At 37.8% G+C, this 144,179-nt stretch overlaps 8 protein-coding genes across 15 annotated transcripts; 3 read left to right on the top strand and 5 right to left on the bottom strand.

Moving 5' to 3' along the window:
• Positions 1-18,701: 18,701 nt before the first annotated feature.
• On the bottom strand, positions 18,702-21,188 carry LOC108945369 (U-box domain-containing protein 15-like). The gene is made up of 3 exons (XM_018771288.3): positions 20,501-21,188; positions 20,265-20,381; positions 18,702-19,496 (listed from the first exon to the last, which is right to left on the bottom strand). Exons 1-3 carry the CDS (start codon positions 20,843-20,845, stop codon positions 18,867-18,869), a joined length of 1,092 nt encoding a protein of 363 aa, XP_018626804.3. The 5' UTR covers positions 20,846-21,188; the 3' UTR covers positions 18,702-18,866.
• Positions 21,189-25,147: 3,959 nt separating this feature from the next.
• On the top strand, positions 25,148-28,682 carry LOC104097536 (G2/mitotic-specific cyclin-2-like). Of its 4 annotated transcripts, none has more exons than XM_009604106.4 (12): positions 25,148-25,402; positions 25,531-25,592; positions 25,946-26,066; positions 26,162-26,218; positions 26,301-26,373; positions 26,444-26,599; positions 26,674-26,802; positions 27,292-27,381; positions 27,472-27,693; positions 27,827-27,925; positions 28,032-28,210; positions 28,314-28,682. In XM_009604106.4, exons 2-12 carry the CDS (start codon positions 25,538-25,540, stop codon positions 28,456-28,458), a joined length of 1,326 nt encoding a protein of 441 aa, XP_009602401.1. In that variant the 5' UTR covers positions 25,148-25,402; positions 25,531-25,537; the 3' UTR covers positions 28,459-28,682. The 4 variants fall into 4 exon arrangements, with proteins under 4 accessions (XP_009602401.1, XP_009602403.1, XP_070048182.1 ...); XM_009604108.4 differs by having other exon boundaries at positions 25,149-25,402; positions 26,325-26,373; XM_070192081.1 differs by having other exon boundaries at positions 25,149-25,402; positions 26,301-26,367.
• An 894-nt stretch (positions 28,683-29,576) lies between these two features.
• Positions 29,577-36,432, top strand: LOC104097537 (O-fucosyltransferase 16-like). The gene is made up of 10 exons (XM_009604110.4): positions 29,577-30,173; positions 30,368-30,418; positions 30,518-30,608; positions 30,959-31,035; positions 32,298-32,386; positions 32,529-32,712; positions 33,631-33,812; positions 34,327-34,429; positions 34,889-35,220; positions 35,306-36,432. Exons 1-10 carry the CDS (start codon positions 29,994-29,996, stop codon positions 35,796-35,798), a joined length of 1,782 nt encoding a protein of 593 aa, XP_009602405.1. The 5' UTR covers positions 29,577-29,993; the 3' UTR covers positions 35,799-36,432.
• Positions 36,433-38,501: 2,069 nt separating this feature from the next.
• On the top strand, positions 38,502-45,059 carry LOC104097538 (protein EARLY STARVATION 1, chloroplastic-like). 3 transcript variants are annotated; one of them, XM_009604112.4, is made up of 11 exons: positions 38,502-38,856; positions 40,274-40,365; positions 40,505-40,698; positions 41,729-41,768; positions 41,928-42,009; positions 42,148-42,225; positions 42,319-42,444; positions 43,265-43,386; positions 44,040-44,079; positions 44,231-44,305; positions 44,438-45,059. In XM_009604112.4, exons 1-11 carry the CDS (start codon positions 38,696-38,698, stop codon positions 44,586-44,588), a joined length of 1,161 nt encoding a protein of 386 aa, XP_009602407.1. In that variant the 5' UTR covers positions 38,502-38,695; the 3' UTR covers positions 44,589-45,059. The 3 variants fall into 3 exon arrangements, 2 of the variants coding, with proteins under 2 accessions (XP_009602407.1, XP_009602406.1); XR_011412821.1 differs by having other exon boundaries at positions 38,562-38,856; positions 40,259-40,365; positions 44,040-44,132; positions 44,438-44,533; XM_009604111.4 differs by having other exon boundaries at positions 38,562-38,856; positions 40,259-40,365.
• Positions 45,060-45,722: 663 nt separating this feature from the next.
• LOC104097539 (E3 ubiquitin-protein ligase UPL5-like) lies at positions 45,723-80,714 on the bottom strand. Of its 2 annotated transcripts, XM_070191928.1 has the most exons (4): positions 80,514-80,714; positions 80,063-80,148; positions 46,888-47,664; positions 45,723-46,490 (listed from the first exon to the last, which is right to left on the bottom strand). In XM_070191928.1, the coding sequence occupies exons 3-4, from the start codon at positions 47,317-47,319 to the stop codon at positions 46,377-46,379; spliced, it is 546 nt and encodes a 181-aa protein (XP_070048029.1). In that variant the 5' UTR covers positions 47,320-47,664; positions 80,063-80,148; positions 80,514-80,714; the 3' UTR covers positions 45,723-46,376. The 2 variants fall into 2 exon arrangements, with proteins under 2 accessions (XP_070048029.1, XP_070048028.1); XM_070191927.1 differs by lacking the exon at positions 80,063-80,148 and having other exon boundaries at positions 46,888-47,652.
• A 12,485-nt stretch (positions 80,715-93,199) lies between these two features.
• Positions 93,200-94,267, bottom strand: LOC104096878 (E3 ubiquitin-protein ligase UPL5-like). Its single transcript, XM_033656327.2, has one exon. The coding sequence runs from the start codon at positions 94,265-94,267 to the stop codon at positions 93,200-93,202; it is 1,068 nt and encodes a 355-aa protein (XP_033512218.2).
• Positions 94,268-115,571: 21,304 nt separating this feature from the next.
• On the bottom strand, positions 115,572-142,553 carry LOC104096879 (uncharacterized). Of its 2 annotated transcripts, XM_070191860.1 has the most exons (8): positions 142,320-142,553; positions 141,198-141,468; positions 141,025-141,121; positions 140,816-140,940; positions 132,625-132,760; positions 131,868-132,028; positions 131,254-131,795; positions 130,635-130,965 (listed from the first exon to the last, which is right to left on the bottom strand). In XM_070191860.1, the coding sequence occupies exons 1-4, from the start codon at positions 142,476-142,478 to the stop codon at positions 140,913-140,915; spliced, it is 555 nt and encodes a 184-aa protein (XP_070047961.1). In that variant the 5' UTR covers positions 142,479-142,553; the 3' UTR covers positions 130,635-130,965; positions 131,254-131,795; positions 131,868-132,028; positions 132,625-132,760; positions 140,816-140,912. The 2 variants fall into 2 exon arrangements, with proteins under 2 accessions (XP_033512216.1, XP_070047961.1); XM_033656325.2 differs by lacking the exons at positions 130,635-130,965; positions 131,254-131,795; positions 131,868-132,028 and adding an exon at positions 115,572-117,250.
• LOC138903125 (uncharacterized) lies at positions 117,956-120,093 on the bottom strand. Its single transcript, XM_070191043.1, has 4 exons — positions 119,975-120,093; positions 119,607-119,820; positions 118,428-118,627; positions 117,956-118,166 (listed from the first exon to the last, which is right to left on the bottom strand). Exons 1-4 carry the CDS (start codon positions 120,091-120,093, stop codon positions 117,956-117,958), a joined length of 744 nt encoding a protein of 247 aa, XP_070047144.1.
• Positions 142,554-144,179: the final 1,626 nt, after the last annotated feature.

The raw sequence follows: 144,179 nt of genomic DNA, 5'->3' as shown, positions 1-144,179 counted from the left end.
ATTATACTATAGCACGTGAGTTGTCCGTGCGTATCCTTATATTATACTATAGCACGTGAGTTGGCCGTGCAGCACGTGAGTTGGCCGTGCGGATCCAGATATTTATATTATGGCACGTGAGTTGGCCGTGCGGATCCAGATATTTAAAATATGGCACGTGAGTTGTCCGTGCAGCACGTGAGTTGTCCATGCAGATTATAGTGCTTGGGATGTAGGAGCCCCTCCGGAGTCTGTACACCTCCAGTGAGTGCGGGTACCCATTGAGTGAGTGATGAGGGCTGGGAGCCCAGTGAGTGATGAGGGTTGGGAGCCAAGTGAGTGATTGTTGTCCTTAAAGGTTGTACTTGATTTCCATTTGTTGTTGCACTTAGTTGCTATCTGTCATTATTGTGAAATTTCTGAAAGATTGTTGATATATGGATTACATGAACAGGAACTGTATATAAATTGATTTGACATTAAACTGCCAGATTTGATAGCATGTCTATTCTTTGTTGGGATAACTAGAAATGAACCATAACTATGTAGCTCGTTACTATCGTCAGTTCCTTATTTATTATTGTTACTTACTGAGTTGGTTGTACTCATACTAGACCCTGCACTTCGTGTGCAGATCCAGGTGTTCTCGGACATAGCGGGTGTTGATCATTTCGCGCGGTTGATTTTCAGGAGATTTTGAGGTAGCTGCCGTGTACTGCAGCCCTTGTATCTCCTTCTCTATCTCTTTGTTTACCGTATTTGGTCTCAGACTATTATATTATGAGTATTTTTCAGATTTATATTCATATTAGATGCCCATGTACTAAGTGACACCAGGTATTGGGAAGCTTTTGTATTGTATTTAAATATTATATTTTCAATCTTGAGAAAAATTGTGGTTTGTTGAGATTTTCGACTTGCCTAGTATTGAGATAGGCGCCATCACGACGGGTGAGATTTTGGGTCGTGACACCTTCGCCTTCGAGAGACATTGCTCGCGTTCGCGATGAAGGAACGACGAGCCCTCCCCCAGGTCCCCAAGTGCTTTGCGTTCGCGATGAGCCGGTCGCATTCGCGAAGGGTAAATCCCCCATCACTTCGCGTTCGCGAAGAAGAAGTCTCAGCCTCACCAGTTTACTCTTCGCGAGAGGACCTTCGCGAACGCAAAGAAGGATATGCCAGACACCAGAATCTGCAGAAAATCAGATTTTTCCCAAGTCCAAAATATCCTGTGGCCTATCCAAAACTCACCTGAGCCCTCGGGGCTCCAAACCAAACATGCACACAAGTCTAAAAATATCATACGGACCTACTCGCACGATCAAATCGCCAAAATAACACCTAGAACTCCGAATTTAGCACCAAATCAAATGAAATTCTCAGGAACACTTTAAAATTTCTATTTTCTCAACTGGACGTCTGAATCACGTCAAATCAACTCTGTTTCTCACCTAATTTCACAGACAAGTTTTAAATATCATAATGAACCTGTACCGGGTTCCGAAACAAAAATATGGACCCGGTACTCACAATGCCAAACATCAATCAATTCTTAGAAATAATTAATTTCTCAGACTTCTAATTTTCATCAAAAAGTCATAACTTGAGCTAAGGACCTTCGAATTCGATTTCGGGTATACGCCCAGGTCCCATGATTCGATACGGACCCACCGGGATCGTCAAAATACGGATCCGGGCCCGTTTACCAAAAATATTTACCAAAATTAACTAAAATCAACTTTTAAGGCAAATATTCTTATTTTCATAAATATTTAACATAAAACTTTTCGGGAAATATGCCCGGACTACACACGTAAATCGAGAAGGGTAAAAATGAGATTCTTAAGGCTTAAGAGCGCAGATTCGAGTTCTAAAACGTAAGATGACCTTTTGGGTCATCACAACATTGACCAGTATCATAATTTCTACATGTATATGACGTTATTGTCAAAATTTCTATATATTATATATATACTATTACATATGCTATTCGGCGGATTTAAGTTTTTCAGTAGTATGACGGGCATAGTTTTCTTCAAAATTAACCTATATGCAATGGAAGATCAATTTTACCTTAGTCTGTTATATATATATGGTGACACTAACATACGTAAAAAATAATAAACTTGACAACAAACCTGGATGGTAGAAGGCCATTTGATATTAAAATATTTGAGTATTCTTTTTGGTAGTAATTGTTGGTATCATCTTTTACTGAATCAAAACTGAAAAATATTTTATTTTTACCATAAAACTTAGCAATCAACCTTTTATTTAGTTGATCAATTTATTTCTGCTAGCTAAGATAGCTCTTTAATTTCTATCATATAATTTGCACAAATTGCATTTAATCTAATGATGATAATATTTTTTCTTATTAAATGCACTACTATTACCATTGTGGTTGATAACCAAGTGTTCTAGAAGAACCAAATCATCTTTTTCGTTTTCGACCGGAAGCAAGAAGTCACTGAATGTTAGACTATTATTACTTTTATATTTATTGTCATTTGAATTTTTTTCATTTGAGGCTATAAGTATAATTTTGGCAAGCTAGCTTATATGGTCTTTGCTTTTGTCGATTTTGGAACTACTGATAGTACTTGATAGAAATCACCTCACAACTATTACTTTTCTACCAAACGATTCATTGATATCCAATATATCTCTAGAACTCTAGGCAATTGTTTCGATTCTTTGACGCTTAGCCATAAGTGCTTCATCCCATATTATTAATTTGGTTTTCTTTATAAATTTAGCTTTATTGCTCTACTTTGATATATTTGTGATGGTTATTTTAATTTTTTGAAGAGGTATATCAAATCTAAAGTGAATTGTACGACCTCATAATAAAATCGTTGTCGGTACACCACTTATTATTATTACTAACAATATCATGCCTCTTGATCTGACATTTACAAGTAATGACATAGGAATATTATTTCGATTCCGCCAGAGACATCTACAAAGGATAATTCCGCTATACCATAGTCGACTCTTTATAAGGTGAAGTTGCGACTTATGTACGTGCGTTGCACGATATACCCCATGATAATTGGTAGAATATATGTTCCTAAAGCGATATTATGTTTTGTCTTCATCTTATAAAAATTAATACAAGGATTTACACCAAACAAAGTGATAGACTGGTATGATAAATAATAAAATTGTACGAACAAAAGGTAAAACTGGAACATTCCAAATATAAATCTTAATTGGGCATGTGAAAATTCTTCTCAACCAGATTTGTTTTTTAATTTATTTTGAACGATTAATCGTGATATATATAAACCAAATAAGCAACAGCCAAAAGAGGAAAAGAAAAAAGAGATGTAGGGGAAATAATATTTATTTTTCTTTTTAATAATATTAGATTAGAACACATAAAATAGTTATGAAATAATGAAGTAAAAAATTTCGAACTGGGCGTTGAGAATAAAATCACCGACAAACTTCTTCTTACGCTATAAGAATATGGTTGTAGATTTAAAAAATATATGAAGTTTATCACCTAAGATTTATTTTTCGACCACGGTTGATTATCATTATCAATTCAAAAAAATAGGCACTTAAATTTCATGGGATGTAATTGGTGAAAAGAGTCTCTTTATAAAAACATTGGGGCACTTGACGTTTTGACTTGGAATCAAGTTACAATAGGTTGTCCCAAAGTTGATTCAAACTCCCAAGATGGAAGAGTTACAATATCACTACAAATCGAAGCAAACCAAATCTTTCCCGACTGCAATTGAAATAGAATTGGTGCAGTACGTCACCTTAAATTCTAAGCGGAACATGAGGCATCTCCCCTATCAATAAGTAATTTAGTTGAAATAGGACGGAAAACTTAATGATAATAGTTTTTCTAAAGTAGGTTAAGTATTTATTATTGAAACTCAAAAATAAAGTTTTGGTAGGAGACTGAAAGTAACAAATTCTTAGCCAACTTGAAAATCTTAAATATTAGTTCATCTAGTATTAAAATACTAATAGAGATTACAATTTTATCTAGCATAGAATGGAGCTTAATTCTCTTTTCAAAGAGTATAAAAGTCTATCAATATTTTAGGGATATTTTAGTCGTTCAACATTTAGCGTTTTAACATTCGTGCTTTTATAATAATATAGACTAGTCTCTATATACATGCGTTGCACGTATATATCTCTCGCAAATCATTAACATAAAGATGAAAAGTATTTTCTTCCTTATATTGAAAATTAAAGTTTTATCTAACTCTAAACTGTAGATACCTTTTTAGGTTATTTCTCAAAATATGTCATATAACCGTCGATTTTAGAAAGGCAATGTCAAAGTCAATCAAGTTACAATTTTAGAAATTAAGACAACATTAGTGTACCCTTTCGATTATCAAGTTATTCTTCCATATCTTTTTTTTTCTTTTTTACTTCATGGTGTAAGTTTGTAATTTGTACATCGCATAATTATGTCACTGTTCCTCATCATCTTTGTATGTACATGTTTTGAGTGAACAAATATTTGAGTGTTCAGTTTGCTATAGAAAGATTTTAGTCTACGAAGAAAACCTGATAAGTCTCTTTAGCTTATTCATAGTAGACTTTAAATAGTGATGGTGATTATAATTTTATCCTATATGAAATATATAGTTAAATCCTACAAATAATGTACTAATTTAGCGCTTTATTCTTAAATTTGTTTTTCCATTATATTATTTTTGCCTTGGTCCTTAAAGTATGTTCTTTATTTTTCCTAAACTTTGCGACCAAATTTCTTAATACAACAATGTAAAAGTTTTCCTACAAATTCCAGCCTCATCTAAAGGTTCAATTGTCCACTATCGTCTCATCTTTTTAGAACGTTTGCACCAAAAGAAAAATCTTTTTAGAACGTATTGTACATCATATTCATATGATTTATTTGTGAGAATTACATGAATGAAAATAAAATACGTTCACATCCAACTCTAGGTTATGGGCATTTCTTACATCTTGTTTCGATATATGTCAATTAAGCAGTGTTTTAGAAAGGTACTTACAATTTACCCCTTTGATTATCAAATTATTGTTTTATGTCAGATGTTTTTTGCTTCATGATATTTTGAAAAAAATGTATGTCCGTAAATCTTGTATATTACACCAATGTGCGTTTATGTTCTCTGTTTGATGTAGTTATAAGAAAAAATTATTTAATGACCTGCATACAAAAATCTAATGAAATATGTGATATTTCAAATTATTAATTTTAGGTCAGCTTAGTTGTAACATACCTGAGGAGAATGATTCGCTATCTTTTTTTAATTGGTTGGTTATAGGCTAATATTAGTTTATATGGAATAAATCTAAATCTCATATATTTTGCCCAAAATAAAAAGAATCTACATCTCATACAAACTGGAGAACCAAATATATGAACCATGTATATTGTTGTCAAAAAAAGAAAGAGCTACTATCTCTATCCACGCATAATGGCGATTAGTAGCACTCCATCAAGTCCGAAAAGAATTGTACCCAATATCAATTTCGTAGTGGTGGCATATGTGTAGCTTAAATTGGAACAAGTCAACCTACCCTATATAATTGATATGTGTACCCAATATCAATTATATAAATAGTTCAAGGCATAAAAATCAATTAATATTTCGGGGATAATTTAGCCATTCAACATTTAGTATAAACTATTCGTGCTTTTAGTCGTTCAACATTTAGTGTGTGTATGTGTGTATATATATATATATAAAAGGGCATAGACAAGGTGACTTGGCACGTCTCTTTGGTCAAGGATTCTATTGATTCGGTCGAATCCATTAGTTTTTGTTCAAATAGTATATTTGAACAATTGAATTCATGAAATATGTATAACATATTAAGTTTAGAATCCAGTTATTAATACTTGAAGTTGTGGTTCCAAAATCTAGAATATATAAGGTTAAAATCCTGGCTCCGTCTCTGGCTCTCTGCCACTCCCCTTTTTTTTTTACTATATTATTAAAAATCAAAGTCACTCATTTAACTTTCTTAATTATGTTAAATGTGCTATACTAATTAGTCAGTTACGTACCTCTTTGTATTTCAATTTCCAAGATTGGAAGAAAACAACAAAAACATAACGACCAAATTAAATAGAGATGATGGGCACGTTAAATCTTACTATAAATTCTGTTGATTTCCAAGCTACAGTTTAGCTGTGTAGGTATCATTGTATCAATATTCAGCTGTGTGCAACGATTTCGTATGTTATAGTTCTGCTAATTATAAGCCATTTTCTTATTTGCATAGTGTTATATTGAAGTTTTTGTTGATGTAGTCTTTCCCCATGACTTAATGTTTATCCGAAAAACGGATATAATTGAATTTGTACGTAGTTCTAAGGATATGTGATATACCTTGATACAAATCATAAGAACAAATAAAAATATCAAATATGGATTACAAAGGTTGCAAAATAAGCAGGGTTGGAAAAAAGATGATTGTTTAGACTAAGCATAATGAATCAATTAATAAAGTCTCAAAGAATAGTCCATGAATGTAGGAGAATATGGTGCTTGAATTACAATATAAGAAAAAGAGTGTCTTCTACAGAAATGTAGTCATCCCCTTTATAGTGGAGGATCCTACTTTAAATATAATTAAAAATACATAGTGGAGAACCCATGATAAATCAGTTTTTCCCTAATTTCCGCCGAGATTCTCTCCCTTAGTGTATTTGCAACGGCTCTTGTCTATGGGCTCGAGCTCGATTGGCCTCGGCGCAAGTCGGTATCGTTTCTAAAACTCGATATGGACTCGGGATCAGGTGATAATTCGGACTCGGTTCCGGTTGGCCTTTGCCCTTTAAGCTCGAGATCATCTCACCATAGTTCGATTCTTACCTGAGCTCGATAATGACTTCGAACTCGATGTTTGACCCATACCCGAAACCTGAAGCTTGTTTGTACCAACTTCGCAACCCGTCTCGATATTACGAAGTCTTTTCTTTGATCCATTGCGTTTCGACCTCGAACAATCGTACGAATGCCGAAATCTATTTCGACTGTATACAGATAGTCCCCTCGTTTCTCGGGAAGAATGTGGTGAGAGACGATATGATTTCTCAATGGCTCGATTGGACTATAAGTTGACGTTCACATTGGGCTCGATCATGACTCACATGATAGTTGTCCCGTCGATTTAGTTTTTCAAGGCATTTAATGCATGTCAGGCAATGGTCGGCCACCGCTGATATTGAACCGTCATTGTTTCAACTATAAATTGCCTTTCCGTTCAACATTCATCACTTTTACTTCTCCAATCTTCAGAAAATCTTTCAAGTTCTTTTTCATCTCTTCTGAGTTTATTCGCTGATCTTTGACTCTTTTCTGCAAAATTCTTCTTGTAAACCACCAAATCTTTGTTACCTTCTTTAAATCCAAAAATGGTGAATACATCAAAAATCGTCCCCCAAAAAGAAAAAGCTTCTTTTTCCCAATCTGCCGCAGACAAAACACCGATGGATCCGCGGCCTAAGGAGTGTGTTCCGGCGGCGTGTGTTCTTACCTCTGATTTCAAACTCGATAAAGGTTCGCCGATTCCTGGCCGATGTGAGCCTGTATCGAAATATATTTTTTGGATAACCCGGGGCATATCGAGCGGATAAAAAAGATTTTTACTAAGAGAACAAAGAAGTGGTAGTGTCTTCTCCCGAAAAGGATATTACCACTAACGTGAGAGGGTTTTTAAGCGTGTATACTTACCCTTTCACGTTAGGTCCCCTCGACCCTGTTATCCTAGATTTTTGTCGTAAATACCTAATAACCCTAGGTCAGATCCATCCTTCCTTTTGGCGGATCATTATTTTGATCCGATATTTTGTGAATAAAATCGAGGGGATACCTTTCACCTTCGATCATCTTGTCTGATTATACCGTCCTCGCCTTTTTCGATGAGGGTTAATAAAACTTCAACTTCGAGCTACCAAGGCTTTGTTCTCGAGGTAAGGATCGAGGCTGGATGGGCAGGTTTGTTCGAGTAAGGACTTCGGACCGGATTCCGGCCGAAAAGATGCCTTTTTTCGAGGAGTGAAACATGAAGCGTAAGTGTAATTCTGTTGTTATCTCCTACTATTTTGTCATTTTATTTCCTTTCTCACCGATATTCCTTTTTTATGATACAGCGGTTCCCTGGATACCCGGTGCAGTGCCCGATCTCAAGAAATGGGTACGTGATCTGGTTTTGACCTCCTCATACGCCAAGCGCTCATGGCGTGACTTGTCAAAGGCCTGATGGGAGGCCAAAAATCACGGTAAGCACCTTTCTCGTATCTTTTGGTAGTTCGAACAAGATGTTTTCCACACAATAAAATTTCTCGTATGTAGGTGTGAGCAAATATACGGTTTTGAGGCCCTCGTCCATCGAGGAAGAGGCTTCGGCCTCTGTCCCAAAGCGGGTGAAAGATAATAAGAGGAAAAGAGCCCCAGTCCTCGAAGACCAAAAACCGAAGAAGAGGACGGCTCGTAAGCCGAACAAGAATATCATTCCTTTAACTGTAGAATCAATTCTACGTCTGAGGGATGAAGAAGAAGAGAATGACGGGTCCGTGCTAGCGGCCCGAACGTAAAAGACCACCGACATTCCACAAGCAGCTGGATCGATGGTGGTTCATAAGGCTCCTCCTCGAACTGAGGATATATCGGAGAAAGATTCGGGCTAAGTCCCCGAGTTGTTGGAGATCGAAGATGCTCCCCATCGAAGCCAACGGATGGGGGATATGTCTGAAGGGGCTCTCCCCGAATCTCTTCGAGCCGAAGAGAATGCTCCAGGTGATTCACTTAGGGCAGTAGCAATAGAAGACTCGCCCACCTTCCATGCTTTTTCTGCAGGGGTGATTCGAGAAGCCCAAGCTTTGGGGGATCCTCGAATTAGACAGGCCTCGTGATGGAGAGGATCCTTTTCGTGACTTGTTTATCTGTGTCGAGGACGCTACTGGTATAAGTGACGCATCAGATATTTTTCACGGAGTGCAGCAGGCTTTGAATTGGGTAAGCCTTAAATTATATGGCATTACCTTTATGTTTGCTTTTCTTTTCTAACTTTGATTCTTCTTTCTTTGCAGGTCGCGGTAGTTCATCTAGAATCATGTTCTCGGTCCCGAACCGAGCTACGTCGATATGAGGCCGATTTCCAATGGGTTACGGAGGAGAGGAACTCTCTTAAGCTCCTCTTAGGGCAAAGGGGAGAGGAAATAAAAGATCTCCGAGCTGAGTTGGACAAGGCTTACCAAGATCAGATCAATCTGTCCGAGCAGGTAATGATAGTTTTAAAAGCCTATGGGCTCGATACCGGAATGATGGCTAATTTTTCGGTCTCACAGTTGCAGCAGAAAATTGAGATGATCGGGAAACTCCTTGAGGAGGTCGATGAGATAAAAGCGGAGTCTTAGAAGTGGAAAGAAGGTATGGATCGCTTTGCTACAGAGAAAGAAGCAGCTCGAGCCCAATTATCATCGGCCGAAAACCAACTTCACAGTATGAAGGAGAAAAGCTCGGTCCAAGCGAGAAGAATAGAGGAGCTCGAGGCTTTGTTGGCCTCTGAACTTGTCAAGTCCGAATCTAACGCCGAAAAGGTAAAGGCTGATGTGGATGCACTCGTGGCCGTCTATCAGGCCGACACTGAAGTTGCCCTGGTCCAAGCAAGAGAAGTAGCCGAGACCACCGATACTCGAGCACATTGGGTTGCTGAACTTGCTAGGTGCCAATCTCGGAGGGAAACCCTCGAGGAGATCCATGCTCGAGGTTTCGATCTAGCTGAAAAGATAAAAAGGGCTAAAGAACTCGAAGCCGATGTTGAAGTCTTGGTTTTTGATGATGATAATGATGATGATGATGATAATGGGAGCAAGAACGGATCCGAGAATGGGAGGGAACCCGATAGAGAAGAGATCTCTCCTGGGGATAACCAAGAAGCTTAGCCCTTAGATTCCATGTTGTAATCAATCATGTAAACAATCTTGTATATATAAAAATATCTTTAACTTTTGCCGACATGTTTCTATTTTGTTTCCCACTTTGTGAAGATTTTATTCATACCTTATGAATATTTTCATAAGGATTTAGGCAATTTGATCAAATGTGGACTCTGTAGCCTTTATAACAGAGTGAGCACTTATTCAAGCTTGAAATAAGGTAGCCCATAGGCTTAGTAATCGAGTTGAGTGACTGTTTGAACTTGAAGTATAATGTAGCACTTAGGATTATTAGTCAAGTGAGTGATTCGAACTCGAAGTAATATGGCTCGTAGGCATAATAGTTGAGTGAGTGCTTGCTCGAACTTGAAATAAAAATAGCATGTAGGCTTAATGGTCGAGTGAGTGCTTGCTCTAACTCGGAATAAGAGTAGCCCGTAGGCTAATTAGTCGAGTGAATATTTAGAACTCGAAGTAATATAGCCCGAATGCTTAATGATCGAGTGAGTGCTTGCTCGAACTCGGAATAAGAGTAGCTTGTAGGCTTATTAGTCGAGTGAATATTTCGAACTAGAAGAAATGTAGCCCATAGGCTTAATGGTCGAGTGAGTGCTTGCTCGAACTCGGAAAAGAGTAGCCCGTAGTCTTATTAGTCGAGTGAATATTTTGAACTCGATGTAATGTAGCCCGTAGTCTTAATGGTCGAGTGAGTGCATGCTCGAACTCGGAATAAAAGTAGCCCGTAGGCTTATTAGTCGAGTGAATATTGCGAACTCGAAGTAATGTAGCCCGTAGGCTGAATGGTCGAGTGAGTGCTTGCTCGAACTCGGAATAATAGTAGCCCGTAGAGTAATTAGTCGAGTAAATATTTTGAACTCGAAGTAATGCAGCCCATAGGCTTAACGATCGAGTGAGTGCATGCTCGAACTCGGAATAAGCGTAACCCGTAGGCTAATTAGTCGAGTGAATATTTCGAACTCGAAGTAATGCATCCTGTAGGATTAATGGTCGAGTGAGTGCTTGCTCGAACTCGGAATAAGAGTAGCCCATAGGATTATTTGTCGAGTGAATATTTGGAACACGAATTAATGTAGCCCGTAGGCTTAATGGTCGAGTGAGTGCTTGCTCGAACTCGAAATAAGAGAAACCCGTAGGCTTATTAGTCGAGTGAATATTTTGAACTCGAAGTAATATATCCCGTAAGCTTAATGGTCGAGTGAGTGCTTGATCGAACTCGGAATAAGAGTAGCCCGTAGGCTTATTAGTCGAGTGAATATTTAGAACTCGAAATAATGTAACCCGTAGGCTTAATGATCGTGTGAGTGCTTGCTCGAACTCGAAATAAGAGTAGCCCGTAGGCTTATTAGTCGAGTGAATATTTCAAACTCGAAGTAATGTAGCCCGTAGGCTTAATGGTCGAGTGAGTGCTTGCTCGAACTTAGAAAAGAGTAGCCTGTAGGCTTATTAGTCGAGTGAATATTTCAAACTCGAAGTAATGTAGCCCGTAGGCTTAATGGTCGAGTGAGTGCTTTCTCGAACTCGGAATAAGAGTAGCCCGTAGGCTTATTAGTCGAGTGAATATTTAGAACTATAAAAAATGTAGCCCGTAGGCTTAATGGTCGAGTGAGTGCTTGCTCGAACTCGGAATAAAAGTAGCCCGTAGGCTTATTAGTCGAGTGAATATTTTGAACTCGAAGTAATGTAGACCGTAGGCTTAATGGTCGAGTGAGTTCTTGCTCGATCTCGGAATAAGAGTAGCCCATAGGCTTATTAGTCAAGTGAATATTTCGAACTCGAAGTAATGTAGCCCGTAGGCTTAACGGTCGAGTGAGTGCTTGCTCGAACTCGGAATAAGAGTAGCCCGTAGGCTTATTAGTCGAGTGAATATTTCGAACTCGAAGTAATGTATCCCGTAGGATTAACGGTCGAGTGAGTGCTTGCTCGAACTCGGAATAAGAGTAGCCTGTAGGCTTATTAGTCGAGTTAATATTTCGAACTCGAAGAAATGTAGCCTGTAGGCTTAATGGTCGAGTGAGTGCTTGCTCGAACTCAGAATAAGAGTAGCCCGTAGGCTTATTAGTCGAGTGAATATTTCGAGCTCGAAGTAATGTAGCCCGTAGGCTTAATGGTCGAGTGAGTGCTTGCTCAAACTCGGAATAAAAGTAGCCCGTAGGCTTATTAGTCTAGTGAATATTTTGAACTCGAAGTAATGTAGCCCGTAGGCTTAATGGTCGAGTGAGTGCTTGCTCGAACTCGGAAAAGAGTAGCCCGTAGTCTTATTAGTCGAGTGAATATTTTGAACTGGATGTAATGTAGCCCGTAGTCTTAATGGTCGAGTGAGTGCATGCTCGAACTCGGAATAAAAGTAGCCCGTAGGCTTATTAGTCGAGTGAATATTGCGAACTCGAAGTAATGTAGCCCGTAGGCTGAATGGTCGAGTGAGTGCTTGCTCAAACTCGGAGATTTATCTCAATCCTGTTTGCATAATGAATCTCGACATTGAGGAATATTTCTTGGATATATGATATCGGTAAAGAAGAGAACTTCCTTTGCAAGTCATTATACATGTATTCACGATTTGCGTCAGGGCTCGGGCCAACTACATGAGCATGGTTCGTTTTGACCACTTGGATCTTACATCTTTTCCTATTGGAACCTTGTTGTTACGAAATAACATTATTGCATCAGAACTTGATATATTTGAGGGCTAATGCCCCCCTAGTATTCGAGGTCGATTATAAAGAGGCCTCGGATACTGTCGAATTGTCTCTAACTATAGCACGATCATTGGTTGCCTTATTAAAAACGTTAACGAAAAACCCATTTGGGATAAAACCGGTCTAAGGGAAAAAGAGTGCAACGCGTGCTTCCAGACCTAGGGCTTCGTATTGAAGGATCCATTCTAGCTCCTGATCGAATTCCTGAAGGGGTTAGTTTCGAAATGTAAATGAATATGGGAGGGTCATACCTTAACAGTAGTATCATTTTAGGTGCGACACATTCCAATTGCTTGATAGTTGTTTTCCGTTTATAATACCGAACTTTTATGATCCTTTTCCGACGTTTTCGAGAACCTGATACGATCCTTCCAAGTTCGGTCCTAGTTTTCCTTCGTATGGATTTCGGGTGCTGAGGGTGACTTTCCTTAGCACTAAATCCCCGAGTTTCAAATGGCGAAGATTGGTTCTTTGAATATAGTATCTTTCGATTCGCTGCTTTTGGGCGGCCAATTGGACGAGAGCAGCTTCTCGTTTCTCATTCGATAATTCGAGGCTAGAGTTCATAGCCTCGTTATTTGACTCTTCTGTAGTATATCGAAACCTGGCACTGGGCTCCCCGACTTCGACTGGAATCAAGGCTTCGGAGCCATATACTAAGGAGAATGGGGTTGCCCCCGTACTAGATTTTGATGTTGTTCGATATGCCCAAAGGACTTCGGGTAGGATTTCTCTCCATTTTCCCTTAGCGTCGTTCAGCCTCTTTTTTAGGTTTTGAATGATAGTTTTGTTCGTTGATTCGGCCTATCCTTTCCCACTTGGGTGATATGGTGTTGATAATATCCTTTTTATTTTATGGTCTTCGAAGAATTTTGTCACTTTGCTGCCGACAAATTGTTTCCCATTGTCACACACTATTTGGGTGGGTATCCCGAATCGACATACGATATGATCCTAGATAAAGTCTATAACCTCTTTCTCTCTTACTTTCACGAACGCCTGTGCTTCAACCCATTTAGGGAAATAGTCAGTCATAAATAAAATGAATTTAGCTTTACCTGGGGCCGATGGCAGAGGGCCGACGATATTCATTCCCCATTTCATGAATGTCCATGGGGATAGGACTGAGTGAAGTTGCTCTCCGAGATGATGGATCATTGGTGCAAACCTTTGATATTTGTCACATTTGCGAACAAATTAATTTGCATCTTTGCCCTTATCGATCCAATATTACCCTGCCCTGATAAGTTTTCGGACTAATGAATTGGCACCGGAGTGATTTCCACAAGTTCCCTCGTGCACCTCACGTAGGATGTAATCGGTGTCTCCTGGACCTAAGCATACTGCCAATGGTCCATCGAATGTCCTTCGGTATAGCGTTCGATCCGCAGTTAATGTGAATCGAGCAGCTTTGGTTCGTAAGGCCCTCGCATTTTTAGGGTCCGATGGGAGCTTTCCATTCTTTAAGTATTCAGTATACTTATTCCTCCAATCCTAGGTTAAGCTCGTAGAATTTATCTCGGCATCACCTTTTTCGATCACAGATCTCGAGAGTTGAACGACAGTCCCCGAGCTTATCTCTCCTTCCTCGTCCGATGATCCCAAATTTGCAAGTGCATCAGCCTCACTGTTTTGCTCTCGTGGAACGTGCTGTTAAGTCCATTCTTTGAAATGGTGCAGAGTGACCTGCAGTTTGTCTAAATACCTTTGTATTCTATCTTCTCGAACTTCAAAGGTTTTGTTCACTTGATTTACCACCGGCAAAGAGTCACAATTGGCTTCAATGACTTCTGCTCCCAAGCTTCTAGCTAGCTCGATACCTGCAATCATGGACGAATACTCGGCGTCGTTGTTAGTCAACCTAGTAGTTTTGATAGATTTCCTAATAGTGTTACCCGTGGGTGGCTTTAAAACGATGCCTAGCCCTGACCCCTTCACGTTCGAAGCCCCGTCCGTAAAAAGGGTTCATACCCCCGATGACGTACCCGATTTCAACATGAGTTCTTTTTCAACTTCGGGTTCGAGGGTTAGCATGAAATCGGTCACAAAGTCTGCTAAAATTTGAGACTTGATGGCCTCATGGGGTTGATATTCGATATCGTATCCACTGAGTTCGACGGCCCATTTAGCCAATCGGCCTGATAGTTCGGGCTTGTGCAAAATATTACGAAGCGGGTAAGTGGTTAATACGCATATGGGGTGACATTGAAAGTGCGGTCTTAATTTTCTAGAGGCGCTTATCAGTGCAAGTGCCAGTTTTTCTAGGTGCGGATATCTAGTTTCTGCTTCTCCTAAGGTCCGACTTATATAATAAATGGAAAATTGTGTACCTTACTCTTCCCAAACTAGGACACCGCTTACCGCGATTTTCGATACTTCCAAGTACAAGCAAAGTTTTTCGTCTGTTTTTTGAGTGTGAAGTAGTGGTGGGCTATCTGCATGTTGGCATTCCGGGGTCCAAGCGAAATCGTTCTTCTTTTTGAGTAGAGAGAAAAATTTGTCACTTCGATCTGATGATCTCGAAATGAATCGGCCTAAAGCTGCAATCCGTCCCGTTAGCCTTTGTACAGCTTTCACGATGGCGATGTCTTCGATGGCCTTGATTTTATCGGGGTTAATCTCGATTCCCCAATTAGACACCATGAAGCCAAGGAACTTTCCCGAACCGACCTCGAAAGCACATTTTTGGGGGTTGAGCTTCATGTTGTATTTTCTCAAAATCTCGAACATTTCCTGCAAATGGGTCAAATGGTCCTCTGCACACAGGAACTTAACTAGCATGTCATCAATATAAACTTTCATTGATTTACCTATTTGTTCTTCGAACATTTTATTTACTAGGCGTTGGTAAGTAGCCCCTGCATTTTTTAGCTCGAAGGGCATCACATTATAACAATATGTTCCATATTTGGTGACAAATGAAGTCTTTTCCTGGTCTTCCGGGCTCATCTGGATTTGCATATACCCGGAATAGGCATCAAGAAAAGTGAGGATCTCATGGCCGACCGTAGCATTGATCATGCGATCGATGTTGGGCAACGGAAAAAGAATTTTGGGACATGCTTTGTTCAAATCCTTATAGTCCACACACATTCTAAGTTTGTTCCTTTTTTTTAGGCACTACAACTACATTGGCTAACCATTCATGATATTTCACCTCCCGGATGGACCCCATCTTGAGAAGTTTGGTTACCTCATCCTTTATGAATGTGTACTTTACCTCGGACTGGGGTCTTCTCTTTTGCTTTACCGGTCTGAACCTAGGGTCCAAGCTTAGCCGATGCGTCATTATGTCCGGTGGGATCCCTGTTATATCTAAATGGGACCAGGCAAAGCAATCAATGTTATCGATAAGAAACTGAATAAGTTTCTTCCTGAGTTCGGGGCTCAACCCCGTTCCCAGGTATACCTTCCGTTCAGACCAATGTTCGATTAGTGTGACTTGCTCCAATTCCTCAATCATTTATTTGGCGGCGTCGGAGTCATCGGGAATCATGAAGGATCGAGGGATCCTTTAATCATCATCTTCTTCGATCTTCCGGTTATCTAGTTGGGTCAAAGCCGATTTCTGTGATTGCTATTTGGTATCTCGTTCCCCTTCTGAGCCCGATCCCTTTACTGGCGAAGGCGAGGATATTGGTTTTGCTTCCTCGACGACGAACATTTCTCTTGCGGCTGGTTGTTCTCCGTACACTGTTTTGACTCATCTCGATGTTGGAAATTTGAGGACCTGGTGTAGGGTCGAAGGTACAGCTCTCATGTTGTGGATCCATGGCCTTCCGAAAAGGGTGTTGTATCTCATGTCACCTTCGATTACGTGAAACTTCACTTCCTGGATGATTCCGGCCATGTTTATTGGTAGAATTATCTCGCCTTTGGTGGTTTCACATACCATATTGAATCCATTTAGAACCAGGTTTGCGGGTACGATCTGGTCCTGCAGGCCGAGCTGTTCTACGACCTTCAATCTGATGATGTTAGCCGAGCTACCTGGATCAATCAACACACGCTTAACTTTAGTTTTATTCATGAGTACGGATATTACCAGTACGACGTTATAAGGTTGTATGACTCCTTCTGCATCTTCATCACTGAAGGACAAAGTTCCTATGGGTGTGTAATCTTGAGTTCGAGATCGCTTTTCTCTCACAATCGATGTCTTAGTGCGTTTAAGCACTGGTCCCTGAGGGGTATCGACATCACCGATGATCATGTGAATGACATGTTGTGGTTCTTCTTGTTCATTTTGCTTGCCAAAATTCCTGTTTTTAAAATGGTTCTTTGCCATATCGCTCAAAAATTCTCGAAGGTGCCCTTTGTTGAATAACCGGGCTACTTCCTCTCTTAGTTGCCTGCAATCTTCCGTTCTGTGGCCATAGGTGCCATGCTATTCGTATATTTGAATGGGATTCCTCTGGGCAAGATCGATTTGCATGGGTCGAGTCCATTTAGTGTCTTTGATGCGTCCGATAGCCGATACGATGGCGGATGCATCAATGCTGAAGTTATATTTTGATAACCGAGGTGCTTCCTTAGATCCGGCAGGCCTATCGAACCTACTTCTGTTCATCAACCCTCGGGACCCTTGACATCGATCACTTCTTTTGTTATTTTGCCTGAGGTTATGTCTCGATTCACTGACTCTGTGGCTTCCGTTGTACGGTTGGTATCGATCCCCGATCAGACCTCGTTCTCGATTAGTATCCCTTCGAACAGCGAGTTCAGACCCCAATTGATCATCTTAGACCCTAATGTTTGATTGGTACTGATTGTGCACGTCGGCCCACGTGATGGCTGGGTATTCGATCAGGTTATGCTTTAATCATCGTGAAGCCGTCGAACTTCGTTCGTTCAAACCTTGAGTGAAAGCCTGAACAGCCCAATCGTCTGTGACTGGTGGCAAGTCCATTCTTTTCATTTGAAAACGAGATACGAACTCTCTCAATATCTCGTTATCCTTTTGTCTTACCTTGAAGAAGTCTGATTTCCTTGTTACGGATTTTATGGCGCATGCATGTGCTTTCACAAAAGAATCTGCTAGCATGGCGAATGAGTAGATGGAATTTGGTGGTAGGTTGTGATACCAAATCATTTCCCCCTTCGAGAGGGTCTCTCTGAATGTTTTTAACAACACAGATTCGATTTCATCGTCTTCTAAATCATTTCCCTTGATGGCGCATGTGTAAGAAGTGACGTGCTCGTTGGGATCAGTCGTTCCGTTATATTTGGAAATTTCGGGCATACAGAATTATTTGGGGATTGATTTCGGGGCTGCGCTCGAGGGAAAAGGTTTTTGCACGAATGTTTTCGAATCCAACCCTTTTATCATTAGTGGAACTCTCGGGATCTGATCGACCCTAGATTTATAAGTTTCTACTTTTTTATCGTTGGCTTCGACTCGCTTTGTGAGTTCCTCGAGCAATTTAGTAATTTCGGGAGTAGTCCCCGATTATTTCTCATTTGACTTCATTATTTCTCGAGGTGGATTGGGCTTCGGCCTGCTTTGTAGCTGGGTTTGGCTCTGCAACTGAGCTATTGCTGCATGTTGGGCTTGCAACATTTTGAAAATCACACGCAAACTAACGTCATTTTCCTCGACGTTATGGGTATCTTGAGTTGCAGACCGAGTGCCACCATGGATGCTATTCTCGGGTTCAGCATGTAGGTTCGCCTCAATGGCTATATACGAATTGATATCTATTGGCGCTCTGATTCGAGCGCCAACGGCGTTTACAAGTGGTCTTTCAATACTGGGTGTCAATTTGTTGTTTTCGTCCTGAAGACCGGCCCCGTTGTCGATTGGTGAAGCCATTTGATTGATGGTTAGTCGTAGCTAATCCGAAATTCAAGATATTTTCGGAAACAAGCACAAAACATATTGGCGTGTTTTTTTAGATTCGTATCAAATAACCACTGTTATCCTTAGCCCCACGGTGGACGCCAAACTGTTTACCCGAAAAACGGATAGAGTTGAATTTATACGTAGTTCTAAGGATATGTGATAAAGCTTAATACAAATCGTAAGAAAAAAAAAATATTAAATATGGACTACAAAGAATGTAAAATAGACAAAGTTGTAAAGCAGACGATTTTTAGGACTAAGCAAGATGGATCAGTTTTTTAGGCTTAAAAGAGTAACTCTTGAATATAAGAGGATATGGTACTTGAATTACAATGTGAGCTCTATCCAAAACTGCCTTACAGAAATGATAACCCTCCACTTTTATAGTAGAGGGATCTTACTTCAAATATAATTAAAGATACTCAGTGGGAAGTCTATGATAAATCAGCTTTTTCATAATTCCTGCCAAGATTCTGTCCTCTAGTGGGATTGCAATGGCTTTTGTCTGTGAGCTTGATCTTGACTCGAGCTCTCGATCTTGGCTTAAGCTCGATTCTGACTCGGACTCTTGAATTGATTCGGAGTCAATATTGGTCGGTCTCCGGATCATAAACTTGATAGCTTTACTTTGCATCATAGTTCGATTTGGATTCGAACTTGATAATGATTTCAAACTCGACATTGATCGGCCCTCGGGTTCGAAGCTTGTTTGTACCATCTTCGGAACCCATCTCGAAGTCTCACTTCGATCGCTTATCTTTCGAACTCGATCAGACGTACGAAGGCCGAAATCTATTTCGACCGTATACACTGTGATTTTTTGCGTTCCTTGTGCATGGCGACCTTTTCTTTCTCTAACCACTTTTCGTACTGATATTGTTTCTGCCTTTAGTTCCTTAACAGTATGTAAACCTAGCTTGTGTCCTAGTCTGTCTATGCTAGCGCTATCTGCATTCCGGTCATTATTACTGGACAGTGCAACCAACAGATCCATGGCGAGTTCCATGTCTTGAGTATCATTTCGCTTCTTAGCTCTTCTAAACTGCAGTTGAAAACAGTAAATGATTTGACGTCAGAAATCTATATTCAACCACAAGTTGTTGTACTGCAAAACATGTTCTTTTTTTAACATCTGAGCACATTATATATAGCAGCATTGCACTAAATTGTTTATTTCCTCGAAAATGTTAGACGCTACTTTTGGTTTCCTCTTTGCAAAAATGTATTTAAATAAAAGGGCATCCCGATGCACAAAGCTTTTCGTATTTACGTAGGGTCCGTGGAAGAGCCGACAACCTACCCTGATGCAAGCATTAACTACTGCTTCTACGGTTCAAATTCGTAAAGTCACACGGAGACAACTTTATCGTTGCTTCAAGGTTTCCCAACCTTTGCAAAAATGTATGTCAAACTAAAACCAAAGCTCAGCCATTTCGGTGACAGACATCAACTTGTAAAATTCTTACTATACCAAGAAAATATATGAGCGCAATAAAACTATTATGCTATAATCCACTCGGATATATGAATTTTTATTGAGCATGTCGCTCCATTTAAGCTCATATCAAGCCAATATTACATCCTCACTTTGTGCAATGTTAGACAGAATTTGCGTTCTGTTTTTTTGGGGCAAAACGTTATTGATTGAAAAGAATATGTAAAATATCTAATTAGAGAGGACAAGACTCTGGTCTCCATATACACTCTTTAACAACAATACCTCAGCTTTGCTCCCCTAAGCTCAAGTATCTATCAGCAGTGCAAAATTTATTCAAGAAATAAATTGAAGTATTTATCAGTTATATATTACCTGTTCTTTCTCTTCATCTGAAATTCCAAGTTCATCATAAGGCATGCCCTCCAGAGCCTGACTTAATCTTTCATACACTGAATAGAATCTTCCCATAACAGCCTCACTTTCTAAGGCCTGCATATTTGTTAATAAAACAAATAAATTGACTCAATGTGTATTATCACTCGCAAAATCGGAGTTGATTATAATATAATGATGACATAATTAATTGAAAAAAAGGGGTTAACTATTACCAGGTAAATTTTGCTGCCACAATAGCAAGTTTTTAACAATTTTTTGGCAGAAGAAAATGCCTTCTTCAATTTCATCAAACATTCGATACCCGATTCAGGGATCTGTCCATCAAAATCTCTAATCTCTTCTAAAAGGGGCAATAAAAGCTTTAGTCTTTGAACAAGGTTATGACACTCCTCTCTCTGTGACTTCCTATACTCTTCATAGGATCCTACAGTTTGAATCACACTAATAAGCTCGCGAACCAATTCTCTTTTGTCTTGAGGACTTGTTTGGCAGCTCGATCCAAATTCTTCCTCCACTGTAACCGCTTCTTCATGCTCGTTCTCCCAAGCCTTCGCCATTTAATAATGCCTCCAAATCCAGAATTTAAAGTTTATAAGTTTCTACAACATCTCAAGTTAATATTATGCAATAATAACTGGGTTTACGGACAAACATTTATAGATAAATAAGTTAATTTCTTAATATATTTACAGGGCATGTGAACCTATAAGCTACATGGTAGATCTGCCCCGAGTGGTCCAAAACTAATTAGTGTTGATCTGTTTGAAATAACGAAATCAAAGCCCTAACCCTAACCTTTCTATGAAGTTAAGGTTTTGGTTTCTCTTCTGCTCAATTAATGTTCTGTCTGAAGAAAAAAAGTTGCAGTGGGATTTTCGGTTCAAAGTTGGAGACTAAACGCTTTTTGCGGTTTGGAAGTGCTAAGGTTTTGAAAGTTCGTTACATTACATTTGGTAGTCCATAAGTCCCCTAAGCGCGCTTTTAGTCTTTGTTCTCCAAAGGAAAAAACTAATGGTATGTATTTAAATTATATATATGACGGTATAATACTTTTTATACCCTATTAATAAATGTAAACATATGATAGCTAATTAGTTACCATTTAATTAATGTTCATTAAAAAATATACTTTTAATTTAACTTTAAATGATCTGAATTTATAAATATTTTTTATGTCGTCAATACATAGGAGATAAACTCAATAAATATAGAGTTGTGACGCTGCAATGTATGGAGAGCAAATTCTATCCCTAGAAAAATATGCATATGGCGAAGCAACCAACCCCCTTCAATAATGGGTTTAGCCCCGATTATTTATGTTAAAATAGTACGAGCTAGCTAGTTTTCACACTGATAATTGAAAAATAGCCAGCGTTTGAAAAGTCATTAAAAAATAGCCACTATTTTAGTGCGACCGGAAAGTTCCAGCATAATATACTGGAGATTGGAGCACATGTGTATGAACTTCTAGCATATTATGCTGGAACTCCAGCACACGGAAAGTTCCGGCATAATATACTGGAGATTGGAGCACTTGTGTATGAACTTCCAGCATATTATGTTGGAACTCCAACACACGGAAAGTTCCAGCATAATACACTGGAGATTGGAGCATTTGTGTTTAAACTTCCAGCATATTATGTTGGAACTCCAGCACATTATGAAATTCCAACATGTTATGCTGGAAGTTCACATGTAAAAATTTCGAACTCCAGCATATTATGCTGGAATATTTTTCGGATTTTGAACAGTGTATTTGTTCAAATTTATCTTTACATAAAAAATGACTAAATTTCGATTATTTTTAAAATTATGGCTATATTTTACTTACCACTTGTAAATATGGCTATTTTTGAATTTCACCAACTGTTTATACGAGCATTCACTGAACCCCTTGTAAAATAAGTGAGAAACTACTTTTGAATTTTCTTTTTTGGGCTACAATTTTGCGGACCGACTAACATTGCTCCCTTGGTCCCTTCGCACTATGCATTTTTTGAACCAAAAAAAAAAAAAGGCAATTATAGAATCGAATTGCTCTTCAAGAAATTGCCGATGAAAGCTAGATCATATATAGGGTGTACGTGGGTCGGCTTAGTTCGGAATTTTTAATTACCAAACAAAATTAATGGTGTCGGATTTTTTAATCTATAAACCAAATCAAACCAACAAACTCGGATTTTTCAATCTCGTTTTTTTTCGGGTTTTCTTGATTTTCGAAATTTTTTTCCGGTAAAGTCTTCATAGCACAAAATATGTAATTTGTGCACCAAATATTTTTTTAGCCCTATTAAGATATAACTATATAATGTATTTTTCAAAAAAAATAATATAATAATATGAAATAAGTCATAGCATTATCCTAAAATATTTAATAACAAAGATAATAAAATTGAATAAAGCAAATATTGCTAATTAATAAGTATAATAAAAATTAACATAATCTAAATATACTATATATGTCATGCTAAACTAAGTATAGCTAATAAGTACTATTAATTACATAATTAAGCAATAAAGAAAAAGATAAACTAAGTTTAGCATTTTCATTATAAACCAATGTAAAACTAAAAATTAGATATCCAACACTATCATCATTCCTAGTGCTGAATTGAGTTTCTTTTGTTAGCATTAGTATTGATTTGAACTTTGTTAGAGTTATTACATTTATGGGCTATAAAAAAATTTACCATTCAAGAATGTTAAGTCCAAACTTGAAATAATACGTTAAAAGATAAAATTGTGAAAAAGTTAAAAAAATATTTATAAATTACATTACAATAAATACTTATATGTATAAAATATTTTTAAAATTTTTATAAATGTACTATCGGGTTGGTTTTATTTCGGTTTGACTTTTTTAGTTAAAACCAAACCAAACTAATTATGATCGGATTTTTTTTCCGGTTTAACTCGGATTATCGGTTTGGTACGGTTTATCGGTTTGCTTTGTACACCCCTAATTATATATATATATATATATATATATATATATATATATATATGAGATGTGCAATGTGCAACGCTCCCTGCCAAAGCATGATGGTTGCATATATGTAAGATGAATCTACTTTAAATCAAATAACATAATAGGGAAAATAATATCCATCAAAAGAATATTTGAAGAAGAAAAGAACCATTTCACGCCATATTTTAATGTCAGCTTTGTCATTTATTTCCCACGAATTAAAATGCTCTTATTTAAAATGAGGTTATCACCGCATCATAATATAATAAATAATGTGAGAGATTGTGAGGCGGGTGATCTTTCAGAAACAACCTCTCTACCTTTAAGATATGATAAGGTCTACGTACACAGTGACAAAGGTAGAGTGTTGGGACCGAGTTCGATCGAACCCAGTATAAATGATTAATTTAGAACCTAATAATCTTTAACAATTAAAATTTTGAACTCATAAGCTTGAAATCCTGATTTCACATGTGCACTGCCCTGGCCCACAAGTGGGATATGACAAATGAACAAAAGAGTGAATATGATCTCTGGTCTATGTCATATGCAGTTACGCAGAATTTCTTAATTGGGTTCGCAGGTCCCCAGTATTGTCGGCTTTTTATATAATTTTGTTTATTCCATTGAAGACCATATTCAAACTGTATTTATTCCAAAAAACAGATATAATATTTCACTGATAAAAGTAGTTCTTTACATAGTTTCTTTGCTGATATATTTGTTGGAACAAACTCCGACTATTGCCAAGGTACTTCTGAAAAATGTAAAATAAAGTAGTACTAGCATTTAAATAAACTAAAATTTTCTGAAAATAGAAAAGGAAGTCAGAAAAACAATTTTCTAACATGAGAAAGATGAAAGCTGTAACATGGTAAAATTGTTACTACATTTTTTGAATTGTTACGGGTCAAAGAGTAGCGGCTTTTATTAGCCTGCCATGACGACTTGTTAAGTTCTTTTTCTTTAAAAGTAGAGGATCTCATTGTTTCCTACTTTAAAAAGGAAGCATATATAGTACACATATATAATATAATTTAAATTTAGATTACTTTTCTAATCATAAACACAAACAAATGGATGACATTACTATGTAAATGCTAGCAAGTTAGTAATGTAATTAATAGCCCGTTTGGACATAAGAAAATTTTTACTTTTTTCGAATTTTTTTTTACTTTTTTCTGAAATCAGTGGTTGATCATAAATTTTCAAATTTTCACTTAAAGATGGATTTTGGAATTTTTAAAAAATTTAAAAAACTCCAAAAAACTGTTTTTCGAATTTTTTCACTCAGATCACTCACAAAACTTCAAAAATAACCCAAAATTATATTCATGTCCAAACACAACTCTAGTTTTCAAATATCATTTTCAATTGAAAAAATATTTCACTTTTTTCGAAATTTTACAATTCTTATGTCCAAACGCCCGCTAAATATTGAGCTTCTCTTTGATACACTGTTCATATCGTCGTATACTTTAGATAATTATCTAGTTATGATCACATTCATTGGCTAGGTTTCTAACTTCAGATCACGTTTTCATAATAACCAATGCCCTTTATAAAAAAAAAAGAGCAAGCACTCCCTAATCTTCAAAAGTTAAAAAGAAACTAAAATGAGAGAAAAGATAATTTTTTGCCTAAAGAAGAGTGAAATCACTGTAGTAATATGTCTACAAGCGTTGGCTGTTCGAGAGATCTCGAGAGAGAAATTTTTAAATGGAAAAAAAAAAAAAAGAAACCAAGCCAGCGCATCAAAAAATGCCTTTAATAAGAATTTTGAATGAGGAATCAAGGGTAACCGTTAAGTCCAAGCTGGGAAAATACACGACCTTTCATGCTATAATAAATCTACTAGCCGTTATTTTCAAAATATTAAAACAAAAATAGAAGGCCGCCCTTTGCAGACATAATTTCCCATCTGATTCTATATCTTCAAATGACTCAGAGAAGTAACCCCAAAAATAATCTGTAAAGAAAAAAAGAAAGAGAGAGACTTTTTTTCCAAGATTTATTTTTCACTCCATTGAATTATTTCATGGGGTTTTGTTAATAGTCTCTCTCTCTTTTCTTGGAACATTAGGGTTATTTTCACCAAAGATTGGATCTTTTTGAGAATCAGTGTAAAGGGTCTTTGATTTTGCAGGTTGGTGTTTTGGGTTTATGATCTGGATCTTTTCCTTAGCTTGATTCTTGATTGACCCTTTAAATTTTGACCTTTTAAAAAAAATAATATTTGGGGGTTTTAATGTGGTTTGTTCAATCTTCAATTAGGTTCAAGATGGTAGGATCAGACGAGAATTGCCAAGGTGTTATCATGGCTTCAAATGTTCAAGGTAAAATTTTTGAATTTTGATTAGTCGAAATAATATATAGCCGATTTCATCTGATTTGTCGATTGAGGTCTTAGTTGATTGATTGATTGCATAGTTAAAATCATGAGTAGTGAATGTACGTATCCTTTCTTGATTATTATCAATCCAAATTTATGGAATGGAAAATCTATGGTTTTGAATAGTTAGAATCATATATAGTCGATTTAATCTGGTTTTTGATTGAGGTCTAGTTGATTGATTGATTGTATAGTTAAAATCATTATTAGTTTAATGTGTGTATATATATATATCCTAGCTTGATTATTTTATGAATCCAAATTTATGAAATGGGAAAACTATGGTTTTGTTATTAGGGGCTGGAGGAGGAAAAGTGACAATGGGGCATAATAGAAGGGCTCTAAGTACAATAAATGGGAATATAGTTGAAGCTCCAGCATACCCTTGCAAAGTACACAAGAGAAATGGCATCACTGAGTAAGAACTGATTAAACTCTTTAATATTTTGAGTTCCAAGATGTCTGTTTTCTCTCAATTTCATTAACCATTTTGACCTTTCCAATTCTTTCTAGCAAGAGCGCGAATGGTGTTAAGAATCCTCCCATTCCAATTCATCGACCGGTAACGAGGTCTGACATTATTAATTCTCTTGGTTGAGATAGTTCTTACTGTTAAGTACTTTATCATTTGGTCTGGTTTCTTTTTTAATAGTATGGGGGATTCTTGCTGCTTCAGGAAATTTGCTGCACAAATGGCTACCAAGCTGCAGCAACCAACGGTTGAGTTACAGTTTTCAACAAGTGTCATCTTAGGTTATATTATAGTGGAGATGTTAATGGTGTTATCTTTCACAGGTAACAAAGCAGCCAGTCCAAACAGCAACTGATAGAAATGAATCAGAAGACCGCATCATTATTGATGTAGAAGATTACAAGGCCACAAGTGACTATGATCCTGTGCCAATGTTTGTGCAACATACAGAAGCAATGATGGAGGAAATTGATAGGATGGTAATTAATTCGATCCGTATATTTTAGTCTTGGATGATCTCTGGTGTCGCAATTTATTCTATATTCTTATGTAGGACGCAGAGACGGAGATGGAAGATGTAGAGGAGACACTAATTGTGGACATAGACAGTGCTGATAAAAAGAACCCACTTGCAGTTGTGGAGTACATTGATGACATGCATGCTTACTACAAGAAGACCGAGGTCAGCAATTATTTACACGCCCCCTGCACCTTTCATAGGAGCTTAATGGATTTATTTAATTTGTATGGATATGGACTTTTTATCTAAGTTATAATATAGGTTCTCCATCTGATCTACCGTCATTCAGATTATTGATTCTCAGATTATTACAAAAAAATGGGATTAAGATTAGGCTTTAAATCAAAACCTGACTGAACCAGTTAACCATGTGAAATGAAATGACGATCATGAGATGTGGCTAAATTTTGCACTTGAGTGAACTATGCTAAGCCTTGAGTGGTCCTACTTAAGTTAACCTTCTACTTGAGAATGTTCTTTTTTTTTGCTTTTTTACCCTAATGTATTTTGTCAAGTATCTCCTTTTTAAAAAAAAAGAACATTTGATAAAATTTGTATCTCCTTTAAGCATCACTGAATGAGATAAAAGTTGTATAATTTCTAGCTTTTTGTTTGATGGAGTCACCTTTATGAATTCGTATTTCGTTTCAGAGTTCTAGCTGTGCCCCTCCAAATTACATGGAACAACAATTTGATATTAATGAGAGGATGAGAGCTATTCTCATTGACTGGCTGATTGAGGTATATAAACAATGACCCATAGCCTCTCTGAATTCCATGAAGTAACACAATGATTCTCCGGCCTCACTAATTGCCCTATCAAATATGTAGGTACATTACAAGTTTGATCTGATGGAAGAGACTTTGTATTTGACCGTAAATCTTATCGATAGATTCTTGGCAGTCCAACAAGTGATTAGGAAAAAACTCCAGCTTGTTGGGGTAACAGCTATGCTTCTAGCCTGCAAGTATGAAGAAGTTTCAGTTCCTGTCGTTGAGGATCTTATTTTGATCTCTGATAAGGCTTACACCAGAAAAGAAGTGCTTGAGATGGTACGTTACAGAACAAAATTTAATGCTTTACCTTAATTTATGTTTCTGCCGCTCCAATTCAAGTAAAACTTAATGATGTCTTGCTAATGTTTTTCTAGCGTGCCTTATGACTTTGATTGAATGCTTTCTGCAGGAGAAGTTGATGATCAATACCTTACAGTTCAACCTATCAGTGCCTACAACATATGTGTTTATGATGCGATTTCTTAAAGCTGCTCAGTCTGATAAGAAGGTTAGTCAGAAATTTGATTAAATGAACTTATGCAGGACTAGAAAATTGCTTAAATAATGAAAAAAATTTCTGAATCATGACTTAATACTGACATTTCTTGGATCAGGTGGAGCTCCTGTCTTTCTTTATGACTGAACTATGCCTCGTTGAGTATGAAATGCTTAGGTTCCCACCTTCAATGCTAGCTGCTGCGGCAATATTTACTGCCCAATGTGCTCTAAGTGCGCCTAACGAGTTGAGTAAAACTTGTGAGAAGTATAGCCACTACACTCAAGATCAGCTTTTGTAAGTATCTACCATTCTTTGTTTGCAAAGATGAATTGTTTTTATTGAATAGACAGAGAGAGCCCTCTGAGTGTTGTGGTCCGTTTTCTTTTCTATATAACAGGGAGTGCTCAAGACTGATGGTTTCTTTCCATCAGAAGGCTGCAATTGGGAAGCTTACTGGTGTATACAGAAAGTATAGCATCTCTAAATATGGATTTGTTGCAAAATGCCCACCTGCTTCTTTTCTTTTAGAGGCATGCTTTTAGCACATGATGTTACTTGCAACTGCTGACGGAATGTTTTTGGAGTGGAGAGCAACTGAGCAACATAAGTTGCCTCTGGCAAGTCGGATTAGATTTTAGTTTCAGTGGATAATGAAATCTGTTTTTGTTGCTACTATACCAAGATCCCAAGTACTTTTACAAATTGTTGCTACTATTTTGTGAATCTAAAAGCTGTTTAGATCCTTATCTCTGATATATTTACCTCATCTTGTGTCTACACTTTTGGCAAATTCTTTTGTTTGCATATTAATCACTGATGTGAAACCATGGTTCAGAAGAAAACAGCCTTTGCTCTTTTAATTCAATCAAGTTTTCGTTCAATTCCCTCGTGCACGCTGTTTTCTTGACATCGGCTCGTAGCTCTAAAAGTTTGATATGGACATCCGGAAGGCACCGCGTAACAGTCAGTTACTTCATCACAGCTCCATCTGTTAGTCTGCATCAACAAACATTTACTTGTGCAAATTGTAATTTAATATGCAAAGAGATCTTGAATTTATTATAACAAAATGACTTCAAGTGGAAAACAATAGCTGATGAGCTTTCATAATTTATTCACAGATCCAATCTACAAATTAAAATTCAACAGTTCTCTTCTATTTTATTATTAGGTCTCTCTAATTTGAATTTGGATATCAAAAAAACTTCCCAAAACAAGTTAGAGTTGTTGTAATAGTCGAGTTCCTCCGCTTTTAACCATGAGCTCGAGACATTGAAGAATTACCGTGAGAAGGGCTTAAAAACTTACTCGCACAGAATATTTATACGAAACCAATAAAAATATGATATTGTGGTTGCATATGCACTTCTATCACATAACCATGATTATTTAATGTAGCATTTTTACTTTATTAAATCAATTAACCATGTTAAATTTAATTGATTTAAACATTCAGTGCGAGTAAGAATAGAAGAAAAAACCTCTAGGCGATTAATTATCGCAGTTCTTATTATTTTGCTTTTCTGACCAATGAAATAGATCTTTTATGTTTTTCAGTTAAATCTTGTCCACAATTATATTTTTTATTTTATTTTATGGAAAGTTAAATTATGGCTTTTTTTAATGAAAGAAACAAGATTCTATATCTCAAATGGCGAAGGTCATTATTTCAACCCCAAGTGTACCTTCTCAAGTAACGAACAATTCAAAGATCTAAATCAGAAACACAATCCTCTCTTTTTCATTTTCTTTTCGCTTTTTCCTGTTTCTTTTGCTGTGTTTTGCCATTTTCAATTGTCTATAAACGGTGTTATATAAATAATTCATCAGTCCAAAAGCTAAAAAACAGACAATATCAGTGTTTCCTACGATGCAATCCTTGTCGTTAATCGTTATGGGCTAAAACCCCAACAAAAAAAATCCTCTCCTCAAAGAAGAAAGAATAACAAATCTGTATTCCCTATAATACCCCTACCCCCCCTACCACCCTACCCCTAAACCCTCTCCTCTTGCTCCGCTAACGGGGCCATTGCAGGAAGAGGAGTCAACTCAAAGCTTCTATCACAACCGCCGCCGTATGGCGATCCCACGGCGGCGCCACCAGCATCACAGCCGTGCGCGGCGGTTTCTAATCCCCGTCATTTACGCTGCTTCCACCTTTCTCCTCGTCCTATTCCTCTTCATCTTAATCCTCGCGCCGTCTCCTAATGATGATAATCACCTCCGCCACCCCCGTCGTTATGCTGATCTTTCCTTGGTACATTATCAAATCATGCTCACGATCAAATGCTATTTATTTATCTAATTAATAGCTGCATATTAATTTTATAATGTTAAATGTCAAATTATGTAGCTGATTCCTACTAGTTTTGGATTGAGGCTTAGTTAGTTGATTGATTCAAATAAGATAAAGTACGGCCAGTATTAATTTAATGAGATTGGAGTTTGTAGGGAGGCAAAGGTAGTGGTAATGAGATTGCAGTTTCTCCATTTCGTGTTAAGGTTAGGATTTAATCCCAATTTTATTGTGTTTATTTGTAAAGTTTTTATTTGATTGGATCTAAGGTTTCTAAATGTTGTTTATTGGTTGTTGAGATCTAGATCAGTGGAGGAGTTAATAATCGTGATCTCTGGAGTTCGAGAAATTCGAAGTTCTTCTATGGATGCAGTAATGCCAGCAGTAAATTTGCAAGTTCGTAACTTTTGTTTGTTTATAGCTTTCATTTTCTGGAAAAAAGTAATCAGCCTGTTATAGTATGTTTACGTAGCAATAAAGGAATGAATTCAAGTTTTTATGCACTTATAGTATAAAAAGTATTTGAACAATTATGTCAGTTAAAAAGTTATCGCAGGTAACTCAATTTAATGGCATATTGATAACTTAGAATAAGCGGTCCTGTTATAATAGGTTGAAATACACTGATGGTGTAAAAGCTTCAATGCACTGTGTGTGTATGTAACTTAAATCTAAAGGAATTATTGTATGAAGTTAATTTTGATAATCGAAATCTCATTATGTGTTTGTACTATTTCAAATTGCAGAAGCCCAAGCCATCACACGTCAAAATCGATACTTGTTGATTGTGACCAGTGGAGGTCTTAACCAACAAAGAACTGGGGTAAGAAAATGATTCCGGACTGGCTTTTCGAATTGAATATGATTGCTGCTTTATTTTGTTGACTAACAAGGAATGAAATTTTGATCAAAGAACTCTTTTTTTTTTTTTTTGTTGTTGTTTTTGTTCCAGCATTAGTTTGATTGAGATAATTGTTACAGTGGTTGTCATGTTTCATAGTGCAGTTCAAATGAACTTAGTCTTTGTTTTTACATAGTTAATGTACATGCAAGCTTAAATAAAGGAATAATATTTCGTTATCTTCGCGATTGTAAAACTAGCCAATTCATGATGAATATCATCTAATGAATGCCTTGGAGTGCTTTTGGAGACGCCCGCTACATCAGAACCTGGGTTGAAACATCGGCATCCCTAATTGTCTTAAAAGAACAAATTACTGAGTATTGGAATAAAGAGGCCCAAATGAAGGTGGAGGTATAGAAGATTTATGTAGCCAACCAAACTAGTTAAGTATTGAGGCTTAGTTGTTGGTATTGTTTTCAGCACATGCAACTCAGCGACAATTTAAGGCATTGCATTTCACAGTGAACGATGCCCATGTATTATGAGGTGCTCTATACCAGTAGGTGGAGAAGCTTTGTGCAGCTGATGGGACACAATATCTAATGATTTCTCAAGTTTTGCTGAATTACGTATGCAATTTTCAACTTTCTGTCATATCATTATTGTTGTAAATGTTTACTTTTTGCAAGATATCCTTGATTTATAAAACCGACTGCAATTAATATTGGATTAAGGCGTAGTTTATTGATTGATTGATCATTGATTCTTTACACCTCAAGATGCACCTAATTTGATGTGACAGAGAAGTGATGATTATGAATTACTGGTACAATTTTCATATACCATGATAGCAAATATGTCTGTACAATCATGATTTGGAATCTGATAAGTGAGCTATAGGTATTTGCACTTTTATGTTAAATTGGCTACAGAAGATACACTTATGATTTACCAGTTCATGCTAACTATGGGTTGTCAAATACTCTCTAAATTATCTGTATTCATGCCTTATGAGTCTAAGGTTCGAGATACTTATAAATTGAGCAATCGGTCCCTCTCTATGTAACATGATTATGATAACTCACTGAACAGTGACACACATCTATGCCTTTTCTAATATATGGCCCTTTGAATTAGCACTCTTTTCTATTACCACCTGTGTACTTTAGCTTTCTGCTGGAACCAAACTACAAAATGTGAAAAGTGTGGAACCTTCAATAGTTAAACCATCTTTATGGCAGATAACTGATGCCGTTGTTGCTGCTCGCATTTTAAATGCTACTCTTGTTGTTCCAAAATTGGACAAGACATCTTTTTGGAAAGATTCTAGGTGAGTATTAGAAGAAAGATTCAGTATTTTCTTGCATATCGGTTTCTCTAACCATCACTGACCTTACTGTATATGTATATTTAATATGCTAATGATCCTGCATATAACTTTGAACGTGAAATGCTCTACTTTTCTCTTGCAGTGACTTCTCTGACATATTTGATGTTGATTGGTTTATAAAACATCTAACAACAGATGTTTCAATTTTAAAAGACCTTCCGCTTAGAAGAGGGCAGATATGGACGCCATATAGAATGCGTGTTCCTAGAAAGTGCAGTGAGAAATGCTATATAAATCGTGTACTGCCTGTACTCATGAAAAAACATGTGAGTTTTCAAATCACTTATATTTCTTAGTAATTTGTGGATGAATAAAAACACATCTGAGAAGCGCACTTTTGTTAATTCTCTAGCGTACTTTGAGTCATTGCTTGTTCCTTTTTTGGAGTATTTACATTCAATCTCAGCAGTCTGGCTATTTTGGAGTATTTACATTCAATCTCAGTAGTCTGGCTATGAAACCCTTAAGATTTTGAAAATCTGCGCATCCTTTTCTGTTGTTGTAACTGAATTTCTAAAACTTACTGGACTAAGGAGTTGAGGCACTAGATACTTGTGTACTGCTTGAAACTTCTTGCAAAGTTTAAGTTTTTACTGATACTTTGCGAAAGTGATCACTGATTCACATGAAAGTAAATTTGTTAAAACTTTTGATGAATCATGAATTAGCTTGATTATGAGTAGTATAGCTCATTGAAGCTCATAACTTAAGAGAAGGATTGCTATGTTATGTTATGTCCAAGTTTAATAATTTGTACAGCTGGTAACTGGTTGGGATGCTAAGAGGGGTTTTTACCCACTGGATGCATGAGGAAAGCTTTCCATCAAACATCTTTTAGGTATCCAAATTTTGTTATAACTTTTTAGGTGGGAGGTCGAGGAAATTGTTGTTGCTATGTTCAGTCAAGTTTATCAGTCTTAGATGGTTGAATATTGTTTGTCAAGAGAACTAGGCCCCAAGGCTTCAATAACTCTAATACGTTTATTTAAGGGTCTTAACCCAAAAGAATTACAATTGCCTGTACAGTCAGTAGGAAAACCAATCCTCAATTGCAAAAATTAGAAATTATCTAGCTTAGTATTGGTTGCAGAGTACAGGGGATTGTTCTTTTCTCTATGCTGTCTATTAGTGTTGTTTATTGTTGATATCTCAGACCTGTATAAGCAGTTTGCTTTTTGTTACAGGCTGTACAGATCAGCAAGTTTGACTATCGACTTGCAAATAAGCTGGATACAGATTTGCAAAAGCTTAGATGCAGAGTTAATTATCATGCCCTGAAGTTTTCTGACCCTATACTCGAAATGGGTGAGAAATTGGTCCAGCGAATGAGGCGGAGTAGTAAGCATTATATTGCCCTTCACCTAAGGTTAGTCATATGATCCGTCATGATTTTATGATTTTCTGTTTGTCTTTTCATGTTGTCCTCCATTTCCTTATGGCTACCACTAGTTATCTCCTTCAAGTGTAGAATTGATATAACATCCTGAGCATTACTCATAGTGTGTTGTATTTCATGTGTTTCTCATAGTGCTATGCTATTTGTAGCTATCACCCTTCAGCAAGCTAAAGAGTTTGCCTAATAATAATCAATGTTCGCAGATGCTCCTTGGCTGAAATGAATTTATGTTTGGATTGTAACTTATGATGATTTTGTAGGAAGAATTTGGTCCTTGAACAATTTTTCTATCACGTATGAGATGACTGGCTAAGAATTACCATGATGACAAGCTGTATGTCATTTTTTATGAGAAGCTTATTGTTTGCCTGATGTATTCTCTTTTTTTGGTGACACAATAAATTTGGATGATGGGAGGAAATGATTTGCTGCAGTTTGGGAATTCTAGAGTTGGAAAAGTTTTCTTATAGTGTATTGTTAACAGGTTTGAACCTGATATGCTTGCATTCTCGGGATGCTATTATGGTGGAGGGGATAAGGAGAGGACAGAACTGGGAAAGATACGGCGGAGGTGGAAAACTTTACATGTGAGACCCAAGAGTATTCAGCTTTTTGGTCATTTTCTCATATTGAATCATCATGACATGTACTTTACAGATTTGATTGTTTGTTCCACTTATGCGTTGAAGTTTTCTGTATTTATTCAGTTTTTTGATTTTGTATAAAACAAGGTGAATGATCTATCAAAAAGAGAATCAGAGTAACACTAGATAATCTGGGAAATAAACTGGATTATTGTCATCCTTGTGAGGCCTAGATCTCTCTCTCTCTCTCTCTCTCTCTCTCTTGTGTGTGTGTGTGTGTGTGAGCTTCAGAGAAGCAGTAAAGAAATGTGAATACACACACACAAACCAAAAGAGAGACAGAATTGCTTTATGAGGATGTTTTTGGGTTAATGGATGCAATTTGCCCTTCTTCCACACTATTATGATAGACTACTCAAAAGACTGAAGTGTGTGTAAAACTCTTTTTTGATACATGTGCAGAACAGCAATCCGGATAGGGCAAGGAGGCAAGGAAGATGCCCTCTTACTCCTGAAGAAGTGGGCTTGATGCTAAGAGCACTTGGATATGGCAAAGATGTTCATATTTATGTGGCATCTGGTGAAGTATATGGAGGTGAAGAGACATTGGCTCCATTAAAGGCCATGTTTCCAAACTTCTATTCCAAGGACACTATTGCCAGCAAGGAAGAGTTGGAACCATTTTCTGCATTTTCTTCTAGAATGGCTGCTCTTGACTTCATAGTTTGTGATGAAAGTGATGTATTTGTCACCAATAACAATGGAAACATGGCAAAAATTTTAGCAGGACGAAGGTATGCTGATTCCCTTTCTGGTATTTCAACTTATTTTCAAATTATATTTAGAATCTGGCTAATATATCATCTCTTTTGGATGCAGGAGATATTTCGGTCATAAACCTACCATTCGCCCAAACGCTAAGAAACTATATCGTGTGTTCCTAAACAGAAATAACATGACATGGGAGGAATTTGCATCTAAAGTTCATACATTTCAAAGAGGATTCCTGGGGGAGCCCAAGGAGGTGAGGCCAGGGAGGGGTGAGTTTCATGAAAATCCATCAGCGTGCATATGTGCGGATTCTGAGGCTGAATCAAAAATGGACTGGGGTCGTAAAAGAATTGGTAAAGGCAATGTAGCTAAGAAGAAAGACAATAATGATGCAAAGAAAGATGTTGAGGCAGTTCACGACGAAAATGTAGACTATGAGCCTGAAATGTCTGATCCCGAGTATGAAGATGATGTGGATAGCCCTCCAGGCGAAGTTTCACTTAGTAGATCCCAAGTTGAAGCTTTGTCCAATGAAACAAGTACTGACTATGACCCTTTCACGTCTGAGGAGACTGAGTTAGATGAGTTGCTTTCAGATTGAGAAAGGATCAAAGATTGCTGTTCAAGACGTTTTGCTTGTATATAAGACACCCTGCTATAATAAAGTCCTTTGGGCATTAACCTATCTTCGACGTGTTCAATTTTGAATGCCTTTTTGGTCTGAACAAATTCTGTGGCTGAAGCCTTGATGACACAGTAATGCAGATGGACTTTATTTGAAATATTCTGTTTAAGAGTTAAAGGATATTGATGAGCTTATTCACGGCCAGGAGCTTGAAATTGTAGTAGCTTTGGAGGCCTAAGACTGATGATGCTTAAACTCGTGAAGAAACTCCAGCCACCGAGATGGAGCTCCCACACAACATTTTTACCGGCATAGTGTTCAAAGTTGTACTTCAAACAGAGTCTGTATACATAGACGAGAATGTTAATTGCTAATTGACTTACTAATTCAGTTGCATAAAGATTTGTTGCGAGCGTAGGAGAGAGATATGGAGAGAGGGAGAGAGAGAGAGAGTTAAAATATAACCATCTTTTAATTGTTCTTCGATAAAAAGGAACAGTAGTGAGTTTATCTTTCTTTGATCCACAGGTTTGAGTTTGAGTTCTGTTTAGTCTTACTTATGTACTTATCACTTTCATTGGCGTATGGATGATGATCATGACTCTAGTCACATACATTTCTTAAAAATTCTAATTTCCAAAGTTAAAGTGAGGTCTTAGTATAAAATATAGATGTAAATTGGCTTTGTTTTTAAATCACTGACAATGAGATTTTTAGATCTCTTACGTGTAAAATACATATCTCTTACGTGTAAAAGTAAATCTCTCATGTGTAAAAAAAATGGGGTAGGGTCATAAAACTAAAAACAAGTTCGTAAAGAGCCACAAAATCAAATATTATCATTTTTAATTTTGTCTAATCTTGTATGCTCGCACATTCATCAACCCAAGCTTTTTCAGAAACCTAAAATGGAAATCAACCCAAAACCAAACTCGAAAGTCGAAACTAACTGGATTAGTTTTGAAACCCGATATCACTCTAATTGTTTTGGATTTGAGTTTGATAATATTTTTGAATCCAAACGCAAAAGAAATACAGCTCGGAGGTACACGAAAAGTTTCTGGATCCGAAGGCAACAACCTAGAGAGACAAGTGTGTGAGACTGTGTTAAAATGTTCAAACATCAAAGCATGACGTTCTTGGTAAATAGTTATTTTTTATATTTATATCAAAATCAATAAATATAACATATCGTCTTTTATACATATATTAATATTAATATTAATAATAGTAGTTAGTAAGTGTTATATATTCGGACTTTAATTTTTACCCAGAGTCTTTTACCAGACCTGATTAGCGGCGTAAGGCTGAATGGCTGATATGGTTGGTTCCGAGAAGTTTGTAAGGGCCAATTCTTAGATTTGGCAATGCCAAGTCGGCAACCATATGATTTTGTGCGAGTGTATCGCCACCTCCACGATTTAGACTTAAATCTAGGCTTGTGGGGTTTGAAAATTTGTTCGCCCCTTAACTCTGCCGAATGTTTTGCAAACGAATCATTTTGACCTTATCCAGACACATACGACATACCATATTTGATTTGATTATCTACTACTTGTAGTTCAAAAGTGTGTTGTTTTGTGAAAACTTTTTATTCTTTGTCCTCTTTTTATATGTACATACATGTGGGCTGTGGCCTTGCTTTCACCATGAAAAATGTGTCAGCAGTCATGTGCGGGTTTGGGGTTTCATCGTCAGCATGTTTCTTTTGCCACATCATGGCAACACTTTGTTGTTGTGGATTCGAACTAATGTACTATTGACCTCACAAGTCGGCAACTTACACCAGACAAACGGCAACAGCTATGTAGTAGCGAAAACAAAATTTTTACTAAGAAAATAAAAAATATTAAATACGCTAAAAATTAAAAGAATTCAATATCTATATATGTACATGAGTGTGATTTCTTCGGCCCTTCTTCCCACTTAGCTCCATCCCTGTAGCTACATCAAGAACGAAATCGCTCTTTCTTCCTACATATTATTTGCTTTTATTCTCATTTAGTTGTTCTGTTTAATAAAATAATTATTCCTAAATATATATATTTTTTAAAAATTAAGAATGAATTATACTTTTTTTAGATTTATCCTTAGCATTAATTGATCTAGAATTAAGAGGCAGATAAATAAAGTTCACTTCTTTATTGAATAGATTAATATGATCAAAACTTAAAAATTAATAAGAAATAAAGTAGTCAAATTACTCTTTTTATTAGTAATATTTTCTTAAAGGGATATAAAAACTTACTCTGACAACTAAATAGGAACAAAGGGAGTATATTTGTGACAAGTTTCATTTTAAAGAATCTAATTCAATCTCATTATTTTCCTATTTCTTGCTACAGAAATGAATAATTTTTGTGAGTAGCTCCTAGTGGCACTAAAATGGAGGTTGACTATTGTTATAATTCAGAATAATACGCCTATGACATTCAATTGAGATTAATTAAAAGATTTGCCATTTGGAAGTACTTCGAGAAAAGGGGCCCACGCTGATTCCCTCAAGTGACACGTGACAAATCTAATGTGGCAAAATGGAAACAAAGCCAAAGCCTATGGACCCACTCTTGGCCTCGTGTTTCCGAATATATATTATATAAATTAAATTAAATACAGTACTTCTTTTAGCAGCAATCCATAAGGCCATTTTACAGGCTCACCGTCAACAATTTTCAGATCAATCCTTTTTTTTTTGGCTGTGAAAGTGCAGTCACTCAAAGATTCTCTCCCCGAATTTCTCTCCTCAAAATCTCATTCTTCCCATTTTCACTCTTCCCCCCTAAACTTTGAACTTCATACACTTCACTCCCTAAACTTCCTCTTTCACCTTCATTCTACGTTTATCGATGGCATTTTCGTAAAGAGAAATTGCAATGGCGGCGCCTTCCCACAGATTAACGGCGCCGTTGGGTCTTAACCTCAAAAGGGTCGATGAAAGAATTGGAGTTGTAAAGTTGCAGAGGAAGAAGATTAGTCATAGTTATGGTGTAAAAGTCCAGGCTTCTTCTTCTACCATGCCCTTTGCGTCTCCGCAGTGAGTTTTTCCTTCAACGTTTACTCTTTTACTTTAGAAAAGGTCCAAATTTGTCAGTGTACTATCCGAAATTGGTCAATTTTGCAATTTTTCGAACTTTAAGTCCATTGATACTGTTATCTTGTATTTACGTTTACTATTGAAATGGTGAACTCTACCCAAATTTTTCGATAAAAAGGTCCCAACTTTACCCTTAGGTTGAAGCTCAATTAGGGGTCAAGGGAAAAAAAACTAACTGCGGAGATATATTAGAACAAACGTTTAGGTTTTCAATTTGGGACATTGCAAACTAAACCTTATTTTGCTTTTAAAATTCTTATAATGGTTGTAGATTGGTCATCAATTTGATTTGATTTTTGCTAACCTGGGAATGAGTGGAATAATTAAGCCTAGTTTTACTAAGATAATAAGCTGTTTTAGACTTTGCCATGTTCGAGGAATTTTGAAGGAAAAAAGAAGATTTATCTGTTGAATTTTGTAAAGTGTAATTTTCATTTAAATAAACTTTAAAAAAGATTAGTGAATGAAATAACCTAAAATTTTGTTATTCTATTCAGCTTGAGCTGGGTTGTTGCGCTTTCCAGTCATTTAAAGCTTACTAGTGCATAGGCTCTTTTTTCTTTTATAGGCATAGTAAAAGTATTTCATTAACAATGCACTATGGCAATGCATTTTAAAGGAGTTACAACCTTCCTCATATGAGGATGTAAAGGAGTCAGTCAATTAAATTGGTCAAGAACGTAGTTTAGTTGAAATTCAGACCTTTTATTTTCTGTAATGTTGTCATCCATGTCAGCTTGTGCCCATCTCGATTTGTACACCAGATACCTACTAGCTCACTCGCATAGTTATTGAGTAATTCTCTCAATAAGACGTGGGCAGATGGTAAGATTTACAGTAGTATCTTCTCTTAGGGATTCAACTGCTAGATCACTCCTGTAGGAGCAAAACATTCTACTTGTTTATCATTGTTAATGATCTACTATCAATGTAGCATATGAGTTGTATTCATCATTTTTTGCTTTTGATAAATAGTGCAAACTGAAAATCATGTTATCTAAACTATTCAACGAGATCAGGCTTGGTGGATCGTTTAATAAATTAATATCTAAGTCGAGCTCAGCTTAGGTTTGTAGCTTGACAATGCCTCTGCTCCCACACTTTGCTACAATCTTTTCAACCAAGCTCGCGTGATAGAAAGCAACCTAAGTCAAGTCTAATGTCAAATTGCTGTGGGGTCATTTAGCCTGCAAAATAGAATAAACTAAGGTTGTATTACATTCTAAATAATTAAATATATTTATCAACAAATGTTTTCAATTTTTTAGCCTCAAATTGACTCGTCTTGCTATGATTGATTGCAAACCAATGTTTGCTTGGTTTTTTTGTCCGTTCATAATAGACTTTTACTCCGTAGATCGCGATCTGCTTCAAAGCAAGAACAATTCTTTCCACGCTGCACCCCAAGAAATTCAGGCCCTCAGTCTCATGACTCTCCACCAAAACGAGGTATTAGTTATTCTAACCTTCTTAGTTCTTGGCTTTCATAAGATTCATGGTTGTTTCCAGATTCAGTCGCCTACTCTAGTTATGCAAGGGTCTTAGTGGTACTTGATCATAATTTTCTAACTTTTGCTTCCTTCTCCAGACACCGGTATTGCTAACGAGAAAGATTGGGGCATCAATCTGCAGAACGAGAATGTCAATGAATCTGGGACTAATGAAGATGGCAGTACTTGGTATAGGAAGAGTGGAGAAGATATTGGTGACAATGGATACCGATGCCGATGGACAAGGATGGGTGGGCAGAGCCATGATGGTACCTCAGAATGGAAAGAAACGGTACATATGTCCTTATAGTCATGTTGCTATAAGATTGTGTTGAAGAACTATAGTCAGCCAACATGTTTCATGGAAACACTTTGCCAAGCACTTACATGTAGCACATTTTAAATTGACTGAGTGTTCAACTATGTAAATTCTCGAGTCCATCATCAAAGATCCATTTTTTTAAAAATAAAAAAAACTAGTGCCTCAATGACTGTTTAAAAATTACCTTTTGCGGCAAAACTAGATATACGTACACATGAGAGACCAAAACGTTTGAACAATTGAACTTGGGAAGCTGATAACGCTACTAGTAATTAAGGCATCAACTTTACATCTTTGGCATCAAATTATGCCATTTTTTATGTTCACAATATATTGTTAATGTACTATGTAACTGTAAATAGTTTTATCCTCATTGCACTACGTCCCCTCTACACTTCTGTTTAGTTATTAGTCAAGAATAAAAAATATTAACTCTGGAGATAAAGGTACTTAAGTACATTCAACTCATGCTGATACCCTTACAATGAGGATTGGGGACACTTAATTATATTGATACCAGAAGAAACATAAGTCAAGGTTTTGCTAGTCAAGAACTCTAGGAAGTTTTCACGTTTAGCATTTAGAGAACATTAATTTTCAGTACTGGTTAGGATGGATTTCTGGGTACCTGTGAATAATTTTCTTAACAAGGGAATCTGTGGACGGTCTTTCTATCTCAGAACATACTTCTGTCCTCTATTTGAAAGCAGTGCATATTCTGGTTAGAGCCTGGGGATGCTTGCACATTATTGAGCTTTTCTGTTAAGGTTTCCCCTCAGAGTTAAGGAACTAATGGGTACTTGGAGAAAAGCTAGTGATCTGCATCTAGGAATATCCTTTGCGGCTTTTCTAGTTTGTCCTATTCACAAGTTTGTAAGCCTATACTATGATGCTAGATCATTGCTGATTGCAATAGTATTTTGTTGACATTATTTTATAACCTTATCTAGTATCATCCCAGGTGGATGCATTTAATTGGATTTCTTGATCTCCTTGACAGTGGTGGGAAAAAAGCGACTGGACTGGTTACAAAGAACTAGGTAATGCTAATTTTTGTTGTTGTATCAGTTTACTTCACTTGGCCAAGTTCTCTATGTCATATCCATTTTAAGCATTGATTTGAGTATTATTTTGAAGTCAAACAATTTTCAGTTTATTCTTCTGGGAAATCATGATTTATTTTGTTTGACGATTGGCAGGTGCAGAAAAATCTGGAAAAAATGCTGAAGGAGATTCGTGGTTGGAAACATGGCAGGAAGTTCTTCACCAAGATGAGTGGAGGTTGTATATATGTTATCCAACTTTCTGTGATCTTATAAGCTGCTGAATTCTCCTGGTTATGTTGTGGTGTAACATAACTGGATTTTATGCTTTGACAAAGCCATTATAAATATATAATGCTGAATGTTTTTACTGCAGCAATCTAGCTAGGATAGAAAGGAGTGCACAAAAACAAGCAAAATCAGGCACGGAGAATGCCGGGTGGTATGAGAATTGGTAAGACTTGAGAAATGGAAGATTCATAATCATGCTGTTATGAACAATGAATTACCTGCAATTATGTTGTTAGAGCACATTACTTCAATGCAGGTCGGAAAAATATGACGCAAAGGGTTGGACAGAGAAAGGGGCACACAAATATGGTAGACTAAATGAACAGTCATGGTGGGAGAAATGGGGAGAGCAATATGATGGAAGAGGATCTGTCCTTAAATGGTATCTTATTTTTCCTTTGCCATTACTCATTTTGGGTTCCAGACTCCTCGATTGGTAAAAGTTGACTTTTCATGTAAGCATTGCTAAGTGCTAACCATTTGCACATTTGGTTGAAAATCCTAGAGTCTGTTTTTGCCTTGAACAACTTACATCCTATGTCACATGTATACTTTGTATGATGAATATCTCTTATGCTATATGTGTTAATGGGGAAAACAAACTCAAGTTCCAGAATTTGATGGGGGGATGAAATAAAAATTGGTCGTGCTGCTGGTATCTTCTCAACTGAGGGGGCCCCTCTCAAGTAGGATCTACATGCAATTGAAACTTTTGACTTGTGTTTGGGAAAAAACACCTGTATTTTTTCACTTCATTTTGTCATCAAACATTTTTTCTTCCGGGTTTTTGAATCTAATAGATTATACGATACTCTATTTAATGGGTCAAGTAAATATCTGTATTTTAGGTACTTTCAAGATACCCTTCATTGGGTAATCTTTTTAAGAGGCAACATCTAAATACAAAACTTCTAAAAATTTTAACTTTTTTAATAAACCACCATCCTGAATAGGAAGTTCAACTTATTTTATAACTTTGTTCGACAATATTTGAATGTGAAAGCTGAGACATACACCTTCAGTAATAGTGCAATTAGGTTAATGATATGGCATTATAAGATGATAACGTGCTTAACTGCTTGTTTTATGACCTATTCACCTTGTGAAATGGTTGAGAACTTTCTTCAAGCTTGCTCCATGTTCCGAGGCACTGAAAAAAGGGGTTTTGGTTGCTTACAGAATTTTCTTACTCCTTTTCTCAGGACGGACAAGTGGGCAGAAACTGAACTGGGAACGAAATGGGGAGATAAATGGGAGGAGAAATTTTTTGGCGGCATTGGTTCACGACAAGGGGAGACTTGGCATGCATCACCCAGCAGTGAAAGTAGGTCCTATCTTGTTTTTTCTTGGTTGTCAACTTGGATTGCACATTTTTTGTCTCCTTAAAGTACTAGGGTGTTGACATTTACCTTTGACTTATCGGAACGGACTATGGTGTTGAAACGAAAACCCAATAATCAGAAGCTTTTGTTAAAATGAAACTTCAGCTACAAAATGGAATCCACCCACCTCATAAGAAAATAAAAAGAACGTGATAGTTATCTATTTCACAAGAATGTGTACTGCAGTTCAAGTAGATGTAAGAAAAGATTGAAAAGTCTAATCAGAACAAGAAAATGATTGAAAAGCTAACCAGAATTACTTGTGGAGGTAAGGGTATGTATATATTGGCAATATAGGGGGAAAATCAACATACAGCAGCTTGTAATTGTCGTATACTCATTTTCTTTTAAACATGCTAACATTTTATGAAATGGTCTTGCACAACTTAATTTCCTACAATAAGTGATTGTTCAAGCTAGAAGGGAATCCATCCAAAATATATCAGTTTCTACGTCTGTAAGTTCTGATGTCAAGGATTTCCTGAATTTATTATTTTAAAGATGCTAACTATATTCAGATTTAGGGGCAAATTATTCATTTCTTGAAAAATTAATGTGACACTTAACCTAATACTTTTTCCTTCTAATTATCCAGGGTGGTCAAGGACATGGGGAGAGGAGCACTTTGGAAATGGGTATTTCATGACTATAAATCTAATATTTCGTTATGTTCTATGATATCTTGCAGGTTGCATGTTCACTTCCTCGATATGTTTTCCTAATTTAAAAACAAATGATTTAATATAAAAATGACTCAAGTTAAGCCTATTTTTTTTAATGAATCAGCAAAGTGCACAAATTTGGCAAGAGCACAACAGGCGAAAGCTGGGACATGGTTGTAGATGAAGCAACATATTATGAGTAAGTGAGACTCGCTCATATACAGTAAGGCTTCCCTCATGAGCGAATTTTGTGAATTATGAAGCTATGTTTTCCTGTTTTCCTTTATGTCACGAGATACATCTAAGTAAAATGACGTACTTGTTATTTAAGGGATGAACCTCACTATGGGTGGGCAGATGTGGTAGGTGATTCAAGCCAGTTGTTCTCTATACAACCTCGAGAACAACCTCGTGGTGTGTATCCAAATATTGATTTTGGGTCGTCTGTGCCTCCAGACGATGAGTCCCCTCCAACTAGGTGACTTCTTTCCATCTGCTTAAGTTTTGGTGGACAGAGTTATTCGGTCCCTGTACTGGTGCAAGACAGCGGGTAGTAGTGGTATAGCCGGGATTCGCGAAGTTAAACTGGACAACACTTTATCAAAAAACGACGAGTCACCTCCAACTTTATCACAATGACAAGGCATCGTCTCATTGGCCAAGCTTGATTCTTAAAATAGCTAGTTTACAATTTTGTCAGAAATTTATTGTAATTTTTTGCTACTGTCCATTTATTTCATTCTTTCAACATTGTGGTTTTTGCTTTTCTTTTGCATGTTTGACATGTTGTTTAGGCCCTTTTGATTTTGTCCAAAGAGGGAATTCACCTATTTCATAGAAGAATGTCTTGGTCGAAAGAGCCTGTTTGGTTTAGAAATTTGCTGTGTTTAACCAAAAACTGATGTCATCGGTGTGTAATATGCGAGTTATGGTAATGTTTATTTTGTTGTGTACATATTGAATAATTGAATAGCATTTCATTTCAGAAAGCTTTTAGATGTATAAGATATGGGACAGGTAAAAACGTATCTGTTCTTTATACCAACTCAATGAATACTTGACACGTCTTTATATACACTGTTATCACTGGTCCATAGTTAATTAATGACATTTTACTTTAGTTTATTAGTTAACCATGTTTAAATTAGTGTGGATTTTTGTAAACGACGAGTGCGGGACAATCCCGACTAGTTGACTTGTTTGGCCTTTAACTGATTGAGTGAACTTCAGGAAAAAATGCCATTTTGAAGAGGTGAGATATCACATAGAAGAATGATATGCAGACACAGCACAAGTGAAAATATAGATGCAAACTTGCAAGTTTGCAATACTCAGAAATTTTGGACTGGAATACAAGAATTACATTAGATGCCTAATCAAAAAGGAAAAGGTTCAATATGTACAATAGAAAAGTTAAATAAGTATGAAGCACTGCTAGCTGCATAAATACATACATAACAATGGTTTAGCAAAATGCTGTACAAATAGAAACACCTTGAAATATGGTCATAAATCAGATTAGCTCCTGTAGATCGTTATTCCACATCTTTATCTGCTTCTCTGGTAGAAGACGAGTAAATGCAGATTGGAGAAGAGGAAGATGACGGAGAGAATGATATCCAGATACGGAATAAGTAATACAGATGCCAACCAACAAATTTACAACTCTAGTGTTTTTGTACTTGAATTCAAGTGAGAATGAGACTTACTCACGCGTGGAAAATATACCTCCATATACCATTGATGAAAAAAAGAGAGGCTGGAAAGTACAATCAACCATGTAAACACAAACTAATATGGGGAAAAAAAAATAAAAAAATGAAACTGACAATGCATAGAGAAAACAAGATGGACTGGAACTTCTTTCTTTATCAATAGATCCGATACCTCTATATTCTATAAAAGTTGATAAGGAAAAAGAAAGGGCTTGCATTCAGCAAGAAGTAAGCAAAGTTCAGTTAGTTCTTCTAACTTGTCATTGAGTTGAAAGTATGAGCTTCAGCAATGTAGAGAGGGGAAACAAAACTAGACCATAAACATCAAACTTTAAATAGGTAAGTATATCCTACTTCATGTACAAGCTGATTATGTGCAAGTTCAATCCCAAAATTGGTAGATGTTACCAGGTACCAAAGCTGCAACCAACATGCTCTTGGGTGATTACCTGGAGTCGATCTTGCATTACAGCCATGGATTGATAGGGAGGAAAGCGTATGCGGTAGAAGCATGTTTGTGCAGAAGGTAAGTGATCATAAGACTTCGAGGTTTCTTTAAATGTAAAGTCTAGAAGCCAAACCACCAAAACCCTCTAGAGGTAGATACTTAATTGAAGTCCAGAAGAAAAGGAGGACCTTTCTCTGCTCAGCAGACATACGCCCAACTATCTGCACGCAATGAAAGAAAACAAACATTATTGGTATGAATCATAGATGTCCTAACACTTGAGGTTTGTCTTCACAATATTCAGAGTGACAACAACTTATTCCAGCTTACAATAATCAATTTATTTGGGATCCATATCCATTCCGTGATGTTCATGCTTCAACCGTGTCGTTTTTATCAAGCGTTATTAAGGCAAAAACATCTGCTACCAGTAGAAAAGCTGGTAAATAAAAAAAATCAGTATGTACTTTCCCAACTCCCCAAAACAAATGCTGCCAGTGCAACTTTGAATAAAATGAATTTTCAGTGTCAGAAAGTTTCTGCTTTTAAAAATAATGAAGAAAAGAAGGGTGAAAGTTTAAAGTCTAAATATTGCGAGAATATACTGACTTCATGTACCTTCCAGAACCAGGATATTTGGGGATCACTTTCTTTGTAGCCTTTGTAATCTGTATGTGCTTTCCAGTCTTCCACAGAAACCGCACTTCCATTCCCATCAAGCGTCCAGTTAAGATCTTTAAGATCTAAACTCCGAAAAAAGGATATTTGGAGCCTTGAGGTAGTTATATCAGCAAAACCTTGAGAAAAATGGGCTACCTGCTGAGCAATTGATGTGACAAACAAATGTTGAATAAGTAGATTAACATACTTCTTCCTATTCTTACTGTTCACAACAGTATCTTTCCCGTCGAGACAAAGCTCGACCACTTTCCTGGACCCTAACTCTTCAACTTCACAAACAAATGTCAAGCCTAGTATATCTTGATCCACCGTCTCAGGATCCATCTCCAGTATCTTGTTTGCAGCTACTGTACAAGTATGGATCTGCATCCCTAATGTCTTCCAATGAAATTTCCTCTCCAGCCAATTGCAAAATGAACACACGATCGAACACTACGCCAATTTGTATTTTATGCATTAAAGCCAATGCAATCATCCTACCCAACAACAAAAACAACAACTTACCTCTAACCTGGGTAGAGAGACTGTTTCCGATAGAAACTCTGTTCCCTCCCTCCAAGAACTCCCCACTTTGCTCTTGGGGTGACTCGAACTCACAACTTCTTGATTGGAAGTGGAGGGTGCTCACCACTAGAGCAACTCACTCTTGTCATACTACCGAGAAGCAGAAATACTCGAGGTGCAATGGGTCCACCTTAGATGCTGCAAGCACAACTTGTAGATGAGCATTATTTACATTCTAACAGTGAGAGTAACATTACTTTTTGTGATGCATTAAATGATTGTCTCAAACAGCTAGCAATTAACTTAAAAATAAAGTTCAGCTGCAAATAACCCTCTGATCAGGAAATCCCCAGTGATCTAACCTAATATCTTGACGGGGAGAAAAATGATAACATCACTCAGAAGTACTGCATATGCAGTGCAATCAAAGTATTCTTAATGCGGCCTTTCTTCTTTAGTGTAAGGTTTGCAGCCAACTACTGAATCATAAGCATCGATATTTCTTTATTAATATTAAAGACGAGATCTATTATTGTCTTTTGGATGTCCTCTAAAATTAAATGTCATTTTGGGTCAAGAAGATGTGAAAGCGAATATATCTTTACATGCAGGGTGAGCACTGTGAGTGCGAGTAAGAGAGAAGGGACACCACAATTGGGGTTTTATGGTTGTTCATCTGAAAAATTCCCTTGTGGGGACCAATCTTTCACTCTCTTTTCTTGTAGAAACAATATGGTTATAAATCAGACTAACTCCTCTAGATTGTTATTCCACATCTTTATCTGCTTGTCTAGTATAAAGACGAGTTCGTGCAGATTGGGGAAGAAGATTAACTACCAAGGTTTTTCATATTAGGCAGCCAAGCTTGGTATGCGTCTGTGACGGTCACGAGTTTGAAACAATTCCGGATAACATGGTTTGAAAGGTTCAGTTATGTGCTCCAACAAGTCGGGATATCTCTAAGCAGAGGCGGCAGATCCAGGATTTGATGGTTACGGGTGCCACTCAGGGATGCACATTTATCGAAGCAGTATCATGCGATACCGCTTCGTCGAATGTTTTTGCTAAATATATGTATTAATACTGTGAGGAAGCGGATAAGTAGGAACAAATGACACCACTTGACGTAATTTGTCTCTTGGCATATTGGTTATGTGCTTGATATTGGTTAGAATTTAATTCAGGATTTTTTCTGACTTAAGACTCAACAAAACTAATAGACTAAAGCTATTTCTTGTGTAGAAGTATAGTAATTAAAGTTATTATTCCCGTTCTTCTATAAATTTTGACACCACTTACAAAAGTTCTATGAATGCCTCCGGTGCCACTGCTTTTAATGCAAACCGACCATAGTGAAGAGATTGAACTTGGGTATACATTTAGTCTGTTCGATCCGTTTTTGATTAATTCGGTTCGGTTCGGTCCATTTTAAATTAATTCAATTCAATTCAATTTAAAATTATTTTATGCATAAATGAATATGTGATCACAAACTCGAATAAGTTCTGTCCAATTTGGTCTAATTCTCTAGGTTCAAATTCGATTAATATGATTACAAAATATAAAGAAAAATAAAATTTTAAATTAGGAAATACACCACTTAAATCTACATATAGCTCGATTAATATTATGTATTTCATGCATCACTCTAATTTTTAAAATTAATAAAATAATATTAGATGGATAAAAAGAGGAAATGATTAAAATCACATTCAAATAAATTGAAGATCTAAAAAAAGAAAAAGAAAGAAAATATACAATTTAAATAAATAATAAAAAGGAGATTGTACAAATAGAGTAAATAACAATGGTGAAGAAATTAAAAGAAGAAGCATAAAGAAAAGAAATGGAAGGGAAAAAGATAACAACAAAACAATTAGGACCACAACAAAGTCGGGATCCTTGCCATTTTATGTGGAGTTTTAGTGCTTTAACCGTGGCACTCGAACTTGGGGTGTCACTCGTTATATATATTTAATATTTTGAGAAAAATACTAGTATATGTATACAATTTTACCTGAGCGATCGAGTGAGGTAGTACCTCCAATCCCCTACGTAGATCCGCGCCGTCTCGAAGTGAAAGCTTATATTTCCACTGTAGACATGATGATCATGATAATTGATTTGAGAAGGGATGGTCATGATAATTGATATCTATTGGTAGTCTATTTGGATGAAATTGTCATTATAAGCAATGACCAGGAAGGCTTTTTTTTACTCAAAAAACACTCGTTCAGTCATTTTCAGACCAAATATCTAGAAAAATTGAAGTGTTTTTAAAGGATCGAGGCAATACAATCCAAGACAAGTGTTATTATCCCATAAACGAAGTACATCTTGGACATACTGGTGGAGATAGGCTTAGATTTCAAAAACGTTGATACTCCCAATGTTGTTCGGATCATTAAAAAATGATGCTGCACTGTCATGATCCGAAATTCCCATCTTCAAACCGTGATAACGCCTAATATTTCACTTGCTAGATAAATCAATGTTAGAATAATATTATCCATTTTTAAAATAATTTTTGAATTTGTTAATAACAAATAACAAATGCGGAAGTAAAGTCTAAAATATAGTAAATAATCCATGAAAACAACAATATCTAAATACCATCCCAGAATTGGTGTCACAAGTACACGGATTTTTAGAATAAATACAAATAAAAGTCTGAATAAAATAAAGCTGTCTGGAAACAAACATACATCTAAAGTAAAGTAGACGAGGACTTGAGAACTGCGAACGCCGTGCAGTTATACCTCAAGTCTCCTCTGAGTAGCTGAAATCCGAGCAAGTCTATGGTACGCCGCTGGGATCAACTCCAAAATTTGTACAAGAAGTGCAGAGTGTAGTATCAGTACAACCGACCCCATGTACTGGTAAGTGCTGAGCCTAACCTCGACGAAGTAGTGACGAGGCTAAGGCGGGTCACTTACATTACCTATACGCAATATTAGTAACAACAACAATAATAGAAATAAATCAGGTAACTCGTTTATAATAATTGAAGCCAACTCAGCAGTCATAACCAATTATCATTTCCATCAATTCCCTTGCAGCGTGCAACCCGCTCTCACATTATATTCACATTCAATTCTGTTGCAGCGTGCAACCCGCTCTCACAATATATTCATTTTAATCAAGTCTGGCAGCGTGCAACCCGATCCTCCAATATGGACTTTTTAATAAGTCTGTTGCGGCGTGCAACCCGATCCTCCAATATGTTCATTATAATTAATTCTGTTGCGGCGTGCAACCCGCTCCTCCAACATGTTCATTTACCAATTCTTATAGAAGAAATTTCCCCAATAAATGCAACAATTAATATAAAATTATAAGACAACAAGCATACAATAATTATGATTTAATTATGAAACAAACAAAGGCAAATAGAAAATTATTATGGAAATCAGAGAGAAGATATGCAATTTAATATTTAATATGCTAAATGTCAAATAACAATTAAGGTACATGATTCAAATAGAATATAACAATTAATGCAGGAATTCAAGAATTAATATTTGACAAGGAATAAGAGAGAAACAATTATTATAATAATTAATTCATGATTTAAAATAATTTATGATTTTTTAAGTAAGCAGGCAAACAATTAACTTGACGACGTATAGACAATCGTCACCTCGCCTACACGTCGTTCACATGCAATTCACATAACAAATAATTTAAGGGTTCTATTTCCTAAAGTCAAGGTTAACTACGATACTTACCACGCTTTGCAAATTCCAATCAATTACTCAACCACAAATTTTCCTTTTAAATTTGTCTCCAAAAGGTTCAAATCTATTCACAAACAATTCGATATATTCAATACTAATCATAGGAATTAATTCCAAATGAATTTACTAATTTTTCGGATAAAAATTCGAAATTCATTAAAATATTCGATACTGGGACCCACATCTCAAATTCCAGAAAAACTCGCGAAATCCGAACGCCCGTTCCGCTACGAGTTCAACCATACAAAAATTATCCAATTCCGATGTCAAATGGACCTTCAAATCTAAATTTTTTATTTTTGGAAGATTTTAGAAAAAAACTGATTTTTCTTCCATAAATTCATGGATTCATGATATAAACGAGTATGGAATCATGAAATATAATCAATATAGGATAAAGAATACTTACCCCAATATTTCCCGTGAAAATCGCCCAAAATTTCGCCTTAACCGAGCTCAAAATGACCAAAATGAGTAAAAATGTCGGACTCTTCGATATATATACTGCCCAGGCATTTTTGCACCTGCGGTGCCTGGACTCACACATGCGAGCTCGCATCTGCGAAATGGGGCTGCCAGGCGATGGCCCGCACATGCGGAGGAAAAATGCGCACCTGCGCTGCCTTCCGCTTCTGCGATTGCCAAGTCCGCTTCTGCGGACGCGCGGGTGCGTGCAAGTTTCTGTACCTGCGGACCTTTGCCCAACATGCCCAGGCCATTTTTGCGATGGAAGGCTCGCTTTTGCGAGATCGCACCTGCGGTCAAAAATCCGCAGGTGCGATTACAACAGAAGGCAAAATTTTAGATTTTTGCTTAAGTCCAATTCTTGTTCCGATTTCGATTCGAGTCACACTCGGGGTACCTGGGACCCCGTATGAATATACCAACAAGTCCCGTAACATAATACGGATTTACTCGGGGTCAAAAATCACTTCATACAACGCTGAAATTACAATTCACATCCCGATTCGAACTTTGAGTTTTAAACTTTTCCATTTGTAAATCTCATGCCAAAATATATTAAATGAATCCGGAATGACTTCAAATTTGGCAAACAAGTCCTAAATAACATAACGGAGCTATTCAAATTTCCAGAATCGGATTCCGGCTCCGATATCATAAAGTCAACCCTGTGGTCAAACTTGGAAGTCTTTAGCCTTTAAATTGCTAGTTCCGTTAAATGGTCATAACTTTAGCTAGGAACCTCTAATTTAAATTTTGGGTATACGCCCAAGTCCCAAATCACGATACGGAGCTACCGGAACTATCAAAATACTGATCTGGGTCCGTTTACTAAAAATATTGACCAAAGTCAACTCAGTTGAGTTTTAAAGCACCATTTCACATTTTAATCCATTTTTCACATGAAAACTTTCTAAAAAATTTTACGGACTACGCACGCAAGTCGAAGAATATTAAATGGTGCTTTTTGAGGTCTTAAACCACAAAATTACTTATTAAATTTAAAGATGACATTTTGGGTCATCAAATGCACCGTGCCAGATTCTCCTAAAATGCAAGTCGTATCCCACGACCCGAATAATTAATTAACTAAAAATAAAAAATTAGGTCAAAATTACACAATAATCATTTAAATTTATTAAATAGGAATCAAGTTAACTTACATTGTTGACTTACAATATTAGTTATTTTCATATATATATATATATATATATATATATATATATATATATATATATTGTAACGATCCGACTTGTCATTTTAAGAATTTAAGCCTCGTCTGGCGGCATAAGGCCATGAGCAGCTTCTTATTATGTGTATTGACTTGCGTGCGTGGTTGAATTCAGTTACCAGATGATTTGGAGTGATTTGGGACACTTGGTCCCCAAAACGGAAGCTTAAGTCTTAGAATTTTTACCGTAGGCGGAACTGTGTGAAGACGACTCCGGAATGGAATTTTGATGATGTCAATAGCTCCGTATGGTGATTATGGACTTAGGAGCGTGTCCGAAAAATTATTTGGAGGTCTGTAGAGGAATTTGGCTTGATATGGAGAAAGATGAATTTTTGGGAAGTTTGACCGGGGGGGGGGGGGTTGACTTTTTGATATCGGGTCCAGAATCCAATTCTGGAAATTGGAATAGTTTCGTTATGTCAATTATGACTTGTGTGCAAAATTTGAAGTCATTCCAGATTGATTTGATGTGTTTCGGCACAAGATATAGAATTTGAAATTTTAAAGTTCATTAGGCTTGAGTTGGGGTATGATTCGTGGCTTTGATGTTGTTTGATGTGATTTGAGGCATCGATCAGGTTCGTGTTATGTATTGGGACTGGTTGGTACGATTGGACCTGGTCCAGGGGGGCCTCGGGTTTGATTCGGGGTGGTTCTAGACCAAGTTTGGGTGTTTTGATGTTGTTGGTTGCTGGTTTTGGTGTTGTTCTTCACGTTCGTGAGGAGCCTCTCGCGTTCGCGAAGAAGGATTTTGCAGTTGGGACTTTGTTCTTCGCGTTCGCGAAGAAGGAAATTTTGCTGTTCGTCGTCTGACTTTAGAGGCTCATATCTCGCAATCTCTAAGGAATTTGGGATGATTCAAAAATAAAAGTTGTAGCCCTTTGTGTCTAGTTTTCAAAAAGGTAAACCATTTGGTATTTAGAGTTACATACAAAAAGTTATGATGGATAAACTATAGGCTATCCGGGAAGAGTTTGGAAATCTCTGTTGTACAGGGCTGATTTTGGAAACTTATATCTCATAATTTATAAGGAATTGAAAGATAAGAAACAAATGAAAATTATAGCCCTTGGAGTCTAGTTTTCAGAAAGTCAAACTATTCATCATTTGAAGTTTTGTACAAAATATTATGACCATTATACTAGAGGCTATCTGAGAAGAGTTTGAAAATGACATTTGAAAAATTTGTTCATCGCGAATGCAAGGGGAGTCTCGCGAACGCGAAGAACAAACCCTGGGCAGCAGAATAAAGTCCAGATTCGTGTCATTCTTCCATTTTTGGACCAAGGAAGCTCGGGTGAAGCGATTTTTCGAGAGTTTTTCAAGAAAAACATTGGGGTAAGAATTCCTAACTTGATTTTGGTGAAATCACATGAATCTATTGTTGTTTTTATCACTAAATTAGTGAATTAGGTTGAAAAATTTAGAAAAACCTTTTGGTTTAAATTTAAGATTTGGAGGTCGATTTGTTATTGGAATTCGATAAAATTGGTATGGTTGAACTCGTATCGGAATGGGTGTTCGGATTTCATGAAAATTTTGTCGGGTTCCGAAAGGCGAGTCCCGCGTTGACTTTTGTTGACTTTTTGGAATAAAATTTTAAGTCGACGTATTATTATCCGGAATTATTTTCGATGAATTTTAATGAAGTTGTACAATTAATTTGGATAGATTTGAGCTATCTGGATGTCAATTCAAGCAAGAAGGCTATTTTGGAATATCGGCCTAACTTCAAAAAGATAAGTGTCTTGCTTAAACTCGAGTGGGGGAATTACCCCTTAGGCATTGAGTCTTATGTGCCATTTGTGAAATATGAAAAGCTGTATACGCGAGGAGACGAGTACGTACTCGGACTTATACGTGCAAAATTTATTGAATTAAAGTCTTAGGCATTATTGTGTAGTAAAGTGAAAAATTATTAAATCATCTTTTTGCCATGCCTAAATCCTTATTGTTGAATTTGTTTTTATATGATAATTTGATGTGATTGTTACTTGAAATATTTATGAAATTTCGTGAGTATTGTTGGTTTAATATTTCTTGGAAATTGATTCCAATATGAATTTTCTTATGCAAATAATTAATTTAAGTGAGCTTAAGAATAAGTGTTAATATAATTATCTAAATTTGCATTAATGAAGGTTTTGCTTTATGCTGAGTAATTTCTATCTCTATTGATTATTTTTGGGTATTATATACATTGTGTGGAGCCTTGAGCTATTTGTTGTAAAATTAATTGATTTTGTTATGTCTTTGGAATTTGGTTGTGGCCATTGGGCAAATTGTGATATGAATTGATTTTATTATATTGTCATGTTAATTTCCCGTGTAAATTATTGTGTTGTGTGAGTTCTTATTTTGGGAAGATAAGGGTGGCATTTCACCATTGATATTATGTGGGTATAAGGGTGGCATTTCATTATTGTTATATTTGTTGGAATATTGTCTGGGCGGAGCGATAAGGGTGGCTATAGGAGCGATAATGGTGACAATAGGAGCGATAAAAGTGGCTATTGATATTGTCTGGGCGGAGCGATAAGGGTGGCTATAGGAGTGATAAGAGTGGCAATAGGAGCGATAAGTGTGGCTATTGTCAGGGATGATATGTGATGATGTGGGGTTGTGGTGTTGATAATTTTCATGCGATGTTGTAATTTTTTTGTGTTTACTTTTATATCTTGTGCAATTTGTCTTGTTGTTGGTAAATTGATAACAATCTGATTTATGTTGAAATTAAGAGCTTGTGGCTATTGCCAAGTGGTTTATAAAATGAAATGTGGGCACGAGGTGCCGTGAGTAAATAATGAGGATATTTGGCATGTGAATTGTCCGTGCAGTTGTGATATGAAATGTGGGCACGAGGTGCTGTGATGAAATGATAATAATAATTGGCACGTGAATTGTCCGTGTAGTTGTGATATGAAATGAGGGCACGAGGTGCCGAGGAAATATGATGATTTAATTATGGGCACGAGGTGCCGTAAAAATATGAAAAAAAGGCCGAGACCCGTATTTTTATGATTATGAAATGAGGTGTCACATGGTGACTTTTTAATTGAAAGAATTATATTCAAAAGATTTATTTGAAAGGATTTTTACTTAAAAAGTATTATATGAAAGAATGTATTTGAAAGATATTTATTTGAGAAAATTATATTTGAAAAGATTTATTGAAAGAATTATATTCAAAATATTTATTTGGAAGGATTTTTACTTAGAAAGTATTATTGTAACGACCCGATCGGTCATTTTGAGTATTACAACCCCGTTTTTCCATTTACTGCTTAAATTGGGCTCTACAGTTGTTGTGTGACTTGCCGGGGCAATTGGTTCGGGTCCAGTAAGGTTTTGAAATGAATTAGAACACTTAGTTCCAAGGTTTAAAGCTTAAGTTAAAATAGTGATCGGGTGTCGACTTATGTGTAAACGACTGATTCCAATACCTCCGTATGGTGATTTTGGACTTAGGAGCATATCCGAAAAATTATGTATTATGTGAATTGTTGGGAGGTGACGCACATGCTAGGTGACAGACGTATGGGCGTGCACTATAGAAATTGTGACATAATTGTTTATGTAGAATTTTTTAGTTAAATAATCTTGGCATTTTTCATGCGGTTTTATGTGTTAAAGAAATTGAGCTGAAAAGCATATTAAATATCATGTTGAGGCTATGTGCCAGTATTATTGGGACCCACAGAGGTCATATTGCTGTAAATTATTTGTTTTAAATTGAAAATTTTACTCAGTCATATTCATGTCATTACATATCATATCTCAGTCTCTGCTATTATTTATTGATATATCATATCATCATTTTGGGCTATTCTCATGACATTGTGAGCCCATGAGAGAGAGACTGGAGAGATTGATGACTGAGGGAGGCCGAGGGTCTGCGTGTGAAGATATTTTGGGATCGAATTGTTCGCCGCAGCAGGCCATGTTGGCTTTATATATATTATACTATTGCACGTGAGTTTTTCGTGCAGCACATGAGTTGGCCGTGCGGATCTATATATTATACTATTGCACGTGACTTGGCCGTGCGGATCCAGATATTATTATAGCATGTGAGTTGTCCGTGCAGCACGTGAGTTGTTCGTGATGATCCAGATATGATATTATAGCACGTGAGTTGTCCGTGCTTATAGCGCTTGGGCTGTAGGAGACCCTCATGAGTCTGTACACACCCCCAGTGAGTGCAGTCGACTATAAACATGGATCGGGCTGCTCGCCGCAGCAGGTATTGTATAACGCTGAGTGATTGAGTGTGCTGAGCATGGTGAGAGAGAATGCGAGACAGTGAGATTGAGTACTCTGAGAGTGTGAGTACATGAGTACAATCTCTGAGATACATTGCATTGACATGCACACATGACATATATGCATAGAGATGTGTTTTCCTCATGCTGTACGGTATCATATTATTCATGATTTCTCACACATGTTGACAGATGGGCATAGTGATGCATTTGTTTTACACTGGTTATCTGGAAAGAAAATGAGATATTTTATTTATTATTGAAAGGATTTTGGAAAAATTATTGTTTCCAAACTTATTCATATTTTTGGTAACTTCGGTAAACGATTTGGGTTTTCATTGATGTACTTGAAAGGCAGAACTATTTTCTGAAGTCATGATTTAGCTGAGCATTTATTCTTTGAGTTACTTCTGGTATTACTTGTTTAATATTGTTATGAACTATTGTTGGTTATGGAAGTTGGACTCTGACCTTGGTACAAGCTCGTCACTACTTTCAACCTAAGGCTAGGTTTGTTACTTACTCAGTACATGGGGTCGGTTGTACTGATACTATACTTCTGCATATTGCGTGCATATAATGGATGCCGTTGTTGCTGTGTTCGATGGTTGCCGGTTTTGAAGATGTACTTGCGTTCCTGTTGTAGCTGCCTCTTGTTCATGGTAGTCTTAGATTTATAAAAGCTCTGTTTATGTTCTATTCAAATAGACTATGTATTTATTTTATTTCCGCTTTGTATACTCTATTCTTAGAAGCTCATGATTTGTACTACCAGTTCTTGGGGAATGTATAAGGTTAAGATAATTGTTTACTTAAATTTATTTAATAATTATTATTGGAATTGGATAGTTGAAAGTTATTTACCTAGCGGGTTGGGTTAGGTGCCATCACGATTAGTTGGATTTTGGGTCCTGACAAGGTGGTATCGGAGCACTAGGTTCATAGGTTCTACAAATCATGAGCAAGTATCTAGTAGAGTCTTGCGGATCGGTATGATGACGTCCATACTTATCTTCGAGAGGCTACAAGGCATTTAGGATATATACTTCCCATCTTTCTTTCCTTATCGTGCGAGATTGATTCAGATTGAGACATAACTCTTTGAATTCCTTCCATGTATTCGTATGCGCACATGAGCGCTCGGTATCAGCTGTGCATCGCCGGCTTGTGGTTTTATGAACGAGGTTCAAGATGTGTATTCTGTGTTTTGGTGATGGGCTAGTCTGGAGGACTTGAGGCCAGGTTTATACCACAGCTTAGGCTCGGTAGCTTCAGTTGTAACCTATACATTTGGACTCATATGTTCGGTAATATCCCTATGAGTGGAAGTTGTGGCTCAATGAGCGGTGGAATGGCTTTGTGACGAGTATGATGTAAATGCGGGATGTGTTAAGACGATTTGAATATGACGAGAAGTGTTTCTTTGAAATGTAAAGGAAAGCCCATTGGGTGCTTGATTTTTGAATTGATGTGGCGTACAGTCTCCAGTATGAATGTTTTGAAGGATCTTTCACATTGTTAAATTTTGGGGTAAAACTAAAATCTCATGTCTGGTTAATGAGTTTGGACTCAGATAGACTAAGTGATTGCATAGTAATTGTGAATGCGAAAGGGTATAATAAGATACCAGATTGAGGCTAAGTAGGTGGATTATCCCCTGCGGAGTAATCTACGTAGGAGTATTCCTTATGATGTGAGTAAAGAGTTTCTTTTTTGCCGACGGGGTGTATGGGTGGAGATTCGAATCTGAATCTGGTTGAGAAAGTTGACTTGTGTGTTAAGAGGATGAATACGAGCTTAGCAGATGATTAAGGTATTTTTATGGTTGGCGTTGTATGAACTTGGGAAGAAGTTTCGTTGGACTGACTGTGGCATTATGGCAGTAAGAGAGTATTGGTATTGTGAGTTATGGAATGTTTTAATCTATGGCTTTGAGCCAAGTGGGGGAGTCTGCTATTGGCAATTTGATTTCATGGTTAGGTGTTAAATTTTAATTTTGCTCTGAGGTATACTTGTGGGTTAGCTATGACTTGCAGAAGTTGAGAACGAGGATGACTCAAATAAGGAAATTCATGGTTAAGGATTATATTGCACGTATGAGTATATGAAATTCGTGGGATGAGTGAGTTGTTATTGGTGAATGACGTAGTGCGCACGGAGTATGAAGTTGATATGTGGTGTTAAAGTAGAGTTACTTCTTTGAGTGTTGTGGTGCTAATGGGGCACGTGTCTTTTGGCCCATTTGGGCGGTGTAATGTGGACTTGAACAAAGGGGGTGATTCTCGAGAAAGTTCTAATGGATTCGTGATTTATATGTAACAATTGAGAATTTTTGACGGATTTGTTTATGGCTAAAATCTGAGATTTAAGTTGGATGGTGTCGAGACTTGTGGTATTTTTGTATTTCATTATGGATTTTATATTTTGGTATCATGAAGGTGAATGAAACGGCCTTAGACTCAAATAAGGTATTCTCAGAGTGGGTGTTTCGGTCGTGGTATTTATACGGCAGTTTTTGTTTATTAATAAATGAGAAAAAACCCGTTAGTTTTACAATCTTCTATTCTAGGAAAATATTAATCCATTGATACTAGTATTTAATTAGTACTATAGAATTAAGGAAATATATAATAGGTAATGTATCCCTTGTTAATGAAAGGATATGGGAGAAAACGTGGTAAAAGTATGTTACGTTGGTAGGTTTTTATTAAGTGATGATATAAGGTAAAAGTTTAATTGATTTTAAAGTACTAAATATTAGGATTGTATATCTAGCTTAAATAAGGAAGGATTTAATACATAAAATCTAGTAATTAATTTTGAAGTCCTAAATATTAGGAAAATGATTTAAATGACTATTTTGTCTAGTGCAAAAATTAATTTTTAGAGGGTAAAAAAAGCGAACGATATTTTACTAAGGGCCTTCTGTCACGACTCAAAATCCCACCACAGGCGTCGTGATGGCACTTAGTCTCTAAGACTAGGTAAGCCGATTATAATTAAAATTCAGGCCATTTGTTTTTGAAACACATAATTTTATACAAGTGTCGAAACCAAAAGCAGAAACAAATAAAAAAATCTCCCAAGACTGGTAATACTGAGTCACGAACTCTAACTGAATACATGAAATTATCTCAGGGATCGAATACTCAATACTGTTTGAATAATGATTAACAATACAATAAAATAGAAAGACTCCAAGGGACTGCGGTGACCAAGCAACTCTACCTTGAAATTCTTGTGTTCCCACTCTAACTCTGTCCGAGTCCGATATCTCAAATACCTGGCTCTTCACAAAAATGTGCAGAAGTATAGTATGAGTACACCACAGTCGGTACCCAGTAAGTATCAAGACTAACCTCGGTGGAGTAGTGACGAGGTACAATCAAGACACTCACTAATCTAATAACCTGTGCAATATAGTATACAAAATAATAGAAAAACAAATAGCATTGATAGCAATAATAATCAACTAATGATGTAAACAGCAAGGCAGCAAGAACTCCATAAATATTGCTCAAACAGGTAATGAACACAAGTACAACCAATAATCAAGTCCTTCAAAATATACATCTTTCACCTATAAGTTTTTCAAATAAAAATCTTTAGAATATAATCCTTTCCAATAAATATATTTCGAATATACTTCCTTCAAATAAATATCTTTCCAATATAATTCTTTCGAATAAATATCTTTCGAATATAATTCTTCCAAATAAATATCTTTCGAATATAATTCTTTAAAATAAATATCTTTCGAATATAATTCTATCAAATAAAAGTCACCCTGTGACACCTCATTTCATAATCATAAATTACGGGTCTCAATCCACTTTCATATTTTCATGGCACCTCGTGCCAATATCTCTATCACAATCGCACAGACAACTCACGTGCCAATATCATCATCATATTTTTTTCGGCACCTCGTGCCCACATTTCATATCTGTTGCAGCGTGCAACCCGATTCCATATAACATTAATCATATCAGTTGCGGCGTGCAACCCGATCCCATATAACATAATCCGCCTGGCAATAGCCACAGACTCCCGATTTCAACATAGATCAGACTATTATCAAGTTTACCAAAACAACAAGACAAGTTGTACAAGATATAAAAATAAACACAAGGAAAATTACAACATCGCATGAAAATTACCAACGCAATAACCCCACATCATCACATAAAAATTACCAACACAATAACTCCACATCATCACATATCATCCCTGACAATAGCCACTTTTATCTCTCCTACAGCCACCCTTATCACTCCTATAATGTCCTCCCTTATCCCTCCACCCTGACAATATCAATAGCCACCCTTATCGCTCCTATTGCCTTCAGATTTAAATGGAAGAAATCAAGATTTTTGCAAAACTTTTCAAGAACGAAAACTTTAGATTTGGAGGTCGAGTTGTTATCGAAATTTGATAAAATTGGTATGGGTGGACTCGTAATTGAATGAGTTGTCGGATTTTGTGAGTTTTATCGGTTTCCGAGACGTCGATTTTTGAGTTAAATTTTGAATTTTGTTGAAAAATTAGTATTTTCATATGAAATTAATTTCTATAATTAGTATTGACTGAATTAAATTAATTTGGATAGATTTGAGTTGTCCGGAGGTCAATTCAAGCAAGAAGGCAATTTTGGAATATTATCCTAACTTCAAAAAGGTAAGTGTCTTGCCTAACCTTGTATGGAGGAATTTCCCCTAGGCATTGAGTCTTATGTGAAAATTGTGTGATTGAAAAACCATGTACGCGAGGTGATGAGTACATACTTGGTTTAATGCAAACTATATCGATTAAAAATTTGTAGACACCCTTATGTATTAAATTAAAAAATTATGGAAATTTAGTAAATCCTTGATTTGTCATGCCTCATTCTTTGTTTGTTTAGTTTGTATTTATGTGATAATTTGGTGTGATTGCGACTTGGAATTTTATGAGAATTTCGTGTGTTTGTTGATTTGATATTTCCTGAAAATAATTATATTATAGATTTTTCCGCATGCAAATAATTTATTAAATAAGTTTAAATTGAGGTACTAATATATTTTTCAAATATTTGGACTAAATAAGGTGCTGTGTCACGCTGAGTTAATTTTTCTTCCTTGTTCTTGTTTTGAGGTTTTATACACATTGTGTGGAGTCTTGGGCTATTTTTGAGAAATTTATTGATTTTTACTATATCATTGGAATTGGTTGTGGTTGTTGGGCAAATTGTGATAGGAATTGATTGTGTTGTGTTGTCATGATAATATTCCGTATAAATTATTGTGTGATTTGAGTTATTATTATGAGGATATAAGGGTGGCATTTCACTGTTGATATTATGTGGGTATAATGACGACATTTCACCGTGGTTATGTATGTTGGGATATTGTCTGAGCGGAGTGATAAGAGTGGCTATTATACGGAGTGATAAGGTAGTTTTGCTCTATTTGTAAATATAATTTTCAAACGAAGGAGATTTACTTTAGTCCTCATTCTTTAACCTTGCACCGCCACTAAAGATATTCGTGTGTCGCAAGAACATAGAGAATAACCTATATCTATATTATTATAAAAACACGAATACTTTAGGCTAAATGTCGAACGACTAAAATATCATCGAAACATTGATTGACTTTTATAATATTAAATATATGTTTAATTTAAGAATATAATTGTAAATCACATAACGCTGGAATTCTTTTCCGATTTAAATTGCACATACCAAGCAAAAAGGAAAAAGCTGAAGGTGAAATACTCCTATCCAAATTGATTTTGGATTCATCCTCCAGCACCAACAATACAATATTTTACACTCCTCTATGATATTTTACACAATACAAATGATGAATATAACTATGAATTTATGAAATATAATCACTTTTGGATATAGGACACTTACCCAAGTTGAAGTCGTGAAGAAATCCTCAAAATCGCCCAAGAACCGTGCTCCAAAAATTCAAAACGAAATGAAGGAAATGACCATTTTTGGTCCTTAAGTTTTTGCCCATCCGTCACTAAAAGTCTATTTTCCGTCACTAAAAGTCCATTTTTCGTCACTAAAAAGTCCACACCAGAACTTGCTTGCACCAGCAGTTATTTTTTCACTAAAAAGGCTCTAACTCCATCATACGAACTCGAAATTCGACGATTCTTATTCCTATGAGTCACAAATAATAATACGAACCTAGTCGTGCAATCAAAACTCAATTCAGAGCTCATTTGCTCAATGCGATACTAATTTCGCTCGTTAAACAATTAACTCATGTTTCGCGCTAAAAACCCAATCGCGACTTGATGAAATTAGACCAAACTTTCCGGATCAGTCCTATAATTTATTATCAAAATCACGGAAGTCTCGAAATCGAATTTCGATCTCTAGAACTAAAAATGGACCTTTGGATCATTCGATGCCTATTAATTGACCACTTCTACATTCGATGCCGAAACCTATCAAATCAATTCCGACTGACCTCAAATTTTGCACACAAGTTATAAATGACATAACGGATATATAAAAATTTTCAAAACCGGATTCTGACTCCGATATAAAAAAGTCAACTCTCCGGTCAAACTTCCCAAAAATTTAACTTTTGCCATTTCAAGCAAATTTTCACTACGGACTTCCAAAAATATTTTCAGACACGCTCTTAAGTCCAAAATTACCATACGGAACTATTGGAATCATCCATTTCGGGATCGTTTACACATAATTCATCATCCGATCAATTATTTTAACTTAAGCTTCCAAAACAATAATTGTTCTTTCAATTAAATTCTGAATCATCCGAAAACCAAACTTGACTACCCTCGCAAGTTGCTTGAGACCTTAATCCACTGAACGAAATGTAAATTCTTAAAATGACAAGTCGGGTCATTACACCTTTGTTACGACCCAATTTTACCTATAGGTCGTGATGGCGCCCAACACTACAGCTAGGCAAGCCAACAAATAAATTAAACATATATCAATTATTTTCAGAATAATTTTCTAAGAAATTTTATTATTTTACTAGAAATATTAAAGAAATTAGAAAATATACCGATTAACTTAAATCCAAGAAAATAATACAATTTCAAATTCTACCAATGTGTATGCCAAGACCTGGTGTCACAAGTGTATGAGCATATAGTAGATTATACAAAACTCCAAATACTGTCTGAAATGAAAATAGACAGAATTAAAAATACAAGAAGAGGCATTGGTAGCTGCGGGACGGCTCGGAAAGGCAGCTCACCACTACGCCCATGGATAACGAGGATGTGCGATGATAGGTCCTCCACTAGTATCTGTCTCAGATCCTGCACAAAAAGTGCAGCAAGTGTAGCATGAGTACGTAAACAACGTGTACCCAGTAAGTATCAAGCCTAATCTGAAAGTGGTAGAGACGAGATGGCCGACTTTGACACTCACTAAGGGTCAACAATAATAAACAAAATAAATTATAATTCTTCAAATCAACATGATTAACAGAGTTAACAATAATTTATTCAATTAGCAGAAATAATAAAAATCCTTCAAATGCAACAATTTCCAATCTATTAATTAAATCCTTCAATTTCAATAAAATTTCCAATTTATCAAATAGCTTTACAAGCTGCAATTCAATTTCAATAAATTTTCAATTTACCAACAGCTTTACAAGCTGCAATAAACTGTCCAAGTATCGTGTAATTATTATTATTATTAAGCACGATTTCTGCCGAGGTCGTACGGCCCGATCCAGAGTGTCGTGTACACTGCCGAGGGACGTGCGGCATGATCCATAGATGCATCTATCCTGCCGAGGCGTTCGGCCCGCTCCACAAGAAAGGAGGACATTTTCTTATGTACCTCCGGAAAGAGAGTATATTTATTATAAGATAAATTTGGGAGGAAGAACAATTTCTCTTAACAATTAATTAATTTAAACAAAATATTAAGCATATGAGATTTCCATCCTTTAATATCTTCCCTAACAATTCACAGATGCTTTTGAGTCCTAAACTACCCAGACTTTAGCATTAATAGTAGCTACGCACAAACTTTCGTCACCTCGTGCATACGTAGCCCCCACAATTAGCAACAATTATTTAATTTAATCACCTATGAGGGTAATTTCCCCCTCACAAGATTAGACAAGAGACTTACCTCAATTTGCTCCAATTTAATCCACTAGAAGGTCCTTTCCTCGATTATCCAACTTTGATTGGCTCGAATCTAACCAAAAATAATTCGATACAATCACTAAAATTTATAGGAATCAATTCTATAAGAAAATACTATATTTTCAATAAAAATCCCGAAATTTATTAAAAATTCATCTGTGGGGCCCACGCCTCGGAATCCGACTTCGAATCGATACCGAAATCTCAAAAATTCATTTCTCTGAGATTTCTAAAAAAATTCCAAATTTCAAATCTCAAAACATTAATTAAATGGTGAAAACAATGATATATTTGTATATATTGACCAAATCCGAGTTAGAATCACTTACCACCAATGTTTATCCTTGAAAATATATCAAAATCGCCTCTGCTCAAGCTCAAGTTCGTCAAAAATGGTAAATGGGACGAATGCCCTTTTTTATAAATCTACCCAAGCAACCTTCGGAACTGGACCTTGATCATGGCCTTCGAGCTAGGCCTCGGTTATGGCATCGAGCCTGGGCCTCGGTCATGGCATCGATCATGGCATCGAGGCTGGGCCTTCGATTGTGACCCTCGATCTTGGGTCTCGATCCTGGCCCTCGAGCCTTGCCTTCGATCATGGCCCCTCGAGCTGTGCCTTCGATCATGGCCCCTCGAGCTGGGCCTTCGATCATGGCCATCGAGCCTGGCCTCGATCGTGGCCTCGATCATGGCCCTCGAGCCTGGGCTCGATATATGGGCTCGATCACAGCCCGGAATATCCAGCAGAAGAGAAAATTGCAGCAGCTTTTTAAGTCCAACTTTTGAATAGTTAACCATCTGAAACTCACCCGAGACCCTCGGGACCTCAACCAAATATACCAACAAGTTCTAAAACATCATACGAACTTAATTGATACCTCAAATCATATAAAACGACGCTAAAACCATGAATTATACTTCAATTCAAGCTTAATGAAACTTAAAATTTCCAACTTCTACATTCAATGTTGAAACCAACCAAATCAAGTCCGATTGACCTCAAATTTTGGACACAAGTCATAAATGACATACTGGAGCTATGAAAACTTTCGAAAGTAGATTCCGACTCCGATATCAAAAAGTCAACTCCCTGGTCAAACTTCCAAACTTAAATTCCTATTTTAGCCATTTCAAGCCTAATTTAACTATGGACTTCCAAATAAAATTCCGAACACGCTCCTAAGTCCAAAATTACCATACGGAGCTGGTGGAATCGTCAAAATTCTATTCCAGGTTCGTTTTCTCAAAATATTGACCGAAGTCAAACTTGGCCTTTTAAAGCCAACTTAAGAAACTGAGTGTTTCGATTTCAACCCAAACACTTCCAAATCCCGAACCAACCATTCCCGCAAGTCATAAATCATTAAAAGTACATACGTGAAGTTTTATTTTAGGGAACGGGGTTCTAAAACTCAAAATTACCGGATGGGTCATTACATTCTCCACCTCTTAAAAAAATATTCGTCCTCGAACGAGTTTAGAATTATACCTGAAGTGCTGAATAAGTGTGGATATCTGCTCCGCATGTTTTCCTCGGCCTCCCAAATCGCTTCCTTGACTGGTTGGCCCCTCCACTGGACTTTTAGTGCAAAAACTTCTTGGACATCAACTGGCGAACCTGTTTATCAACAATGGCAACTGGCGCCTCTTCATAACCCAAGCTATTATTTAGTTGAACTGTGCTGAAGTCAAACACATGTGATAGGTCGGCATGATACTTCCGGAGCATAGATACATGGAAAACCGGATAAACTCCCGATAGACTAGGTGGCAATGCAAGCTCATAAGCAACCTCCTCAACTCATTTCAACACCTCAAATGGGCCTATAAACCTTGGGCTCAACTTGACCTTCTTCCCGAATTTCATGATTCCCTTCATCGGCGAAACCTTCAAGAGAACTTTTTCACCCATCATAAAGGATAAATCACACGCTTTCTGATCTGCATAACTCTTTTGTCTGGACTGCGCTGCACGAAGCCGCTCCTGAATCAACTTTACCTTTTCTAAGGCATCCTTCACCAAATCAGTACCATATAACTTAGACTCACCGGGCTCAAACCATCCGATTGGCGAACGACATCGCCGACCATACAAAGCCTCAAATGGAGCCATCTCGATGCTAGATTGGTAACTGTTATTATAAGCAAACTCGGCCAAAGGCAAGAAACGATCCCACTGATCTCCAAAGTCAATCACACATGCCCTGAGCATATCCTCCAAAATCTGAATTGTCCGCTATGACTGCCCGTTGGTCTGCGGATGAAAAGCTGTGTTGAGCTATATACGAGTCCCCAATTCACTCTGTACTGCTCTTCAGAAATGTGAAGTAAACTGAGGGCCTCTATCTGATATGATGGAAATTGGCACACTGTGCAACCGAACTATATCCTAAATATAAATCTGGGCCAACCTCTCTGAAGTATATGTAGTCACAACAGGAATAAAGTGTGCCAACTTGGTCAACCTGTCAACAATGACCCAAACTGCATCAAACTTCTGCAAGGTCCGCGGTAACCCAACTACAAAGTCCATAGTGATGCGTTCCCATTTCCACTCTAGTATAGTCATCTGCTGAAGTAGGCCACCTGGCCTCTGGTGCTCATATTTAACTTGCTGGCAATTTAGACACCTAGCTACATGCTCAACAATGTCTTTTTTCATTCGTCGCCACCAATAATGCTGCCTCAGGTCACGATACATCTTCGTAGCACCTGAATGAATAGAATACCGAGAACTATGTGCTTCCTCTAGGATCTTCTTCCTCAGTCCATCCACATTAGGAACACATAGATGATCTTGGAGTCGCAGAACATCATCCGCGCCAATAGTAACTTCCTTGGCACCACCCCGTAGTACCATTTCTCGAAGAACCATTAAGTGTGGATCATCATACTGGCGAGCCTTGATTTGCTCAAATAGTGAAGACTCAGCTACAACACATGCAAGAACTCGGCTGGGCTCTAAAATATCCAGCCGCACAAGTCTGTTGGCCAAGGACTGAATATCCAAAGCTAATAGCCTCTCCTCTGCTAAAATGAAAGCCAAACTACCCATACTCTCCGCCTTTCTACTCAAGGCGTCTGCAACCATATTTGCCTTGCCCGGATGATATAGGATAGTAATATTATAATCTTTCAGTAACTCCAGCCATATGCGCTGCCTCAAATTTAGGTCCCTCTGCTTGAACAAATGCTGCAAACTGCGATGATTAGTGTAAACTTCACAGGACACCCCATAAAGATAATGCCTCCAAATCTTTAGAGCGTGAACAATCGCAGCTAACTCCAAATCATGTACTAGATAATTCTTCTCGTGGGGCTTCAGCTGGCGGGAAGCATATGCAATAACTTGCCCTTCCTGCATCAATACACAACCCAAGCCAACGCGTGAAGCGTCACAATACACTGCATACATACCCGAACCGGAAAGCAACACTAACACTGGTGCTGTAGTCAATGTTGTCTTGAGCTTCTGAGAGCTCATCTCACAATCATCGGACCATCGAAACGGAGCACCCTTCTGGGTTAATTTGGTCAAAGGTGCTGCAATAGACGAAACACCCTCCACAAACCGACGATAATAACCTGCTAAACCCAGAAAACTCCTGATCTCAGTTGCCGAAGTGGGACGATGCCAATTCTGAACTGCCTCAATCTTTTTGGGATCAAATTTAATACCCTCGCCCGATACAATATGCCCCTAAAATGCTACAGAGTCAAGCCAGAACTCACATTTAGAGAACTTAGCATATAGATTTTGTTCCCGCAATGTCTGAAGCACTACTCTCATATGTTGCTCATGCTCCTCCTTACTGCGCGAGTAGATCAAAATGTCATCAATGAAGACAATGACAAACGAATCAATATATAGCTTGAATACTCTGTTCATCAGATCCATAAACGATGCTGAGGCGTTAGTCAAACCAAAGGACATTACCAGAAACTCATAATGATCATATCTAGTTCTGAAAGCAGTCTTCGGAACATCCGAATCCCAAATCTTCAACTGATGGTACCCCGACCTCAAGTCGATCTTAGAGAACGCCCTAGCACCCTGCAACTGGTCAAATAGATCATCAATACGCGGCAATAGGTACTTGTTCTTAATAGCGACTTTGTTCAATTAGAGATAATCAATACACATTCGCATCGTTCCATATTCTTTCTTCACAAATAACACCGGTGCACCCCAAGGCGATACACTCGGTCTGACGAACCCTTTGGCTAGTAACTCTTCAAGCTGTTCTTTCAATTCTTTCGGAGCCATGCGATACGGTGGAATAGATATAGGCTGGGTATCTGGAGCCAAGTCAATAGAGAAATCAATATCACGATCAAGTGGCATACCTTGAAGATCTGAAGGAAATACATCGGAGAACTCCCGAACTACATGCACTAAATCAATAGCCGGAGTTTCTGTAGTAGTATCCCGAATATAAGCTAGATAAGCTAAACAACCCTTCTCAACCATGTGTTGAGCCTTTATAAAAGAAATAACTCGATTAAACGAACTAATAGACGAACCCTTCCACTCCAGCTTAGGAAATGCTGGAATAGCCAATGTAACAGTCTTGGCATGACAATCTAGAATAACATGATATGGAGATAACCAGTCAATGCCCAGAATAATTTCAAAATCGGTCATCTCAAGCAATAGGAGATCTCCTCTAGTTTCATGACAACAGAATATAATAATACAGGACCGGTATATCCGGTTCACAATAACAGAATCACCCACAAGAGTGGACACATAAATAGGAGTACTTAAGGACTCACGAGAAACACCCAGGGATGGAGAAAATAGAGATGACACATATGAATACGCAGATCCTGGATCAAATAATACTAAAGCATCTTTGCCGCAAACAGAAATAATACTTGTAATCATGGCATCTAAGGCCTCTGCATCTGGTCTGGCCGGAAAAGCATAGAATCGAGCTAGAGTGCCACCTGGCTGGCCTCCACCTGGCTGACCTCCACCTCTAGGACGGCCTCTACCCACCTGTCCTCTACCTCTTAGTGGTCGGACTACTGGTGGAGCAACTGGTCCGGTAATCATAGGCTGCTGACCCTGTTGCACTAGTTTACCCCCAAGCTTGGGGAAAAATCTCCGTATATGACTGGGATCCCCGTACTCATAACAACTCTTCGGTGCGATGGGCTGCTGACTAAGAGTCTAGCCCTGGAGAACTGAATACCCACTGGGAGGACCCTGAATAGCTGGTGGGCAATAAGAACTCTCTGGTATAACATTGAGATAGGGTCGCACAGGAGCACCTCGAGGAGGTGGTGGTGTTGGATATAGAGGCCTACTGGACTGCCCTCTCACGAACTGACCTCTGCCCCAGACGGAGCACCTCTAAACTCTCCAGAATACCTGAACCACTTATCTCTCATAACCTGCTCTCGGCTCCGCTGATGTACACCCTCAATCCTGCGGGCTATCTCCACGACTAGCTCATAAAAAGTATCCATCTCAACCTCTCGAGCCATAGTGACCTGAATGCCAGTATGTAAACCCGCAAAAAACCTCCGCATTCTCTCCGCCTCAATATAGAGTATCATAAGTGCATGGCGAGATAACTCAGAGAATCTCGCCTCATGATCAGTCACTAACATCTGACCCTGCTGGAGCTGCTCAAACTGAAACCGCAACTCTTCCCTCTGGGGGGGGGGTGGAATATACCTTTCCAGGAAGATACGGGTGAAGCTGTCCCAAGTCATGGGAGGAGAATCTGCCAGTCTGCCAAGAACATAAGACTGCCACCATCTACGGGCTCTGCCCTCTAGCTGAAAAGTAGCAAAGTCTACCCCATGAGACTCCAATATCCTCATGTTGTACAGTCTATCCTTGCACCGATCAATGGAATCCTGGGGATCCTCATGTCGCTCACCCCCAAAGACAGGAGGATGTAGTCTAGTCCATCTGTCCAATAGTTTCTGCGGATCAGCGGTTGCAGCTGGCCTGGGCTCAGGTGTAGCTGCTGCCACTGGCTAGGCTCTACCCACAGGTAGTGCACCCTAGGTCTGATATACAGCAGCTGCCTGCCCATGAGCCTGTGCGGTAAAGGTGTGTGCTCCCCCGCCCGCCTGGGATATGGCTGGGTCTGCCGGAAATAAATCGGCCTGAACATCCTGGAATCCCGGTGCAGATGTGAAATCCACTGGATCTGGCTCTGCCACAGGCACCTCAGCCTGTTCCTCAACAATGAGGTTCTCTACTGGACCCATTGGCGGCATAACTAGAACAGTCCTGGGACGTCCTCACCCCCTACCACAGGCTGGAGTCCTCCCTCGGCCTCTAGCAACTAGGGGAGTATCTCTTCCCTGGCCTGGAACCTCATTAGAGTGCGTTCTCACCATCTGTGAGAGAATAAGAGAAGGATATTTAATACTACATTAATTGCACGATGGAATATGAAGAAAGGTAGTTTCCTAACACCCTATAGCCTCTCGAAGATAAGTACAGACGTCTCCGTACCGATCCGCAAGACTCTATTAGGTCTGCTCATAACTTGTGAGACCTATGTGAACCTACTGCTCTGATACCATGTTGTCACGACCCAATTTTACCTATAGGTCGTGATGGCGCTCAACACTACAGCTAGGCAAGCCAAAAAATAAATTAAACATATATCAATTATTTTCAGAATAATTTTCTAAGAAATTATATTATTTTACTAGCAATATTAAAGAAATTAGAAAATAAACCGATTAACTTAAATCCAAGAAAATAATACAATTTCAAATTCTACCAATGTGTGTGCCAAGACCTGGTGTCACATGTGTATGAGCATCTAGTAGATTATATAAAACTCCAAATACTGTCTGAAATGAAAATAGACAGAATTAAAAATACAAGAAGAGGCACTGGTAGCTGCGGGACGGCTCAGAAAGGCAGCTCACCACTACGCCCCTGGATAACGAGGATGTGCGATAATAGGTCCTCCACTAGTATCTGTCTCAGATCCTGCACAAAAAGTGCAACAAGTGTAGCATGAGTACGTAAACAACGTGTACCTAGTAAGTATCAAGCCTAATCTCGAAGTGGTAGAGACGAGATGATCGACTTTGACACTCACTAAGGATCAACAATAATAAACGGAATAAATTATAATTCTTCAAATCATCATGATTCACAGAGTTAACAATAATTTTATTCAATTATCAGAAATAATAAAAATCCTTATAATGCAACAATTTCCAATCTATTAATTAAATGCTTCAATTTCAATAAAATTTCCAATTTATCAAATAATTTTACAAGCTACAATTCAATTTTAATAAATTTTCAATTTACCAAATAGCTTTACAAGCTGCAATAAACTGTCCAAGTATCGTGTAATTATTATTATTATTAAGCATGATTTCTGCCGAGGTCGTACGACCCGATCCAGAGTGTCGTGTACACTGCCGAGGGACGTGCGGCATGATCCATAGATGCATCTATCCTGCCGAGGCGTTCGGCCCGCTCCACAAGAAAGGAGGACATTTTCTTATGTACCTCCGGAAGGAGAGTATATTTATTATAAGATAAATTGGAGAGGAAGAACAATTTCTCTTAATAATTAATTAATTAAAACAGAAAATTAAGCATATGAGATTTCCATCCTTTAATATCTTCTCTAACAATTCACAGTATATATATAATTCATGCTTTTGAGTCCTAAACTACAAGGACTTTAGCATTAATAGTAGCTATGCACGGACTCTCGTCACCTCATGCGTACGTAGCCCCCACAATTAGCAACAATTATTTAATTTAATCACCTATGGGGTAATTTCTTCCTCACAAGATTAGACAAGAGACTTACCTCAATTTGCTCCAATTTAATCCACTAGAAGGTCCTTTCCTCGATTATCCAACTTTGATTGGCTCGAATCTAATCAAAAATAATTCGATACAATCATTAAATTTATAGGAATCAATTCTATAAGAAAATACTACATTTTCAATAAAAATCTAGAAATTAATTAAAAATTCGCATGTGGGAACCACGTCTCGGAATCGGCAAAAGTTATGAAATCCGATAACCCATTCAATTACGAGTCCAACCATACCAGTTTTACTCAAATCCAACTCCGAATCGATACCGAAATCTCAATAATTCATTTCTATGAGATTTCTAAAAATTTTCCAAATTTCAAATCTCAAAACACTAATTAAATGGTGAAAACAATGATATATTTGTATATTGACCAAATCCGAGTTAGAATCACTTACCCCAATATTTTTCCTTGAAAATATATCAAAATCGCCTCTGCTCAAGCTCACGTTCGTCAAAAATGGAAAATGGGACTAATGCCCTTTTTTATAAATCTGCCTAGGCAGCCTTCGGAACTGGGCCTCGATCGTGGCTTCGATCATGGCCCTTGAGCCCGGGCCTCGATCGTGGCCTCGATCATGGCCTCGATCATGGCCTTCGAGCTGGGCCTCGGTTATGGTATCGAGCCTGGGCCTCGGTCATGGCCTCGATCATGGCATCGAGGCTGGGCCTTCGATTGTGATCCTCGATCTTGGGTCTCGATCTTGGCCCTCGAGCCTTGCCTTCGATCATGGCCCTTCGAGCTGGGCCTTCGATCATGGCTTCGGTCATAGCCCTCGAGCCTGGCCTCAATCATGGCTATCGAGCCTGGCCTCGATCATGGCCCTCGAGCCTGGGTTTGGTATATGGGCTCGATCACAGCCCAGAATATCCAGCAGAAGAGAAAATTGCAGCAGTTGTTTAAGTCCAACTTTTGATCCGTTAACCATCCGAAACTCACCCGAGACCTTCGGGACCTCAACCAAATATACCAACAAGTCCTAAAATATCATACGAACTTATTTGAAACCTTAAATCACATAAAACGACGCTAAAATTATGAATTATACTCCAATTCAAGCTTAATGAAACTTAAAATTTTTAACTTCTACATTCAATATTGAAACCTACCAAATCAAGTCCGATTGACCTCAAATTTTGTACACAAGTCATAAATGACATAACGGAGCTATGAAAAATTTTGAAACTGGATTCTGACTCTGATATCAAAAAGTCAACTCCCCGGTCAAACTTCCAAACTTAAATTTCTATTTTAGCTATTTCAAGCCTAATTTAACTACGGGCTTCCAAATAAAATTTCGAACACACTCCTAAGTTCAAAATCACCATACGGAGCTGTTGGAATCGTCAAAATTCTATTCCGGATTCGTTTTCTCAAAATATTGACCGAAGTCAAACTTGGCCTTTTAAAGCCAACTTAAGGAACCAAGTGTTCCGATTTCAACCCAAACACTTTCAAATCCCGAACCAACCATCCCCGCAAGTTATAAATCATTAAAAACACATACGTAAAATTTTATTTAAGGGAACGGGGTTCTAAAAGTTAAAATAACCGGTTGGGTCATTACAACCTTCGTGCTTTTAATATAACTAGTCTCTATGAACGTGCTTTGCACGTTATTCTTAGACAATCATCACAAACAACGATATTATGTATATTATTTTTAATTTCATTAAATTTATTTTTTGAGGTACAAAAATGTTATTAGATCACAACCACTTAATAGTTAATACCTCTTCAAAGGTGATGACTTGGTATATTTCTTTATTCTTCCTACCCATTTGGAAAAGTATATCATGACAAATAATTTAACATTAGGATTGATCGATCACATAATTTATTGATTTTCATTATAAATATAAACATATTGAAAATATTTAATAAATATAATTTTAAAACTACTAGTCATTTTTTGGCTTGAGAAGTAACTTTTGATGAGAAAAGGCACGCGTGATAACTTATTGGTCCATCAAGTTCCACATAAATTATAAAGGAAAAGAATTATACTCATCAAAGATGAGATCTCATAATTTTTCGATCTCATTATAAATGATTATATAACAACTATCTAGTTGCTCATACTATTCCTCTCATCTTCTCTTAGTTAGGTACTAAGAACACAACTTTATATTTTAACTTTTTTTATGTGTATCGCTATTTTTTTTTATAATGGTAGCAACTGCGGATTTTTTTTAATTTAGTTTCTTTTATATGAGTAATTCACATAATTAAAAATCAAGTGTAATTGTATTGAGATATTGATCAACTCTTTAAACCTTTAAAAAATATTTTAATTTGGATGAAATGATGATTAACTGATAATGAGGATTTCAAGTAAACTATGACTTTGTGACTCTAACGTTCCAAGAATCTCTAACCTTTTTTTTTATAACTAATGAATTTAAATCTCACACAAATTGGGAAAGAATAACTGAACGAAGCATATTGTCATCCAAGAAAAAGGCTATTGTACGAAGCATTTGTTGTCCAAGAAACATTAAGTAGGCAAACAACTCTAGATAGAGAGGGAGATTTTTTACGTTTTTTTATTTTTATTTCTTGGTGTTTTCTTTTGGTTTGTATAGAGATTCTTGTGTAAACATTCAAGTTGAAAATCGACTTTCTAGAGAGCTTGTGGACTCTGAAACTAATTATTTCTGCCCTAGGAGTAGCACAAAAGAGGGATTAGCATTATTGACCCAATGATAAAGCACTAACACCTTCCTCGTCACCTCCCGTGCGCTAGCTCTGCCTTTGCCGGATCTTTATTCGCCCACTCCTTCACAGAGAGTCGAGCATCATACGTTCACTTCGTTTTTTGAAATCTGATATTAAGAAATCGTTATCTTCACTGAAATATGTTTCAATATAATATTCTTTTGCTTTCTAACGAGGTTAAGGCGTGACCTAGAAAACGGAAACAGCGAGACCTGGGGTCTCATCGAACGAGAAGTTCGAAGATGGAGACCAGGTTCAGCACGAAATCATAAAGGTTTGAGCAGTGCTTCAGCGGGCTTTGGCCTTTTTTTGTTATAGGTATTTAACCGGTTCGGAAGATAAACTATCAGTCAATGACGTGCTTGAATTCAGACCAGACCAGACTCTTATTTGTTTGAGCTGCTCCCATGCTCCCATGTGGGGTGTCTAAAGACATACCATTCAGACATGGAAGACCCTACAAGAGGCGTTCCCTCTTTCTAGTAAAAGGAAGCAGTGTACCACAATTCGAGTTAAAAAAAAGTCCCCGAGCGGTAGTCAAATGGGGGCGTGAATACGAGATGCCAGCAGAATGATCGGCCGGACAGAGGCTAGGGCTGCATCCTTCCCACCGGGCCTCTGTCGACAGAGCTAAAGCAGTCATTCATTAATCCACCTATCCAGAAGTGCCGATGTGCTAGTGAAAATCTACCAGTACCCGTTGCTTCTTATTCCCGTGTTTGATCTTTTTCATCTCTGCCTGGCTCGTTGTCACCTATGTTGAAGAAAGGTTTGGAACCCTGTAGATAATGAAGAGGGGCCAAGGATCCTCTTCTCAACAGTGCTTTTCGAGGCTCCCCCCTGAATAAGTAAGGCCCCGTTAGCCTGGGCGAAGATGGGGATAAAGAGTAAGGATTGAAATCCATTTCAGCATCATCAACAGACGCAGAAGAAATGGAATAAGGATTGGTGATTGAGGATCCAGATAGAGTTTTATGAAATATCTTAGAGATTAGGGTTTCCGGGTTTAGATCGAAATTACAACTGTGTCAATCGCTTTGTCCTGATTTATTGAACAGATGTCCTGTGGAACATGTTTTGTGGAAGTGACCGGTTTACGGAACAAGGAGTTAAGCGGCAAAGGAAGAGCTAGCGCACGGGAGGTGACACCAACCACACTCCTGGCTAGGCGCACTCTCGTCGATCCACCACAAAAGGTCCCTCTCGCTCTTTGATAGACATCTTTCGGTTCTCGGTATCATCCGACTTTCCTAATCTGTCTTCTAAAGCTATTTTTAGGTGCCCTCTCGACCGGGGCATTATTACCACGGCTACTATCGACCCGAGCCCTTTTTTTTCACCGGGCTTAGACCATGTCTCCCGAACAATCTCATTACATATGGCGCAAGACGATTCCACATATGTATATATGTATGAGTTGTTAAATTCCATTGACATAAAAGAAAATTAAAGTGAAGAGGTGTGAAATATTACGAAGTACGTATCGAAAGTTATAAAATTTCAGTTGAATAGATATTCTAAATTGTTACTCACTATGTATAAAATTTAATAACAATTTTAAAAAAAAGAGTAGGAGCAACACTTGAATATTCGTGACCAGAATATTCTCAAAGTGGTCATAATAGTGAATTCTCAATTTATGTTCAGTTTTTCTTATTCTTCCATAATTGTGCTCAATATCCACGTTGAAGCACATATTCAAATAAATTCCAGGTTAGTTTGACCCAAAAGCTACTTTGTAGGCTTGTGAAGTGTAATTTAAATGGGAAAAGAATTTCAGCCTTTGGTGATTTACAATTGTATCCTCAAGTTATATAAATATTTTAGGTTATAAAAGTTTATCAACATTTCGAGAATATTTTAGTCGTTCAACATTTAGCATAAATTATTCATGCTTTTATAATAATATATAGATAGATATAGTAAGCAAAATTTTATTAACTACAAAAAGAAGTTTCCTAAACCTAAGAAGGAGAATGGAGTAATTTAGTACTCCAAAATATAAATGGAATTAGAAAGACAAACTTTCCTAGCGTGTAGTGAAAGCTTCGGGGAATTAATTAAATTACTATACCTAAATATTAATGAAATACTCAAATTACTATGTTGCCCAAGGCGAACTACATGTTTTAAAGGGTAAAAAAGGCGAACGTTCAATAACAGGTATGAGTTATGGCTCGATTCCGTGGCGTTCTTGGGGCACGTGGTGTCCAGTGAGGGGATCAAGGTAGATCCGAAGAAGATTGAGGCAGTTCAAAGTTGGCCCAGACCATTTTCAGCTACTGAGATTCGGATTTTTCTTCGCTTGGCCGGATGCTATCGCCGTTTTGTGGAGGGTTTCTCGTCCATTGTTGCACATTTGACTAGATTGACCCAGAAGGGTTCCCCATTCAGGTGGTATGATGAGTGTGAGGAGAGCTTTTAGAAGCTCAAGTCTGCCTTGACCACAACTCTGTTTCTAGTCTTAGAGTACGCGTGTTGCGCGTGTATTTTATATCAATAAATACAAATTTTATAAAAATTACATAGATATTGTTTACAAAAGTGTCTGAATTATTAAATAAAAATTAAAAAAGTTCAAATCCATGAAAAAATGATGAACATTAATCACATTTATCTAACTCAATAAAAGAACATCTCTGCTCTACAAAATACCCTATTATTTGAACTTTTTTTAGGGATAGATTTATCCTAATAAAGAGATTGATTCAATCATTATCATGATAAAGAGATTATACATGCTAATAAATATCGTTACTTCCCTTAGGTCAATAAAGATGGGTATATCAGTTAGCCACGTAGCCCTAATTTGATATTTATTTGTGATTACATGCAATATCTATCAACTGATAGACTTATCAGCACTATGAAAAATTATGAAACTCTATGACAACACCTTTGGAAAGTGTTTTATTAACATTTTTTTAAAAAGAATATTTTGAAAAGCTAACATTTTTAACATTATTCACCTTAAATCTTTAAAATTTTAGCTAATTTGAAAATAATTGTGAGCTCCTGAGTTTTGCTTTAAGTTTTCATCTCATGGTATCTTGAAGTGAAAAACTTCTAATGTCACCTTAATTATTGTTATTCCAGGTGAAATAACAATTCCTTATCTATTCTTATGAAAATTAACTTAATCAACTTATATAAGTAATTTTATTGGGATTACATTCCTAATTATTAGGAGTTCTTATATAGTTCAAATAAGAAAAAAATTAATAATCAAAATTTTAGTTAATTTTAACGTCCCAAATATTAAAAATATTAATTAAACATTAATTTTATCCAATGTAAAATTTATTTTATATGATAAAAAGGCCGACCAATTTTGCATTTAAGTTTCGTACTTTTATAATAGTATGGATTGATTGAAGAAGACAAAATTAAGTGAAACGTTATTTTTCTATATATTTAAGAGTTTTTAATTTTTATTTACCACGTAATTACTATAAATTAATATGCTTTGTTGCAAATACTAAGTGGAGTAAAAACAATTCTTCTAAAAAATTACTCGTTGATGTTAAAAAAACTATTTTGTTCATCATGATAAAGTACCGTCATTTTCCAATTGCCATATAAAAATTACTTCAAAAGAACGGCTACAAATTTTATATTAATGATCCAAATAATTGACTTCTTAATTATTTATTTAAGATAGAATTTTAATCAATTTTAAAGTCCTACATTTTAGGTACCTAGTTTAAATAAGTAAAGATTTAATAACCAAATTTCAATGAATTTTAGGTCCTAAATGTTAGGATAATCAAATGACTATTTTGTAATGTGAATTATATTTTAAAGGGGTAAAAAATGCGAAAGACATTTCGCTAAGGGCCTTTGTGCTTTTAATATAGTAATAGATATATATATATATATATATATATATATATATATATATATATATATATATATATATATATATATATATATATATATATATATATATATATCAGCCGCACCCTTGAATCCTAAAATTTATGTGATGACGAATCCAACATCCAGATCCGCACTTATATCCAGTGGCGAAACCACATTGAAGCAAGGGGTGTCAAGCGACACCCCTTCGCCGGAAAATTACACTATTTTGCTTGGTAATTTTTTTTATTTTATGTATATTTACTATACGTCGACTCTTTTTGATTTTTCGATATATCTAATTATTTATATTTTGACACCCCTTGATGAAAATTCTGGATCCGCCACTGCCTATATAAGACATTTGCACCTGTATCCAAGCAACATCGAATACTCCTATGGATCCAAACATCAAATTTGTTCCAAGACAAGGAGCCACAGGGAGATCCTGACAGATATGAATACCAAATTAAATTATTGATATTTCATTTGTAGTGACTGTGATCCGTTAGATTCTTCAAGCTCCATGCATTGGCCTTTGGGATGCAGTAATCCGCACTCTAGTGTATATAAAAAGGACAAGGGTCATCCATAAATTGTTGAATATGCTGATGCAGACAGGACAGATTCTCCCTCAGATATACGATATACTTCTAAATACGATGTTATGATTGGAGATAATCTAATTACTTAGAAGAGTAAGGAGTAAGATGTTGTTGCCAGATCTAGTGCAGAGTAAAATCTGGAGATATATGATTTCAAGTGAGCACAAAAGGTCACATAAGCATGTGCAAAAAGGCAATAAAAGCTTACCTGGATTTGGGAAAAACCTTCTACGGTCATTTGGGCAAGCTACAAAGAGAGCATTCTGAGAATTGAAGATCGCTCGACATACCAAGAAAAACCACTCCCTCAACACACCCGGCCCAGTAGCTTCTTCATGTTTGAATTCCATAAAAAGACTGTAACACCCCGGAAAAATTTCGAAGTACTTAAGCGCTATTAAGAAAGTTGATGTGCGTTAATTATATTATTTTGGGTGCAGACAAAGACTATTATGTGAATGATGTCAATTGATCATGATAATATATGTATGAGGTGCACAAAGAATGATTTATGGTCTAAGGAGAGCCCTAATTAAGTCCAAGTCAAGTTGGAAATTTCATAATAAACTAAAGTTTCAAGTGAGTTCGCACAAGACCTAACTTCAAATGAGCATAACTCTCATGATACAAAGTGTTATATAGTGTATTACCTATCACATGAAAGATCTTTGAGTCTAGTTTCTAACGCTTCAAACTGTTTGTCATTTGGACATTCCTATAAGAAGTTATGACCAAATTACCAAAGGCTGGAAAAATAGAATTCTGCGACCAATTCTGTGATCCCAGAATAGTTATGCGATCGCGAAACTGCTTCTGCGACCGCAAACTAGTCGCAGAATGGACCAGAACAGCCTAGTTCTAGGCATCGATTTTGCGATCAATTGTACGGTCCGCATACCCATTCTGCGGTACATTATGCGACCACATACCTGATTTCGGAGGGTTAATTTTTCTATTTTCATAACCCGACCCCATTTTGATAAATAGGCTTTGGGGCTTATTTTGGGGCAATTATCTGAGGTTTTTTAGAGAGAAGTGAGAGTGTTCTAGAGAGAGAAAGTAGATGAAGTATTTTATTCATCACGATCTTGTCCAAGCTTTGAAATCCAATAAGAAAATCTCTCAAGATCTTCATCTAAGAGGTAAAATTCAAATCCCTAGTCTTCAATTTCGAGTTTGTGGCAAAAGATGGGTGATTGGGAGTATGATTCTTGGGTGTAAGAGTATTATGTATATATGCTTGTACCAATAAGGTTTGTGGGGAGATTGTTGAGCTCAAATAAATAAGGATTTGGTTGTGGAGTGAAGAAAATCTTGTAGAAGAACCTTGTAACCAAATTTGCACACCTAGTGTTTGATAAAATGCTCAAATGAGCTGAAACCATAAAAATATTCCTAATTATGGTTCACTTTTGTTATGTTTCTAAATAGATTGAAGTTACTAGGATTTTCGGAACCTCGTAGTAATGTAAGGAAGGCTCAAGAAAGATTGGAGTTGTCTAGAGGTCAATTCACGTGAGAAAGCTATTTTAGTATATCGGCCTAACGTCAAAAAGGTAAGTATCTTTCCTAACCTTGAGTGGGGTAATTACCCCTTAGGAATTGAGTCTTATGTGAAAATTATGTAATTGAAAACCATGTACGCGAGGTGACGAGTACGTACTTGGTTTAGATGTGCAAATTATATCGGTTGAAATTCGTAGACGCCCTTATGTATTAAATTGGAAAATCGTTGGAACTTAATAAATTCTTGATTTGTCATGTCTCATTCCTCGTTTGTCGAATTTGTATTTATATGATAATTTGGTCTTATTGTCGCTTGGATTTTTATGTGAATTCCGTGTGTTGTTGATTTGATATTTCTTGGAAATAATCACATTATGAATTTTTTATCAGCAAATAATTAATTAAATAAGTTTAAATTTAGGAGTTTATATATTTATCAAAAAGTTGGATTACAGAAGGCGTTGTCCTGTGATGAGTTATTTTCTCATCCTTGTGGTTACAAAAGTTGGATTCCAGGTCGAATTATGGGACCTGGGCGTATGGCCGAAATTGAATTCGGAGGTCCCTAGCTTGAGTTATGATTTTTTGATGAAAATTAAAAGTTTGGACTTTATTTGTTTTTAAGAATTGATTGATAATTGGCATTGTCAGTATCGGGTCCGTATTTTGGTTTCGGAGCATGGTACAGGTTTATTATGATATTTAAGACTTGTCTGTGAAATTTGGTGAGAAACGGAGTTGATTTGACGTGATTCGGACGTCCAGTTGAGAAAATAGAAATTTTAAAGTGTTCTTGAGAATTTCATTTGATTTGGTACTAAATTCGTAGTTCTAGGTGTTATTTTGGTGATTTGATCGTGCGAGCAAGTTTGTATGATATTTTTAGACTTGTGTCCATGTTTGGTTTGGAGCCCGAGGGCTCGAGTGAGTTTTAGATAGGCTACGGAGTGATTTGGACTTAGAAAAATAGCTTGTATGCTTCAGCTGTGTTGCAGGCCTCAGACCTCGCAAATGCGAGGTCAGGGTTGGCATTTGCGATCACTGTTGAAGTCGCATTTGCGAACTTCTCATCGCAAATGCAAAGAGAAGCTGTGCCAGCCTGTGTTCGCAAATGCGAACTTTTCTTCGCATTTGCGAAGGGAGTCTGGGAGGGGTATGGATCGCAAATGCGATCTTTTGTCCGCATTTGCGAGGTCAGTGATCGCAATTGCGGCACTTTCCTCGCATTTGCAAAGGGCAGCAGGATTGTGAAGGCTTCGCAATTGCGATAGCCCCTTCGCAATTGCGAGCTTCGTATTTGCGAAACTCAGGTCGCAAATGCGATGTCTGCAGCTGAACAAAATGACTTTTGGACGGGAATTTTCATTCATTTCTCAAGTTTTCAAGACCTAAAACACAAGAGGTAATTTTTCAAAGACCATCTCTTCGCCAAATCATAGGTAAGTGATTTAAACTGGTTTCTTTCAATCTTTCACTATATTTTACAAGATTTCAACAAAAAATCTAAAGTTTTCATAGTAGAATTAGGGATTTTGGGTAGAAACTAGGGATTTCAAAAATTTGGGGATTTAGACCTCAGTTTGAGGTCGGATTCCAAAATCAATTATATATTCGGGCTCGGGGGTGAATGGGTAAATGGATTTTGGTCCGAACCTCGGGTTTTGACCAAGCGGGCCCGGGGTTGATTTTTGACCTTTTGGAGGAAAATTTGGAAAATCTAAATTTATGCAATGTAATTGATTCCTTTAGCAATATTTGATATTATTGTGTTATTTTTGAATATATACGAGTGGTTTGGAGGTGAATTCTAGAGGAAAAGCTGTGAATGAGAATTTAGTGGTCTTCGGAGCGAGGTAAGTGTTGTGTCTAACTCTGACTTGAGGAAATTAGGAACCTTAGATTACTTGCTAAGTGAAATTCATGTGAGCGGCGTATATGTGAGGTGACGAGTACTTATGCGCCGCCAATTTACCTATTTTCCATGTTTCTCAGTTTTTCTTATATTGTCTCATTCCTATGCCTAATTGCGATGTGTTATACTAATGTTGTTCAATTTATCGTTCTTATCATGTTTACGGATTTTCTGGTAATAATTAAAAAAAAAATTATTTCAAAGTTAAGATTGATGTTATGGAACCAAATGTTGATGTAAGGTTTGTACTTGTTATTCTATATCCCTATTGATATTTATGCATTGCATTATGGTAAAGGAGAGTGTTAATGCACGAAGGGTGATGCCGTGTCATATTGTGAGTGTTAATGCACGAAGGGTGATGTCGTGCCATATTGTGAATGTTAATGCACGAAGGGTGATGTCGTGCCATATTGTGAATGTTAATGCACGAAGGGTGATGTCGTGCCATATTGTGAATGTTAATGCACGAAGGGTGATGTCGTGCCATATTGTGAATGTTAATGCACCAAGGGTGAAGTCGTGCCGTTTCTATTGATTTTTATGGTGAGATTGAGAGTAAAAGCACGAAGGGTGATGCCGTGCATTTTTCCTTACTATATTCACTATTCCTGTTGATTCATGGTATATTGACTGCTCCGGTGATCATTCTGTTGTAGTTCTTTACCTTGTATTCCTCTCAGTATGTTCCCCTCCCGACATTTCTTGTTTAGTTCTTCATTTCTTTTATTTGTATATACACTGTTAAATTGTACAGGTTAATTTGTAGGTGCCTTGCCTTAGCCTCGTCACTACTTCGTCGAGGTTAGGCTCGACACTTACCAGTACATGGGGTCGGTTGTATTGATACTGCACTCTGTACTTTCTGTGCAGATTTTGATACCGGCTCAGGTTGATCGAGATTCTGCCATTGGTCCGCTGTTCGGAGACTCAAGGTAGATCTGTCGGCGTTCACAGACCTTGAAGTCCCCGTCTATCTTTTCTGTTCTACTGTTTCTTTCATTCAGATAGTTGTATTTCTTTCTGACTATTACTTATAGTAAATTCTAGAATGCTCATGAATTGCGACTCCAGATCCGGGTGGTAGTAGTTAATACAGATTTATGATATTCCGCACTTATTATATTTCATCTTAATTATTTATTGTTAATTACTGAATGAAAATAAGGAATTGGTTAATGATTCTATAATGTTGGCTTGCCTAGCAAGTGAAATGTTAGGCGCCATCACGATCCCGTCGGTGAGAAATTTTGGGTCGAGACATGTGTGGAGCCTTCGGCTATTTGTTGAGAAATTTATTGATTCTACTACATATTTGGAATTTGGTTGTGTTCAGTGGCAAATTGTGATATGAATTATTGTATTGTGTTGTGGTTTAAACACTCTCCTTGATGTAATTTATGCTTCTTACCTTGCTTGTTAACGATATACATGTGCTTGGTAAGGAAGAGTGTAATGCACGAAGGGTGATGCCGTGCCATATTGTGAATGTTAATGCACGAAGGGTGAAGTCGTACCGTTTCTATTGATTTTTATGGTGAGATTGAGAGTAAAAGCACGAAGGGTGATGCCGTGCATTTTCCCTTACTGTATTCACTATTCCTGTTGATTCATGGTATATTGACTGCTCCGGTGATCATTCTGTTGTAGTTTTTTATCTTGTATTCCCCTCAGTATGTTCCCCTCCCGACATTTCCTATTTAGTTCTTCATTTCTGTTATTTGTATATACACTGTTAAATTGTATAGGTTAATTTGTAGGTGCCTTGCCTTAGCCTCGTCATTACTTCGTCGAAGTTAGGCTCGACACTTACCAGTACATGGGGTCGGTTGTATTGATACTGCACTCTGCACTTTCTGTGCAGATTTTGATACCGGCTCAGGTTGATCGAGATTCTGCCATTGGTCCGTTGTTCGAAGACTCAAGGTAGATCTGTCGGCGTTCACAGACCTTGAAGTCCCCGTCTATCTTTTCTGTTCTACTGTTTCTTTCATTCAGACAGTTGTATTTCTTTTTGACTATTACTTATAGTAAATTCTAGAATGCTCATGAATTGCGACTCCAGATCCGGGTGGTAGTAGTTAATACAGATTTATGATATTCCGCACTTAGTATATTTTATCTTAGTTATTTATTGCTAATTACTGAATGGAAATAAGGAATTGGTTAATGATTCTCTAATGTTGACTTGCCTAGCAAGTGAAATGTGAGGCGCCATCACGATCCCGTCGGTGAGAAATTTCGGGTCGAGACATGTGTGGAGCCTTGGGCTATTTGTTGAGAAATTTATTGATTCTACTACATATTTGGAATTTGGTTGTGTTCAGTGGCAAATTGTGATATGAATTATTGTATTGTGTTGTGGTTTAAACACTCTCCTTGATGTTATTTATGCTTCCTACCTTGCTTGTTAACGATATACATGTGCTTGGTAAGGAAGAGTGTAATGCACGAAGGGTGATGCCGTGCCATATTGTGAATGTTAATGCACGAAGGGTGAAGTCGTACCGTTTCTATTGATTTTTATGGTGAGATTGAGAGTAAAAGCACGAAGGGTGATGCCGTGCATTTTCCCTTACTGTATTCACTATTCCTGTTGATTCATGGCGTATTGACTGCTCCGGTGATTATTATGTTGTAGTTCTTTATCTTGTATTCCCCTCAGTATGTTCCCCTCCCGACATTTCCTGTTTAGTTCTTCATTTCTATTATTTGTATATACACTGTTAAATTGTACAGGTTAATTTGTAGGTGCCTTGCCTTAGCCTCGTCACTACTTCGTCGAGGTTAGGCTCGACACTTACCAAGTACATGGGGTCGGTTGTATTGATACTGTACTCTGCACTTTCTGTGCAGATTTTGATAGCGGCTCAGGTTGATCGAGATTCTGCCATTGGTCCGCTGTTCGGAGACTCAAGGTAGATCTGTCGGCGTTCACAGACCTTGAAGTCCCCGTCTATCTTTTCTGTTCTACTGTTTCTTTCATTCAGACAGTTGTATTTCTTTCTGACTATTACTTATAGTAAATTCTAGAATGCTCATGAATTGCGACTCCAGATCCGGGTGGTAGTAGTTAATACAGATTTATGATATTCCGCACTTATTACATTTTATCTTTGTTATTTCTTGTTAATTACTGAATGAAAATAAGGAATTGGTTAATGATTCTCTAACGTTGGCTTGCCTAGCAAGTGAAATGTTAGGCGCCATCACGATCCCGTCGGTGAGAAATTTCGGGTCGGGACATGTGTGGAGCCTTGGGCTATTTGTTGAGAAATTTATTGATTCTGCTACATATTTGGAATTTGGTTGTGTTCAGTGGCAAATTGTGATATGAATTATTATATTGTGTTGTGGTTTAAACACTCTCCTTGATGTTATTTATGCTTCCTACCTTGCTTGTTAACGATATACATGTGCTTGGTAAGGAAGAGTGTAATGCACGAAGGGTGATGCCGTGCCATATTGTGAATGTTAATGCACGAAGGGTGAAGTCGTACCGTTTCTATTGATTTTTATGGTGAGATTGAGAGTAAAAGGATGAAGGGTGATGCCGTGCATTTTCCCTTACTGTATTCACTATTCCTGTTGATTCATGGTATATTGACTGCTCCGGTGATCATTCTGTTGTAGTTCTTTACCTTGTATTCCTCTCAGTATGTTCCCCTCCCGACATTTCTTGTTTAGTTCTTCATTTCTTTTATTTGTATATATACTGTTAAATTGTACAGGTTAATTTGTAAGTGCCTTGCCTTAGCCTCGTCACTACTTCGTCGAGGTTAGGCTCGACACTTACCAGTACATGGGGTCGGTTGTATTGATACTGCACTCTGTACTTTCTGTGCAGATTTTGATACCGGCTCAGGTTGATCGTGATTCTGCCATTGGTCCGCTGTTCGGAGACTCAAGGTAGATCTGTCGGCGTTCACAGACCTTGAAGTCCCCGTCTATCTTTTCTGTTCTACTGTTTCTTTCATTCAGATAGTTGTATTTCTTTCTGACTATTACTTATAGTAAATTCTAGAATGCTCATGAATTGCGACTCCAGATCCGGGTGGTAGTAGTTAATACAGATTTATGATATTCCGCACTTATTATATTTCATCTTAATTATTTATTGTTAATTACTGAATGAAAATAAGGAATTGGTTAATGATTCTCTAATGTTGGCTTGCCTAGCAAGTGAAATGTTAGGCGCCATCACGATCCCGTCGGTGAGAAATTTCGGGTCGAGACATGTGTGGAGCCTTGGGCTATTTGTTGAGAAATTTATTGATTCTACTACATATTTGAAATTTGGTTGTGTTCAGTGGCAAATTGTGATATGAATTATTGTATTGTGTTGTGGTTTAAACACTCTCCTTGATGTTATTTATGCTTCCTACCTCGCTTGTTAATGATATACATGTGCTTGGTAAGGAAGAGTGTAATGCACGAAGGGTGATGTCGTGCCATATTGTGAATGTTAATGCACGAAGGGTGAAGTCGTACCGTTTCTATTGATTTTTATGGTGAGATTGAGAGTAAAAGCACGAAGGGTGATGCCGTGCATTTTCCCTTACTGTATTCACTATTCCTGTTGATTCATGGTATATTGACTGCTCCGGTGATTATTATGTTGTAGTTCTTTATCTTGTATTCCCCTCAGTATGTTCCCCTCCCGACATTTCCTGTTTAGTTCTTCATTTCTATTATTTGTATATACACTGTTAAATTATACAGGTTAATTTGTAGGTGCCTTGCCTTAGCCTCGTCACTACTTCGTCGAGGTTAGGCTCGACACTTACCAAGTACATGGGGTCGGTTGTATTGATACTGCACTCTGCACTTTCTGTGCAGATTTTGATACCGGCTCAGGTTGATCGAGATTCTGCCATTGGTCCGCTGTTCGGAGACTCAAGGTAGATCTGTCGGCGTTCACAGACCTTGAAGTCCCCGTCTATCTTTTCTGTTCTACTGTTTCTTTCATTCAGACAGTTGTATTTCTTTCTGACTATTACTTATAGTAAATTCTAGAATGCTTATGAATTGCGACTCCAGATCCGGGTGGTAGTAGTTAATACAGATTTATGATATTCTGCACTTATTACATTTTATCTTTGTTATTTCTTGTTAATTACTGAATGAAAGTAAGGAATTGGTTAATGATTCTCTAACGTTGGCTTGCCTAGCAAGTGAAATGTTAGGCACCATCATGATCCCGTCGGTGAGAAATTTCGGGTCGAGACATGTGTGGAGCCTTGGGCTATTTGTTGAGAAATTTATTGATTCTGCTACATATTAGGAATTTGGTTGTGTTCAGTGGCAAATTGTGATATGAATTATTATATTGTGTTGTGGTTTAAACACTCTCCTTGATGTTATTTATGCTTCCTACCTTGCTTGTTAACGATATACATGTGCTTGGTAAGGAAGAGTGTAATGCACGAAGGGTGATGCCATGCCATATTGTGAATGTTAATGCACGAAGGGTGAAGTCGTACCGTTTCTATTGATTTTTATGGTGAGATTGAGAGTAAAAGGATGAAGGGTGATGCCGTGCATTTTCCCTTACTGTATTCACTATTCCTGTTGATTCATGGATATTGACTGCTCCGGTGATCATTCTGTTGTAGTTCTTTATCTTGTATTCCCCTCAGTATGTTCCCTTCCCAACATTTCCTGTTTTGTTCTTCATTTCTGTTATTTGTATATACACTGTTAAATTGTACAAGTTAATTTGTAGGTGCCTTGCCTTAGCCTCGTCACTACTTCGTCGAGGTTAGGCTCGACACTTACCAGTACATGGGGTCGGTTGTATTGATACTGCACTCTGCACTTTCTGTGCAGATTTTGATACCGGCTCAGGTTGATCGAGATTCTGCCATTGGTCCGCTGTTCGGAGACTCAAGGTAGATCTGTCGGCGTTTACAGACCTTGAAGTCCCCGTCTATCTTTTCTGTTCTACTGTTTCTTTCATTCAGACAGTTGTATTTCTTTCTGACTATTACTTATAGTAAATTCTAGAATGCTCATGAATTGCGACTCCAGATTCGGGTGGTAGTAGTTAATATAGATTTATGATATTCCGCACTTATTATATTTTATCTTAGTTATTTATTGCTAATTACTGAATGGAAATAAGGAATTGGTTAATGATTCTCTAATGTTGACTTGCCTAGCAAGTGAAATGTGAGGCGCCATCACGATCCCGTCGGTGAGAAATTTCGGGCCGAGACATGTGTGGAGCCTTGGGCTATTTGTTGAGAAATTTATTGATTCTACTACATATTTGGAATTTGGTTGTGTTCAGTGGCAAATTGTGATATGAATTATTGTATTGTGTTGTGGTTTAAACACTCTCCTTGATGTTATTTATGCTTCCTACCTTGCTTGTTAACGATATACATGTGCTTGGTAAGGAAGAGTGTAATGCACGCAGGGTGATGCCGTGCCATATTGTGAATGCTAGTGCACGAAGGGTGAAGTCATACCGTTTCTATTGATTTTTATGGTGAGATTGAGAGTAAAAGCATGAAGGGTGATGCCGTGCATTTTTCCTTACTGTATTCACTATTCCTGTTGATTCATGGTATATTGACTGCTCCGGTGATTATTATGTTGTAGTTCTTTATCTTGTATTCCCCTCAGTATGTTCCCCTTCCGACATTTCCTGTTTAGTTCTTCATTTCTGTTATTTGTATATACACTGTTAAATTGTACAGGTTAATTTGTAGGTGCCTTGCCTTAGCCTCATCACTACTTCGTCGAGGTTAGGCTCGACACTTACCAAGTACATGGGGTCGGTTGTATTGATACTGCACTCTGCACTTTCTGTGCAGATTTTGATAGCGGCTCAGTTTGATCGAGATTCTGCCATTGGTCCGCTGTTCTGAGACTCAAGGTAGATCTGTCGGCGTTCACAGACCTTGAAGTCCCAGTCTATCTTTTCTGTTCTACTGTTTCTTTCATTCAGACAGTTATATTTCTTTCTGACTATTACTTATAGTAAATTCTAGAATGCTCATGAATTGCGACTCCAGATCCGGGTGGTAGTAGTTAATACAGATTTATGATATTCCGTACTTATTACATTTTATCTTTGTTATTTATTATTAATTACTGAATGAAAATAAGGAATTGGTTAATGATTCTATAACGTTGGCTTGCCTAGCAAGTGAAATGTTAGGCGCCATCACGGTCCCGTCCGTTGGAAATTTCGAGTCGAGACATGTGTGGAGCCTTAGGCTATTTGTTGAGAAATTTATTGATTCTGCTGCATATTTGGAATTTGGTTGTGTTCAGTGGAAAATTGTGATATGAATTATTGTATTGTGTTGTGGTTTAAACATTCTCCTTGATGTTATTTATGCTTCCTACCTTGTTTGTTAACGATATACATGTGCTTGGTAAGGAAGAGTGTAAAGCACGAAGGGTGATGCCGTGCCATTTAAGAGCGTAAAGTACAAAGGGTGATGCCGTGCCATTTGAATTATATTATCATGTGAGGGGGAGTGTAAAGCACGAATGGTGATGTCGTGCCATTTGAGAGTGTAAAGCACGAAGGGTGATGTTGTGCCATTTGAGAGTGTAAAGTACGAAGGGTGATGCCGTGCCATTGAGAGTGTAATGCACGGAGGGTGGTGCTGTGCTATTATTTTTATATTATCATATGTTCATGGCACGAAGGGTGTTTCCGTGTAGGCGAGGATAAGAGACATACATTATATTGTGATATCTTTTTGTTGTATATTTATTTAGGCGTTTATCTTGAGATGTTATTGTGCACCTACGTTTTCTATGTGACTTGTAGTCGTTGTTGCTTCATGTGTGCCTCCCATTTTATTTCTTTTGTTGCTATTGCCATTTCTCTCACCTAGTTGGTATTGTTATATGTATGCACTGTGAGAAAGAGACAAATGCACGAAGGGTGTTGCCGTGCCAATTGATTTGATCTTCATATATACATTGGGTAAGAATGAGATAAGTGCACGAAGGTATTGCCGTGCCATTTGATGTGATATATTGAATATATTTCTCACACCAGGAAAGTTAAATAAGGTGTCAAATGGTGACTTTTATTTGAAAGAATTATATTTGAAGATATTTATTTGAAGGAATTATATTTGAAAGAGATTTATTTGAAAAAAATTATATTTGAAGATATTTATTTGAAGGAATTATATTTAAAAGAGATTTATTTGAAAGAATTATATTTGAAGATATTTATTTGAAGGAATTATATTGGAAAGAGATTTATTTGAAAGAATTATATTTGAAGATATTTATTTGAAGAAATTATATTTGAAAGAGATTTATTTGAAGGAGTTATATTTGAAAGATATTTATTTGAAGGGAGTATATTCGAGATATATTTATTGGAAAGTATAATTTGAAAAGCATATATGCGAAAGATTTATATTTGAAGGAATTGATTAATCTGTTGTACTTGTATTCATTATTTGTTGAGCAATATTAATGGTGTTCTTGTTGTCCTGCTGTGTATATCACTAGTTGATTAGTGTTGTCATCATTGTTATTTGTTTCCTACTCACTCCCTTCCAGTTTATGTGAACCTATTTTCTTTTTGGTCTGTTCCAAAAAGAATGACCCTTTTCTAAATTTGGAAATAATTTTGCTTAAACTTATAATTCTACCCTTAATGAGAAACTTTTATAACCACACAAATACTCTGGGACCCTTTTTAACTTGTTTAGGACTAGTGAGTGTCTTGACTGTAACTCCGTGTCCAGTCAAACAGGTTCATATAAATTAGAACGAAGGTAGTATTATATTTTGAATACTATATTGTACAAGTTATTAGACTAGTGAGTGTCTTGACTGTACCTCGTCACTACTCCACTGAGGTTAGTCTTGATACTTACTGGGTACCGACTGTGGTATACTCATACTACACTTCTGCACTTTTATTTTGTGCAGAGCGAGGTATTGGAGATATCGGACTCGGGTAGAGTTAAAGTGTAATCGCAAGTATTCAAGGTAGAGCTGCTTGGGCGTCGCAGTCCCTTGGAGTCTTTCCATTTTTATTGTACTGTTAATTTTTTATTCGAACAATATTGTACATCCGGTCCTCGAGGACATTCCATGTATTCCGTTAGAGTTCGTGACTTAGTATTATCAGTCTTAGGAGATTGTTTGAATATTTCCGCTATTGGTTTCGACATGTGAATTCGATTATCTATTTTAAAAAATGGCTTGAATTGTTATTATAATCGGCTTACCTAGTTTTAAGAGATTAAGTGTTATCATGACGTCTGTGGTGTAATTTTGGGCGGTGACAAAGACTACCCCGCAGCAATGCAGGATCTGCATGTCTAATGTACTCAAATGATTCTTCCAACAACTGGGACCTGCCAATAAGCATCTCATGCAGCGCCTGGTTTCCATAGATAACTTCTAGAAGCATCATCATTGCGAAATGTCTCCTTACCTCAAAATTGGTTGCCTCCTTGTGTTCAAGAACCCACCGATAATCGTTAGATCTTTTTGCAGATGCCACTATCAAAAAACACAGTGAAACCTTTCTTTGCCTCATCTTCTGCCAAAAGACCTTCTCCAAAGCCCTTAAACAGCTTTGAAATGCTATTTAACTCCTTCAGAATTACAAGATACTGAGACCACCAGGGTACAATAGGCTTGCCTTTTCCTATCTCTTTCAATCCCAACTGGTCTTCTAATTTCTTTAAACACAACTCCATTTTGTGCAAATCATATAAAATACGATGCAAATATTTAATACACTCTCTGACACACACTGCTTCACTGGTGCCAAATAATATTTGCGACCGTATTACTTTCTTTAGTGCAAGCATATACTCAGTAAAATCACGCACAATGCTCACTGCTAACCCCCCTGTAGACTCAATTGATCCCTTACTCAATTCTAAAGCATGGGATAACTCAGGTACTACTACCTCACATACAAACATAAAAACATCCTTCAATGCTAATAACTCCTTAGTGTGCCTTGCGATCCCAATGGAGTCTACTATAGCCCCTAAACTATTCCGACAAAAATTATACAAACGGTCATCAAGTCCGGCAGCCCTTCTCAGTAGTTTACAAAACTCTAACACTATTCGAGCACATCCAACACATATGTGCTTAGGCAGCATACTCGTAAATGAATTAACAAATGAACGAACAGATTCATCAGCAGTAAACTTGTTAGCATTATCTGGAGACATATAAAGCATTACCAGAGCTGCAGGAGCCCACGAGGAGACGAATATTTTGATATGTTCATAGGCCTTTTCAATATTATCCCCGGGAGTCATAGTTAAAAACTGTATAAGCGTCCTAATTATATGATCCGAATCTGAAGGAACCGAAGGATAATTGCTTTTCAAAATATCGAAGATTAGTGAAACTAAGTCATTGATGAGCTGCCACGCCTGAGGATGATCTGTGCTTCGCATTCGACCAACGAGTTGCATGCTCTCGTCCTTTTGGATACCACAGTTCGCCAATGTTTGCTCTGAGTGGAGCTGCTTTCCCTTGTAAATTAGCCGTTGGTCTGCTGTGGGTATACCAGTGATCCTCATGATTTTATAGTGAATGAATTCCACAAGGTCCGTAGAATTAATGAGCTTGGATAACTAACGTTTTGCCTCCGGGAAATAAACGTACAAAAAACTGAACTCGAGTTAGGTCTTTTAGCATCCTAAAAGGAGAAGGGACTAAGGATTCAGAGGAAACAATTTCGTCCTTCAATGCTAATAACCCCGTAGTAGCCTTGCGCCTCAAGATACCACTGGACTCAACTATATCCCCTAAACTACTCCGACAAAATTTATACAAAGAATCATCTAGTCCAGCAGCCCCTCTGAGAAGCTTACAAAATTGCAACACTATAGGAGTACATAAAACGTATATGCGCTTAGGCAACATACTCTTAAATGAACTGATAAATGAACGAACAGATTTATCAGCAGTAAATTTGTTAGCACTAGGAGACATATAAAGCATTACCAGAGCTGTAGGAGCCGACGAGGAGATGAATATTTTGATATGTTCGCCGGCTTTTTCAATAGTATCCTTCGGAGTCATTGTTAAAAACCCTATAAGCATCCTTATTATACGATCCGAGTCCGGAGGAATCGAAGGATTTTTGCTTTACAAAATATCAAAGATTAAAATGAAATTAAGCCATTGATGAGCTGCCGCGCCTGAGGATTATCTACGCTCCGCAATCGACCAACGAACTGCATGCTCTCGTCCTTTTGGATACCACAGCCCGCCAATGTTTCCCCTGTAAATTAGCCGTTGCTCGACTGCGGGGATACCTGTGATCGTCATGATTTTATAGGGGATGAATTCCATAGGGTCCGTAGAATGCGCTCGGATAACTAGCGTTTTGACTCCGGGAAACAAACGGACGAAGAACTGAATCGGAGTAGGAGGAGAGGGAGGGAGAGTTTGGTCTTTTCGCATTCTGATAGGGGAAGGGGCCAAGTATTCAGAGGAAACTATTTGATCAAGCTTACGCTTGTAGACGGTGGTGGTACTATGTTTGTAGACGGTGGAGCTGCGGTTGTTTACGGCGTCGAACTGATACATATTTGGGAAGAGAAGTTAGAGGGGTTTTATGATACGCTGAAGCCCATAGAGCGTGACAATTCCTAATTGTGATTTGTGAGGGAAACGGAGAAGAACGTTTATATGGTTTCTGCAGCTAAACTACTTTCAAGGCTACTAGGAGTATATCCATGCATTTGACTATGTTGTGACCAAAATAGTACTATTCCCTGGCGGAGCTAGGAATTAAAATGTATGAGTTCTAAATTTTAAAATAAAATATTACTTTCAGTATAAATCGAACCTCTATCTTTTTCGGCGAACTCACAACTCTTACCGTTGAACCAAGACCCCTTTTGTTACTAGGTTCGACAGTATATATTTATATAGATTTAGTAAATATTTCAATACAAATACAGGATTCCGGAAAAAGTCATTGGGTTCGCCCGAACTCGCACCCACTACTGTAGCTCCGCCCCTGATTCCCTTCGTCTCAATTTATTAATGGTACTAGTATACGTACCCGCGCGATGCGCGGATCGATTCAAAGAAAAAAAGAGCGGAGAGAGATAATAAAAACATATGTATATTACAGATTAAATTTATCGATCGCAATCAAAACAATTAAAACAAAAAACAAAGTGAAAAATTTCATCAGGTTGTCTCTGTATTATTGTTGCCAAGGACTACCAATCCCAAGTGACTTGTTAAAAAAGTGTCTGACCATGAAATATTTGGTCTTCTTGTTGATCGGTAAAAGATTTGTTCCTCATTATGAGTTAAAAACATAGCACCAAGAGGAGGAGAAGAAGAAGAAGAAGGAGAAAAATTAACCTCAAAAATTTTAATTTCTTGATTAGGCGAAAAACTAGCTAACTCATTTAGGTTTGCTAATATATCCACGGCTTGCCACTTCCTTTTAATAAATGGAAAATGGCAATCAATGCCCCTAACGTATGGAAAATAGCTGAAAAATGCCATTAGTTAACTTTTGGGATCAAAAATACCCTCAACATTTTTTTTGGGCTCAAGTCTGCCCATGAAATTTAACAGACCAGTCATACTCAAATTTACACTTTAAATTTCCACGTGGCACATTATAAGTGTGCCACGTGTATTAAACAATAAACAAAATTCTTTAAAAAGATACCCGACCCGACCCGCTGACCCATAATACATATAACCCATTTAACTAAAACCTAAAAACAAGCGACTATTCTTCAGCAAAATATTCCGGTTCCTCGATTAAATATGTTTTCTAATTAGTCTTCTAGTCACTCAAGTCAACTTGAATCTGATTCGACTTTTCAGTATGAAGCTAACACGCAATTTTATGATGTTGACAAGATTGGGTGTGAATCTGATCCAACTCTAATGTCCAAGTTGAATCTGATTCGACTTTTCAGGAAGAAGGAATGTGTATGTGTGTTTATCCTGACTTACTGCTTGTTTTTAGGTTTTAGTTAAATGGGTCAGCGGGTCGGGTCGAGTATCTTTGTTAAGAAGGTTTTTAATTTTGTTTATTGTTTAATACATGTGGCATACTTATAACGTGCCACGTGAAAATTTAAAGTGTAAATTTGAGCATGATTAATCTGTTAAATCTCATGGGCAGACTTGAACCCCAAAAAAATATTGAGGGTATTTCTAGTCCCAAAGATTAACTGGGGGCATTTTTGAGCCATTTTCAATACGTTAGGGACATTAATGACCCTTTTTCATTTAATAAATTACCTGACAACCAAAAAAAATTAAAGATAGACTTAAAAAAATACTCCTACTAATCCACAAGGACTTAAAGTATGCTTCTACATTCGTTGATCACATAAATCGATGAACTTACTTGAATTACCATCAATAAAATTTTTAAGTACCTCAATTATTAGGGGTTAAATTGGATTAGAACTATTTCACTATAGTCTGCTCTATTGAAGGCTATAGTCTATTTAGAATCTTGTACCACAAAAGCTGCTAGTAGTATATGGAGCCTATCCAACGTCAAAGAATATATGTGATTTACTCAAGAAGATGAATTCCAGTAAATCATCAACATTTACAACTGTCTTTCCGATCCATTCTTCATCAAGGATATCGACTAACTCTAAAAGAATAGTACTTGTTTGCAAGAAATACTCTGCAATTTGTGAACAACAAAAAACGTGATTAAAGGACAAATAATATAAGACCGCAATTTGCAATGTAGTCTAGAAGTAACATAATTTCAGAATGAAAAGGTAATATTTTTGGTACCTATCCAGATCAAGGATTGTACTATACACAAGTGTTTCCGAAGTAGCTACAATAAAATGCCATGCTTGATTGTAGTAAAGTGATTCTGCAAACCAAAACATCCTTGTATATTATAACAACACGACCGGTCATTTTGAGTATTATAACCCCGTTCACCTATTTACTTCTCAATCTATACTTTATAGTTATTTTATGACTTATCGGGTTAGTTGGTTCGGGTCAGAAAGAAATTCGGAATGAAATGAGATACTTAGTCTCATAATTAAAAATTTAAGTTAGAAAAGTTGACCGGATGTGGACCTATGTGTAAAAGACCTCAGATTTGAATTCTGATAATTCCGATAGTTATGTATGGTGATTCTGGACTTAGAAGCGTATCCGAAAAATTATTTGGAGGTCTGTAGTGGAATTAAGTTTGAAATGCCGAAAGTTTAATTTTTGGGAAGTTTGACCAGGGGGTTGACTTTTTGATATCGGATTCGAAATCCGATTCTGAAAATTGAAATACCTCCGTTATGTCATTTATGACTTATGTGCAAAATTTGAGGTCAATCGGACGTGATTTGATAGGTTCCGGAGCCATTTGTAGAAATTAGAAATTTCAAAGTTTATTAGGCTTGAATTGGGGTGTAATTCATGGTTTTAGTGTTGTTTGAGGTGATTTGAGGGTTCGACTAAGTTCGTATGATGTTTTAGGACTTGTTGGTATATTTGGTTGAGGTCCCGAGGGGCTCGAGTGAGTTTTGGATGGTTAACGGATCAAAAATTTAGACTTGAACAACTGCTGGAATTTTCTGATATCTGATGCTATTTTCCTTCTATGCGATCGCGTGAATGTGTCTGCGATCGCGTAGGCTTAGTTGGTCACTGGAGGTTTTTGTTCTACGCGATCGCTTGGGGATATCTGCGATCATATAGGGTTAATTTGAGGCAGTGATATTTTATGCTTCGCGTTCGCGTGAAGCGGGACGCGATCACGTAACTATGTGAGTTTGTTATTCGCGAACGCGTGAAAAAGGTTGCGTTCGCGTAGAGAAAATGGGGTAGAAATGGAAATCACGCGTTTGTGCTTCGCGATCGCGTGGTTAGGGATGCGATCGCGTAGGTCTGTGATATTGTACATCGCGATCGCGTGGGAAAGTCCGCGATCACGTAGAGTTAAATCTGGGCGATGAAATATTGTTCTTTGTGATCGTGTGGGAATGTTCGCGATCGCGTAGAGCAAATGTCTGGGCAGAGAGTTTAAGTTCTGAAAATGGGACTTCATCCCATTTTCAGATTTTGACGGATTGGAGCTCAGGAAGAGGCGATTTTCGGGAGTTTTTCAAGGAAAGCAACGAGGTAAGTATTCTTACTTCAATATTAGTTAAATTACCCGAATCCATGGTTGCTTTTATCATTTAATTGGTGAATTAAGTTGGAAAAGTTTGAAAACCCTCTTGATTTAAATTGAAGATTTAAGGGCCGAGTTGGGGTAGGATTTTGATAAAATTGGCATGGCTAGACTCGTGGTTGAATGGGCTTCCGGATTTTTTAACTTTTGTCGGGTTCCGAGATGTGAGCCTCACGGGCGATTTTTTAGCTAAATTTCGGATTTTTATGGAAAATTAGCATTTTCTTATGGAATTAATTTCAATAAATTTTATTGACTGAAACAAATTATTTATGCATAGATTCGAGGTGTTTGGAGGACAATTCACGAGGAAAGGACTTTGCAGAATAGGAATTTCACGGCTTGATGTAAGTAACAGTTTTAAATCTGGTCCTAAGGATATGAAACCCCGAAATTTTGTGTCATGTGATTATTTTGGAGGTGACGCACATGCTAGGTGACGGGCGTGTGGGCGTGCACCGAGGGAATTGTGGCTTGGTCCGTCCCGTGGAAACTATATAGTTGAATAATTTATTGTTAGTTATATGCTCTCTATGTGTTGATGAAATTTGACTGTAAATCATGCTTAGGCTATGTTATAGTACTGTTAGGACCTGCAGAGGTCGCGTACTTGTTAAATTATTTGCTAATTGTTGTCTTGTACTCCGTCATGATTTTTCTTGCGTATTATACCTCAGTCTTTCTGATATTTGTTGATAAACTATGTTATCTTTGTTTGGGCTGATCTTTGTGATTTCTAAAAGCCTGAGAGACTAGAGAGGTTGAGGATTGAGTAAGGCCGACGGACTGTCAGTGAGGTAAGTATATTATGGCATGTGAGTTGTCCGTGCAGCACATGAGTTGTCTGTGCAGCACATGAGTTGTCCGTGCAGATTATGAAGCTTGGGCTGTAGGAGCCCCTCCGGAGTCTGTACACCCCCAGTGAGCTCGGGTACCCATTGAGTGTGAGTGCTGAGGGCTGAGAGCCGAGTGGTTGAGTTGCTGTGACGAGTGGAGTGACTGTTGCCCTGAGAGGCTGTACTTGCTTTTTATTTTTGTTGCACTTAATTGCTATTTGTCATTGTTGTGAAATTCTCTAAAAGATTTTATATCCGAATTACATGAACTTGAACTGTATAAATTAATTTGACTTAAACTGCTGGATTTGAAAGCATGTTTACTCTCTGTTAGAATTACTGAAAATGAACTATAACTGTGTAGCTCGTCATTATCTTCAGTTCCTTATTTATTATTGTTACTTACTGAGTTGGTTGTACTCATACTACACCCTATACTTCGTGTGCAGTTCCAAGTGTTTCCGGACATAGCGGGTGTTGATTCTTTCACGCAGTTGATTTTTCGGAGATTCTGAGGTAACTGTCGTGTTTCGTAGACCTTGCCTCTCCTTCCCTATCTTCTTATTTACTGCATTTGGTCTCAAACTATTATGGACCATATTTTCCAGATTTGTATTCATATTAGATGCTCATTTACTCAGTGACACCGAGTTTTGGGAGTGTTTATATATGTATTTATGAATTTTCTTCCGCTGAATTTAATCATTATGTTTTTAAACTTAAAATATATGGGAGTTTTATTGAGATTGTCGGCTTGCCTAGTATTGAAATAGGCGCCATCACGACGGTTGAAATTTTTGAGTCGTGACAAGTACGTATCAGAGCCTAGGTTGCATAGGTCTCACGAGTCATGAGCAGCTTTAGTAGAGTCTTGTGCATCAGTACGGAGACGTCTGTACTTATCTTCAAGAGGCTGCAGAACCCTTAGGAAAACTTCACTTTCTTGTATTCTGTCGTGCAAATTTGTTGATTTCGAAAACTAAATTTCTGTTATTCTATTCTCTCACAGATGGTGAGGACACGTATTACCGGATCAGACAGTCAGCCACCAGTTAGGGCCACGAGACGCCGGGGCCGTGATAGAGACCGGGGTCGAGGTAGAGGTCGAGGTGTAGCTCGTACCACAGTTGGACCAGCACCTGTAGTACCACCAGTTGCTCCAGCTTAGGAGCAGATTCCAAATATAGCTGAGCCGACAGGATCAGCTCAGGCACCAGCTGTGCCTATTAAGATTCCAGGCCTTCAGGAGACTTTGGCCCAGATATTGGCAGCTTGCACTGGTCTGGCTCAGGTGGTTTTGGCTCACGCCACACCTGCCACTTCTCAGGACGGGGGAGGTACTCATACCCCTGTTGCCCGTACTCCAGACCAGGTAGTACAGGGACTTCAGATACCAGGGCCACTACCAGCCCAGCCGGCTGCAGCTGCTTAGGCCCCGATAGTTCCTGTTATAGCAGATAATGAGCAGAGGAGACTTGAGAGATTTGAGAGGCTTCGACCTCCACCTTTTAGCGGTGCTGAGTCAGAGGATGCTCAAAGTTTTCTGGATAAGTGTCAACGGATGATTCAGACAACGGGTATTTTAGAGACCAGTGGGGTCTCATTCACTACTTTTCAGTTTTCTAGGGTTGCCTTCAGATGGTGGGAGGCTTACGAGAGGTGTAGGCCAGTCGGTGCAGCACCCCTTACCTGGTAGTAGTTCTCCGGTCTATTCCTAGAGAAGTTCGTGCCTCAGTCCCGCAGAGAGGAGCTGCGCATGCAGTTTGAGCAGCTTTGTCAAGGTGATATGTCTATGACACAGTGTGAGATGAGATTTTCAGAATTGGCCCATCATGCTATCTGGTTGATTCCCACAGACTAGGAGAGGATCAGGAGGTTCATAGATGGCCTCACTTTTCAGCTGTGATTACTCATGACTAGAGAGAGTGTCTGGTGCTACTTTCGATGAGGTTGTCGATATTGCTCGCCATATTGAGATGGTTCGCAGCTAGGAGCGGGTTCAGAGGGAGGCTAAGAGGCCTCGTGGTTTAGGTGATTTCAGCGGTGTTCCTTCAGGGGGTCAGTTTTACCACGGTAGGGGTCGATCTTACAGACATGCTCTGGCGGGTCGTCCAGCTCATCGTGGTGCATCAGCTAGCCACAGTTCTTACAGTGCTCACTCAGGCCAGTCTTCATTCAGTGCACTACCAGCGCAGAGTTCTCATCATGCCTCTTCCGCTCAGTCTTCTACAGGTGATTCTTCGGGTTATCAGGAGCAGCAGTTCCGTCAGAGGAGGGGTTGTTTCGAGTGCGGAGAATTGCGTCATTTCAAGAGAGATTGTCCTGGGCTGTTGAGTGGGGCTCTACAGTAGAGTTATCGACCGATGGCACCAGCACCAACAGTTACACCACCCGCCCAGCCAGCTCGGGGTGGGGGTCAGGCAGCTAGGGGTTGCCCAAGAAGGGGAGGCCGATCAGGTGGCGATCAGGCCCGATTCTATGCTTTTCCTGCTAGGCTAGATACTGTTGCTTCAGATGCAGTGATCACAAGTATTCTTTCAGTGTGCCACAGGGAAGCTTCTTTATTATTTGACCCTGGTTCCACTTAATTCATATGTATCATCGTATTTTGCTCATTATCTGGATATGCCCTGTGCGTCCTTAGTTTTACCTGTTTGTGTATCTACTCCGGTGGGTGATATTATTACTGTGGACCATGTGTATAGGTCGTGTGTGGTAACTATTGGAGTACTGGAGACTAGAGTTGATCTCTTATTACTCGGTATGGTTGATTTCGATATAATCCAGGGTATGGATTGGTTGTCTCCATGTTATGCTATTCTGGACTGTCATGCAAAAAATTATGACGTTGACGATGCCGGGGCTGCCAAAGGTTGAATTTAGAGGTTCTTTAGGTTTTGTTTCTAGCAGGGTGATTTCTTATTTAAAGGACCAACGTATGGTTAAAAAGGGATGTCTGTCATATTTGGCCTTTGTGAGAGATGTTGATGCTGATACTCTTATTATTGATTCAGTACCGGTCGTGCGAGAATTTTCAGATGTATTTCCTGCAGACCTGCCGGGTATGCCACCCGACAGGGATATTGATTTCGGTATTGACTTGGTGCAGGACATTCAGCCCATTTCTATTCCTCCGTATCGTATGGCACCAGCTGAGTTAAAATAATTGAAAGAACAACTTCAGGAACTCCTTAAAAAGGGGTTTATTAGGCCTAGTATGTCACCTTGGGGTGCACCGATTCTGTTTATGAAAAAGAAAGATGGTACTATGCAGATGCGGATGCGGATGCGCATTGATTATTGGCAGTTAAACAAAGTGACTATCAAGAATAAATATCCTTTATCGCGTATTGATGACTTATGTGACCAGCTTCAGGGAGCGAGGGTGTTTTCCAAAATTGATTTGGGATTCGGATATTTGAAAATTTGGGATTCGGATATTCTTAAGACGGCATTCAGAACTCGTTATGGCCACTACGAATTTCTTGTGATGTCTTTTGGGCTAACCAATGCCCCAACAACATTCCAGCCATATCTTGATTTATTTATCGTAGTATTTATTGATGATATTCTGGTGTAGTTACGTAGCCAGGAAGAGCATGCACAACACTTGGAAATTGTATTATAGAGGCTGAGAGAGGAGAGACTTTATACCAAATTCTCTAAGTGTGAGTTCTGGCTTAGTTCAGTGGCATTCTTGGGACATATAGTGTCTAGTGAAGGAATTAAGGTGGATCCAAAGAAAATAGAGGCAGTTCAGAGTTGGCCCAGACCATCTTCAGTTACAGAGATTCGGAGTTTTCTCCGCTTGGCCGGTTATTATCGTTGCTTCGTGGAGGATTTCTCGTCTATTGCATTGCCTATATCTAAATTGACCTAGAAAGGTGCTCCGTTCATGTGGTCGGATGAATGTGAAGAGAGCTTTCAGATGCTCAAGATAGCTTTGACTACAACTCCAGTATTGGTGTTACCTACAGGTTCAGAGTCTTATACTGTGTATTATGACACATCGCGTATTGGTCTCGGCGCAGTGCTGATGCAAGACGGTAGGGTTATTGCCTATGCATCCAGGCAGTTAAAAGTACACGAGAAGAATTATCCAGTCCATAATCTTGAGTTAGCAGTTATTCTTCATGCCTTGAAAATTTAGCGGCATTACTTGTACGGTGTCCAGTGTGAGGTATATACCGATCGTCGGAGTCTACAATATTTGTTTAAACAGAAGGATCTTAATTTGCGGCAGCGAAGGTGGTTAGAGTGTCTTAAGGATTAACATATCACCATTCTCTATCATCCCGGAAAGGCCAATGTAGTGGGCGATGCCTTGATGCATAAGGCAGAAAGTTTGGGCAGCTTAGCATACTTACCGGTAACGGAGAGGCCGTTAGCCTTGGATGTTCAGGCCTTGGCCAACCAGTTTGTTAGATTGGATGTTTCCGAGCCGTATCGAGTCTTGGCTTATGTGGTTTCTTGGTCTTCTATATATGATCGTATCAGAGAGCGCCAGTATGATGATCCACATCTTCTTGTCCTTAAGGACACGGTTCAACACGGTGATGCCAAGGAAGTCACTATTGGAGATGACGGTGTATTACGGATGCAGGACAGGTTATGTGTGCCTAATGTAGATGATTTGTGTGAGCTGATTCTCCAGGAAGCTCACAGTTCACGGTACTCCATTCATCCAGGTGCCGCGAAGAAGTATCAGGATTTGAGGCAGCACTATTGGTGGAGGCGGATGAAGAAAGATATAGTTGGGTTTGTAGCTCAGTGTCTAAATTGTCAACAGGTAAAGTATGAACATCAGAGGCCGGGAGGATTGATTCAGAGACTTGAAATTCCGGAGTGGAAATGGGAGCGTATTACCCTGGATTTCGTAGTTGGGCTTCCACAGACTTTGAGAAAGTTTGATGTTGTTTGGGTGATAGTAGATCGGTTGACAAAATCTGCACATTTTATTCCAGTTGGTACTAATTATTCTTTGGAGCGGTTGGCTGGGATTTATATTCACAAGATTGTTCGCCTACACGGTGTGCCATTGTCCACTATTTCAGATCGGGATACACAGTTTACATCACAGTTTTGGAGAACAGTGCAGTGAGAATTTGGCACACATGTTCAATTGAGTACAACATTTCACCCTCAGACGGACGGATAGTCCGAGGCACTTTTCAAATATTGGAGGATATGCTACGCGCTTGTGTCATTGATTTTGGGGGTTCTTGGGATCAATGAGTTTGCTTACAATAATAGCTATCAGTCAAGCATCCAGATGGCTCCGTATGAAGCTTTATATGGGAGACGGTGCGGGTCTCCTGTGGGTTGGTTTGAGCCGGGTGAGGTTAGAATATTGGGTACTGACTTGGTTCAGGATGCTTTAAAGAAGGTCAAAGTGATTCAGGAACGGCTTCGCATGGCGCAGTCTAGACAGAAGAGTTATGTCGACAGGAAGGTCCGTGATGTTACTTACATGGTTGGGGAGAAGGTTCTACTCAAGATTTTACCCATGAAGGGTGTGTTGAGGTTCGGGAAGAAAGGCAAGTTGAGCCCTCGGTATATTGGGCCTTTTGAGATACTTAAGAAAATTGGAGAGGTGGCTTATGAACTTTCTTTGCCACCTAGTCTATCAGGTGTTCATCCAGTGTTCTATGTATTCATGCTCCGAAAGTATGTCGGGGATTCGTCTCATATTTTGGATTTCAGTACAGTACAGCTGAACGGTAATTTGAATTATGATGTGGAGTCGGTGGGTATTTTAGACCGACAGGTTCAAAAGCTGAGGTCAAAGAACATAGCATCAGTGAAGGTACAGTGGAGAGGTCAGCCATCCGGAGAAGCTACTTGGTAGATTGAGCAGGAGATGCAGAGCAAATATCCACACTTATTTGAGACTCCAGGTATTGCTCTAAACCCGTTCGAGGATGAACATTTGTTTAAGAAGGGGAGAATATAACGACCGACTGGTCGTTTTGAGTATTATAGCCCCGTTCCCCCATTTACTGCTCAAATTATGATTTACGGTTGTTATTTGGATTGCCGGGGTAATTGGTTCGGGTCCAGTAAGGTTTTGGAATGATTTGGAACACTTAGTTCCAAGGTTTAGAATTTAAGTTGAAAAGGTTGACCAGATGTTGATGTATGTGTAGTAACACCGGACCTTTTTTGGTTGAACAATGCACCGATGTGTAAAGGAAATTTTTTGTCGAAAAAGGGTCATTTCTGCGACCACTATGCGGTCGCAGAATCACTCTACGGACAGCATAATGATCGCAGAGTGGATCAGGAGAGAGGCAAGATTTGAGGAAATTCTGCGGTGCGTTATGCAACCGCAGACCTGTTTTGCGGTGCATTATGCGACCGCAAAATAGGTATGCGGGCCACATAATGGCCGCCGACCGGGTCAGTCATGCCCAGTTTTGGAGGCCAAATTATGCGGCCGATATGCGGACCACATACCTGTTATGCAATCGCATAACTGCGTTGGAGAAATTTCTATAATCTTTGTTCTAATTGATCTACTTCGGCACTACAAAACCTTAATTTCCTTAGAAAAAATTCTCCGGGGTCACTACACATACATCAACATCTGGTCAACCTTTTCAACTTAAATTCTAAACCTTGGAACTAAGTGTTCCAAATCATTCCAAAACCTCACCGGACCGGAACCAATTACCCCGGCAATACAAATAACAATCATAAATCATAATTTGAGCAGTAAATTGGGGAACGGAATTGCAATAGTCAAAACAACCGGCCGGGTCATTACATTCTCCCCCTCTTAAACAAATGTTCGTCCTTGAACGGGATTAGAATCATACCTGGAGTCTCAAATAGGTGTGGATCTTTGCTCTGCATCTCCTGCTCAATCTCCCAAGTAGCTTCTCCGACTGGCTAGCCTCTCTACTGCACCTTCACTGAAGCTATGTTCTTTGATCTCAACTTTCGAACCTGCCGGTCTAAAATGGCCATCGGCTCCACATCATAAGTCAAATTACCATCCAGCTATACTGTACTGAAATCCAAAATATGAGACGGATCCCCGACATACTTTCGGAGCATGGATACATGGAATATTGGATGAACACCTAGTAGACTGGGTGGCAAACGAAGTTCATAAGCCACTTCTCCAATTTTCTTATGTATCTCAAAAGGCCTAATATGCCGAGGGCTCAACTTGCCCTTCTTCCCGAACCTCAACACACCCTTCATTGGTGAATGTTTGAGCAGAACCTTCTCCCCAACCATGTAAGTAACATCACGGACCTTCCTATCGGCATAACTCTTCTGTCCAAACTGCGCCGTGTGAAACCGATCCTGAATCACTTTAACCTTCTCTAGAGCATCCTAAACCAAGTCAGTACCTAATAGCCTAGCCTAGCCTCACCCGGCTCATACCAACCAACCAGAGCCATCTCCTATATAATGCCTCATACGTAGCCATCTGAATACTCCACTGGTAGCTATTATTGTAAGCAAACTCCGCAAGTGGCAGAAATGTATCAAAAGAACCTCCAAAATCAATGACACAAGCGCGTAGTATATCCTCCAATATCTGAATAGTGCGCTCGGACTGCCCGTCTGTCTGAGGGTGAAATAATGTACTCAACTGAACCTGTGTGCCTAATTCTCGTTGCACTGCTCTCCAAAACTATGATGTAAACTGCGTGCCTCGATCTAAAATGATGGACACCGGCACACCGTGTAGGCGAACAGTCTCACGGATATAAATTTCAGCCAACCGTTCCGAAGAATAAGTAGTACCCACTGGAATAAAATGTGCGGACTTAGTCAACCGATCCACAATCACCCAAACAACATCAAACTTCCTCAAAGTCCGTGGAAGTCCAACTACGAAATCCATGGTAATACGCTCCCATTTCCACTCTGGAATTTCAAGTCTCTGAAGTAATCCTCCCGGTATGTGATGCTCGTACTTTACCTATTGACAATTTAAATACCGAGCTACAAACCCAACTATATATTTCTTCATTCGCCTCCACCAATAGTGCTGCCTCAAATCCTGATACATCTTCGCGGCACCTGGATGAATAGAGTACCACAAACTGTGAGCTTCCTGGAGAATCAACTCACGCAAACCATCTAAGTCAGGCACACATAGCATGCCCTGCATCCGTAATGCACCGTCATCCCTAATAGTGACCTCTTTGGCATTACCGTGCTGAACCGTGTCCTTAAGGACGAGAAGATGGGGATCATCATACTGGCGCTCCCTAATGCGAACATATAAAGAAGGCCGAGAAACCACACAAGCCAAAACTTGACTCGGCTTTGAAACATTCAATCTAACAAACTAGTTAGCCAAGGCAAGAACATCCAAGGCTAAAGGCCTCTCTGCTATCGGTAAATATGCTAAGCTACCCAAACTATCCTCTTTACGACTCAAGGCATCGGCCACCACATTGGCCTTTCTGGGATGATAGAGAATTGTGATATCATAATCCTTAAGCAACTCCAACCACCTTCTCTGCCGCAAATTGAGATCCTTCTGTTTAAACAAATTCTGTAGACTCCGATGATCAGTGTAAATCTCTAAGGAACCCGTACAAATAATGTCGCCAAATTTTCAAGGCATGAACAATAGCTGCTAACTCAAGATTGTGGACCGGATAACTCTTCTCGTGTACCTTTAACTTTCTGGATGCATAGGCAATCACTCTACCATCTTGCATAAGCACTGCGCCGGGACCAATACGCGATGCGTCACAATAAACAATATAAGACCCTGAACCCGTAGGCAACACCAATACTGGAGCTGTAGTCAAAGCTGTCTTGAGCTTTTGAAAGCTCTCTTCACATTCATCCGACCACCTGAACGGAGAACCTTTCTGGGTCAATTTAGTCATAGGCGATGCAATAAATGAGAAACCCTCCACGAAACGACGTTAATAATCGGCCAATCCGAGAAAACTTCGAATCTCAGTAACTGAAGATGGCTTGGGCCAACTCTGAACTGCCTCTCTTTTCTTCGGATCCACTTTAATCCCTTCACTGGACACTATGTGTCCCAAAAATGCTGCTGAACTAAGCCAGAACTCACACTTAGAGAATTTGGCATAAAGTTTCTCCTCTCTCAGCCTCTGTAGTACAATACTCAAGTGTCGTGCATGCTCCTCCTGGCTACGTGAGTACACCCGGATATCATCAATAAATACTACGACAAATGAGTTAAGATATGGTTAGAATACACTATTCATCAAGTGCATGAATGTTGTTGGGGCATTTGTTAGCCCAAATGACATCACAAGAAATTCATAGTGACCATAACAAGTCCTGAATGCTGTCTTTAGAATATCCGAATCCCGAGTTTTCAACTGGTGGTACGCAGATCTCAAATCAATTTTGGAGAATACCCTCGCTCCCTGAAGTTGGTCAAATAAATCATCAATATGCAGCAAAGGATACTTATTCTTGATTGTAACTTTGTTCAACTGCTTGTAATCGATACACATCTGCATAATACCATCTTTCTTTTTCACAAACAGAACCGGTGCACCCCAAAGCGACACACTAGGCCTAATAAACCCCTTATCAAGAAATTCCTGAAGTTGCTCTTTCAATTCCTTTAACTCAGCTGGTACCATATGATACAGAGGAATAGAAATGGGATGAGTGCCCTGCACCAAGTCAATACCGAAATCAATATCCCTGTCGGGCGGCATACCCGGCAGGTCTGTAGGAAATACACCATGAAAGTCTCTCACTACCGATACTGAATCAATAGTAGGAGTATCTGCATCAACATCTCTCACAAAAGCCAAGTATGACAAACACCCCTTCCCAACCATACGTTGGGATTTCAAATAAGAAATTACCCTACTAGGAACATAATCTAGAGAACCTCTCCATTCAACCTTTGGCAACCCCGGTATTGTCAACATCACGGTTTTTGCGTGATAGTCCAGAATAGCATGACATGGAGACAACCAATCCATACTCAGAATTACATCGCAATCAACCATATTGAGCAATAAAAGATCAACTCTAGTCTCCAGTCTCCCAATAGTTATCACACATGACCGATACACACAGTTCACAATAATAGTATCGCCCACCGGCATAGATACACGAAGAGGTGAAACTAAGGACTCACAGGGCATATCCAAATAATGAGTAACGTACGATGATACATACGAATAAGTAGAACTAGGGTCAAATAATATAGAAGCCTCACTATGGCACACTGAGACAATACATGTGATCACTGTATCTGAAACAACATCATCTGGCCTGGTAGGAAAAGCATAGAATCGGGCCTGACCGCCACCTGATCGACCTCCCCCTCTTGGGCAACCCCTAGCTGACTGACCCCCATCCCATGCTGGTTGGGCGGGTGGTGAAGCAACTGGTGCTAAAGTATAACTGCTAGAAGCACCCGATGCAAATGAACCTTGAATCGAAGGGGCACGGGACGAACTCTGGGCTGGAAGGGCACCGAGGGATGGCTGACCCTAATGAGAACTATATGAACCCTGGCTGGATGATGCACCAAGGTGAACTAGATGACTCGTCTGAGTTTGTCTGGAAGGACGACCCCTACCGCGGTAAAACTGACCCCCGAAAGGAACACCGCTAAAATCACCTAGACCACGAAGCCTCTAAGCCTTCCTCTCTCCACGCTTTTGGCTACGTACCATCTCTATATACCGAGCAATGTCAACTACCTCATCAAAAGTAGCACCAGATACTCTCTCTCGAGTCATAAGTAACTGTAACTGGTATGTGAGGCCATCAATGAACCTCCTAATCCTCTTCCTATCAGTGGGAACCAACCAAACTGCGTGACGAGCCAACTCCAAAAACCTCATCTCATACTGGGTCACAGACATGCCATCCTATCGAAGCTGCTCAAACTGTCTATGCAGCTTCTCCCTACGAGACTGTGGCACGAACTTCTCCAAAAAGAGAACAGAGAACTCCTGCCATGTAAGTGGTACTGCATCGACCATCCTACGCCTCTCATAAGTTTCCCACCAGCTGAAGGCAGCTCCAGAAAACTGAAAAGTAGTGAACGAGACCCCACTGGTCTCCAAAATACCCGCTATCTGAAGCATCCGCTGGCACTTATCTAGAAAACCCTGAGCATCCTCTGACTCAGCACCGCTAAATGATGGAGGTCGTAGCCTCCCAAACCTCTCAAGTCTCCCCTTCTCATCATCTTCCATAACGGCTACTACTGCGGCTTGAGCAGCTGCAGCCGGTTGGGCTGGTAGTGCCCCCGGTACCGGAAGTCCCTGTACTACCTGCTCTGGAGCATGGGCAACAGGGTATGAGTACCTCCCCCCACCTGAGAAGTGACTGGTGCGGCCTGAGCCGAAGAAAACTGAGCAAGGCCAGTGCAAACTGTCAATATCTGAGTCAAAGCCTCCCGTAGGCCTAGAATCTCAATGGGCATAGCTGGTGCCTGAGCTAGTCCCGCCGGCTCGACTACATCCGGAATCTGCTCCTGAGCTGGAGCAACTGGTGGTGCTACAGGTGCTGCTCCAACTGCTGTACGAGCGACACCTCGACCTCAACCTCGGCCCCGGCCTCTCGTTGCCCTAACTGGTGGTTGATCATCCGATCTGGTAGTAAGTATACTCACCATCTGTGAGAGAATAGAATAACAGAATTTTTAGTTTTCCGGAATCAACAAGTTCGCACGATAGAATACAAGAAAGAGATATTTTCCTAAGGGTTCGGTAGCCTCTCGAAGATAAGTACAGACATCTCCGTACCGATCCGCAAGACTCTACTAAACCTGCTCATGACTCGTGAGACCTATGTAACCTAGGCTATGATACCAACTTGTCATGACCCAAAATCCTAACCTGTCGTGATGGCGCCTATCTCAGTACTAGGCAAGCCGACAACATCAATAACCCACGATTTCCTTTAAGTTTGAAAACATAATGTTTAATACAATACCAAAAATCTAGCAAATTTCGATACAACACTCCCAAAACCTGGTGTCATTGAGTGCATGGAGCATCTATATATTACAAGTCTGGAGAATACAGGCTATAATAATCTGAGACCAAATACAATAAACAAAATAATAGGGAAGGAGAGACAAGGTCTGCGAAACATGGTAGCTACCTCTGAATCTCCAAAAAATTGACTGTGTGAAAGAATTAACACCCACTGTATCCGAAATCACGTGGATCTGCACACGAAGTGTAGGGTGTAGTATGAGTACAACTAACTCAGTAAGTAACAATAATAAATAAAGAACTGAAAGTAGTGATGAGCTTCTCAGATAAGTCCAAATACAATACTTTCCAATATAAACGAGTAGTCATGCTCTCATGTTCAACATTTAAGATTTTCACTGAAATTTCATATCAAGTTTGACCAAAATAGAAAATCAATGCATCCTCTCAGAGTAACAGTCACTCAGTCCTCCCATTCACTCTAACCTCACAGTCACTCTTTCCTCACAGTCATTCATTCCTCACAGTCACTCATCACTCGGCACTCGCGCTCAGCACTCGCACTCAGTAGGTACCTGCGCTCGCTAGGGGTGTGTACAGACTCCGGAGGGGTTCCTTCAGCTCAAGCGCTATATCAAGCCAATCATGGCATAAATCAATAAATATGCTGTGGCATGCAGCCCGTTCCATAAATATCCTCACAATTAGGCCCTCGGCCTTACTCAGTCATCAACCTCTCCAGTCTCTCGGGCTCTCAGAAATCATGATAAGCAGCCCAAAAATAGTGATATGATGCATCAAATAATAAATAAGAGAGACTGAGGTATGATATAAAAAGAATAAACATGACTGAGTGAAAAATTACAAATTGAACATATTATTCAACCATAAAAATGACCCCAATGGGTACCAACAATAACAGCATATGCCAAAGCATAATTTTTAATATGAGTCTCAGCTCAATTTTCTCTAACACGTAGAGAATGTACAGATATCAACAGATTATTCAACTATACAGTCCCATGGAATTTGACCAAGTCACAATTCCTACGGTGCACGCCCACACGCCCGTCACCTAGCATGTGTGTCACCTCAAAACCAATCACATAACACATAATCCGAGGTTTCATACCCTCAGGACCAAATTTAGAACTATTACTTACCTCAAACCGTGTAATTCTTTATTCTGCTATGCCCTTTCCCTAAGAATTGGCCTCCGAAAGCCTCGTATCTAGCCACAATTAATTCCATTCAGTCAATACCAATTATTGTAATTAATTCCATAAGGAAATACTAATTTTCTAATAAAAAACCGAAATTCACTCAAAAATCGCCTGTGGGGCCCATGTCTCGCAACACGACAAAATTTGTAAATATGAACGTCCATCCAACTACAAGTCCAACCATACAAATTTCACCAAATTCTGACATCAACTCGACCCTCAAATCTTTAATTAAAGTCTTTGAAGATTTCTACCATTTTCAACCCAATATTTACCCATTTGAACTCAATAATCTTTCCATAAACCTTATTGGTATGTGTATGTATAAATAATACTCTAACACTCAAGAACCATACTTTTAATTATCCATCTTTACTCCAACCCGAAATTGAAGAATTGGGGAAAGAAAATCTTACCTCTTTAAATCCCTAGCAAGATCCTGTGAAATCTTCACACCTTGAACAAGAATTAATGGATAAATGACTAAGTCTTCACTTTCTCTCTCTAAAATGCTCTCACCTCTCTCTAAAATGTCAAATTTTGGCTAAAAAATGAGCTTCAAGGGCTATAAATCGAAGTTAGGTCGGGTCAAAAATTAGAAAGAATGGAAGCTCCGACGCATTTATGCGATCGCATAACAGGTATGCGTTCCGCATATCGGCCGTATAATTTTGCCTCCAAAACTGAGAGTGACTGACCCAGTCTGCGGTCATTATGCGGCCCGCATACCTATTCTGCGGTCGCATAATGCACTGCAGAACAGGTTTGCGGTCGCATAACGCACCGCAGATTTTCCTCAAATCATGCCCCTCTCCCGATCCACTCTGCGACCATTATGTGGTCCATAGAGTGATTCTGCGACCGCATAGTGGTCGCAGAAATGACCCTTTTTCCGGCAAAATTTTCCTTTATACATCGGTACATTGTTCAACCCAAAAAAGTCTGGGGTTACTACACATACGTCAACATCTAGTCAACCTTTTCAACTTAAATTATAAACATTTGAACTAAGTGTTCCAAATCATTCCAAAACCTTACCGGACCCGAACTAATTACCCCGGCAATCCAAATAACAACCGTAAGTCACAATTTGAGTAGTAAATGGGGGAACAGGGTTATAATACTCAAAACGACCGGCCGGGTCATTACATTCTCCCCCTCTTAAACAAACGTTCATCCTCGAACGGGTTTAGAGCAATACCTGGAGTCTCAAATAAGTGTGGATATTTACTCCGCATCTCCTGCTCAATCTCCCAAGTAGCTTCTCCGGATGGCTGACCTCTCCCATGTACCTTCACTGATGCTATGTTCTTTGACCTCAGCTTTCGAACCTGCCGGTCTAAAATAGCCACCGGCTCTATATCATAAGTCAAATTACCGTTCAGTGTTACTGTACGGAAATCCAGAATATGAGACAGATCCCCGACATACTTTCGGAGCATGGATACATGAAACACTGGATGAACACCTGATAGACTAGGTGGCAAAGCAAGTTCATAAGCCACCTCTCCAATTTTCTTAAGTATCTCAAAAGGCCCAATATGCCTAGGGCTCAACTTGCCTTTCTTCCCGAACCTCAACACACCCTTCATGGGTGAAATCTTGAGCAAAACTTTCTCCCCAACCATGTAATTAACATCACGAACCTTCCTATCGGCATAACTCTTTTGTCTAGACTACGCCGTGCGAAGCCGTTCTTGTATCACTTTGACCTTCTCTAAAGCATCCTGAACTAAGTCAGTACCCAATATTCTAACCTCACCCGGCTCAAACCAACCTACCGAAGACCGGCACCGTCTCCCATATAAAGCTTCATACGGAGCCATCTGGATGCTTGACTGGCAGCTATTATTGTAAGAAAAATCCGCGTGTGGCAGAAATTGATCCCCAAGAACCCCCAAAATCAATGACACAAGCGCATAGCATATCCTCCAATATCTAAAAAGTGCGCTCGGATTGTCCGTCCGTCTGAGGGTGAAATGTTGTACTCAACTGAACCTGTGTGCCCAATTCTCGTTGCACTGCTCTCCAAAACTGTGATGTAAACTGTGTACCCCGATCTGAAATGATGGACAATGGCACACCGTGTAGGTGAACAATCTCGTAAATATAAATTCCAGCCAACCACTATGCGATCGCAAACTCACTCTGCGGACCACACAATGGTCGCAGAGTGGATCAGGAGAGGGGCAAGATTTAAGAAAAATCTGCGGTGCGTTATGCGACCGCATAGCTGTTCTACGGTGCATTATGCGACTACAGAATAGGTATGCGGGCCGTATAATGACCGCAGACCGGGTCAGTCACACCCAGTTTTGGAGGCCAAATTATGCGACCGATATGCGGATCGCCTACCTGTTATGCGATCGCATAACTGCGTCAGAAATTTTTTTATAATCTTTGTACTAATTGATCTACCTCGGTACCACAAAACCTTAATTTCCTTAGCAAAAATTCTCCGGGGTCACTACACATACGTCAACATCCGGTCAACCTTTTCAACTTAAATTCTTAATCTTGAAATTAAGTGTTCCAAATCATTCTAAAATCTCACCGGACCCGAACTAATTACCTTGGCAATCCAAATAACAACCGTAAATAATAATTTGAGCAGTAAATGGGGTAACGGGATTGCAATAGTCAAAATGACCGGCCGAGTCGTTACAAGAAGCACATAAGTTATGAACTTTCCGATCAGATTTGCTTTCATTCTCAAAGTAAATTACGGAAAACTTCTTTGTAAACTACATTTGTTGCTTCATTTAAAATTTCTCCATCATCGTCATAAACTAAAATTTTTAATTCCTTTCTGTTTGAAACCCGTGATAGAGCAACATAAAGTTGCCCATGTGTGAAGACTGATTTCTTCAAATATAACACAACATGAGATAAAGATTGTCCTTGACTTTTGTTTATAGTCATGGCAAAAGATACAACTATTGAAAATTGCCTTCGTTGAAACTTAAAAGGTATTCTTCCATCAGATGGAGTCAATTATATTCTTGGAATGAACACCTTTTATCCAGCCATATTTCTCGATAAAACTTTTGCTTCGATAACCCGATTTTCAAGTCTAGTGATGATTAATCTTGTTCCGTTACATAACCCTGAAGATTGGTTTATATTTCTCAATAACATCACTGGGACACCCACTTTCAAAGTGACAACATGATTTAATATTTCAGAACACTTAATAGTGTTTAGGAATTCAGATATATGTATGTGTTCCAAACCTGTAAAAGCATCGTCTGACATGCAAATTGTATCGGAACTTAAAAATATTTTTGGTTGACTTTGGTTTAGTGAAACCATGTATTCGTTGATTGATTCAACCATGTTGAGAGTGGGAGCAAGAATTTCTCTTTGTTGTAGGTATGTTATATTACTGCAATGTCTTAAAAAATTTGGATATGTACTTTTCATAATTGCAAAAATTAGATCACCACAATTATTTATGATAAGATCATCACGGATATGAACATTTTCAATACCATCAACTAAATTTCCAATCATACTATCACCAATTGCTAAAATCCAATCAGAAAATTATCTTAGATCATTCAAATGTGAATCCACCTGATGTCCTTCCAACCTCATATTGTTTGCTAGCTTTAAGACATGACAGTGATTCCACAAATATGAATAATTAAGAGCAACATTAACAATATCTTGTCTCGTACCATTTGGAATGACAGGAAGCATTTATCTGAAGTCACCACCAAGAACAACTGTTTTTCTTCCAAATGGTCGATCCAAATTGGATGCATCTTTAAATCTAAGAATATCTCTTAGAGTTCTATCTAGAGCTTCAGAACAATATCTATGCATCATTGGTGCTTCATCCCAAATAATTAACTTTGTCTTGACAATCAATTTTGATAGAGAAATACCTATTTTATATTACATGTTGAATCTTCAGTTGCATTGAGTGGGATTGCAAATCTCGAATGAGCTGTTCGTCCTCCTGGTAACAAAAGAGATGCAATTCCGCTGGACGCAACTGTTAACACAATATCTCCTTTAGATCTTATGGCCGAAGATAAAGTCCTCTAAATAAATGTCTTCCCAGTTCCTCTATGACCATATAAGAAGAAGAATCCACCTTTGTCCTCATGCACTACTGTGATAATTCTATCATAAACTAACTTTTGCTCCACTGTCAATTTAACCAATAATTCTTCATGTTCCTTAGACAAACAACGCCTATTATAATGCAATTCATCACAAATGAGTCTATTGGTGTTGTCAACTTCCTCTTCATTGAAAACCGGTGTTGGCATAGTCGGAAAATCATGAAACGTTGTTCCGCAACCTTTTAATAAATTTTCCAACTTTTGTAGAGAACGATTCTTTAGTTCATCGTTTGTTAGCTCAACCTCTGAAATAACAAAAATATATAATTAAATAATTAATCATAAAATTATAAAGTTGTCATGAATCATATAAAGATAAGAGTAAAATAACTTTCTTCAGAAATTGTAAAAGCAAATTAATGTTACTTTACTACATTGGAAGGCTACATCGAGTATCTCTCCAAAAAAATATATAAATAATTAATCACTCATACTTTGCAAGCTTAAATCTAGCATCGTACAGTAGACTAAGATTTAATTTGTATATACCAATAATGCAAAAACTATTTTAACAAATATATAATTTTAAAATTTGAAATAGAAGGTCGAACTGTGTACTTGGATTATCCAATATTCTTCTTTCTTCATGTAGGATATCATCTGATAATAAAATCCATATTGCTTCCCAAACACATTCTGGTCGTGACATTGAATTTGATAATAGTAACATAGCAAATAACTGTCTAAGATATGATGGTATTCCCCAGTTACTTGCCTCCTTTATGACATTCACATATTCTTTGTCATCATCTAATAAATCCAGTGCTTAACATGCATCTCTAAAAGTTAGATGTTCGTGATTGTTGATTTTGCGTAAATCATTATAACACTTAGGTCCTTTAATGACATTCAACAACATTCGAAGGTAATATTGCTCTCCACTTCCAGTTGGTACAAAGAATATTCTCCCTATTGAAAATGCAGAATTTCTTCTTTTTTCCCACTTTTTTTTATTTTTTATTCCACACAAACTTAAGAGGAAATTCTGCATAAATTAATTCTCTTGCTTCTTCATATGTCTTATTTGCCTCAAACCAGCTTAAAAACTGTAATTCCTTTACACTTGGTCTATTGGCAACATCATCAATTGGATCATCATCAGAGAAAATAACTGTTTGTTCATTTGGTAGATGAAAGGAAAGTCTTTCTACCGAAGGTTCTCTATGGTGAATTGAAAATTTAAAAATTCTCCAAGCAGCTTCACATGGTGATATATATCGACAATCATAATACATTTTTATTTCATCAACAACCAATGAGTCTTCCTCATGCACACTTTGAGAAAAAGATGTTGTCACACGATCATGACCCTAATTAACGTATTTAAATAAGTACTTGATTGATCGAGATTGATTGCACCATTCAATATTTATATGTGCACTATACTTCAACGATAAAAATCTATTATGTGGCACCACATACCTGTTATCCAACTCAATACCTTCTTTCTGGATAGTTCTACCAGTGTCCCTTCTTTTATAAATAGGATATCCATCTTCATCTATTGTGGTATTTTCTACAAACTTCTTTGGAAAGTGTTTTGTACATCTACCATTACGCATGTAAGGAGACGATTTTCTAGTAGAGCCACACATGCCATGCATCATGAATTTCTTCACGGCCTTATAATAATACAGATCGACCAATTCATCTGGTATTTATGCTGAAATTATTTGATCTATGTCTCCAACATTTGGATATTTATTATGAAAAAAGAGCAATATGTGTGCATGATGCAACCCTCGCTTTTGAAATTCTATAGTATATATCACTGCAAAAAATAATAATTTATGATTGGGGTAAGTGATTTTAATTTATATGTAAAACAAAATGCCTTATTAAATCAGATTGTAAATGTGATAATAATTTATTATAAAACATGAATTCTATACCTGATTTAACTGCTCCAAAAATTTGTTTCTCTTTCAAATCCTTTATTAAACGATCCAATTTGATTTTGAACACCCTAGATAAAATGTATGGGCGATTTTCTGGTTGTAAGCCCCTACTCTTTACAAATATACTAATCTCAGGCCATTTTAGGTTGCAAGTAAATGTGATGAAAAGATCTGGATATCCAGCCTATTTGCAGATTGCCATAGCATCTTGATAATTTTGAATCATGTATCTTGCACCCCTCTGAAGCTGGATGAAAGAATTACTCTTTTACCTTGGGAAGAAGGATTTATCTCTCCAAGTAAAACTGCATCTTCTAATCCTTTATACATGTGAGCTCGCAATTGTTTTTAATAAGTTATGATATACTTCAACCTAGACGATTCAACCATTGTAAATGCATCAACTAAGAATTGTTGAAATAATCTTCTTGAGTTCACAATTGTTGGTACTTCACCATTCCTTTATGGAATTTTGTATGCGAAATATTCACGCATGCATGCTAACAAAATGCCTTCCTCCACTCGATTCGTCATTTCCATTTAAAGGAATATCTTCCCTATAACCATCTTCACCAAATGGAAACAATAAAGGATACTGAAGACCTAAATAGGCAGCATTCAACTCATTTATCCTTTGTAGATGTCCAATTGGGTTTCAACAATGATGTCCAGGTCACATCTAGATATCAAAATCTCCAACTACCAAAGCAGCTACCTCTGAAACCATTGATAAGTTGTATCTTCTTCCATCATAGTTCCGTTTCCCTATCAATCTGAGTCTATAATTGGAGTGAGTATCTTCTTGAAATTTGTCTCTGACCATTCTAAATGACTTTGTCAAAACATTCTGTTCATCAAGCATTTGTTTCAGATCTTGAACAATTTCAGCATGAAGTTGTTTTATGCTTTCACCACGACTGCATAAAAATAGGTTTTATAAAATTGATCTAAGTTTGTTTTTGTTAGATTATTCATGCATATATAAATTAAGAATAATTGAATACTAACCCTAGTGCATGAATTCTATTTTGAACTTCGTTTTCTGTGTCGTATATATATAATTGTGCAAACTTGGGGGTGGATCCTTCGGGAGGCAATAAACTCCCGATTTGATGATAGTTTTGTCCAGATAATTTGAATGTTCTTGGCCCCTTTGTTTCGTTGAGAGAAGCATCAACTTTTCCTCCCATTGATGTAAATGAAAACATTGAGTTATAACTTCTAATATTATCTCTGAAATGGTTACTTTTTGGACCTAGATAAAAATATTTGTTGGTGAATCATTATTTATTCATATATTGACGATATTATTTAAGTATGGTAAAAATAAATTTTCTTGTTACCTGATCCAAATAATAAGTATTTTAAAATTGTGGGAGGTTCTGTTGGCTTTGGTAGGTGTATCTTTCCATGATTACAACACAAAGAGAACTCTGGTTTTTTAACTTTGAGTTTCTTGTTGATTCTTTCTTAAGCACCACATTGTTCACATTCATATGTAGGATCGCCTATGTCCCAGTACTCTATGAATAAAAGAAGCAAATGTAAGATTAATGTCAAGGTGTTATGTTATGCTATGCCTACTTGTTGTATATACATATAGAAATAATAAATATCCATACCTTTATTGTCAATAATTGCATATCCAACATCAGGCTCTAAATAGTATAACATTAAAATCATATTAAATTAGCCATATAAATTGAAAAAGTGGACGCATGAATGAATCATTGTTTGTGTTAAGATAGACATACCTTCATACTCGTCTTCATCTTCAGTTGCATCATTATTTTCTGCGATTGTTTTCACGTATTATTACGTTAAGTATTTAATCAAACTGCCATTATTTTGAATATTAAAATAAATGTAGTTTATTTGTGTAATTTAATAGCTAAAACTTTTATTCATTAAAAACATACCTGGTACATCACCATCAATATTGACATCCTCAAGTTCTAATAATAAGTTATAATAAAAAGCCGTTAGTATATATAAACTATTCATGTTATATAAATAAATTTATTTATAATAAGAACTTTGCAATAGGGGTAGCTCATTTAAATCCGGTAGAAGATAATTTCTCGGCACATTTGAAGTTGACAAACCAAATTGCAAATGTTTCTCTGGAGGTAAATTTGGATATCGTGCCTGAGATTGAAACGATAAAGCGTGTCCACAACTCTTTAAAGGTGTATAATGTAATCGTGTGAAATTTTGACGATTTGTTATGTATGTTAAAGGTTGTGTTGCCTTTTCTTTTCCAAAAGCATCCCCTCTGATAGTAGCAGGACAAATAAAGTCTGTAAACCATAAAACATACAAATCAGCTAACTAAAAGAACTGGAAAAAATATCAGCAAGATGATGTTAAACCAACATTGGCTAATACAGCCATTCATGACACCCAGAAGGGAATGTAAAATTGCAGTAAATGAATGCCTAAAATCTATAATTGAATAACTTTGATTTAATAAACGTATCTACTAATTTTCTAGCCAAACCTTTCTCTCCACAAGTACATATCCACAAATTAAATTAAATGTCCTTGCAGTTGTAGGCTATATTTTCTCAATCATCTCATCAACTAATCTCCAGATTACCTTGAATTCCTAATACTCTGCAAAAATATTCATTATAAGATGGTACAGATTTGATGTATTCTGGTAATTTCATTGTTGACCAGACCATAAAATGAACTTGTATCCCAGCTTGGCACACCTATTTCTATTCCCGTTATTTATAGTTTTCATATTTAGAGCTTTCATCTTTTATGAACAGCTTTTACATCCCAAACACTAACGACAAAATGACGATTAGTTTGTTCAAAAGATCAAGAACCTTGTGCTGTTGCTAAGCGTAGTTGCTGCAAAGTCCAAATCAATGTATGTTTAAGAAACTTAAGGATTTAATCAGAAATTTTGGGTAGAATAAACAGGCAGGTACAAAGACAAATCAACTATTAGCACCAACGATTAATAATCCAAAGGCAGAACTTCAAGATTTCAAAATGATTCAGATATCATTACACACGCGTGAAGGCGTGTCACTTTTTTTTAGCCTGCAAAAAAAGAATTAGAATGTAGGGAACTCAATGCTTGTGCCATATTCTCCCCTTGGAAAAAAAGACATTTGATAAGATTTGAACCTGAGCTTTCGGCACAAATATAATTCTGATATAATCGCCTATTACTCGACTCGTCCACATTACATTAGATCACAGAAGATTATTCGCGCTTTTAGTTGCATTGTAAACATTGTATCATAAGATGTAACTTCAATAGGTTTCTAATCACTCTAGCTAAGTTTCTTTTGTATCTATATAATAGAAATGTCCTAATTAACATCGGCGAACCTCACGATTATTCCACTAAATTAAACTACCGCCTAATATTTTTTGTGTTTTCAGATTTTGAGATGAAAGAGATATTGTTGGACCAGAATCTTCTTCACACAACCTAAACTCCGAAGTGGGGAAGAAGGAAGCGATACAGTCGAAGACGAAGAAAGAGAAAGCACCAAGTAGTCTGTCGAATGATCTAGAAAATAAAAGATTATACCCTATCATACATGGGCCTATCAGACACAATACACATTTGGGCCAAACACACAAAACATAAATCAGCAGCCCAACACAAATAAAGAACTGGGCCTATTACTGCAGCCCAAATCCGGTCCATTTCAATATAGCATATTGGATATAGCTGAAAGATACTCAAACCTTCCAGAACTTTGTTATCCAAATGCAAGTTACAACTAGAGTTATGGGCAAATACATGTGATTATGGGCAAACATATAGGAATTAGGGACTTCTATTTAAATATAGTTGTAGTTGTCCTTTCTTGTCTTTCAAATACTTGTATAAACATACACATTGTACATAACATTAGTAATATCAAGAAGAAAGAATCATTCTAACTTTCTTCTAATTCCTACATCGTATCAGAGCAGTAGCTATCTGAAATCTTAATCTGTATTTTTTTCCAGTTACCATTTTTTTCTTTCTCTTTTCAAATGGCAACAAATTCCACAGATGACTCTTCTAATATTTCTGCAGCTCACACAGTCTCTCAACATACTGCTGTGCTTATCGATTCCTCTCATCCCTACTATCTTCATCCCTCTGACTCACCAGGCATGGTTCTTGTCAACTCACCTTTTGATGGAAAGGGATATGGAGGATGGCGTAGAGCCATAGTCATTGCACTCTCTGCCAAGAATAAACTTAGTTTTATCGAAGGAATTTATTTTGTACTTGATGCCTCTTCCACTGACTTCAAGCAGTGGAATCGTTGCAATGATATGGTTATATCATGGCTTTTGAACTCTCTGTCTAAGGACATAGCTAAAAGTGTCCTTTATTCTAAAACTGCAAATGACATTTGGAAAGAGCTTGAGGTCAGATTTGGACAATGCAACGGTGCTCAACTTTACCAGTTACAAAAGGAGTTGAGTGATCTAGTGCAAGGCACCTCTGATGTGGCAGGATATTATACAAAGGTAAAAAGGATTTGGGATGAGTTAGATAACTTGAATACTTGTGTGCACTGCACCTGTGAGTGTGATTGTGGAGGCAAGTCCAGAACTTTCAAATCCCTTCAAGATGGTAGGCTCATCCAATTTCTCATGGGGCTTAACGATGCCTACTCAGCTGTGAGGAGTAACATTCTGATGATTACTCCTCTTCCTAGTGTCAATCAACCCTACTCTCTTCTCATTAAAGATGAAAAGTAAAGGGAAATTCATGTTGCACAACATCCAGTCGAGACTATTTTCCTGGTACAAAATCAGCAAACCACTTTTCAGAAATATGCTTCTGGAGAAGGAAAGTTCAAAACAACTCTTGAAGGAAAGAAGCATAACCTGATATGTAACTATTGCAAGAAACCTGGACATTCCATTGACAAATGCTATAGAATCATTGGTTTTCCCTCAACTTTTAAGTTCACCAAATCCAAAAGGTATCAAGCAGGTCCTCACAGCAATGCAGTAATCATGAATGAAGAAAACACAACCCAATCAGTCAACATATTGGAGGGGCATACAGTAGACAAAGTCAACACTCAAGAGCAGCTAAATCAGATCTACCAACTTCTTCAACATGTGAAGGTTGGCCAACAGGGTGAGCACATTTCTGATGCAAATGCTAGTGCCAATTGTGCTGGTAAAACAATCACGGCTCCTAACCTATATTGTCTTTCCTGTTTCCCTTACATGAATTCTACCTCCTGGATAAAAGATTCAGGGGCTTCAGAATATATGACTTTTGAATATTCCATTTTATTCAATGTGAAATCTCTAACCAAATCTCTGTATGTTAATCTCCCAAATTCATACAAAGTTAAGGTCAGTCAAGTTGGTAGTATGCATGTTCTGCCAGATTTAACCCTACACAATGTGTTATATGTTCCAGATTTCAAATTTAATCTAATTTCAGTTCACAAACTCACTCAACAACTCATATGTTCCTTGCTTTTCTCCTCTTTTGGTACATTCTTGTAGGGCCCTTCACTGAAGAGGCCAGTGGTAATTGGTGAAGTGAAGGAAGGCCTATATCTACTTAATCCAGCTTCTCTAAGTTCTGGACTAGCTTATAGAAGTCTGTCAGTTTTTCAGTCTTATCCAGCTTGTAATAACCTTAGGAAAGATTTTGTCTCTCATTTAGTTTCTTGTTCTGCTAGAGTCAGTTCTAATGTAAGCCTATGGCACAAAAGGTTGGGGCATATGCCTCTATCTAGTATGCAAAATATATCCAGTTTTCAGTTTCCTTCTCTAACCAAGTTTAATGTTCTTTGTGATATATGTTCTCAAGCTAGGCAGACAAAATTACCTTTTCATTCAAGCAATATCAACACAAGTTTAATTTTTCATCTTATTCATGTTGATACCTAGGGACCCTACAAGGTACCAACTCATGATAATTATAGATACTTCTTGACCATAGTAGATGACTATAGTAGAGGAACTTGGACTTATCTTTTAAGAACAAAAAGCAATATTTTTCCAGTCTTGCAATCTTTCATAGCAATGGTGGAAAGGCAGTTTGCAAGAAAAGTTAAAATCATTCGTTCAGATAATGCTTTGGAATTAGGATCAGCATCCATTTTTTCAAAAAATTTCTCCTCTAATGGAATCCTTCATCAAACTTCTTGTGTTGCTACCCCACAACAAAATGGAGTAGTTGAACGAAAATACAAACATCTTCTAAAGGCAGGTAGGGCTCTATTATTTCAGTCTGCTCTCCCTACTATGTATTGGGGTGATTGTCTGTTAACTGCTACTTTTTTAATCAATAGATTTCCTTCTAGAGTGCTTAATTTCAAAACACCTTTTGAAGTCCTTTTTGGAAAACATCCATCTTATGATTTTTTGAAATATTTTGGTTGCCTATGTTATGTTTCTACTTTACCTCTTCACAGATCAAAACTTCAATCTAGATCAGTCAAATGTGCATTTCTAGGATATCCCTTTGGGAAGAAAGGATACAAACTATTAGATCTTCAATCTAGAACAATTCTCATTTCTAGAAATGTAATTTTTTATGAGAATATATTCCCTTTTTCTTCTCCTACACCTGAACCACCTATTTTCCCTAAAGAACTTTCTACTATATCCGACCAAACACACTCTTTCCTCCAAACTAATCACCCTTCTTCTTCAGAATTCAGTCTTAGTCCTACTCTCCCTCCTTTAATAGAATCACCTAGAACAGCTCCTACTTTATCTCCTATCTCCAAGATCACTTCCTCTCCATCTCCTATTCCCCTTCAACCTACACTAAGGAGATCCACTAGGGACCATAATCCACCATCTTATCTGGCAGATTATGTGTGCAATGTTGTGTACTTGACTGCTCTAACAGATTTGTGTTTTGCAGCACCAGTCTCACCTACTACTATACCTTTCATAGACCTTTCTCCTACAAATCAATCACTTCTCACCTCTATTTCTCACATCATTGAACCTACAAGCTTCTCCCAGGCAGCTTTACATCCATGTTGGCAGGATGCAATGGCTACAGAACTTCAAGCCTTGGAGGCCAACCAAACCTGGAAAATGGTTAAATTACCAAAAGAAAAGAGACCTTAACCATGTAAATAGGTCTATAAGGTTAAGTATAGATCTGATGGTAGTATTGAAAGGTTCAAGGCTCGACTAGTTATCCGAGGGGACATACAAAGGGAATGAATCGATTACAATGAGACTTTCAGTCCAGTAGTCAAAATGACCACTGTTAGACACATTTTAGCAGTCGCAGTCAAAATGAATTGGAAATTATTTCAATTAGATGTCAATAACGCTTTTCTTCATGGTGATCTATAGGAAGAGGTATACATGAGATTTCCACCATGAATAACTTCACCCTCCCCTAACCATGTTTGCAGACTAAAAAAGTCCTTATATGGACTTAAACATGCTTCACGTCAGTGGTACGCAAGACTTACTGGTGCCCTCAACTTCAAAGGCTATTCTCATTCTCTTAACGACTGTTCCTTATTTTTCAAAAAGTGAGTTCTAGAATTTCTATTGTTGCTGTTTATTTAGATGACATACTTCTAACAGGTGATGATCTTACAGAGCTTTCTAGTCTAAAAGCATTTCTCAATTCAGAATTCAAAGTTAAAGATCTTAGAGAGGCTAGTTATTTTCTCGGGATGGAAATATTACAAGAAAAATAGGGACTAATTATCAGTCAGAGGAAGTTCACCTTAGACCTTCTTTCTGAATTTGGTGTCCTTGATTCACGTCCAGCTTCATCTCCTTTAAACCCTAGTTGCAAGCTTCGTGCCGATGTTGGTGAGGCTCTGCATGATCCAACAATCTACAGGCGACTATTGGGTAAGCTCAATTTTTTAACCCATACTCGATTTGACATCTCATTCGCCGTTCAGCATCTGAGCCAATATATGCAAAGTCCGCGTCGACCTCATTTTGGTGCTGCCTTACGATGTCTTCGATATTTGCTATCTTCGTCGGTACTTGGGCTCTTTATGAATTCAGACCCCTCTTTTCAATTGCTCGCCTTTTGTGACTCAGATTGGGGGTCCTGTCCGGAGACACGCCGCTCAGTAAATGACTTTTACATCAACCTCGGAGGATCCCCTGTTTCATGAAAATCAAAGAAACAATCTTCACTCTCTCTATCTTCTGCAGAGGCTGAGTACCGATATATGAAGAAGGTTGTTGCAGAACTCACATGGCTTGTACGCCTTCTCACAGATCTCTCAGTTCCCCCCTCTTTTTCAGTTTCTCTTCATTCTAATAGCTAGGCGGCTATTCACATAGCAAAAAAAAAACAGTCTTCCTCGAACGGACGAAACATGTAGAAATTGATTGTCACTTCGTCCGTCAACAGTTCCTCGCCGGTTTGATATCTTTATCGTTTGTTCCTTCGACATCTCAGCTCGCAGATGTGTTTACTAAACCTCTTTCCGGATCTTTACACCGCTCAATCGTCTCCAAGTTGGGTGTGCTTTCTCACCCCTCCGACTTGGGGGGGGGGGGAGGTGTTGGACCAGAATCTTCTTCACACAACCTAAACTCCGAAGTGGGGAAGAAGGAGGCGATACAGTTGAAGACGAAGAAAGAGAAAGCACCAAGTGGTTTGTCGAATGATCTAGAAAATAAAAGATCATACCCTATCATACATGGACCGATCAGACACAACACACATTTGGGCCAAACACATAAAACATAAATCAGCAGGCCAACACAAATAAAGAACTGAGCCTATTACTGTAGCCCAAATCCGGTCCATTTCAATATAGCATATTGCATATAGCTGAAAGATACTCAAACCTTCCAGAACTTTGTTATCCAAATGCAAGTTACAACTAGAGTTATGGGCAAATATATGTGATTATGGGCAAACATATAGGAATTAGGGACTTCTAATTAAATATAGTTGTAGTTGTCCTTTCTTGTCTTTCAAATACTTGTATAAGCATACACATTGTACGGAACATTAGCAATATCAAGAAGAAAGAATCGTTCTAACTTTCTTCTAATTCCTACGGATATAGATCATTAATTAAAAAAATTGAACATAGTCAACAACTTTAAGTCACCACATCTTTGAAATTAGTAGTTCAGTTAAGTTAATTTAAACACCACAACATATATCACTTCTGCAACCTACATGACGATCAATTTGTTCAAAAGAGCAAGAAGTTTGCGCTGGTGCAAAGTCTAGTTGCTACATTCAAAGTCCAACTCAGAAAGGAACTCTACTGCTGAAGAATGACCCAAAGCAAGATGATCAAGGTAGCAGAAACTTAATTGGATGGTTTCTAATGAAAAATCCATATTGCAGCACAAAGCAATAATTCCAGTAGAACACCTAAAAATTTACTTAACTAATAACTTATGCAAGTGTACGGTGGACAATGACAGAGCTTTTGAGACATCCAATAGCCACGAAAATTTTAAAGAATTACGTGTGGCAATTAGCCCAAGGAAAATCAGAGAAAACAGAAGATGACTTAGGAAATAGGTAGTATTTGAAAGCAGTGAACAAAGAGTCTCTAAGCAGCAGTCAGGCAAATGTGCAAATAGTGGATAAAAGTTCATACCATTATTATCCGAACAATATTTCTGCCGTTTCTGCTTGCTTATGTTCATTCTATTTTTTCTTGCGAGTTTCTTCTCCTCTTCCATGTCAAATTGAGTAGAAACTGACTTAGGTGTGAGAAGTTGTAGAGCCGTCTGTTGAATGCAGTTGAGACGATACATGGCATATATTGCGCCTCATTTTCGCTTTAAATGGTGTATTTGTATTTCATCGTATTTTTTTTTAAGTAATTCTATATTTTAATATAAATCCCAGTCTTTTCTTTTTCTGGATACAATAATATTGAAGTTGGGTTTTGGTGTGTTTTAATGCTTTACAACAGAACGTAAATAGGATAAGATCTATCTACTGATTTTGAGGAGAAAGCAATAGTGTATTTAAAAAATTGTTTTCTTTTGCTTTATTTTGTGGTTTTTTCATTTTAAGACCCTTTTTTTCTTTACCTTATCTTTAATATGATGCCCGCGATATATGTGATGTAATACCATGAAATATTCCGTAATTCTGTAATGTGTGCGACTATATAATTCTATAATTTCAAATTCCCACATAAAAATCAAATGGATAAAAATTTGTCGGATGACGATTGTTGATTTTTTTAATTTCTCATCAATTATGAAATCATAATGGTTATGTAGCTTCGACCATATGAGAGACAAAAGTCGTCTGCATGGGTGAATATTTTAAAGGCAAAGCAGGTTGTGTTTTTGTCCTGTAAGAGTATTTTTGTAAAGTTTATGCATTATTTTATTTATCTTATATCTTAATACGACACTCGTGATATATATGTTGTAATAGCATAAGAATTTCCCTACCGTGTGCGACTATGTCATTTTAGAATAAGAATTTGTACTTGAAGATACATGTTTTATATCTTTAATATGATGGTTGTGATGATATATGTTTAGCTATGTAGCTTTAGCCATAGGAAAGACCAAAATCGTCTATATTGTTGCATCAATTAAAAGTGCCGAAGATTGTTATATTTGCCTTTCAGAGTACATTTGTAGCGTTTATATATGCATAATCTTTTCTTCCATATTTTTAATAATAATATATTGAAAAGATGTTCGAGATCATATGTCACCGTCTAATATCATAACACATTCCTTTGTGGGTTCGACTATATAATTTTAGATATGATAATGATCTGTAGCAAAGATTATTAACAAAGCAAACTCATAACAACACTCAAAATCAAGTCAAATTCCAACTTTCTCCTCTAAAAGTTTGTGGCTTCATGAATTCGCTTTAGAGGATTGATCTGATGAGTACATAGGTATCCAACCAACAGAGAAAGTAGGGAAGGAAATCAAATTAGTAAGACTGTAAGAGCAAAAATAAATAAGTAAAAATTTGATGGAAGAATGAGCAATTTAAAGATACAACATAATCATCTGTAGAAGAACCCTTTGAAAAAATGCAGCTCATAAGTCTGCAACAATATATTTTGTTAAACAGATGCATTTAAGCCCCAAATAAGTAGCCACCAAAGAACCAAGCTTTTCATGTCCCTGAACAACAGGCTATTCTTGTTCATTGATTGATCATGATCAGCAGGTGATAATGATTTCAGTAAATGCATACTTGCCCAGTGGAAGCTGTACAGATTGAATTTGACATATCAAAGTATTGAGTGGCCTCTCAAATCTCATCCAAAAGAAACGTTTGATAAGGAGTGGCCCCAAGCAGTCCCAGCTTTTCTGTTTCAGAAACATACCCTATGAAGAATCAAAGATTAAAATATACCTTGAACTTTAGGCCAAAAATAGAGTTTGTTCCAATGAAACACTATTAGACAATTTTCTGAAGAAAATTCATATGTTCCATACTTCCATGTATATACAATGAAACCGCTTTCTACGTATACCTGTCCAACTTCACCTGTGCATGTCCGACTTGTCCTACACCTGTCGAATTTTGTCACACTGGATAATAAATGACAGCTTCTCCATATGAAGGCAGCAGCAGTACAAATGTGGAGAAATGTTAACATTCCCACATCAATGCAGGTAATGAAAATTCAATTGAAATTAGCATGATCTACTACATTTTGATTCAATACTATTTATAGGCTGACATTTTAAAATCAGATAAAATGTTAATGTATAGAAAATAATATACGCAGCTGAATAGGAAAACTTTACTACCAGAAAGAACCATGAAAAGCTTCAAATATCTTGTCCATAAGTATTATATTTCCAAACTAAGTAAAACGGAAAAGTGAAATAGCAGAAATAACTTGAAATGATTCAAATACATTGTTCATAACTAATAAAACTACTAATAAGACTAATCAGACAGTTCTTGGTTTCTCCAAAGTGTTACATTTGCAAACACCTTATGCTGTTTTCTTCTTCTTAAATACTCTCTTGATTTTATTTCCTGACAACTGTGTATTCGGATCTTCCTCAACCACTGTTGCGGCGTTAGTTAAACTTATCTTGGCAGGTGTATTTGCAATATCGATTAAATCGTTCTCTTCAGTGGAATCCTGCATATATAAAATACAAAAAATTGTGAAAATAAGTAGTGAACTTATAGTTCCTATAGCTTTATTAATTTATACCCTGCAAAAAATTTATTTAGAAGAATCAATAATCTAAACAAATATTAATAGTCAGTTTGTAGCTTCCTATAGAATAAACAAAGTGAACATTCACAACTTTTAAAGTTATAAAAAAAATTTCCATATCTGAAAGTTTATTCAGAAACATATCCTTCCAGATATATAAGTTGGTGTCATCTTAAAGGACAAATTAAAAGTTAGCGATGTATTTACCTCGCATTCTTTCTCTCCATCTAAGACTTGATTATTATTGAAGTCAAGGTCCTATGAAAAATTAATAAATAAATGAGTTTGAAATTATAATACAAATTATGCAATTTAAAAGAAATTCGCAATTTAAATATGTTATGAAGTTTGTGAGCGAATATGACATATAGTTAAGTCATCTGAAGGCGGATCATGACTATATTTCTTTATCAATCGCTCCTCATCCGTAAGCTTAACAACACTATAAACTTCCTATTGCAATTGAATGTTCGAGCTCTTGATAATAACCTTAAACATGAATTTTCTTTGAAGAATATTGTTCAGCTCTACTGGATAGGAATACTTATCAAAAACGCCAATATTCTAGAATGAAATTTTGCGTTGGAATTTTTCAAATAATAAATATGAATTTAATTAGTTGATATAACTCAAGAAATCCTTTCTTCAATTCTTATGCAGACTTGCCTATGAGAAACATGGATTCGCGGTCCCAGAGCAATAGGGAAACAGATCCAGTACTATCCATTACCCTAACATGAAGCTTGTACCTAAATGCATATTTGATTTGAGATATAAATGTACGTTTTGATGGAATAAGGAAATAGAGTTGCTGCTTTTACTTAATAACTGCTGAGTAATCTTCATTTTTACATTTGTTTGGGCATTGATAAATGTTTCCCAGTTTATCCACTTTCTTTTGACACTTCTTGCAGCTGACATACGACCATCCTTTTTCAAGTTCTAAATTTTCAATACTTGCGACAATCCATCAGGGACCTTCCTGTTTAATAAAATGATAAAAACTTTAGATAGTGAAAGTTTATGGTTGTCATCCATTAGTAACCAAAATGTAATCCGAGAGCCGAACATACAAAGTATGATTTGTGGTAAAACATATCTTACATACAACTTCCTTATTACAGAGATTAAAGATAGGTCAATTTGCATGACTATAAGATTTCGTGTTTAAAGATAGTGTTATGTTAGTAAAATATTAGTTAGCTCAACTTTAGGAGGAACTTATGTAAAAAAAGGCGAAGTTTGCAGTAGATTATTGATATGATAGGAGTTTTTATTATATTTCCCTTTTGTGCATTCCGATAAGCAAAGAAAAAGCATCAGGCCCCGACGATTTCAGTGAATAAACAGAGCTGTCATGTCCTCCATCCAATATTAATACCAAATTACATTAGTGAAACTCTACATATTTATGCAAATGGAGTAAATGTCATATAAAAAGTTATCATATTCTAAATGCTCAATCACATTTTAATGCCATAAAATAGGAGAACCAAAGGCTGAAATATGAGAAGAAAACAAATAGAAAAGATGGTCTTTCGAAATTTCGAAGAAAGAAGATAAAAATAGTTAACTCACTTGCATGGACTCCACTAATTGGCCAACTGTTTTAACTTCAACAATGCCCTTCTCTAACTCATCCGAGACAGAGTAACTTTGTTGAGAGATGGTTTGAGTCAGTATCTCAGAGTAACTATCCCGAACAGAAAGTAATCTATATTTATAAATGAGTAAAATATTTAGAACTATAATTGGAAAAATAGATTTGAGTGTAGATACAGGGAAAAAAATATTAAACCGTGTTTTAAACTCGTCAGATTGAGAAAAAGTAGGATTAATCCACAACTTTGATGCATTCCAAGTTGTATACGGTCAAAACCGGTTTCGACCTTCGAATCATTGGTCAAGATTGGAACATAATAGACCGAAAGTCATCTTCATAATATCGAGTATGAGATCTGAAGCCAGGTTACAGAGCTCAAATTTCTGGGACCGATCAAATATCGAGCTCGAAGTCATTACCGAGCTTGAATCCAAATCGAACTATGATGCGAAGCGGCTTTATCGAGCTTGAGAGCCAGAGACCAATCAATATCGAACCTAAGTCAATATCGGGCCCCGAGTCAATATCGAGCTCTAAATCTGGAAACCAACCAAAACCAAGTCCGATCAAGATCGAGCCAAGGGACAAGAGTCGTTACAGCCGCACTAAGGGAGATAATCTCGACAGGAATTAGGGAAAAACTAATCTATCATAGGTTCCCCACTATGTATTTTTAATTATATCCAAAGTAGGATCCATCCACTATAAGAGGGATGACTATTAGTTCTGTAAGGGATCTAACATTAAGGCATTGATACACTCTCATATTCAGATATTACTATTCACAGAGAAATACAATAGATATTATCCTCTTGTGAGCTTTATACATTGATTCATCTTGCTAGTTCATAAAATCGCTTTCTAATTCATTATTGGTTCGTATTTCATTATTTACAAGTCAATATTCGATATACTTCTACTTACTTTTCTGATTTGTGCCAAGTTATACCACGTATCCTTAGAACTACGTATAAATTCAACTCTATCCGTTTTTCAGATAAATAGTTTGGCACCCACCGTGGAGCTAAGGATAACAGTGGTTATTTGGTACGAATCTTTGCATAACACACCATTTTACACTTGCTCTTGGAAGTATCTTTGATTTCAGGTTGAAAAATGACGAGTCCTCAATTAATGGCCCTACCTATCGATAACGAAGTTGGCCTTCAAAATGAGAACAATGACTTAACCCCCGGGGGTGGAAGGCCATTCGTCGATCCCATTGGAGCTAGGGTCGAAGAGCCAATTGACGTTAATTCACATGCGGCCATAAAGGCGAACTAACATTCCGACCCTGAAAATAGCATTCATAGCAGAACTCGGTCTGCAGCTCGAAATACCCAAAACACTGAGGAAAACGAAATCAGCTTGCGTATGATTTTTGAGATGTTATAAGCTAAACAAGTAGAAATAGCCCAATTGTAGAGCCATACCCAGACACCGACCAGAGTCAGGAGACCAGTCCACCCCAAGAAGTCACCCACAAAACGGGACCAGCTATAGTAAGGTCAAATGAGCAAGAATCGGGGACTAATGCCGAAATTGTTAAGATGCTCGAAGAACTGACAAAATGAATAGAGTCAGGAGAAAGGAGGATCGAGGCAAACGACAAAAAAATAGAAACGTATGACTCCAGGGTTGATCAGATCTCGGGGGCACCACCGATATTGAAGGGCTTAGATTCCAAAAAAAATCATACAAAAGCCTTTCCCCCCGAGCGCGGCTCCTAAACCGATCCCAAAGAAGTTTTTCATGCCCAAGATTCCTAAATATAATGGAACGACCGATCCCAACGAACATGTCACCTCTTACACATGTGCCATCAAAGGGAACGATCTAGAGGACAATGCGATCAAATCTGTATTATTGAAAACATTTGGTGAAACCCTGTCAAAGGGAGGAATGATATGGTATCATAATTTACCGTCTAACTCTATTGATTCTTTTGCTGGCTTGCAGATTATTTTGTAAAAACACATGTTGGGGCCATAAAGGTCGAAACCAAGAAGTCGGACCTATTCAAGGTAAGACAAAAGGATAACGAGATGCTAAGAGAATTCGTATCCCGTTTTCAAATAGAACGAATGGATCTACCACCAGTCACAGACGATTGGGCTGCTCAAGTTATCTCTCAAGGTCTAAACGAACAAAGCTCGATGGCTTCACGGAGGCTGAAGCATAACCTGATTGAGTACCCAGCTATTACTTGGGCCGATGTGCACAATCGGTATCAATCCAAAATAAGAGTCGAAGACGACCAGTTGGGTTCTGGGTCCGTTATTAAAAGGGATACCAACCGAGAACAAAGGCCGATCAGAGACCGATACCGATCGTATAGTGGAAATCCTACAAGCTCGACGTGATAAACGGCAATCAACTACCAAGCAATTGGAACGTATCACACCTAAAATGATACTACTGCGAAGGTACGATCCTCCCCTATTCAATTATATTTCGAAACTAACCCTTGCAGGTGTTCGACCAAAAACAAGGATGGATTATTTAACTCGAAGCCTTTAGGCCAGAAAGCACGCATTGCACTCTTTTTCCCTTAGATCGATTTTTGTCCCAAATGGGTTTTTCGGCAAGGTTTTTTAATGAGGCAACCATTGATCGTGCTAACTTGTAACAATTCAACGGTATATGAGGCCTCCTTACAATCAACCTCGAATATATCAACGATGATTATCAAGTTCGGTGCAAAGGAAGTTACTTCGTTACTTCATGGCAACAGGGTCTTGACCGGAAAAATTGTAAGGGCCAAATGGTCAAACGAGCCATGCCCATGTAGTTGGCCCGAGCCCTGGCACAAAACATAAAAACATGTTTAAAGACTTACAAAGAAAAATTTCTTCTTTACCAATATCTTATATCCCAGAAATATTCCTCTATTTCGAGATCTATTATGCAAACAGGCTTAAGGGCTACCCCGATTCGAGTTCGAGCAACCATTCTCACTAGGGGACTATCTACTAAGCCTACGGGCTACATTACTTCGAGTTCGAGCAATCACTCACTCGACTACTAAGCCTACGGGCTACATTACTTCGAGGTCGAGTAAACACTCACTCGACTACTAAGCCTACGGGCTACATTACTTCGAGTTCGAGTAAACACTCACTCGACTACTAAGCCTACGGGCTACATTACTTCGAGTTCGAGCAAGCACTCACTCGACTACTAAGCCTACGGGCTACATTACTTCGAGTTAGAGTAATCACTCACTCGACTATTAAAGCCTACGGGCTACGTTACTTCGAGTTCGAGAAAACACCCACTCAACTACTAAACCTAAGGGCTAATCTTATTTCGAGTTCGAGTAATTACTCACTCGACTACTAAGCCTACGGACTACATTACTTCGAGTTCGAGCAAGCACTCACTCGACTACTAAGCCTAAGGGATAATCTTATTTCGAGTTCGAGCAATCACTCACTCGACTACTAAGCCTACGTGCTATATTACTTCGAGTTCGAGCAAGCACTCACTCGACTACTAAGCCTACGAGCTATATTACTTCGAGTTCGAGCAATCACTCACCCGACTATTAAAGCCTATGGGCTACGTTACTTTGAGTTCGAGCAAACACTCACTCGACTACTAAGCCTAAGGGCTAATCTTATTTGGAGTTCGAGCAATCACTCACTTAACTACTAATGCTAAGGTCTAATCTTATTTCGAGTTCGAGCAATCACTCACTCGACCATAAAGCCTAAAGGCTACTCTTACTTCGAGTTCGAGCAAGCACTCACTCGACTACTAAGCCTAAGGGCTACTCTTACTTCGAGTTCGAGCAAGCACTCACTCGACTACTAAGCCTAAGGGCTACTCTTACTTCGAGTTCGAGCAAACACTCACTCGACCAATAAAGCCTAAAGGCTACTCTTACTTCGAGTTCGAGCAAACACTCACTCGACAACTAAGCCTACAGGCTACATTACTTCGAGTTCGAGCGACTATTAACGCCTAAGGGCTACTCTTACTTCGAGTTCGAGCAAACACTCATTCGACTACTAAGCCTAAGGGCTACTCTTTCTTCGAGTTCGAGCAAACACTCACTCGACCATAAAAGCCTACGGGCTACATTACTTCGAGTTCGAGCAAACACTCACTCGACTAGTGAACCTAAAGTCTACTTTTTCAAGAAACCAAATAGACTCGACTATTAAGCGTAAGGGCTACTTTTTATTTCAAGTTCGAACAAACGCTCACTCGGTTATAAAGGCTACAAGGTCCGACTTCGATCAAATTGCCTAAGGCCTTGAACTTATGAAAACTTTCATAAGGCATGAATGAAACAAAATCTTCACAAGGCAGAGAATAAAGCAGAGACAAGTCGGGAAAGGAAAAGATCTTTTTATATATATAAGAGTATTTACAACGTCTAATCAGGACCCTACACAAAAAATCAAAATGGAAAAAACCCTAAGTTTCCTGGTTATCTCCGGGGGCAGTCTCTTCTCCATCGGGATCCTCCCCGCTCTCAGACCCACTCTTGCTCCCATCATCATTATCATCATCATCGGAAGCCAAGTCTACGGCATCGGCTTCAAGCTCTTTAGCCTTTTTTATCTCTTCGGTAAAATCAAAACCTCGAGCATGGATCTCCTCGAGGGTTTCCCTCCGAGATTGGCATTTGGCGAGTTCAGAACCCAATATGCTCGAGTTTGAGCGGTCTCAGCTGCCTTTTTTGCTTTTACTTGAGCGGCTTCAATATCGGCCCGATAGACGGCCACGAATGCATCCGCCTTGGCCTTTGCTTTTTTCGGCTTTAGATTTGGCCTTGGCAAGTTCGGAAGCCAACCGAGCCTCGAGCTACTCTATTTTTCTTGCTTGAACCGAGCTCTTCTCCTTCATGCCTTGAAGTTGACTTTCGGCCGATGATAATTGGGCTTGAGCAGTCTTTTTTTCTGCAGCGAGGCGGTCCATGCCTTTTCTCCACCCTAAGGTCTCTGCCCTTATCGTATCAACCTCCTCGCGAAGCAGCCCGATCACCTCAAGCTTCTGCTGCAGCTGTGAGATCAAAAAATTAGCCACCGTTCCCCAATCGAGCCCATGAGTTTTCAAGATTATCATTACCTACTCGGTCAGGTCGGTCTGATCTTGGTATGCCTTGGCCAACTCGGCTCGAAGATCTTTGATCTCTTCCTCTCTCTATCCATTAAGAAGTTTGAGGGCATTTCTCTCCTCCAAAAGCACTCGGAAGTCAGACTCACGTCGGCTCAACTCTGCCCAAGATTTGGAAAACTCCTCTTGATGAAGAGCTAAAGCCTATATGAAAAAAAGAAAAAGTTAGGCAGAAAATGGAAAAATAAGACATCAACAAAGGAAATCGAGACTTACCCGATTCAGGGCTCGTTGAACCTCGAAGAAAAGACTCGACGCGTCACTCAAGCCGGCAGCATCCTCGATACCGGTAAATAAATCACGAAAGGGGTCCTCACCCTCAGGGGCCCCGACTACCTCGAGGGTCCCCAAAGCTCGGGCTTCCCGAATTGCCCCTTCGGAAAAAGCGGGGAGAGTAGGCGAGTCTACGATTACTATTGCCCCAAGCGAGTCGCTTAGGGCGTTCTCCTTAGTTCGAAGAGCTTCAGGGTCAGCCCCTTCTGATATACCCACCGATTGATGACTTCGGTGGGAGACATCCTCAATCTCCAACGACTCGGAGACTTTGTCAGAGTCCTTCTCCGATATCCCCTCAGTTCGAGATGGAGCCTCATCAACCGCCATCGACCCAGCTGCCTTTGGGGCGTCGATGGTTTTCTTCACTCAGGCCACCAGTATGGACCCGTCGTTTTCTTCTTCTTCTTCTTCTTCTTCGTCTTCATCCCTTAGACGTCCAATAGATTCTTCGGTCAAAGGGATGATGTTCTTCCTCGGCTTATGAGCCGTCCTCGTCTTAAGCTTTGGATCTTCGATAGTAGAGGCCATTTTTCTCTTGTTATCCTTCACCGGTTTCGGAACCGGGGCTGAAGTCTCTTCCTCGCCAGACGAAGGCCTCATGACTGCATCTTTGCCCAGGCCTACACATAAGAAAACTGGTTAAGTATAGGAAAGACGTTTTGTTCGAATCATCGAAGACATGGGAAAGAGGCTTACCATGATTTTTAGCCTCCCATCGGCCCTTTGATAAGTCGCTCCACAAGCGCTCAACATATGTGGAGGTCGAAGCCATAGCACCGGGAAACACGTAACCGCTACATCACGGAAAAGGATATCGGTGAGAAAGAAACAAATGAGCAAAACAATAGGAGCTAACAGTAGAAATTATACTTACGCTTCATGTTCCATTCCTCGGGAAACGGCATCTTATCGGCTGGAATTAAGTCAGAAGTCTTCACTCAAATGAACCTACCCATCCAGCCTCGATCCTTATCCTCGTCAATGCTTGAGAATAGCACTTTGGTTGCCCGGCGCTCGAATTTTATTAACCTACCTCGATAGAGGCAGGGGGTTGTACAATCTAATGAGGTGGTCGAGGGTGAAATACATCCCCTCGGCCTTGTTCCCTAAGAAGCGGATCAGAATAACAATCCGCCAAAAAGAAGGATGGATTTGGCCTAGGGTTACTTGATATTGGCGGCAAAAATCAATGACAACAGGGCCGAAAGGGCCCAACGTTAAAGGGTAAGTATAAACACTTAAAAAACCTTTCACATGGGTAGTAATATCTTCTTCGGGAGCCGGGATTATCACTTCTTTGTTCTCCCAGTTGCAATCTTTCCTTAACTGTTTAAGATGGCCCTCGGTTATCGAGCACATATACCTCGATACTGGCTTGCATCGTTCGAAGACCGGCGAAGCTTTGTCGATCTTAAAGTCGGAGGTAAGAACATACACCCCGGGAACACACTCCTCAGGTCGTGGCTCCACCAGTGTTTTGACGCTGGCGGGCCGCGAAGAAGAAGCTTTTTCTTTTTTAGGATCGGTTTTTGACGTTTTCGCCATTGGGATTTGAAGATTGAAGATAGAGGAAGATGACAAGATTTGGTGTTCTAAAAGAGGGATTTTGCAGTAAAAATCACAAATTTACAGATGAAGAACTCAGAAGATGCGAAAGGGAACTTAGAAGGTTTGGAGATGTAAAAGTAAAAAGTTATAAAAAGAGGGGCTATTTATAAGGTTGGCAATGACGGTTCAATGTCAACAATGGCCGACCATCGTCTGATACATATTTAATGTCTTGGTAAACTGAACCGACGGGACATCTATCACGTACATCATGGTCAGGCTCGATGCAAATGTCAGCCTGTATCAAGTCATACCATTGGAAAATCGTGTCGTTTCTCGCCATATTCTTCTCGAGAAACGAGGGGACTATATGTATATGGTCAAAACCGGTTTCGACCTTCGTATGATTGGTCAAAATTGGAACATAATAAATCGAAGGTCATCTTCATAATATCGAGCATGAGATCTGAAGCCAGGTTACCGAGCTCAAATTTTTGGGACCGATCAAATACCGAGCTCGAAGTCATTACCGAGCTCGAATCCAAATCGAACTATGATGTGAAGCGGCGTTATCGAGCTTGAGAGCCAGAGACCGATCAATACCGATCACAAGTCAATATCAGGCCCCGAGTCAATAGCGAGCTCTAAATCTAGAAACCAACCAAAACCAAGTCCGGTCAAGATCGAGCCAAGGGACAAGAGCCGTTACAGCCGCACTAAGGGAGAGAATCTTTGTAGGAATTAGGGAAAAGTTAATCTATCATAGGTTCCCCACTATATATTTTTAATTATATCCAAAGTAGGATCCCTCCACTATAAGAGGGATGGCTATTATTTCTGTAAGGGATCTAACATTAAGACATTGATACACTCTCATATTCAGATATTACTATTCACAGAGAAATACAGTAGAGATTATCCTCTTGTGAGCTTTATATATTGATTCATCTTGCTAGTTCATAAAATCGTTTTCTAATTCAATATTGGTTCGTATTTCATTCTTTACAAGTCAATATTCGATATACTTCTACTTACTTTTCTGATTTGTGCCAAGTTATACCATGTATCCTTAGAACTACGTATAAATTCAACTTTATCTTTTTTCGGGTAAACATAAGTATTGCGTATAGAATATGAATCTGCAAAACAAAGTACGTGTAAGATGTAATGAATAACTTTCACAAAGTAATGTCAAATTGAATAATTATATTTTACTTTGAAATTTATGGGCTTTTATGAGCTGCATAACAACAACAATAGGCTGGTTGTTAGAACTTAGCAGGTGAGGTATAACTTGATTAACAAATTCGCCCTAGAATGTAGCAGATAACTTGTTCCTCCTGCCAAATAGAAATAGTATATAATTTTTAGCATATGTAATTATCAAATCTATCCTTAATCTGTGGATGACTGTTTATTCTTACTCATCATCTTCTAGTTCGATATCCATAAACTTCCTAGAAATTCCACCTTGTTTGTGCTTGTGCACCTTACTAAAACCGACAATTTCTGCGATCACATCTAAAGAAAAAGAAGATGTTAAAATAAATAGCATTAAAGTTAATAATTAGAATATTAAGGTAAAAGTTATTATTACCGAATAATTCACTCTCGTTCACATCAACCTTATTTATCAATTGATGATATGGTCGCAGATCAAAGATATTCATTAGAAAAAGTGGATCAATTGTTTCGGCCATTGTTGTCCGCTGAGTAAATGTCAGCCTCAACCTATGTTTTGTGGTGTTGGACCTCTCTTTGTTTTGGCAAACAATAAAGTTTGCCATAAGATATAATCCAAGCTCATTAATTTGTGTTTTGAAAAGATGTAAAACTGACTTGCCAATAGAAGCATGTATCCGATCGCCCTACAAAGAAATTACATTAAATAACAGAGATTACAAATTTTATAGTAATACTAATTTATATTAATACTACTTTTCAACAGTAGAGTTGAACAAATTAATAAATCGAAGAAATAGAGCAAAAACTCCAGATTTGCAACTTAGTTGAAAAGTAGTCTAATGTTTTTGCTAATTCCAAAAACCTTTTGTCCCCTCTTTATATTTCTGCGACTGTTTTGAGGACGATACATTTGTTCACTATTTCCTTAAAACTGGGTTGCATTTCAAATACTACTTTTCAAATTCATATTTGCAGCTAAAGAAGTAGAGAACAAAAGGAATTAGTTTCTACTTTTCATAAAATATTTGAACAAATTTATATTAATACTACTTTTCAACTGTAAACTTGAACAAATTAATATGTCAAAGAAATAGAGCAACAACTCCAGATTTGCAACTTAATCACATTAAAAAACAGGGAAGGTAGAACGAATTAGTAAGTAAAAGAAATAGAGCAACTATTCCAGATTGCAACTTAATTTATACTAATACTACTTTTCAATAGTAGAAATAGAGCAACTTAAAAAGCAGAGAACAAAAGGAATTAGTTTCAACTTTTCAACAATATATTTAAACAAATTTGTAAGTCAAAGATACAGAAAAATAAATTAAGATTTGCAAGTCCAGAAACATAGAGCAAAACTAATTAGCAATTTGCAACTTAAGAAGCAGAGAACAAAAGGAATCAGTTTCTACTTTTCAACAATATATTTGAACGAATTTGTAAGTCAAAGATACGAACAATACATTTAGATTTGCAAGTTCAGTAACAGAGAGCAAAACGAATTAGCAAGGCAATAACATATTTAAAATACCTTTTCATCTTGTAGAACCAATTCAATCGAAAATGTAGTGACTGAATTAAAAATATCTGGTACTTCCCACGGACGGACAACCCGAACTTTCAACTTCCATTGCATCTTCGAAATTGTTATATCCTTGATGAAATCAATGTGAGTAGCCATCTTTTGCATAAGCAGTAAGTTTTTTTGAAATCTTGATAGCAATAGGAAGATTAGAATTGAAGTACCGTGTATTAGTGGAAGAAATATAAGTTTGCAGTTTTGAACAGTTGTTACCCAGTAAAGTGAATTTCAACCGTGACTTTCAATCGTAGTTTAGATAGTTGAGCACACTCTGACTATCGTGATTTTGCAGAGATAATTTAGGGCAAGTGAAAGGTAAAAAGTTTTTACCTAATATTGTGGATTAAACGGTTATCACATGTAAAATCATTTAATACTTAAAAAAATTAAAAAAATTCTAAAAGTTCTACCGAATTTTGTACGACAGATTTATTCCAAATAAAGTTTTAGTTCCTAATTAGTTGGAGCAATGTCTTAGAGTGCCGAGTGGCATATTGGGATGATGCCACTTGGCTTAATGGTAGGAGTTTTTCTTGTGCTTTTAATTATAGATAGATTTGATTGTGCTCAAAATTTAACAAAAAAATAATTATCTTAAGGGTAAAATAGAAAATTAAAAGTTAAATTATTTTAAAATATAAAAAAATATAAATTTTTTGGACCAATTAAAAAGTATCATATAAACTAAGAGAGAAGGACTACACAGTCTAGGGACCTTCCCTTTCTTTTCTTTTTAATCGAGAATTAGAGATTAGTATGTTTGTCTTTTTTTCTTCTTTTTTTTTTTGGGGGGGGGGGGGGGGAGGGGAATGGGGGGATTTTCATTATTATTGATGAATTCAAAAAATATTCTACCATTTATAACTATTAATTAAATAACATATTCTACAACATAAACATAAATGTTATACCTTCAAATACGGTAGATTTCCTATAAACTAGAAAACTGATTATGAAAGTATCCCATAATAATGCATCTCCAACTAAAAACAAACACCCAAAAATAAGGGACTATTCTTATTTTGTAATGAAACAATAAAGAAGAATATTGCAAAGAAAGAGAGAATTCTTATTGATTTGGGATAATTTATAATGGAATAGAACTTCTTTATTTATAGGGAAAGAGTGACTTAGCCACCAAGTAATAATCCCTAAAATCTCTCTAAAATATAGATATTCACCTTAAATACAATTCTATTTATAATACTCCCCGGATAATATGCCTCGTTAAAACCTTAACTAAAATAAAACTCAGCGGGAAAAAATTCTAGAGAAAGAAAAAGAGTACACATGTTTAAAAATACGTCTTTTGGTTGTCTCGTTAGAAATCTTGCAAGAAAAACCCAGTGGGACAAAACCTTGTAAGGAAAAAAAAGTACAATGCATATTAACTCCCCCTGATGAGAGCATCAATTCACATCCTTGAACTTTCGCATCCCAATCTTGTACACTAATTTCTTGAAGGTTGATGTCGGTAGAGATTTGGTGAACAAATCAGCCATATTATCACTTGAACGAATTTGTTGCACATTGATATCACCATTCTTTTGAAGATCATGTGTGAAAAAATAACTTTGGTGAAATGTACTTTGTCCTAACTCCTTTTATGAATCCTCCCTTCAATTAGGCTATGCATGCTGCATTGTCTTCATACAAAATCATGGGTAGTTTGTCACACTTCAAACCACGTTTGTCTCGAATAACATGTATTATAGACCTCAACCACACATATTCTCGACTTGTTTCATGAATAGTAATTATCTCAGCATGATTAGATGAAGTAGCCATGATTGATTGTTTAGTCGATCG

This window comes from Nicotiana tomentosiformis, chromosome 12 (assembly GCF_000390325.3).
Source record: "Nicotiana tomentosiformis chromosome 12, ASM39032v3, whole genome shotgun sequence".
Lineage (NCBI taxonomy): Eukaryota > Viridiplantae > Streptophyta > Magnoliopsida > Solanales > Solanaceae > Nicotiana > Nicotiana tomentosiformis.
Note: the sequence above shows the minus strand (reverse complement) of the source record. Positions and strands in the feature narration are given on the sequence as shown.

Excerpts from the sequence above, each read along its gene's own strand:
- LOC104097539 (XM_070191928.1), bottom strand. The coding sequence starts at position 47,319 with ATGCAGATCCATACTTGTACAGTAGCTGCAAACAAGATACTGGAGATG. Across the intron at positions 46,491-46,887 it reads AAATATCCTGGTTCTGGAAG|ATAGTTGGGCGTATGTCTGC; the intron begins GTACATGAAGTC and ends CATTGCGTGCAG.
- LOC104097537 (XM_009604110.4), top strand. The coding sequence starts at position 29,994 with ATGGCGATCCCACGGCGGCGCCACCAGCATCACAGCCGTGCGCGGCGG. Across the intron at positions 30,419-30,517 it reads TTTCTCCATTTCGTGTTAAG|ATCAGTGGAGGAGTTAATAA; the intron begins GTTAGGATTTAA and ends GTTGAGATCTAG. Across the intron at positions 34,430-34,888 it reads GGAGGTGGAAAACTTTACAT|AACAGCAATCCGGATAGGGC; the intron begins GTGAGACCCAAG and ends ATACATGTGCAG.
- LOC138903125 (XM_070191043.1), bottom strand. The coding sequence starts at position 120,093 with ATGGGAGGAAAAGTTGATGCTTCTCTCAACGAAACAAAGGGGCCAAGA. Across the intron at positions 118,628-119,606 it reads TTTCAGAGGTAGCTGCTTTG|GCCGTGAAGAAATTCATGAT; the intron begins GTAGTTGGAGAT and ends TATTATTATAAG. Across the intron at positions 118,167-118,427 it reads GGTATTGAGTTGGATAACAG|AGAACCTTCGGTAGAAAGAC; the intron begins GTATGTGGTGCC and ends AATTCACCATAG.
- LOC104097538 (XM_009604111.4), top strand. The coding sequence starts at position 38,696 with ATGGCGGCGCCTTCCCACAGATTAACGGCGCCGTTGGGTCTTAACCTC. Across the intron at positions 42,010-42,147 it reads CTTCACCAAGATGAGTGGAG|CAATCTAGCTAGGATAGAAA; the intron begins GTTGTATATATG and ends TTTTTACTGCAG. Across the intron at positions 42,226-42,318 it reads GCCGGGTGGTATGAGAATTG|GTCGGAAAAATATGACGCAA; the intron begins GTAAGACTTGAG and ends ACTTCAATGCAG.
- LOC104096878 (XM_033656327.2), bottom strand. The coding sequence starts at position 94,267 with ATGAGGATCACTGGTATACCCACAGCAGACCAACGGCTAATTTACAAG.
- LOC108945369 (XM_018771288.3), bottom strand. The coding sequence starts at position 20,845 with ATGGCGAAGGCTTGGGAGAACGAGCATGAAGAAGCGGTTACAGTGGAG. Across the intron at positions 20,382-20,500 it reads GTGGCAGCAAAATTTACCTG|GCCTTAGAAAGTGAGGCTGT; the intron begins GTAATAGTTAAC and ends ACAAATATGCAG. Across the intron at positions 19,497-20,264 it reads CAGATGAAGAGAAAGAACAG|TTTAGAAGAGCTAAGAAGCG; the intron begins GTAATATATAAC and ends TTTCAACTGCAG.
- LOC104097536 (XM_009604106.4), top strand. The coding sequence starts at position 25,538 with ATGGTAGGATCAGACGAGAATTGCCAAGGTGTTATCATGGCTTCAAAT. Across the intron at positions 26,067-26,161 it reads AAGAGAAATGGCATCACTGA|CAAGAGCGCGAATGGTGTTA; the intron begins GTAAGAACTGAT and ends AATTCTTTCTAG. Across the intron at positions 26,374-26,443 it reads TGCAGCAACCAACGGTTGAG|GTAACAAAGCAGCCAGTCCA; the intron begins TTACAGTTTTCA and ends TATCTTTCACAG.
- LOC104096879 (XM_033656325.2), bottom strand. The coding sequence starts at position 142,478 with ATGCAAAAGATGGCTACTCACATTGATTTCATCAAGGATATAACAATT. Across the intron at positions 141,469-142,319 it reads TGGTTCTACAAGATGAAAAG|GGCGATCGGATACATGCTTC; the intron begins GTATTTTAAATA and ends ATTTCTTTGTAG. Across the intron at positions 141,122-141,197 it reads GAACGAGAGTGAATTATTCG|ATGTGATCGCAGAAATTGTC; the intron begins GTAATAATAACT and ends CTTTTTCTTTAG.